Source organism: Elgaria multicarinata, chromosome 4 (assembly GCF_023053635.1).
Source record: "Elgaria multicarinata webbii isolate HBS135686 ecotype San Diego chromosome 4, rElgMul1.1.pri, whole genome shotgun sequence".
NCBI lineage: Eukaryota > Metazoa > Chordata > Lepidosauria > Squamata > Anguidae > Elgaria > Elgaria multicarinata.
The window spans coordinates 117,099,104-117,221,913 of NC_086174.1; the positions used below are offsets into that span (position 1 = coordinate 117,099,104).

Here is a 122,810-nt window from a genome sequence, read left to right on the forward strand (position 1 = left end):
CAGCCCTACTATTAGGCAAAGGGAGGCAGTTGCCTCATGCAGCAGATGTTGGGAGGTGGCAGCAAAGTGTTGAAGGAGAGACCTATAGGCCACATGACCTGTGCTACGACCCCTAAGTTAGCCAGCTGCCTTTGGGTATGGTGGAGGATGCTGTCCCATTGCCAGTGTCAAGGAAAGATTCACCTGCCAGTCCAGTCAGCCTTGGGGTTGCCTAGTCAGTCTGAAAGCCCCGTGATGGTGCTGCATTGGTTCTATGATGCAGCAGCCACCTCGCAGCTATCGCCGGGCTTTCCCATGAAGGTACAATTTTAAAAAGTCAGGGACTTAACCTGACTTTTCCTCCCCAGAGCGAGGTGAGTATGGCGCACACACAGTCTATCCTCGCTCCGCAGTCATGGCAGAGTATTCCCAGGCAGATGGTGACCCTTGATCGGAAGCTATCTGCCCTGGTAGAGGGCAGGGGGCATGCCCAGCATGCCAATGGCCACCAGAAACCTGGCACCCTCCCTCTGCATGGGGATAAGTCACTGCCACCCTGCTGCAGAGAAAGCGTGGGGTTTTGCTTAAGGCAGTGGCAACTCTGCACTATTTAGGCAGTCCCCTTTACACATGGAATGTCTTGTCTTATCCTTGACCCCAGGCAGCAAAATGTCTTGGGCCAGCTCTGGTCACAAACAATAGGAACATTTGAAAGCCTTGTTATCACCTCATTCGCTTAGCAGAGCAAAGAGCATCTGTCAACTATTTTAGCACTCGGTAGACAACCTCACCCCCCCTCTTCTGAAAAAAAAAAAAATCCTGGGATACAGTTCTCCCATGTTCCTGCTCTGCTACAACTCTGGTATTGAGTAACACTACCCCTAATGGAAACAAGCCACCTTGAGTCCCAGTATTGGGCAAAAGGCAAGATACAAATAAATATCATCATTATCATCATCATCAGATTGACCTTTTGCACTACTTCATGAATCTCCTTTATTTGATAAATGAAGCACCAACACCTTTGTCACATCAATTTCCCCTCCCGCCCCAGAACTCCCCAAAACTACTACCTGGTAGCTATTTTAGTATCAGCTGCCTGTTTTCAAACAAAGATAGTAACCAGACGTCTCCTGGGATAGCTCTGCAGAATGCTCTCCTGACATTAACCTCCAGTGGTTGCTTGAAACCTGACTGCTCCAGGGAAACAACAGCTGTGATGTTCACAGCCACAGCAAGGCAAACGCTCAGCAGGGTTCGTTTCAAGTGCTTGCCTGGTCTTTGTCTCTGTTTCAGGATGAGAGAGGGTTCACCAGATGGTCACCAGATCAGTGGTGTTTAAGCAAGTGAGAAAATGCCGATAGGGATTATAGGGCGAATATAATTTTTTAACAAATGAATTATAAATAAAATAAAGCAGTGCAAATGGTTGCCTTAACTCCCACTTGAATACCTTAAACCAGCATTATGGGAGCTGTTGATCTTCATGATCCTGTCCGATTCACATACAGACATCCCTTAATATAACATTCAGAACACATTAGAGGCAACGGCCCTCATGGAGCTAAAAGTAAGGGTGACTACATCCCATTCAAAGCAATTGGACTTGAGCTTGTTCCCATTGATTCCAAGGAGAGCAAAGGCTTCTTCAGAAGTTCCTTCCTGCCTTCAATTAATGCCTTCAATTAATTGAAGGCAGGGGGCAGGAGGGTACCCTGAACATCCACGAGTTTCCTGGCCACACTCCAAACTCAGAGTGTTCAATGGAATGTATGAAAGGGGCCTCTACACAGGTATTGGGGGTGAGGATGGGGACCATCAGTGGATGGGGGAGAAATTTGTTCAGTTTGCATTTAAATGTGAACTTACCCAATGTTACACTTTTTGACCCAATACGCAAGTTGAAATTCAGCTATCCTTTGACATTCATATTTCTTTGAATTTTGCCATGGAGTTCTCCCATCAAGAAACCAAGAAAGCCAAGTCCTATGAGGAACAGTTAAAAAAATACACATATTAAAAATTGAGCATTAATTGAGCTTTATGATTACACAAAATGTGTATAACAAAGAAACAAACTCAGAACAGACTTGACTGGCTTCCTTGTATCTGCAAGTGTACAACTTCTTCAGAACAATCTTCAAAGTAATCAAAATAACCAGTTATGTAATCAGAAATTAACCAAAGAGAATATCAAAACATTTCCTTTCTTGATAAGACTGATTACAAATGACTTATTTGTAGGCCTATTTAAAAGGCAGGATCTCTGAAATAACTTCTTTAGCTAGAAGTCACACCAGAATGAGCTCTTGGGAATTAGGTGTGCAAAGGAATACAGGGGGCACATGCATTTAACATGCATATGCATCCACAGATGCACTCACACAATCATGTCCTCAATGAGTAAGTGTTATAAATCAGTGATCACTAGATGGCAGAAAAGGCTTAGGACAAGAACTCCAAAGATTTCTTACACGAGCTAGAGAATTTTGACATTTGTTTATTCCAGTGGCTCTGATAGATTGCGTTTTAAAACATGTTAGGCCATAAGTCGTTTTAGCTGGTTTCAAATCATTTACTTTACTTCAAATGCGTAAACGTATTTGAAAATATGGTTTAATGCCACAGACTAATAAATGTGGTCAATTCATGCAGTGTTCTATGAAACATTCTGAATGTATATATTGCAATGTGAAAACATATATGCAGATGTTTGTAAATCATATGGATTTTTACACTCAGAATCTTGCAGGAACATATTTAGTTTTGAGGCTGTATCAGTGCAGGTCTCAAACACATGCAGCTTGGATTTTCAAGCTGTATGATATTTTCAATAATGGAAAAAAGAAGGGAATTTTGTCTACTGGGCAGTATAGAAATGTAATAAATGAATAAATCAACTATGAATTTAAAGGGACACGGGAGTGCCCATTTAGTTAAGCTTGGACAGTAAAAAAAAAAAGCATTCTACCATTATAAAGGGGTAATTGGGTGTGTGTCTCATTCTAATATTCATAACATCAAAATGTTTCACCAATCTTCCTGAAATTTACATGTACCAGAAAGAAATGTTGGTTTCACATACCTTGAAAATTTCAAGAAGATTGGTGAAAGATTGAGGGGAGTTTCCTAGTGAAATTACAGCTTACCTAATAAAAATCTTGATGATTTCTATTTCCTTTGATCTTCTACTTGATGGAATAGCTGTTTTTTTTAAATTCCCTTTGGTTGATTTTTAATTAATATTTCTTTGTCATATTGTAACGTATAGGGCAGCCATCTTGCTTCATAATGCTAGCATGCTCAGTAGCATCACCCTCCCTCCTGCCTCAGCTAGATTGCAAGGAAAATGGCTGCCTCCTAGAGCATAGAAATGTCCTCTCAGAAGTAAGTTCCATTGAGTGTAATGGTCTTACTCCTTGGTAAGTGTGTAGGGGATTGTAGCGTTTTTAAAACTGCCTGGAACCTTGGCTAGGAGGAGAGTGAGAGATGTTACTGAGAATTTACTCTCCTTTCCAGCACAATAATCCTACAATTAACAACTTGCTTACTGTGTTTGTGTGTGTTCTTTTATTCTTCATTTGATGATTGCTGCGGCTTGATTTTCAGTTCAATCCAAGACATGTCTACTCAGAAGTAAATTCTATTGCATGCAATGAGTCTCACTTCCATGCACTAAATTGAAGGGGTGTGTGGATTTTGTTGTAGTTGTCTCTGAAAGTGCTGTGTATTTAGGGACTATGGCTTTTTGTGAGTAAAGGTTTAAGCTTCCTCCCACCTACCCCCCCATTTCTTTTTTTTAAAAAAATCCCATGTATTTGATTTTTAAATAATTTTTATTACTTGAGTCCTTATCTGACTTCATAGTGCAAAGGAGCCACTTATAAAGCCTTAGAGCTGATCAGAAGGGAGGGGGAGGGGCGCAGGGGAAGAGCCCCATTGCACTGGGAAAGCAGGTGGGTAGGAGGAATATTTTGAGGAAAGTTTTCCGTCCTTTGCCCACCCCACTCTGGCAATCCAGTCTGACTAGGAATCACAATATATGGGTATATACTGCTTGGGCTCTTATTATCTATGGTGGGTTTTAATGTTGATAACTTGAGCCCCAAACAGTGCTCTTGTATTTTGCCATGGCTAGGACATATAGTTTTGTCACGATATAGGAGATAGCCACTTGGTTTTTGACTGCCTGTGGTTGGTTATAGTTAAGTAAGATGCCCCCCACTCCCTCGCCACCCAGATAGGAAAGCTAATCTATCCCCTCTATTGGTTTCCTACAGTATTTGTTTCTGGGCACAATTAAAAGTGTTGTCTTTGAATTTAAAGCCCTAAAAAGTGAGCTACTTAATGGACTACCTCTGACCATATAAACATGCCTTCTCCCTTTGGCTTTCAGAGAAGGCCCTGCTATGTGTCTCAATACCAACAGTGGTACAGCTGGTGTGATTTGTGGAATAGGGCCTTCTTGGTGGTGACTTGCAGGCTGTGGGACACCCTGCCTAGAGAGATCAAGCTGGCTCCCTCTCTTTGTGTCTTTAGGCATCAATTTAAAAGAATACTGTTCTGCCATGCTTTTCAGTAAGGCGCTCTTGGAAAACAGGTTATTCTTCTTGATTTATTGTTGCTGCTGCTGCTGTTGTTTATGTATTTGTCTTTGTTTTTATAGTTTTTGTTTACTGATTATGGTTTGAATTGGTTGTTACCCACATTGAGGATCCCTTTGTGATGGTCGGTGGACTAAAGACCAGGATATAAATACTTTAATATAATAAAACAGTCCACTAACTTCAACTCCTCAGTTCTAAACACAAGGTCTACTACAACACTGGATGCCAACTGATGCCTCTTTATGTATAGATTTGATAAAATCTGTTCTGTTTGTGATTCCTGAATTGTCAGGAGCCTTTTGTTCCATTGTCTACTGATTGACGGAATCAGATTTCACCCCCCCCAATTCCCCGAATATGTGCAAATTCGCATAGACACAAATTTGCATTGGCAGAAAATCGCACTTGTGAAAATGTGCAAATCCCCTTAAAATGTGCATTTGCATGCTTTAGCCTATGGGGGAAATGTGCATATACAGCCAGTTTTTTTTTTTAATGTATTTTTTCTGTGTCTAAATTTGCATAAAATTCCAGAAAGTTAAAAACAACAACAGTCTGCTCCACAGAATCCATGTAATTCAGGAAAATCTGGTCTGCTGTGGAATCTGTGGGTCAGCTTTATAGAAATCTGAACTAATTTGAATCCATTGCAGATTTCTTTGACATCCCTACTTTTTATTCATTATAAAATTCATCAGAAAATCTATTCACAGATGTTGAGGCATCCTCTAGAGCAGCCTCCAACACAGCATAACAGGCTATAGGCAAAAGAGTTCTTGGGCATATGCATGGGCCTCTTTGGGTAGCAAACGTAATCTGAATAGATTGGGAATAGACCCTACCAAGTTATAACTTATTTAAGGTGCACACTGAAGAATTAATAGTTAAGGATTTGGGGTGTCAAGAATGCGAACAATACCTTGCATCTTTTTGACGCCAGGTCAAGACTTTTCTCTTCTCCCAGGCATTTAACATCATTTAACAGCATATGCTGAGTTTTTTAACTGACCTCAGAATAGTTGTTTTTAACGGGTATTGTCTGTTTTTGTTTGTATTTTATGCTTGTTATGGTTTATGCTTGTTATGGCTTGTTATGGTTCATTGTTTTTAACTTTTGTAAACTGCCCTGAGAGCTTCAGCTATGGGGCGGTGTATAAATGTAAATAATAATAATAATAATAATAATAATAATAATAATAATAATAGACCTCCAAAGGTGTTTCATAAAGTAACTGCCAGTTGCATCATTCAGAGGTGGCCATCGTTTTTTTAATCAATGCTTTTTACTGAATTTTAAATGCATTTTTTAAACACACAAAAGAAAAAGAAATAGAAAAAGGAAAACAAATCAGCTCCTCTGTGTTTATTTCCCCTATTTAGCTTGATCACCCAAATGTCTTGCTGTATTGGTGTTACTTTTTTAAAATCCCCGTGTAGCATGCTAAAGATGTGAGAGGAAATGACACTACCTTGTGTGGGAGAGAAGGCAGTATGTTTTCAAGCAAATAATTAGAAACACAGAGGCAAGGATAAAACCTCTAAAGTTGTATCACCTTGTGAGAGGCTGATGGGAAAATTAAAACCCAGTCGGTTATTTTTCTACCACGTAATGAAGAGGCAAAGTGCCAGTATGGATTGAGACATCATGTCACAGACATGGAGGTGCTATTTCCCCTCTGTATGGCAATGATGCTAACAGACTTGGGACGGTGTGGCTATTTTTGGTCACTGCAATACCGAAGCTGTACCAAGAGGGATATAAGAGGAGATGAATTACCAACATGTGAACCAGGACAGAAGAGAAAAATATCATACAGCTGATTTCCTTGCACTCATTTAATTATTATATGCCTTATAATCCACGTTACCCCACAACCAGAGCACCCAATTTGAAATAGCATTCACCTACCTATGCTGTAGGTGAATGAAAACATAAGTTTATTTGTTTGTTAAATTTCTATCCCACCTTTCCCCCAAATAGTGTTCAAGGCCACTAACAGCAATCATGCAAATATAAGAAAATATAACACAATACAACAGCAAAAGAATGCAAAGTTTAAAAAACCTCATAAAACAAAGCAGCTAAACCATCAATCCAAAAAGTTTGAGAAAGGACACTGAAGTCCGTATATCAGCTGAAGTCTGGCACAATTACAGGAGATGTTAATAGCAAATTAATCTGACTGTCCATTTTGAAAGACAGATTACAGCTGTAATCCTATATCCACTTACACGGCCTCAATGGGGCTTACATCTGAGTAGACATGTATTTATTTTATTTATAAGATTGCACTGTAAATTGTGCTTTGAAAAGCTCATAACTATAGCAATATTATTAACATGGGCCAAGCAGTTACCCCCTTTTTGTAATCAAAGGGACTTGCATAATTAGCATGCATTACCTGGTAATGAGCTCATTTAATTGTTTTTGGGTACACTAGAACACAGAACTAATGAGTTGACTACATTTCTGGACTCCCAAACAATCACTTATGGTTGAAACACAGGGTAGGCGGGGGGTGGGGGAATTCACCTCTCCCAGCCCTCTATAAATGATACCCCTAGAACTGATCTGCTTAGCAATTTAAAGTTTCAACTCAATAGGATTCCTTTTTATGCCATTGCTGCATACGATACCATGACAGCACCCCTTTCATGCTTGCTACTTGATGCTTGGGGCGGCGGTGGGAGGCTTCTGGTTTTCTTCTGGCTGTTAGCGGAAGAGATTAATTCTCTGCTTCAGCTGGAACTAAAGAAGTCCAACAAATTAAGGTGCTGTGATAATATCTGATCAAATAAATCAAGTGTGTGCTTTCTGGATTGGACCAGATAACAGAACAAAAGGAGCTGAAACTGTATCCTGCTGCTTGCTAACATCTCATGATAATGCTGGGAACAAGTTCAGAACTTTATTTCATGCAAGAGGGTCCTCTTGCTAATAAGTAATCAACCACCTGGGAGAATATAAAACTAAAATGAATAGTGTCTATGGAGACCCTGGAATGCTGCCAATTCAGAAGATTTAATCCAAAGATAACATTACAGTAGTCTCAGGTGATAGCATCCATAGACTTTTAGACTTTACTAGGGGAACCGAAAAGCTCAGAATTGTTTCCAGTAAAAACGCTCAATTTAGCTGGCTAAATTAAAATCGAACTAATCTCCTTTCCCCAAAGTGCTTGAGCAAGCTGAGGTAAATTCATTATGACGCAGTAAGGAAGAGCCTCATTTCAACCTTCCTTCCAGTGAAATATGGAGGTTTATTTCTTGTAGGGATGTGTGTGCCCAGGAGGGAAATCATTTGTAATCCACTTTGGCGCTTCAGCTAGCAGACATCTCACTTCAGCTTATATTTGAAGTGGAGCTTCACTTTGAATGTCTCTTCACTGTCTATAGCAGGAGAAATCAGTAAATGGATTTTTTTAAAAAATGTTTTGTCTAGGCTGGATGAAATTTGCAGGCATAGCAGGGAACGAAGCCTTTCCAATTGTAAACAAATAGGTGCAGGAGGTCACTTTTAATTTAAAAAAAAATTTTTTTTAAGAGCATGCCTATATTTTTTTGTTTGTTTGGGAAGAATTGGATACAATTTGCAGGCATAATAATTTGAATTTTAAAAAGTGCCCCACGTTGTCTTGCTTTTGTGGACAATCTGCGTGGACATAACACAGAGTACAGGGCCCTCTCAGTAAGTTCCCTGAATGTTTTCAGACAGGAAGGTGCATGGGTTAGGGAGGCACAGGGGTTAGGGTGTTATGATGAGTGAAAAACAGCATGAGGCTTTTTGCAGGGAGGGAGAAGTGCCATAACCCGCGTCTGGCTTGCCTAGCTGTGTGTGGGGGGCGTTGCGATGGTGGAGGGGAAGAGCTAGATGACTTGCCTCCATTGGTGGAGGCAAAGTGGCACCACAGGCTGAGGGAGAGGTCTTTGGGGGTTTATTAGCCAGTGGACTCCTTCCCTCAGCCTCTTCGGATCGTGGCTCCCTTCCTCAACGCAGTGTGGCCTTTTCTGGTTGTCTTTTTGGGGGCCAAGTAGGAATTTTTGACTCTTATTTAATTTGATGACTAGGGGTCTTTTTGCCTACTTCACACTGCAAATGGGGCAGGAGTGTCTTAGGTTAATCTTAGGTTAATCTGTTGGTTAATTTAATGGCTAGGTCAATTTGGTCACAAGTTTATTAGACTGAGGGGCAGGCACGATCAGGGAATTCAGGGATGGTGTACATTCTGTATAATGCCTATGATGGTGACAGGTGATCTCTGAGGGCCTCCTGCTGAGGGTTTTATGGCCTCATAGGGGGGATAAGGGTTACCTGTGAGGCCAGCTCACATCACCCACCTGGGTTTTACAGCCCGGGGAGGTGACATGGGAAGGCCTCCCCACCCCAAAAGGGACAGTCCTGTCAGTGGCGATCGACAGATGCCACTCAATAGGATTGGAATGTTTTTGCCCAATAACAGTCCAGCTAGTTGCTGGCTGAGTTTAGCTGCCTGCCCAATTAGTCCTTTGCAGACCTAATTTGAATAAATGTGGCCCAATTTTATACCATAATTTCATGTCTCCTCTCTTTATTTCCACTCATACACTCGCAACGGATTGCAGCACTTCTGATACCTGTTTCTCTACCCCTCCCTGAAACTGCTTGTGCGGACGACATGACCTTTGCCATGCTCCTGTTTCAGCCTTGATGGAGCAAATTACATTTTATTACAATCTTGAAGTGTACAGTAGCATAACGCTGCTCATCCCACAACCGCCACCGCCCCCAGCTTAAAGAAGTGTTTTGGAGAACTCAAAAGCTTGCTTACTATTTTGTGATTTTATTGTTGTTCTTGTTTGTCCTACCGTGTTTTGTTTTTTAAATTTATCAAGAACATGTTTTGCACGCTTTGAAGTGTTGGAATAGGCTAGGGTAAATAAAAACCTTTCATTTTAATCAAAAAATGGGTGAAGAAAAAGTCCCCCCCCCCATATTAGTATGGTTAATTTCCACATGCAGAGAAAGCACTGTTGGGTGGGTTATTGACTTAGTACATCACTACCGACCTGTTTTCTCCCCTGCGTTTTGCTAGTTCTCTCTCTTAGAAGCAGGGACACTTCTAAGGAGGGGGGTGGGGGAAGCTGTTCATAATGTCTGCAAATTGTCAAAGCCTTGTGACGGAATGAAAGAGATGTTAGGCAGACTTCATTAGATCAGTTTCTCTTAGATGCATCTAGATTTCAGGATATAGAGGCTCTAGGGTAAACAATAATAGGGGCTTCCCCTTCTATGCTAAAAATATGAAATCTAGTATTTACCCAGATTTATCTACAGTAGAGATCAGAACACATGGGACCCTTGTGTGAAACAGAGAACAGAAATAAAGAGATCATAGCATTCTTGATCCTTTAGGAAGCTCACAGCAGAAGAAACTGTATTTATGAGACTCAGGCCGTAGCTAGACCTAAGGTTTATCCCTGGATCGTCCAGGGGTCAAACCAGTTCATCTAGGGGATCCAGTGCTCAGGCAGGGGCGAACCCTGGATGATCCCAGGATAAACCTTAGGTTTAGCTGTGGCCTAAGTTCTTTCAAGTCCTCAGAATGTTAATGGCACATCATATTGCATGAATATCAATTTGCTGATTATCCACAGCATCTTTCCAGTAACTCTTACTTAAGTTTCATTCATAACTTATTTGGATATATTGAATATATCTATGTATACTGTGGGCAATCTAGTTGGAATAAGTATGCTTATTTTTTTATTGTGCTCTGTTCAATTATTCTAGACCCAAAATATTCTAAGCATGTAAGTATGGCCACCTGTTATATTTTAAACTTTGGCCACAGCTAGACTTAAGGTTTATCCTGGGATCATCCAGGGTTCACCCTTGCCTGAGCACTGGATCCCCTGTTTGTCACCTAGATGAACAGGTTTGACCCCTGGATGATCCAGGGATAAACCTTAGGTCTAGCTATGGCCCTAGTCTATCTAAAGATGTAAGCTTTCATGGCAGCAGCTTCTAAAAGCAATGTCAATAATGCAAATCATGGGGATCATGGGGATCCATCCGTTCTCCCTTGCTGTTAGCTGACGAGGACGGCTGTGATGAATTCGCTAAACATTTCACTGGTAAAATTGCTTGGCTCTGGCCTGACTTAGCTGTTGCTATTTGTGCAAGGCTGGTAGAGGCATCCACTTTGTCTGCATGCCAAATATTGTAATCCTTACAACAACCTTGTACGGGAAGTTAGTATGATTATTCCCCATATTGTGGATGGGGTGGGGTGCTAAGACAGAGAGAGAGAGCAGCTTAGGTAAGATTCATAGCTCAGCTTCCTCACTGCTATTTGACTCTTTGCAGGGGTAGGCCAACTTTTAGGGCTGTGGGCATATTTGGCAATTTGAAAAACACAAAATGGCTGCCATGGGTGGCATGGTAAAAGACAATCGAACTGACCAAAAGACCAAATACAAGGGAGACGTGGGGTCTGAGCTCCAATACACTAAACAACTCCTTTGATCTGGCAGTTTTCAGCACCAAAAGAAACCTATTTCAGCGCAATCCCAGCTGCCGGTAAGAAAATGTGTTAGATTAAAAAAAAAAAAAGAAATTGGAAGAGTTCAGAAAGGCATCAAGGGGCATATTGGGCACCATGTTGCCTGCCTACCCCTGCTCAACAAACCCATGTGTTCTCCCAAAGAATAACCCATGAAGGCCATCCTTTGTGATACGGTGTTGTTCACATACACTCCGTGATGCAACATTCTTAGTGATGCCACATTCTTTGAGGAACTATTTTTGTAGATAGTCTGCAATAAGTCTTTATTAAACTGAGCCCACAGTCCTTGTTGTGTCATTATCGATCTTCGTTGCCAGTTTCCAAAACAACTGCTTCATTGTAGTTCTGGCTCTCAAAAGTCTCCGTGGGTTTACCCCACCCATTTCTTTCTGACCCTGTATTTACTTCCTCGTCAGCTTGCTTTCTCTGTTCTTCCAATCTTCACTTCTCCTTCCTGATACTCCCCCTGGTCCGTTGTGCTCTTTCGCTTAGATTGCATCATCTGTCAGGAACTGTCTGAATGAGTCACTTCCACATTTGAAATCTCACCTAATTTTTCTCTCTCTTGTGGAAAGCATCTGAAAGGGGGTCCAGTTTATTGTTTGGCAGGCCATATTCTAACCATGTTAACTTGGAAGTCAGAGTTGTGGGAGTTCATGGTTTGAAGAGACGGGCCTACAAATCTCTGGTTAGCTTGTTGGGTTGCTGGTAATACCAACTGTTCATCTTCAGTTCTGATGCAATTTCTTCTATTTCCAAGAATTAAATGTGTAGCTAACAGTGCGATCCTCTGGATGTCTTTCAAAAGTAAGCCCCATTGAGTTCAATGGAATTACTCCCTGGTAAAGGAGTATAGTAGATCTGTGGTTCTCTGCTGAGTGTATGTTTGGTGACAAACCTGGATTTGGCGGTGTGGCTTTAAGGCAATTTATTACTATTGCTTTTATAGCAGGGGTGGAGAATCCATGATCCTCCAGATTTTGTCAGACTACAACTCTCACCACCTCTGATCATTGGCCATGATGGCTGGGGCTGATAGGTGTCCGATGGGCCCCGTCCCTGCTTTATTGAGACTAAGGCCTTAGCTAGACCTAAGGATTATCCCAGGCAAATGGAGGGTCGTCCCTGCCTGCTCCCGGTTTCCCCTGTGTGTCATTTGGATGTACAGGGATGATCCTGGGACAATCCTGGGATATAGGCCTGGTCTAGCCATGGCCTAAGACATTTCCACTTGTTATGTAGCTAAAAACCCACATTTGTCATCAGCTGTATCCTTAGCAAGGAGCCATAGCCAATCTAGGTTGAAACACAATAGCTTCAGCTTTTAAACAAGAACTGTATTTAAGGAATATTTCAGTGACCCCTAATACGACCCCATTTGAAAAGTCTAAAAATGTCCAGCACTGTTGGAAATAAAGGGAGGTAAAGGGATTTTTTTTTGTCATTGGTGGGATTGTATTGTTAGCTTTTATTGTTGCTGGTTTTGATTGCTATTTTATTCTGTTTTTTATTTTATTTTAATATTTTAACTGTTTTTATGTATTTTATTGTTGCCAGTCACCTTGCAAGGGCTTCTGCCCTGAAAGGAGGCCAAGACATTTTGTAAATAAATAAATTGTAGGGAAGTGAAGAAGTTCTGGAAATTTCCAGTTTGCTTTAGATCCTGGGGTTTTCCTATCACTTTGCTAAAAGAAAAAGTAAACATTACTTTTTAAAATATGGCTGTTGCTGCCAAAATTGTAGTTTTACTGCCAGGAAGTGGTGTTTGTGGGATTTTCTTTCTCAGGTGCCACAGTAATCAGCCTAGGTTACTATGCACCTTGACTTTTGGGAGTGTGGGTGGGGGGCATTTGCTACTGCTCCTCAGGCAGCAAAGTATCTCAGGCCAGACCTGCTCTCTGCTAAATATTGAAGACTTGGGCCACAGTCTGGCCAGATCTACACCAAGCAGGATATGACACTTTGAAAACAATTTGAAAACTGTATATGGAGTGTGTCCTGTGCCCCAACAATTGTTACTACTGTTATAAACCGTTTTAAAGCAGTAGTAACAACAGATCGTGCCACAGATGCATTTATGCCCGCTGACATCAATGAGTTTAAGGCTCCAATCCTATACCCGCTTACTTAGGAATATGACCCATTGAATTCTATGGGATTTATGTCTGAGTGGACATGTCTAGGATTGCACTGTTAGTGCATTTAATCCTGTATTGGGCTAGAAAGGAGAAAATGCTGCTCTTGAAATTAATCACTTCAGGAATTCCCACAGACAGTAAACCCCATGCAAATAATTTGTAAAACCAAAAGGTGGCAGCATTCCATGCAATATTGCCAATGTTTTCCATTATTTGTTTCTCCAAACTTATTCTGTCAAGCTTCAGGGATTTTCATTAGATCTGAATGCAATGCATAATTGTTTTTGAATACTGGATATTCAGTGATATTATTAAGGAAGGGCAGGCATTCTCTCAAAACCAAAAGAACGAAAAGCAATCTAAGGTCCTCAGCTGTAGACATCATAAAAGTACTATATAAGAATATGGCCTCATATCATTTCTAGATACGCTGGAAAGATAGATCATGAAGAAACAGCAATGTTTTGATAAACCATTAAGTTTTATCCTTGAGATTTGTCTGGAATTAAATTTAAGTGGGAAGATTTTAAGTATAATAATCTTCCCATATAAAATAAATAATAATTATTATTTATTTATATAGCACCATCAATGTACATGGTGCTGTACAGAGTAAAACAGTAAATAGCAAGACCCTGCCGCATAGGCTTACATTCTAATAAAATCATAATAAAACAATAAGGAGGGGAAGAGAATGCACCAAACAGGCACAGGGTAGGGTAAAACTAGCAGTATAAAGTCAGAACAAAATCAAGTTTTAAAAGCTTTAGGAAAAAGAAAAGTTTTCAGCTGAGCTTTAAAAGCTGCGATTGAACTTGTAGTTCTCAAATGTTCTGGAAGAGCATTCCAGGCGTAAGGGGCAGCAGAAGAAAATGGACGAAGCCGAGCAAGGGAAGTAGAGACCCTTGAGCAGGTGAGAAACATGGCATCAGAGGAGCGAAGAGCACGAGCGGGGCAAAAGGTAAAGCTTCATAGTTTGTCAAAAACTTCATGGTTGGTCAAGATGGTTAGACCACTCCTTAATGGAGCTTGCCATTGGGCACCCAGTTCAGTTCTCCCTGCCTTTGTCAAGGTAAATATATCTGTCTGTCTATCTGTCTGTCTATCTATCTATCTATCTATCTATCTATCTATCTATCTATCTATCTATTTATCTATCTCTATGGAGGAGTTGGATACTAAACGTAGGGAGGGGATGACTCATACCCATACAGGAAAACAGTGAGGGTTGAACAACCTCTTCCCAAACAGCTGCCCTGGCTCTGGGAGATCATGCACACTTCTCTGGGCTACATAACATCCCCAAAGGTAGCTGCTGGTGAAACCGGCTTTCTGGCATGGCTTGGAGTTCAGAGCCCAATCATATACTCTCTGCAAGTTCTTGGAGTCTCTCAGAAGGGAAGAACTGTGTAGTTATCTTCCAGCTACACAATGAGCAGAATAATGTGAAACTCTGCTGAGGAAAATATTAGGCAGATTACATATCTGAAAAGGACAGCTGATAACGACCTCTACAATGCACTCAACATGCCTAATTTGCTTAAAACGGTTAAGCCGGAATGCCCACTTAAAGGCAAGGGTTTCTTTTTACAAGACCATCCTGGCAAAAGGGGCAGCATAATAGTCAATTATGACAAACGAAATCCAGGTTTCTGAATTAAAATACAAAGTACTGGCCTCTGCTGCAGAGCCTGTAATAAGTTATATTTTAGAAGACTGTAATTATACTGGTGCCTGCTGGAACTGCCATAGTAAAGTCTCTCACCGTTTCCATTAAAAAGCCCATTTTTAAGTAATTTATAATGGAACCATTCTTTTTTTAACATCTTACTGGACTGAAGTTTCACAGAGGCCTTTGCTAGACCTACCTTAAAATCCGGGCGAGAGGAGGGGAGAGAGCGCGATGCAACTATCGCAGGCTGTCGCCCTAGTCTACATGTCAGGCGCGACAAGCTAAAGGAAAGACCCGTCGTGTCTGCCATTTTAAAAAAAGATTTAAAAGTCCAGCTGCGCAAGAGTGCATGAACGACAAAAGGTAGGTTGTTGTTGTTGTTTTTAAAAAAGATTTCCTCGCTCCCCCCAACCTGGCCCCGATGGGCGCAGCTTCTCCTGGCTATGCGCGAGTAATTGTGTGGAGCTAGGAAAAGCCGTGGAATGGGCTACATGCTCGTGGTCTCGGGCTCAGCCCGAGACTGTGGGGAAAATCAGGCTGAAAGGGGTAAGCTATATCCCGGGGCCAGGGAGGGTTGATCCCTTCCTGAGCTCGGGATCCCCTGTGCAACATCTGGACACACAGGGGCGATCCTGGGTATCAGCCCGGGATATAGCCTAGTCTAGCAATGGCCAGAGAAAGGTCTCAGACCAAGAAGACTCTGTTTGTTTACATTTCTAGCTTGCCCTTTCCCTAGGGCTCAGGGTGCATCACAAATTGTAAGAGCAATACGGGTATCTAAGTAAATAAATAATGGCCCTGATCCATCTCTAGTTGTGAGCAACTAGCTTTGTGTAATTATTTTGGACAGGGGATGCACATCAAAAATGTACATGCAACAATTCCTGAGGATGCTCATTCCATGCCATTGGAGTCATTCTATTAAAGTTTCTAACTGATTTCCTAACCACGCAGCAAAGGACAAAACCATGCAGACAGACACACTGTTGCAAGGCAAATCGTTACAGCTACAATCTTATATCCACTTACCTGGGAGTAAACCCCCACTGAACTCAATGACACTTACTTCTGAGTAGACATATAGATGATTGCACTTTAAACTGAGTAAGTTAAGATGCAGAACTATTTACCTATGTTTTTATACATGGCACTTATTATGGTATACTCCAAAGCTAAGATCTAACTATATCTTTTGGGTAAAGTAACAGTGTACTAATTGCATGCACTGGCAACACCCACATGGTTATGTGGGATAATGAACATATTATTGTACAAAGTGGTTTTATCCTTTGCATTAATTCACAGATCCACAGAGAGGCAGGCCTTCTTGCCTATGGCATCCTTACACACTATTTCCCCTCGTCTATTGATATAAAAAGCTCTTCCTTTGTGAAAGAATCTTTATAAAGTTTGCAAGTTTTATGTCAGTTTGGTTTGGTTCATTTGGATGTGTCCCAGTTTTCATTAGTTTCAAATCGAAGAATCTGTTCTTCCCATATATATATATATATATATATATATATATATATAATATTATATATATATATATATAATATTTGGACCCTAAGATCTTCCTCAGAGGCCCTTCTCTAAGTAACCCCATCAGGTAGCTAGGTGAAAGGGCCTTCTCAGTGATGGTATCTTGATTGTCCTTTCTATAGCGGCTTGCCCAGCACCAAAATGGCCGCATAGGTGTTAGCCAGGCCCTTTCAAGTTTAATCCTTCATAATTCACTTTAGTCCATCATTTGTTTTAGCCTGAGTCATTTTTATTATCTACTCTTGAGCATTATTGAAATGTTATGCTGCATCAGATCCATTTTTTATTGTTTCTTGTTATATTTTAACTTGTATTAATGCTATGTTAAGCCACCCTGAGAACTTTTTATTATAAGTATGTGAAAAATTATAAAAACAAGTTATTTTTCTGCTGTTTGGTAGAACTATACATTCACCATTTTAAAAAGATGATTGCTAAGTAGGGAATGAATTATGGATATACCACTAAAGATTACTGAATGATAATAACATAAGGCTGAATTTATGATCCTATATATCCTTAGAGCCAAGGTACATTTGACCTTTATCAAATATTTCTGTCCTTGAATGCAGGGTTGTTTTTCACAAATTGCCAGTAAAGACCTGTCCGATCTGGGGGCTTTAACTTGATCTGGATTGGGTTGCTTGTGCCTGAAATTTGTATTGCCTAAAAAGTCCAATTGAAATGAAGATCATAGAGTGCTACAACAAGCAGTCGTCAGGAAAAGTGACAAGGTGTGTGTGTGTGCGTGTGTGTGTGTAGAAGCAAATCAAGTGTGTTTAAGAGGAAAAAGAAGAAAATCAGTAATACGCCAAGGGTATTTCATCTATAATGGAACCAACTGCTTCTGTTCAACATCATCATCATCATCATCATCATCATCATCATCATCATCATCATCATCATTATTATTATTATTATTTAATGTTCTAGTCTATTGCCTATTTAATCTTGACATAGCCCCAAACTGATCAGGAAAACTAGAGAGTTAGTCCTTACGAGAGAAATAAGGACAGAAATGGAGCAAAACAGATGTGCTTAAGGAAATTGTTTAGCCAAGGAACAATGAGTTTAACAGGTACTACTTTGCAGCTGGAGCTCAATAAAACACTTTAGTGGCTAAGCCAAATATCAAAATTTAAAAGAGTGCTCTTCACTGCTACTTGCAAATGTGATCTGCAGCCAACTGTTTTAAATTTGCCACTGTACGATTTTTGTTCTAATCATAGCCTTATTATAAACCAAAGAGGATTACCGGAGTCTCTTTAGGTAGGCAAATTTACAAATCACAGTGGGATGATGATGGATTGTGCCATTAACTGCACGGGATGGAGGGTCATATGTAGTAACGAACATTGAAGTTAGAGCTGTATGATTTCCCCCATCAATCATTGCATTTCGATAAACCATATCCAATGTGAGCAAATTAGGGTGAGTTTCCCTCCCTCTACCCTAGTAGGTTTTCCTCTGTTTAAATGTATTATACTTTATTTGGAGAATGAGCAAGCATGAGTTAGTGATAGTTATACCTTATTAACAGGGGCATTGCTAGGTACTGGAAAGATCTGGGCCACAGGCCCATGACATAAATTTGCATATGTGTGCATATGATATGCATACTTATGCAAATACACTAATGTATATGTATATACTGGAGATGGGCAACTTTGGGAGTTCCAGGGGCCATTTTTCCTCCATGGACCTGCCCCCCCTCCCCATGGCACCCAAAAATATACATTTAAAAAGTTGTCTAGAGCTGCTACAGAGCATCAAAAGGATAAAAATTGGTGCTCGTAGTAGCTAGAAATGGCCAAAAAAGCTCTCAAATGGCCACATATTAACCATTGGGGGGGGAGCAGTAGTCACCTGTGGCCCAAGGGCAACCTAATAGCCCACTACTGGTATATTCACTTAAATATACATGTGTATATGTGTGTGTATGCATGCAAATTTGGAATTACCAGAATTTATTTACATTTCACTAGTGTTAGCAAAAAAATTCAGAACATCTCTCACCCACTACCATCTCCTCTTGAGAATTCCAAAACTTGCTCTGGATGGAATAAGGAAGAGAAAGAAAGAGCAGGGAGAAAAGAGGAAAAATGTTAATTTGAAATGGAGGTGGTGGGGAGAATTTTCCAAACTATGTAGTTCTCAGAAGACGTTTACTTCTTGGGAGGAGAGCAATGACAAATCTTGATAAAATAGTTAAGAGCAGAGACACCACACTGACAACAAAGGTCCGCATAGTTAAAGCAATGGTATTCCCCGTAGTAACCTATGGCTGCGAGAGCTGGACCATAAGGAAAGCTGAGCGAAGGAGGATAGATGCTTTTGAACTGTGGTGTTGGAGGAAAATTCTGAGAGTGCCTTGGACTGCAAGAAGATCAAACCAGTCCATACTCCAGGAAATAAAGCCAGACTGCTCACTTGGGGGAATGGTATTAAAGGCAAAACTGAAGTACTTTGGCCACATAATGAGAAGACAGGATACCCTGGAGAAGAGGCTGATGCTAGGGAAAGTGGAAGGCAAAAGGAAGAGGGGCCGACCAAGGGCAAGATGGATGGATGATATTCTGGAGGTGACAGACTTGACCTTGGGGGAGCTGGGGGTGGCGACGGCCGACAGAAAGCTCTGGCGTGGGCTGGTCCATGAAGTCAAGAAGAGTCGGAAACGACTGAACGAATAAACAACAAAGCACTTCAGAGGAATTGGGGAAGGGTGTGTGTGGATTGTACATATCTTAATTAACTTTATGAGGTGCCTGTGGGCTTCCCTCTCTTTTTAAATGGTAAAGCTTTCTTAAAGGACCCATTGCCCCCCCCCCCCGAATGGCTCATTGGTAGAGTATATGGTTTGCATGGAGAATTCGACAGGTTCAACTGCCCAGAGAGCTTTGGCTATGGGTCAGTATAGAAATAATAATAATAATAATAATAATAATAATAATAATAATAATAATAATATCTATTCCTTCGTGTGATCATGCCATTTTCGATCCTGTGTCATTGCTGGATCTTGTATCAGTGCTACATCACTTAAGTGACTTCTTTAGACTTTCAGATATAGACAAACAAATGATAATAACAGGCTATTAATTAAACAGTGGGCACCATCCTTTGCTGACAGTCTGAAAGTAAATGAAGCAGTGAAATAAAGTTTTAAATGTTTTCCATAAAATCCATTCAAATCCAAATAGCTTCAGGGCTTGGATAATACACTGCTATGGAAATGTTGTGCCCTCTAGTAGAATGATGATTGAAATATTGTAGGTTGCATTTTACTATGAATTTGTATGACCTCAGTCATACTTTTCCTTGTTTGTTATATATAATGAAAAACTTCTGAAATAAGTTTAAAAAACACCTCTTGAATTGTTCAGCAAGTCTTCAAAAAATTCAAAATTGAAGTCCCAATATATTCATAGTAATTAAACAGATAATGCTGTTGTTATTGTTTTCTAAAAAGATGGATTAGCATTGGAGAGAGAGAGAGAGAACGAGAACGAGAACACTGGATGTTTCCTTGTAGTTCTAATTGGCTTTAGTAATTGTCATTTCATCTTCTTGCTTTACCTAAATAAATGTATGCTTTACAGAAGAAAAATCACAATTTTTAGATGGAAGGATCACCACTAAAAGTGTACATATTATTCTAGTAACAATATAGAGCATGTTTGGCAATTTGAGAAACTGTCCTAGGCGCCACCACAAAATGGGTGCACTTCAGAAAAAAATGTTGGTATATCATAATTTTCTAAGAATGTCATCTTCATTTTGTAAGAATGTCTCTCAGCTCCATGAGTGACACATTCATGGGAAAAGAAGATGGGAGCAGGTAGAGGCCCTTACTTCGCTTTGAAGTGATCCCAGCTATTTTTTTTTCTTTTAAAGGTAGGTGGGCACCTCGACAGGTGCCAAGAAAAATGTCCAAGCACCTTGGTGTCCACGAGTGGCATATTGTCTACCCCGATATGAAGCATGTAGTGTGGACAAAGGTATATATTACCCACATGTTTAGTTTTTTAACGGCTTTTAATGCTTTATGTATGTATGTTCTGTGTTTTAGAATTTTAAATTTTGTATACTCGTTTTTATCTTCATTTTAGAATTTCTGTAAACCGCCCAGAGCGCCCTGGCTATGGGGGTGGTATATAAGTGTAATAAATAAATAAATAAATAAATAAATAAATAAATAAATAAATGCTCATGCAGAGGGCCATTGTGTTGTTCATGCATTGTGGCTTTACTAGAACACCTGCCTTGCCATATGCCAATTAATAGATTTAAGTCACAGAAAAGGTCCGATCTACACCTTGTGTCAAATCATTACGAATGTGGAATAAAAAGCAGGAAATAAGACTATTGGCTTATCTACACCAAGCAGGATATTCCACTATGAAAGCGGTATATAAAAGGCAGGAGCAACACTTGCTTTATAGCAGTATTGAAGTGCACTGACAACTGTTGGGGCCCAGAACACATACCATATACCGCTTTCATACCGCTTTCATAGTGTTATATGCTGCTTGGTGTAGATGTGTCAAAGGGCCCCAACAGTTGTCAGTGCACTTCAGTACCACTATAAAGCAGTAGTGTAGATCCTGCAGTGCACTTCAATACTGCTATAAAGCAGTAGTGTGGCTACTGCCTTTTATATACCGCTTTCATAGTGGAATATTCTGCTTGGTGTAGATGAGTCCTATGAAAGCAGTATATACATTGTGGATTTTGCTCCAACAGTTATGAGTGCATTTCCATACCACTATAAAGCAGTAGTGTAGATCTAGCCTTAGTTCCTGCAGTAAGAGCTTTACACTAAAATATACTGGCATGTTTTGCATTTTTGCCCTGCCCTTTTTTACCTTTGCTGCCCCCTGGAAGCTATGTTCCTGATCTAAAGTAAGTGAGAGAAGAAGAAAAACACTGAATCACTGTATCTAAACAGCTTTGAGTTCTCTATAATATATTGCCCAGATACAGAGATTTCTCAGTTTCATCCTTTGACTACTGATGTGCGCATGCATTTCCCCCCTCCCCCCCCCCCCGATTTGTGGATACAAGTTTGCATACACTGAGTGTCCCCTTCCATTGAAGTGAGTGGGGAAAACAGAAGCTGCTTCCAGATTAGGATCTGATTGTGCCACCACACTGCCTTGTTTTTGCAGTTTTCCGGGGTGGTGGTATATTTGTCTTTCATCCATAACCCTCCTGTATTTTCCTACCAGTTCTTCTGTCTTTTGACTTATGTGGAAAACATGCTAAGGAAAAAAATGACAGACTAAGCTTACAATGTCTTCTGATTGGTCATGCTCAGAGCCCTCCGTCTGGAAGCACCCCCTGCTCATGCTGTAGTTAAATTCACACAAGAACGTTCATCACTTGATCAACACTGAGTGATTACTTCAAAATGCGCAATGTTGATCACAAATCAAAGAGCTAGAAAAACAATGGCTTTTCAATGAAAGAAGCTCATACACTCAGCTGTGGCTTAGCAAGTGTTGAATAATCGACCAATGAGGCACCAAATGACATACAGTCATGTGTAAATTAGCCTTAATATTTTTTGGTTCCGCAAAATGAGGCATTTTGTCTAATCCAAAAGCCTGCATAGTTCTTTGCTGGCAGAAATTGATAGCACGGATAATGATATCTGATCGCCTTTGAATTCTGCATTCAGGAAGCAGAAACATGAAACAAATCATATTGCAAATGTATGTTTATATTTATGTGAAAGTATTTTGCCTTGACAAGAGCCAGCCCCCAGGAAATCTTTACAAATACAAATGGGTAAGAATGCTTACATAAGAGCAAATGAACTCTACAAGGTTTTGCTAAAAATCCAAGAAATTATTTCCATTACTTGGTAAATAATACCTGTTTTACCATTTAAAATGAATTTGAACTAAGTAAAAAGGAATGTTCACACTCTTGGTAGGAGGGACACAATCCAACTAAAATTAAGCATGTTTAATTATACAGTCCTATACTGCTCCTTACTCAGCAGTGACTTTCGTTATCAGTGGGGCTTATTCCCATGTAGGTGGTATAGAATCACAGCCTAAGTCACATTGTTTTCAACTGGAAAGTTAAACAAGCTTTTAAAATCTCTTGAAATCAATGTGATATTAAGGGTTTAACTTTAGTTGGATTGTTCCCTTTGAAATGAAGAAATATGTACCAACCACTCAAAACCCTTTCCCACCGATATCAATGGAACTTTAAAAATATTTAACTTTGGTTAGATTATGCCATAATTTTTTTAAACCTTTTAGATGGAGGAAGGCATTTTGTTTTAGTTTAAGATGTTATGCAAATCAGTATGATAAAAATATATATCCTATGGTTTATGGACTTTGAAACCATTTATATTTGCTACATCCTGATTTTAAGCCACCTTTGGTGCCATGATTCTTTTGAAGGGAACGTTATCTCAACCTATTAGAGACAGGACTGTAAACCAAAGGGGAAAAATAGCTTTCTGTGGCAGCAAAAGGGTTAAGCCATTTCCCCCCTCACTCTGCCCGGTTCAAATTACAATGAGAAGCCTCTTCTCTCCCAGCAGGGCTGTGCTTACATTAGCTTTTAGATCTCTGTTGAAGGGAGCTGCTATGTTTTTTGCCTGCTTGAGGTGGAAATAACAGTTAAGGAACTGAGAGAGGTTGGATGGATTTTCAGAAGGGGATTTTTTTCTGTCTCTTCTTCCCCTGAGTGAATTCAGGGCAAGGCCTTTAAGTGCTTGGTACATGTCTCAGATTGGCTGGACATTAAGGAGGGTGTAAAGCTGTTAATGGTCTCAGCTGGTTACTGAGAAAAATAGATGTTACACCACCAGGCTGCAGAGCAAGACAGTGAGCTGTGATTCAGGAAAGAACGCAAGGTGGGAGAAGAGTATTAATTAGAAAGTTCACTGATTAGAAGCCACAGCAGGAGAGGTTTACTCTGAGAACGCCAGTGTGACCGAAGATGATCTCTTGCTAATACAACCGCATCCCAAAGTCTGGTTGTTGAAAGTTCTGTTCAGGAATGCCTACATCAACTGACCCAGGTCTGGTCTTCTGCTCCATCAATGCAGATAAAATTGTAACAACAGTGGAAAACTGGAAATCTGAATTTCAGCTTTCTTAGAAAGAACTGCAGCCTGACATATCCCGTAATATTTAAATAAGAGGAGAGGGGGGAAAACCCCCACCAAGATGTTATGTGCAGAGATGACAACGTTGACATGAAGAATAGGTAATTCACAGTTCATCTTTTTTTGCCCACAGCCACTAGGACTTTATAAGAGATCAGAAAAAGTAGGATTGCTTTTTTTTTAAACAGTTTTGTGTGTGTGTTTTATATTTTTTAAAAAAATATGGACCAAACTCTGTTCAAAGCTCTGGTGATCTTGCTCTGGAATTATTGGATTTTAATGGGTTCTGTTAAGGGAGGCATAGGAGACAATCATGTCCACTCCAGTTTTATTTACCGGAGGTTGCGGAACCATGAGAGAAGAGAGATCCAGAGAGAAATTCTTTCCATTTTGGGTTTACCTCACAGACCCAGACCTTTTTCACCTGGAAAACAAGCTTCTTCTGCACCCCTCTTCATGTTGGACCTCTACAATGCTATGACGAATGAAGAAGATACTGAAGAACTGGAGTATTCGCTGAGGGAATCGCTGGGTGGAGAAAGCAAAGGGCTAAGGAAGGGATACCCTGCATCTCCAAATGGATACTCTCGAAGAATACACGTATCACGCACAACTCCGCTGACCACACAGAGCCCTCCCTTAGCTAGCCTGCATGATACCAACTTTCTGAATGATGCAGATATGGTCATGAGCTTTGTCAATTTGGGTATGTTTCATTCCCCCCCCTTCGAAATTAAATACATTTCTGCTCTATGTTTGACCCATAGTCAGGACTTATCATCTAGCTTGTAATGGCAATTGGTCCCTGGAAGGTGTGTTAATAATACAAGGCAAAGTTGTGCTAATAGTAAAGTAGCTGCACTTTACTAGGAGGGACGGGAGAAAGGTTTCTCTCACTGTTTATATAAAGTGAGTTTCTATAGCTTCCTTCTCCTAGCTTCTGTTTTCCTTCTTTTGTTGATGTAATGAAAGTTGTACCCTTAGGCAAGCTGCACTTAAAAATAATAATAATCCAAAAAATAATAATAATCAAACACTTGTGTTCGGTGCAAATTGTTCACTTTACAACTGTAAACAAAGCTGCATGGCATAAGTTGGTCAAAATTTATGTTTGAAGGTTATAGCGTTATATGGGGGAAGAAGCGAAAATTCAAACCATTTGGGAGAGAATGTGTTTTTTTAAACGGTTTCTCATACATGACAGGCAGATATGCCGCCTCATCTTGGTCATAATTTTGATGGAATTCAGTGGGACAGACATGTGGGCTGCATTGCAACCTCAAACAGGTTTCAGACGCATCTGATATTTGTGTTCCTTTTTCCTATCTGAGTTGAAATTCTAAGATTAAATTTTCTGTATTATGGGATACACATTCCCCCCTTTCTTATTTTGTATCCGCAAATCTCACATTTGTACAGTTGGATTATAGATTCTACTCAGGATCACTTTGCCTAATTTAAAAAAGAGCAGCTTGTTCCTCTCATTCATCAGCCCCCTCCCCCATTTATTTTAAAAAACATGAATACAATTTTTTTCCACATAACAAATGGAGAGTGTTTTAGGGACTTCCTGAAGTTTTTGAACATATGTAATGCTTCAGAGAGGGATATGATTACAATCCATGCCATAATGAAACAATGAGCTACATGCTCACCTTTTAATAGAAAAGGTCATTTTTAAGGATGTTGCTAATAAGTAATCCCATACCTACGGTGACCAGTTTAAAGTTCAAGGGGGAAAGTCTGCGGCCAATGCCAGCCGGCAGTAAACAGTCGTTCAACTCTTCAGGTATTATTTTTGTGAAGTGTTTAATTGAAAACTGCCATAGAAGGTGTGATTAATTCTTGCTTTCTAAGGGAATACTTTCGATGAGAACCATCAACCTATAACCTAAAAGATCTTTCAATGGCTCTGTTTCAGGATGTACATATGTCTTCTAAATTCCCATTCACTATAAAAGGTTACTACAACCATTTGTTGCAAAAATGTTTGTCATTTGCTGCTTTTAGAGACAAAGTTTAGCTACCAGAAATATAACAATATTTTGCTAAGTAATTGTTTGATAGCAGAAACCGGTTTTCAAATCTCATTGAAATGTATCTGCAAATGTAGCGTGCTTTAAGACCATAGCAGAGTTGGATTTTAGCAAGTGCAGATGTTTCTTGAGAGTTTCCTCTCATATTTCCTCTAAATGCTGTCCGACTGTTATCTTTGCTTTTCTCTTATCTTTGGGTTGATTTAACTTGTCCTGCATCCAAAGTGAATTTGAAATTGGAATATTAAAAAAACACACAATAACACTCACATACATATCTAAGGAAAAACTAGGATCCCCAAAAAAGATTGAATAATACTCAGATTTATACATTTTAATAGAGGTCTGTGATGAATATAAATTGACACATTACTTAATACTAATCTTCTCTAACTCTTTTTAGGATTGACCTTTTTTTGTTGATTCAGTGAATGTACTATTAAGCAAATACCTACATTTCCCCCTAAAACCCTTCACAGATATCCAGTGGTTTGATTCTGCAAAAACCAAAACTAAACAAACACGTTGTTCAAATGGATTCAAGTTTAACCTTAATGTCCATTGTATTTCTTATATCAGAGTTTTTTTAACTGCCTCTTTTTACCTATATCTTATTTTCAAAGTGATAAGAAACAAGCAATAATAATAGACTAGAAAAAAATCTGATTGATATAAGAAATACAATAGTATTAAAGTATTTAGCAGTATTTAAATGCAATAGCATTTAACGCCTTATGAAACATCAGTATATTCTCTATAGAATCTTCAATGGAGGACTTTCCTATTTTCTAAAATGTACAAAAAATATTGAAATCCCAGGTTTGCTATATAAACTGTTTAACTTTATTTGTTTTATACGAACCATTAAGTGTAGGCTTTGGTTCTCAAAATAGTTTAACCCTAAATCAGTTTCAATGGCCTGCTGTAGTTTGAATAATGTATAATTGTGGCTTAAAGCATTCTCCACTTTGCAATACCTATTGCAAATATCAGTGCCTGCTGCAGGCTAACTAAACATTTTAATTGAAATTAACTCATTCTAATACAATTACCACACAACTAAATTATGCTGCAATTCAATACTTAACTGGAAGTAAGCCCCATTAAACTCAATGGGACTTCCTTCTGAGTATACCAGCATAGAATTGTGCTGTGAATTGCTCATGCAACTTGCCATTTTATATTATTTATCTGACAACCAATAAGTAATATGGATTAACATATAAAAGGGAAAAATACAGTGATAAATGAAACCCCTTATTTTAACTCTAAAACATTATGAAATCTTTGGTAATATGCTTGAAGTTGTTTGAGATTCAAACAATCAACTGCAGTCAAATTGCTCTGTTTGAAAATAGTACTGTTTGTGTTAAAGTGGAGGGCCATTATCAAATTATAATACTTTAATCCCCCATGAGGTGATAAAGAATTTGCATAAATCATTGTATTCACCAACTGTAACTGTTTAAAAACTCGTATGCTAAAAATAACAAATGTGAAGTGTTAAGTTCTAGAAATAGTATTTGCTGTGAGCTTGAGGTAATAAAATTATTCTTGAGGGACATGTGAATTAAAAGGCAAAAATCCTCTTGGGGAACACAAGGTCATTCCAGTCATAATAATTATCCTGGTAGAATAATTTTTGATAATGTTAGCTTGCTTTGCTAATAAAATTTAAAATGCCTGAGAGGTTATTGCAGTGGCAATGTTTAAAACATATCTACAGCTAGCAATGAAATTAAGTGAAATTCACCTGCATTTCAGATTTTGATAGATTTTCATCATCTCGGAGTACTGTCATTTTTCTTCCTCAAATGAGCAAGTATAAAGCATTTCTCTGTGTCTTCTCTACTGGGAGCGTTCTAATTCATGTTCATGATAGAATAACCTCTCCATTTCCCTTTCAATTGACATATATATCACACTACAATTGTCATCAATATGTCTTTACAATTAAAAAACAACAGTAAGAAGTGTTCTGATACACAGAGAACTCCTACAGAACATGCCTTGTTCCTTTTTTGTGTCCTGCTTCCCTCATTCTATAATTTAAAGGATTTTAAGTGAAGGGACATCAATTTAAATTCTGGAAGTGTCTTCCTGTTTTTTCCTAAATAGATATCTAGGATATTTTCCTCAACAAACTGCAATCCTATGTATGTCTACTCAAAAGTAGGTCCCACTGAGTTCAGTGAAGCTTACTCTTAGGTAAGTAGGTATAGGATTAGTAAATCACACTGTTCCTTTTGCCCATATTTGATGACAGAAGCTTAGAAAAGCTTTATCCAAAACTGCTCAACTTCTTCTATAAAAGATCAAGTTTGAAAGGAAAACTAACCAACCAATAGCTGGAACATTTTCCTTAAAAAATGGAAATATTTACAGAATAATTTTTAAGCCTACCTTCATTCTTCATTGGAATTCACATCTATCTCTGATTATGGTTGTTTAAGGAAAACAAGATTGTGCCATCCTTTCTGTTCTGTACATTGTTTTAAAGAATTACTGTGCACTTGTTTTTTAAAATCTGAACTGCAGAACTGATGTATCATTCTCCCACCTTTATTTGTACTGCCAATCTACTTTTGATGGGTGGGGGAGATAGCATTCTGGAAGAAATTTTAATTGTGCTGAATTCCAATTCTAGTTGCAAACAATATATATATATATATATATTTACTCAAGCTCAGTGTTGTTTTAGAACTACTTTGCTAAGATAAAACCCACTTGGACCAGTCTCCAGTGATCATCTTTTTGAGGGTTGGGTGGAATCAAGGTCTAAATTTTGTTTTACAGAGAAGTTGTGGAATACCATAAAACTTTACAACTGTTTATAGGTTAGGAATAGCCAATTATTTCTTTCTTTGAAAGAAAGAAATAATTGTGAGAGTAAGATACTAAGGATGGCAATGTGAGAGTAACATACTATGGATGGCTCCTATCAAATGTGTATTCATTTCAATGGGACTTCCACTGTCGTCCTACAAGGGTGAGCTATGTTGAAATAAATGCAGGTTATTAAGCAGTAATGCTTGGTGCATTGTTCCAAAGGTTAATTTAATCATTCTAAAGGTATCATTATACGATCTTGCTCATCCTCAGATAAGCACACATTATTCCGTTTTTACTTTTGGTTTGCTTATACAAACTAGGTGTAGATTTGAGACTGAAATAAATGGAAAGTAAGGAAGGGATTTATTAGACTATACAGCCAATTTTCTGCATCAAATTCTTGAGAATATTGGCTACTGAAAAAAGAGCAGCTGGATAATTGGAGATCTTTCTTCAACTTAGTTTCGGCTTTTGTATGCTGAAGCCTGATTCACAGGGCTGTTGGTTTGAGGTTTCAGTGCCCAGTTTCCCCCCTTCATTTAGACTAACAGGGCTCCCTCATCTTAATGAGTGAATCATCTGACTCATTCATCGTTTGTAGAAAGTAGGGGTGGACGAAAGTGTCCATTATGTTTCCTTCAATTTCTCATTTTTCCCATCTTAAGTTTGATTTGTCTCAAACTTTGAGATTTTTATATTTTATATTTTGGTAATGTATGAAAAATTGCAAGCATTTTTATACATGTTTCTCCTAATACATGCATCTTTACCTAATTTTAGGAAGCATTTTTCCTAATATGATACATTTTTAATATACTTTCCCCTGACATAAACATTTTATATTCATTTTTGATTGGAGACGTCCATTACAAAATTCGATGAGGTGCGTAATTTGAAGAATAACAGAATTTCACTTTGCATAGTGTTTCAAACATGTGAAAAATGAATGTCACCCCATCCGTAGTATAAAGAGCAAGTTTTATATGGCATTACAACTGCTAGCGAAACTGACAGCTTCTGCTACATTGTAGAAAATGCTGGTCTTCAAACAAGCAAGTAGATAACTTTTCCATCTGTGTTTCCTCCAGTAATTTTATAATTTATGTACTTTTCAATAGTATGGCTTTGTGTTCTCTTATTCCCTTTGTCAGAAAAATCTGCTTGCCAGAAACAGGTCCAGCTCAGTTTTGGGGAGCAGGGGGAGGATCACCATCACGTTTGAAGTTTTGTGAAAATTGTACTCCATTATCTGGAATTAAACCAAGATAAGTAGCAAAATCCTCTTAGCAGGCAGTGTTTTTCCTTATTTTAGCCCACTTCAGATATTGTGTTTCATAAGTAAACTGGCATATAAGTCCAAAATGACCTGAAAGGTAGCTTTGAATAATGATTTTGAATGCAAAAACTAGGCAAACCACATTAATAAATGAATTTCTTAAAACACACACACACAAATTCTTTTATATTTTGTACAGCTAGGATATTACTCTCTACAAACATTTCTAACTATTCTGAGGTATTACCCAACAGTGTTTTGAAAATAGATACTTTCTCCCCCCACCCTCATGGATTTGAAAGGGACTTAGCATCTTTTTTTGCCAACAAATCTGAAAGAAATTACCAATAGCCCAAGAGAAACTGATGTAGCAGATGGTTAGGAGTGTATGGTGAAGGGACATGTATGTGTGTGTGTGTGTGTATAAAAATATGTGTTTTTGTTAATACCATTAGGAAAGAGACTGATACAGTTCTGCTCCCCACCCCCCTAGTATCAGTTGCTTTTTCAGACTAAACACAGACTTTGGGTGGGAAACTGTGGGTTACATACAATACATGTTTTACTAGGAAAACAGAAAACTCATAGCAACCATGGATAGCAATTAAAGTCATCCATAATAACCCTTTGGTTGGTGCAGCTTCTTGTTTCCTGGAAAACCATGTGGTGCGCAATATTCCTAAGCAGCATGTCTGCTCCTACACAAAGACTTATATGACAGCCAGTCCCTGGCTATTATGAACAAGAAGGGAGGTTGTTAAGTATTTGTGGTATGAGAAAAACTCTGACGTGAGACATGACTTTCCACTGGTTGAAGTGTGATTCTCTCGTTGCTTCTTTGGCTTTTCTTCTAACCCACCCTCGGGTATTTGGTCCCTTGGCAGTGCTTTTACATATTTCACAATGATGGTATAGTTATCATCTCTGGCTTACATGGCCATTGTTAGGAAAGGCATTGTGGGCACCTGCTGAGGACTACACACCTGCAAGGGGCCCACTGCCATCCTCAGGAGCTTCTGGGTCCTGCAGCTTCTCATTGTTGCTGCCTTTTCACTTGCCCTCTTGAAGCATGCAAGCTATGGCAAGAGTGAGGAGATGGGGCAGCATCCCTACTTCCCTTGTGCATTTCCTCTGTGTGGGTATGTGGATTGGACCCAGAGGGAGAGGGCAAGTGACTAGGCAGCAGCACATGGAAAAGAATTTGGGGGCCTAACTGAGGGCACCTTGCCCAAGCTCCCCCCCTCAAAAAACAAACAAACATAATATCACATTATGGGCTCCTTTGGGCATAACCAGTTATTCAGAATGAGGAAGTGTGTTGACATATGATTCAGGGTTGTTAGGAGAGCAACAAGCTAGGAATCCCAGTTTGGATGTAATGTTAAACAAACCATGGATAGAGGCACCCTGGTTTCTTTACTCACTCATAGTGTTAAGTAGAGCCAAGCAGGAGCAATTGAGCCGTGTGTATCGGCATACTTTCGCATTTCCAATAATCCAGAATTCTAGAGACTTCTAGCTTACTATTACTTTTGAAGAGGCTGTTGCCTCTTCATCCTGGCACAGAACCCTTCATAATAATTGAGCAACTCTAATTGTCTGGAGGAAAATACTTATTTTTTCTTTTAAGTTATATTTTTATCCTTCCTTCCCCCAGAAATAATAAATGAACCAAACAAAATTTAAAAACACAAACCAATAAATCAAATCAGAAAATATAATACATTTATTGTAACCCTAGCTGAATATTGTCATCCAGAAATATCTTCATAGAATTAACAATTATACAAAGAGCATACATAATTCTCTTTCTAAAATTATATGTGCTAATGAGAAACGTTGTACTGAAGAGTTATTGTTTATGTAAGAAAACAAATGCAAACCATCTATCCATAAATGAGTCCAGCTGTGTTTGTCAGAAGTGCATAGTAACCAAGTCAATTTGCCCATTAGGACTATGGTTTCTGGGAGGGGATGTCCCAGGGACCACAAGGGTTTGTGGGGCACTCTCAGAGAGGGAGGTTTGAAGATGGAGGAAGAGGACCACCACTGGTGGCCTTGATGCAGGACTGGTGTTAACGGTAGGCATAGTTGGGCACCTGCCAAGTGACAAGAGCCCTCTGGTGTTCCTCCTCCTCTTCATCATTGCAGCATGTTTGTTCACCTGCCTCTCACTGAGCACTTGACAGTGGTAGTGGCAAGAAGGAGGAGCAGTTGATGGCACAGCTTACATGCTCATTGGCTCTCAGCATATCAAGCAAGTGATGAAAAAAAGGAGAATGAACAATATCAGCTGTTGTCAGTGGTGGTGAGAAGGTAAAGTCACTGAGGGAGGAGACCCATTGAGAAGTGCTTTCTTTTGTTGGTCCTGATAAATCAGTTTCCTTCAGTGACCCCTAATTCATGCTCTCCACTCACTCCATAATGTTCATAATTTAAATTTTGTTTATCACATCCTCCTTCATATTCATCATCTTTTCTTTCAAACTTGTATTATGTATGTTGTAAAACATTTAATCACAGTTATGCGGAAGCCCCAGGGATCCCCAGAGCTGTGAGAGACTGCTGACTGCTACTAGTCTTTGTAATTATTTCTCGCATTCTTCCTGCCTTCTCTCTCAACTTGATTTCTAGTCACCTCTGCCAAGCACTGGTAAGGTCACTGAACCTATTTATAATAAGTGCTTTAATTATCCTGCTTAACTAAAACTGAAGGGAAAAACCCCAACAGTTGTGCACACGTATATCCAAGGCCAGCTGAGAAGAACCAAGGGAAAAATGAGTTGGATCCAGATTTAGTCATACCTAAAGTAGACCCATTTAAATAAATAAGGTTTAAGTTAGCCATTGATTTCAATGGGTCTAACTTGTCCAATTGATTTAAATAGGTCTACTGTTAAGTATGAGTAAATCGGAATCCAGCCTAGCTTCTTTATGCTACCAGACAATTAATTCATAAAATATTGTTTACTCCGATGGTGGTAACTCTCAAAGGATTCATGTTCAGGGCCAGACCTACACCAAGAAGGATATGACACTTTGAAAACAGTTTGAAAACTATATATGGAGTGTGTTCTTGGCCCCAGCAATTGTCACTATTGTTATAAACCATTTTAAAGCAGTAGTGTAGATCCTGTCCAGGTGTTTCAAAGCGTAGGTTCCTGAGATCCTGAGGATGAAATTTGGGACCTCATGTTTGTGAAGAATGTGCTTTGCTTTGAGCTATGGTTCTATTCTGTTGAAAATTAGAGTCTGTTTCATCAGACCTTTTAACTGATAAAATATTTAATTGATTAACTGATTATGTCACGGTCAGATAAGTTACAACTGGTACAACAAAAGCTTCCAGTCATTGCTGTCTTCAATATTTTCATGTTCATCCCATTTGAAAATATAAGATGACAATACAATAGAACTGAAATGGCTTTTAATACCAGCAAGTTCAAGGCCCATCAATATTGGTAGAAGACCCTGGATTTAAAACTGCTTGGATGCTGATAAACTGTCAGCTTCAGTGGACTGATGTTCTTGTAAGAAGGAAAACTACCCCATTTCTTCTATTCTAAGACACACTTTTTTTCCAATATAAACATCTCTAAAAATGGGGTGCGTCTTAGAATTACGGGTGTGTCTTAGGTTTTTTTTTTCTGTTGGTGGTACTGAAATTAGTGTGCGTCTTACAATTGATGGCGTCTTACAATTGAAGAAATACATGAAGAATCGATTATGTCTTACAGTGAGAGTAGTCAGACTGATGGGCACAAAAGATAGGGCCTTTTTAATGGTGGCCCCATGGCAGTGGAAATCTGTTTTGGGCAAGGTGCTCATGGTTCCTTCATTGCAAGCCTTTAAGTGGGCTTTAAAGACCTGTTTCAGGTTGCTTTTTCTTTAAATACCATTGTTCTATTTGTATGAACTGCTGTTGAAACGCTATGACACATTTAGTGAGATCAAACATTTAGTGAGTTTTAATGGTATTATATTAGTCTTATATTGTCATTTTTATTACTACTGTCATTGTTATCGTTTTAATGATGGCTTGATATATGGTGCATTTATGTTTGGAATGTTAATTTTGAATATTGTATTTTATTTTTATGGAAATAGGGTACCTTTAAAAGTTGGCCTATAAATGCCTTCAATACTTAAATAAATAAAGTGTTCTGAAAGGCAAACTGTCTGTTAGTTTTAGGTGCAAAATGGAAGCAAAAGTCATCTTATTCTTTTTTGGAACAGTGGGCTATTTAAGAGTCACAGTTGCAGGAATATTAATACACAAATAGACTTCCCCATATACACTAGCTGGTCCATCAATTTCAATTGATTTTGGACAGCCACATGCACATTCCATTGGCGCTACATGGAATTCTGGATTAAATCCTGAGTTGATTAATTGATTCAAGCTTGCAGCTATGTTGTTTAATATGCACCTAACTGACTTGGTAACATCCTTTTTATTCTTACTAATATTGATATGCTTTAAAACACTGACAGCATCTTCATAACAACTGGGTTTGCATAACACGCTAACCCACACTTAGTGAACGAGTGTGGGTTGTTGTTGAACTGTGGATTGCTTGTTGATCTGTGGGTTAGCATATTGCCTGAACCCAGAACATTTTTCTCAGGGTGGCTTGTTAACTATGCAGTGTGGCTTATTTTTTCTGAACAAGCCACCTTGAGAACCAGTGGTTTTGTTGTTGGGTTGTTCAGGTGGCTAACAAGTACACTGCATGGTTAACAAGCCACCCTGAAGAAAATATCCTGAGTTCAGACATCACGCTACCCTATGGTTCAACAAAGAGCCCACAGTTTAACAAGAACCCACACTAATCCACTGAGTGTGGGTTAGAGTGTTGTGCGAGCCCAATCACTGAGTGTGGGTTAACGTGTTGTGTGAACAGCCCAACATCTCCATGAAGTGGATAGTGATGGCAAGCTTCCCTTGACTAGTTTTGGAATAGAACTGGCAATTATGAATGTTGTCAGAGAATTGCCTGCTTTTGAGAGATCTTTATTGGGTTTTGATTCTTTGTGCATGCATCACTTTCTGGAAAAGTAGTATGGGTTGGGGAATGGCAGAACAGCACCTAAGTAACTCTGGGTGTGGATCATTAAGCTGTAATCCCCCCCCCCACTTGCTCCATGCACAAACAAAGAATGCAAGAAACAAATCAGGAGACAAAAAACACAGCAGTCTTTGCCTGAGGAGAGCAAAAAGGAGTTCGAAAGGCTTCATTCACCCTTCAGGTTTTTTTAATTGGATCTTGACCAATTGCAGGCTCTTGCTTAGCTAGATAAGGATCTGACTAGTTCCCACAACACACAACCCTGAACATAACCTCCACTAGGTTCAAGCTACCTCATGGGTCATGCATGCCCATTGGGGATTCCTGGCTTTTTCTGAATTTTGAAATTTCCCAAGTCAGTTGCTCGCAAGAAACAAATCAGGAGACAAACACGCTAATCTTTGCCTGAGGAGAGCAAAAAGAAGTTCAAAAGGCTTCGTTCTCCCTTTGGTGTTTTTTTATTGGATCTTGCCAAATTGCAGGACTCTTGCTTAGCTAGATAAGGATCTGACTAGTTCCCACAACACACAACCCCGATCATAACCCACCTACCTCATGGGTCATACATGTCCATGGGGGATTCCTGATTTTTCTGAATTTGGAAATTTACCAAGTCAGTTGATTGTTTACTCAGGGTTTGAGCCAAGGCATAGTGCTATAAATTCAATTCCATTTTAAAAGCATTGTTTCATTGTGACTAAAAAAGGGGTGGGGAACTTCAGGCCTGCAGGCCAGATCTGCCCCACCTGGAGTCGCAATCCAGCACTCTGAGGTTCCCCAGAAAGCCACGCCCCCTTTCCCTCAACCGCCAATGATTTACTGCAGGGTCCCCAAACTTCTTGGTCCTGTGGGCACATTTGGGAATTTGAGAAAATATTGTGGACGCCACCATAAAATGGCTCCCATGGAGGATGACGGTAGTCACGTAATGGCTGCTGTGGGGGGGCCTGGCTGGTTAAAAGTGATGTAAAAGGGGAAGGAGGAGAGAAACAGTGAGGCCAGAGGGAGATAGGGAGGAGAAAATAGAAAGTCACAAGGGAAGAAAAAGAGCAAGACTAGAGGCTAGAAAGGGAGAGAAAGAAGTCTGCCTAAGCCCAAACATTGTCCATGGATTTCTTAAAAGGATATCTTTTGGAAGGGGGCAGGGAGGGGAAAGCTTTGAGAACACCATTGGAGGTTCCCATGGGCACCATGTTGACCCCCTGGTTTAGTGGTTTTCTGGAATTTGTGCAATATCCCCCCCCCCCGGTTCTGAAAGGTTGAAAGGCCTCTCCAATGGCTTAGTTACCAGCAGTAGGTGCTTTAAGCTAAAATAATGCCAAAGTATTTTTGGCCCCGCCTCCTTGCCTTTGGCCCCTCTCTCCTCATTTGAATACAGCTACTGAGAACTTCTCTGAAATGAAATTTGGCTCTCAGGCCAAAGACGTTCCGCATACCCAGACCAAAGGGTTAAAGTAAATCAAATCTGAGGAAGGGGAACACTGACTCTGAGCTTTGCATGTTTAGTACAGCAGATGAAGGCCGCTGAGGTCGTGCAGCACTGCTACGAAAAGCTCACATTGATTTTAAGTTACGAGTAGCAGTAAAAATAAATCAGAATCCATTTAGGTATTACAAGTTGTGAAAATTCATATTCCCTGCCCATTATTTTTGAACTTAGCAGAAATCACTAGAAGTAGATTGTCATTACTTATTAGTGCAGAACCGAGCTTGAGACGTGATGAAATGGCCAAAACCATCCATTACAGAGTAGCTTCACTCAAAATGCAGAAGCAGCCCTCTCATTGAAGGCACCCAGAGTCTACGGTGGAGGTGAAATTTGAACTCTGATCTGTCAGATCTATCTAATATACTAGTCACTGAATTTAACTATTTACCAGTCAGCAATATAAACTAATAAGCATGTTAACATTGCATAAAATATAATACGAATACAAAACCCTAAAATGACCATCAGGTACAAGAGCTAAAACCACAGGGACTAAAATAATAGATCATACTGCTTCTTGAATAAAATAGGATTCACGCTATGGATTGATTAATACATACTATTGCTTATCACCCAACTGCCATGTTGCATATAGAACGTGCAAACTGCTTCTGTTAAAAAGCGTTGTGTTTGAGATGGTGTGATGTTATACGAGAATCCAATCTGTGCTGTTCTGTGATGTCTATTTCACAAAGCCAGTGTGTCTAAACTGTTGGACTGGGAGTTGGGAGTTCGAGGTTCTAGTTTCCACTTCTAGTCATGGAAGCTGTGCGTGGCTTTGGGCCAGTCACAGGCTCTCAGCCCAACCTACCTCACAGGATTGTTGTTATGAGGATAGAAATGGAGAGGAGGAAGATTATGTACTGCCTTGGGTTCCTTGAAGGAAAAATGGTGGGATATAAATCCAATAAATAAATTAATAAGCCACTAATTGAGGACGCAGTCATAGGCCTGCTTCAGACAACACGCTAAACCATGCTGCTTAACCACAAAATGGGAGAGGGCCTTTTCAGTGGTGGCCCCCCGACTGTGGAATGATCTCCCCGATGAGGCTCGCCTGGCGCCAACATTGTTATCTTTCAGGCGCCAGGTCAAGACTTTTCTCTTCTCCCAGGCATTTAACGGCATTGAACAACGCTAAGTTTGTTTTTAATGGACCCCAGAACTGTTGTTTTAAATGGATGCTGCTGTTTTTATGCTGTTGTTTTTATGTCTCTGATGGTTTTTAAATTTTGTATACTTTTAATGTTTACTGTTTTTAGCTTTTGTGAACCGCCCAGAGAGCTTTGGCTGTGGGGTGGTATATAAATGTAATAAATAAATAAATAAATAAATAATGCACTCCCTTTACCATTTTGTGGTTAAGCAGCATGGTTTTGCATGTTGTCTGAACCAGGCCATAGAGTGATAGCATTCATGTATAAATCAGCCCTGTACTGCTAGGGCCGGGATCAAGTTAGGCATGATTGGAGTGGACACCTGCTTAGAGCCATATGTTAAAAGGGACAAAAGCCCCCTGGACCTCTCTTCATCACTGCAAGCTGCTTGTTCTCCTGCTTTTCATTCTAGCCCAGACAACAGTGGTAGTGAGAAGGAGAAGGAGCAGTAGATGCCGCAATCTACTTGCTCTCTATCACTCAAGCAAGCAAGTGGTAGCAATGATGGGAAAGAAGATAAGGAGGGGTAGCAGCTGGTGACGATGGAGGTGAGAAAATAGTAGATTCACCAACAGACAGTGCCCATTGAGGGTGTCTTGCCCAAGGGCCCTCCAAAATCTGAAGCCAGCGCCATCCTGTAGACTCTGATCAGAATACAATTGAGGTGAGCCCATATGATTGAACTATTGTTTCCATTAACCTGCTGTGACCACTCATTCTTACAAATGTGCTCCCATGCAGAAAAATCATTATACAACAAAGGAAATTAGGTGGTTTCTTGGGTGGGTTGGGTAGTTTTCATGTGTTGTCTACTTTTCTTAATCTCAGTTTCATCATGCGGTGGCAGTGGTGGAGGAAGCATTATGATAACATTTCTTTTTAAGTAGCAATCATGTAAACTTGCCTTTACTTACTGTATACAGCAGGAGTGGGCAACCTGGGGCACTGGGCATTTTTGAGAACTCCACTTACTCCATCACCCAAATTCAGTGGTGCAGCAGCAGGGGGAACAAAAAAGCAAACCAGCCCCTTCTTGAAACCACTGCTCTGCACTGCCAAAATTCAGAGGCAACCCATCCAACTTCCTATTAAAATAGGCTTTCCCAACTGCTGCTGCTGCACCACTGAAATTTGGTGGAACAATTGCGTCAGGGCGAGTGGGTGTAGGGGTGTGGCCTCCACTGGGGTTTAAGGGGGCAATGTGCCCCCCAGTTCCTGGAAGTGTCTCACTCCTGATGCACATCAATGCTTGGATAGCAGTAAACTGAGTGCATTTGAAGTGAGTGACAGTGTGTGCATGTGTGTGTGGAGGGTAGGGAATACGCTGCTTTGGGAGAACTTCTGCCCTGAAAGGCAGCCAAGAAATGTTTTAAATTAATAAAATAAATAGGGAATGACAGACATAATTGGAGAAATAATCTAGAAAGCATGAAAAGTGTAATAGAATATAATACGAATACACACACATACACACACAAGAAAGGGGGGTTGGGGAATAGGAAAAGATCAATTTAGTTCCTCTTGCAAGTGGAAGGAGGGATCTGAATTGCTCAGACTTTGGGCCAGAAGCTATCTTTAGCAGCTATGTCTTTTTAAATGTTTACTCTGGGGTAGGTGCAGGGACCCTGATCCAGATTTTAAAAGCCCCTTTTCCCCACGGTAGGGTCCTGATCCAAATTAGCCCTCCCTCGCCCCATGTCTACAGTAGTAAAAATAAAAATCTAGTAGATACTAGGTAGGGATTTAAAGTAATGTCTCTTTGGGCCCCTCTTTGCAATACAGTAACCACCTCAGTTCCAGAGGCAAACCCTTTCATCCCAGCAAAGTAAATACACTCACGCACAAAGACCCCATCCCTCCCTGGTGTGCGTGTGCGCAGGGAGTACACAGAGCAGCTACTAATGCTTCTGGCCATAAATAACAGAGCAGCTCGCTTTCTGAAAACCACAGGTTAAAAGATGAGGGCTGCCATGACGCACACTGAGAGGCTGAGATCAGAAGAGAAGCAAAAAGGAGGTCAGTGGGAACAATGAATCCCCTTGTTCCGAGTCATATTTATGAGTGCTTCATTGCACCTAAAGTTCATATTTTATTGGACAGGCCATGGGGTTTCCCCATTTGCTCATCTCTTAAAATAACACCCCTGGCTAAAGGTTCCTATAAAACACATGAGTGCTATAGCAGGCAAAACCTGTCAATGCTGACAGTTTGTATTGGTGAAGTGGTGGCAGAGGTGCTTTGCTTTCAATTTTGCCCTGAAGGTTGAGATGTTGTCAATGCAAAGCTGACAGTAGGACATTTCTGCCACAATAGTCTGGAGTCCTCTTTCTGAGACCCAGATGTCTTTAAAATGTTGTTTTCAGGCTATTATGTTGTGGTTTGTAACCTGCCTTGAGGTGTGAAGAAAGTGTGGTATGTAAAAATTGATCAATAAAAATGGTGCTTCCATCATCAAAAAAGCAGGCGTTTCTCCAAGAAAGTATTTGTCATCTGTGTTGCTTCTGTGCTATTTAGCATCCTTCCGGAAGTGTTTGAGTACAACTCTGAGCATCTCCAGCCAGCATGATGCTGGGAGTTGTAGTCCAATACATATGGAGAGTGCCAGGTTGAAGAAGGCTGTGTTCATGTGTGTTCATGATATGCTGGTGTTAGACATAGCATCATGACATCGACAAAAATGATAGAGGATGTCATAGCCAAAGGGGAGCCCCTGGAATTTATGGGCAAAGAAAAAGAAGAGCTTAAACATATCCAAAACTGGGAGGTACCTTTGAATGTTAAAAATAGGCAAACAAATATAAAGAGTTTGGTCTCATCCTTGTTAGGAAATCCCACCTGAATCATTTCCAGCTCATCCAGTTCTTTTCTGGCCCAAACCCTGCTTTCTGTGATAAACAAATATCTGGGCCTAGAAACACTTCCCAAAGAACATAAGAAGTTCCCTGATGCTGGATCAGACCAAGGGTCTCTCTAGTCTAGCACTCTGTTCACACAGTGGCCAACCAGCCATCGGTCAGGGATGAACAAGCAGGACATGGTGCAACAGCACCCTCCCTCCCATGTTCCCCAGCAATCAGTGTATACAGGCTTACTGCCTCTGATACTGGAGGCTGCAGTTAGCCATCAGGACTAATAGCCATTGACAGTCTTCTCCTCCAGGAATTTATCCAACCCCCTTTTAAAGCCATCCAAATTAGTAGCCATCACCACATCTTGCGATAGTGAATTTCCAGAGTTTAACTATGCACTGTGAAGAAGTACTTATTTTTATCTGTCCTGAAACTCCCACCAATCAGGAGTGGGGAGGGGGGAGCAGGGATTTTCTTTTTTTTTAAAAAAAAGGCTTATCTTCTGCGCACGAACGCTCGTGTGCTCCTTCTTCTTTAAAACAAGAAATGGCGGCTGCGATGTCACGTGCCGCATGTAGACCAGTGCAACAATCTCACGATCATAAAATCGTGAGATCGTCGCGGGAAAACCCCCTGGTCTAGCTGAGGCCACAGTGTAATATTGTTACACAGAGATTTCAATTCTGGGTTTCTCAGCACATTGTGAGGGTTATCCACTTCATGTTTGTAAAGTTTCTACAAGTGGATGCTCAGAACACAACCTTTCATGTAGTATAGCTGTCTTACAGTGCAATCATATGCCTGTCTATGGAAATTTAAGTTGCGCTATGTTCAGGATTGCAGCCTATTGAGAGAACAATCATATGTATGTATAGACTGAAAAAAGCCTACAACTCCTGGCATTCTGCAGTGACCATGATGGCTAGGGAATGTTGGGAGTTGGGCTTTTTCCCCGTCTATACATGCATAGGATTACACCCTTAATTAGTAAGGCAGAATATGCTACATTTAAGCTGCAATCCAGATCTACACCAAGCAGGATAAAATACTCTGAAAACGTTTTGCAAACTGAATATGGAGTGTGTCATGACCCCAACAGTTGTCAAAACTGTTATAAACCATTTTAAAGCAGCAGTGTAGATTCTGCCCTGGAAATAACTACTATTGAATTTAATGGGACTTACTTCTGAGTAGACGTGTATAGGATTGCATTGTCTTCTAAAACAGGATAACCTAAAACAAAACTGCTTAAAATAAAATGTTATCAAGTTGCTGGTTCTTTTAAAAACACACACACACAGCAGTGCCATGCATCCTGACCTCTGTGTGATGCCTTATTCGAGCCAATTTTTATCTGCTGACCATCTGACCCCTGTTGTTAATTTTACTTAATTGCATCCTGTTTTAACATTTTGAAATGATGAGAATTCTTAAAGTTTTACTGAGAGGATATGAAGGATAATAAAATAACCACCACCACCACCATAGAACTAAAGCCTGGTCACATGAGAAGTTTTGTTATTTCTTTAGGCTGATGAGTGGCTGTAGGGTGAAGTCTTTGATCAAGTGCTTTTTAAAAGAGGGAGAAATGATATTCCTGTTGCAATAAAGACCTTTCCAGTTTGTTTTCTTTTGGGGTGGAAGGCTGCAGGTTTTTGAATCATCAGCAACAGCACTCATGTACAGATAGGATGATCTAAGGATTGGAGTCCCCACAAGGGGCATCCATCTAGAACACGGGGTTCTGCCTTTCACCAGATCAGATTATTTGTCCATCTAGTCCAATATTGTCAGTTCTGACTGGCAGCAGCACTTCAGGAGCCCAGGCAGAGGCCTTTTCTCATCACCGGTTGTCTGACCATTGAAAAAAACAGAACAGAACAACAACTAGAGGTGCTAGGGATCAAACCTGAGGCCTTTAACGTGCAAAGTATCTACCACTGAGCTGTGGGCCCCTGCTCACAGCTTAGATTAGTGTTTTCAGATTCCAAATCTGCAGGGAATATATTGTTCTCCTGTATCTTTGAATGGGGGATCAAGACCTGTTTATTCCTTCAGGAAGCCCACATTTATCCTTCCAGCCACCACTATATATATTCCACATGAACCTTTCCCAACCTTGTGCCCTCCACATGAGTTGGACTACAACTCCCATAATCCTGAGGCAATTCAGGCTCAGCACATCTGGAGGGCTACAGGTTAGGAAAGGCTGTTGAAGCTCTTTAGCTTGGAGTTGTTAGTGTTTGGGGCTAACGGATGAAACAGTACCATCATTCAAGGATCATGATGTTGGTAAATAATGGATTTACCTAAAAGCAAGACTCATTCATTTCAACGGCAATTATTTCTGACCAAGATACAAACTCAACATGGCATGGCTGCTGCTCACGTTGCTCCAGGAAGATCTAAAAATGGCTGCCCCATGTGTCTTTGTTTTACAGCATGCTTCACATGCAAGTGACACCTCTCTCAAGGGGGCAAGAGTTCCTTGTATGTTATAAGCACAACGTAAACTGAAACCACGTGGGTGGATGTTTTTAAACATTACTGGATCAATGTAGGAGTTACCACTGAGGCAGCAGCCCCATGTGTTCAGGAATGTGTATTTGGAGTTTAAAATCTGCTCAAGAGCAGGGTATTTTAAAATTTCCAAAGATTTACATGTCCTGATATAAAGCAAAAGCATCCGCAACATTCAAAAGGAAGCATTCATAGGTATCGTTTGTTTTTACCATTTTGTTCTGAATGAAGAATGGACGCACAGGATTACAACTGACTAATTCGCATGTACAAGTTAATTATTTTTATTGCTATTTTATAGTGTTTATATTTTTATTGCTTTTAATATTTTAACTATTTTTATGTATTTTATTGCTGTAATCCGCCTTAGGAGGGATTCTGCCCTGAAAGACAGCCAAGAAATATTTTCAATAAATAAATAAATATATAAAATTAGCTTTAAGAATGTGGGAAACATTTTCCCCACATGAAAAGGAGGACAGGGCTTCTGTATCTTTAACAGTTGTATTGAAAAGGGAATTTCAGCAGGTGTCATTTGTATATATGGGGAACCTGGTGAAATTTCCTCTTCATCACGACAGTTAAAGCTGCAGGTGACCTGCTCTCTTTTAAATCTGGTCACTCTAGTATAGCTCCAGCAGTTTAACTGTTGTGATGAAGAGGGACTTTCACCAGGTTCTCCACATATACAAATAACACCTGCTGAAATTCCCTTTTCTATGCAACTGTTAAAGATACAGGAGCCCTGTTCTCCTTTTCATATGGTCACCCTATTTTATCTGCTCAAACATTTATATCCCAGGTGTGTATACTGAGCAGTAGAGGCACTGTTAAACTACCTACTCTTAAAAAAAACTATGACTCTGTTTGCCCCTAGAACTGAATTCGGGTAGAGAAAGTAATGTCCATTTTATTTGATAGTTTATGCTGATATTCTGAAGGAAGGGAAGGCCTTTTCAAATAAGGGATATACATTAAAAGAAGTGACATTTTGAGCCTGTTCAGATGACACGCTAAGCCATAATTAGGCTGCTAACCCTTTTGCAGCAAATTGTTAGTGAGTGTGTGGTTATGTAGTCAACATGGATAGGAATGGTTCACACAACGTGCTAAGCCATAATGTTTTGCTCAAAATGCTTAACCACCATGGCTTAGAGTGTCGTCTGAACAGGGTCTGAGTGTCAGTCTTGTGCATCTAGTTGGCCCTAGTTCCCTTCTCTTTAGATTTCTTAACAAGCCCTGCCATATTCCATTAGCCTCAAAACCAATTGTTTTATACAGTTATGATTTAATTAAAGGATTTTTATTCTGCTGTTCAGCTGAAAGGGCTCCTGGAACAGCTTACAGAAAGGTCAATCAAACAAGACAGCCCACACCCGCAGGCACTACACAAAAGGAAAGGAAGATGAGTTGGGAAGAGGAAACCAAGCAAATAATAATGATAATTCTTAAATAGTAATTTTTATAATGACCAACTGGAATGGAATAAACTGTACAGGGAGAGGAGAAGCCAAATTTAGCTAGTTTCTCAGCAGACTGGACGGACTAGTCCTGCTTTCCATCTCTCACTGTGCTACAGACTGATGGAATGGCTACTGCCAGGTGACAGCATGATTTAGGCCAATTTTCAAATCCATCCACACCTGATTCATAACTTGCACTACTGTGCTCCTAGTTGAACGGAAGCCAAAGCTTCTGGTGCGTAAATCAGAGCAGACTTTTGACTCTGAAAGGTTTGAGGGAAAGGAGTTATGAGTATGATTGGAATCAGTATTTCCAAAGGAACCTGACACATTCAATTGCAGCGAGGATTTCTGAGCCTTCATTGTATCCAGCGGGTTTCCAATTAGATTTTGGGGTGGGGGTGGGGGCAGTTCACTCATCTCCAGACTGACTTGGACCAATATGCTCCCTTGTAGGTATTTGAGGAACTCAGCTATTAAATGGCACCTTTTCATTGCGTCTCTCTTGCTGCTGAACAAAATTAAAGTCGAGCAGAAAACAGTAGGTTGTAACCAAAGCAACTTAATGCGAACTTGATTTCCCCCCTCTTATTTTTCAGCCTTAGCAGGCAGAACAATTTATTTGACTTATAGGCAATTATAGACTCACCTTACCCTCTTACTAATCAGGAACTGTATACCAGAAACTGGCTTCCTAACAGGACATGAAGTAAATGTGGAAAGTTTGACTTCCCAACTTGAAACAGGACCTTTACTGTATTCCAATCTATTGCTGCATGATATTAATTTCCCAAAGCTTCCCTTACTGAAAAGGTAGTGTTAGCTCCATTCTTTAGAGGGCTTTCTGTTTCGAAGGAGGGAAATTGGCATTGCGGCCTGCGTGTCCCATACATCTTTATGGATTTATGATCTAAGGAACAAGCAGCCGATCTAAAGACTTCTATTTAATTACATTTCAAGTGTAAAATTCTCTCAGACCCCACAGCCAGACAGTTCAGGTCCAAGACCTGGCAAGGTCTTGTTACAAGCCTTTTGGTCTGAGCTATCTCGTAGCGAAGATTAGAAAAACAGTTTAATCTGCAGGAAATAAACTGAACTTACGTAGCTGGCGGGAGAGCTGAGCTGTCTTGCAAGTATCTAGAAATTTAGCTCCTAGACAGCTTACCAATAGTATTTACTATCATGAAGGTGAAACTTGACTGACTTAAGAAAGCAGATTTCAATGGAGGAGTGAATAAAATTAACTTGAAAATGGGATGTCTTCTTCTGATGCAGGAAGATTGGGCAACCCTGGGTTTTACAGATTGTGATCCAAAATGATACCCTCAAATGAATTCTAAGGGGACGCACTCCAATAGAATGCTTTGTTGTGGAAAACTTATCATTTAAGATTTTTAACATAGGGAAACCTCTGATATTCACTGATGGTGGAATGGCTAAGTGAGTTTCCTTTCTGCTTCCTGGCCTCAGGTTAGTATTAGGGGTGGTGGTGGTGAGGGGAGAGGCTCCCTAAAAGCCTCACTTTGTACATATCAATATGTGCAGACTAGACAGATGTAAGAATAGGCCAGGATTAATGAGCTGTGAATTTAGAATAAAAGGTTTCCTTTCCATCTCAAGCTTGCACCATGCAGATCAGAGTGACCATATAAAAACGAAATAAAGGTCACCACAGAACTGATGGTTTTTGTTGTGTCAGATTGTATGGAAGTTATGTATTCTGTAATCAAGTACACCACTGTTTTTCCATGGTGCTATTATGCTATAGCCTTCCCCAGACTGGGGACCTCCAAATATGTTAGACTACAAGTCCCAGCTTCTCTCAGCCAGCTGGGGATACTGGGAGTTGTAGTTTAACATATCTGGAGGGTACCAGGTTGAACAAGGCTGCTGTAGGAAAACATCCTGAAATTTGGAGATATTTGAAAGTTCTTGCAAATATTAAAATAAGCTTTATGATTCAATAACATGGATACTTTTGGATTTCAAGATGCATTGCTAATGTCTAAATATAGAAGGCTTATAAAAAGAAGAAGTCCATAAGTAGGAATGGGCAACCTCAACCCTAGGGCCGTATGTAGCCCTAAGCCTAATTTCATGTGGCTAGAGTGACTATATGAAAAGGAGGACAGGGCTCCTGTATCTTTAACAGTTGCATAGAAAAGGGAATTTCAGCAGGTGTCATTTGTATATATGGAAAACCTGATGAAAGTCCCTCTTCATCACAACAGTTAAAGCTGCAGGAGCTATACTAGAGTGACCAGATTTAAAAGAGGGCAGGTCACCTGCAGCTTTAACTGTGTTGATGAAGAGGATATCACCAGGTGCTGCATACATACAGATAGCACCTGCTGAAATTTCCTTTTCAATACAATTGTTAAAGATACAGGAGCCCTGTCCTCCTTTTCATATTGTCACCCTACATGTGGCCCTTGGCCTACTTTTGTGTGACTTTCGGCCTAATTCCATGTAGCCCTCGGCCTACTTTCACGCAGCCCTTGGCTTAATTTCATGGGGCCCTCAACCTAAATTTCAAAAGCCTACGAACAGTTCAGACCTATCAGTCTCTTTCCTGGTAGCCCTCTGGGCAGGAAGGAAGAGGGAGAATGAAAGAAAAAAGGGTGACAGAAAGAGATGTAAACAGAGGTGGCAGAAAGTGAGAAGAGGTGAATCACACACTGGCCCTGCCTACTGCTGGCTTCAGCCCTGCCCACCACCACCACGTGGCTCAAAACGCTCCAAGCAAAGAAATTCATAGTTCTATGGTGTCTGTGGTACAGTTGTAACAGTTACATTGTTTTCTGGTTTCCAGACTGTTTTTGAAATCCTAACACAACATGCCAATCTGTTCAAAAGTTCTGACCTGTTTCACTGGCAAGGATCAAACTAGCATTAGGAAAGACAAGGTGCAATTATTTTCCCACTCACAAAATCAACAACCGGCATACCTTCCAGAATGTAATAATTAGGGAGTCAGCTGCAATGCAGTGCTTGTTTTGACATGCAAAACAATTGTGTAAGACTCGGAAAGTGCCAGGGAAGGATAAATAGAACAGAAAACACAGGTTTACTCATTAACATTTTATCAAAACATTATTCTACAGAGTGATATGAAATATGTCCTTGCATTTTTCCCAGGGGAAGATTTTAAATTGCTTTAAAAAAAAAAAACAAAAAAAAAAAACCCAATGGTACAAAGTAACTGAAAGATACTGGCAGAACTCTTTGTTATAGGTAGGTTGTAGGGCAAGAGAGTTTGTAGAAAAACAGGACTATATCATGTGCTGCTTGGTGTCTGTGGATAAGGGTACTTCCAGATGGAGAGCTCCTAGCACGACCAATCAAAAGGCATTGTGCTGCTATTCCGTCTTTTCCTTCTTAATGGGTTTTCCCCCCAGGTAAGATAAAAGAAGGAAGAAGTGGATGAAAAGCCTGGGAGGGTTAGATATGGAAGACAACATCTCTGTCAAGCACCAGATTCTTAGGCCTAATTTCTGGGGTGCAGTTGCAACACCCTAGTCCTTTGGCCTGGTTTATAGTAGCTGAGCAAATGTGCATTGAAGTTGAAGGGACTGAGAGTTCAAGGGGTTGTTTTTGTTTCGTAGCTATTTATCTAAAATGCACTTGCATGTTTTGAAACACTGTGAATCACTGCACATATTAGGTTCTTACAGAAAACTAAAATGTTATCTAATCTAAAGAGAGACAGAGTAAAAGCTTTAGAGGTTTAGTTTCTAAAATAGATGGGTGTGCAATAAAATATGTTTCCTTCCAGGTCCAATAATCTGGGAAACAGAACAGCTAAAGCTTCCAATATCCTTTTTAAAAGATTAGGTAAGGTTTTAGATTTCTGTAAAACTGACAGTTTATAGTAGTTCATTTGACATAGGCTGTTTTTGCTCACCATACCCTCTTACTAAGACTCACTTTAAAATTCAGGTTTAGCCTGATTCTCTGCATGTTTACTTGAAAGAAAGTCCCAAGTGAGTGTCTAACTGCTTACTATAGGGCAGGGCTGCTGAACCTCTGTCAGTCTGAGCAGAGGCAGCCTTCCCATGAGGTGGGGTGAATTTTTATTTATTTATTTATTTATTTATTTATTTATTTATTACATTTCTATACCGCCCAATAGCCGGAGCTCTCTGGGCGGTTCACAAAAATTAAAACCATTCAAAGTATAAAACAACAGTCTAAAACCATAATATAAAATACAATATAAAAACTCAACCAGATAAAAACAGCAGCAATGCAAAATTACAAATTTAAAACCATGTTATTTAAAATTTATAGATTGTTAAAATGTTGGGAGAATAAAAAGGATCCCTTGCCTCAGCCAGTGGATTGGGAAGGGTGGTGATTCAGTGTATCCCACTGCCGGGAAGGCCATGGGTCCCAATACAGCTGCTGCCTTATGCCTCTCAAAGTGAGGCATAGGTTGGGTGGCTGCTCCAGAAAGCCTCATCAGCCACTCTCCTGCTGCAGCTGTTGACTCCGCCCACCCTGTGCCTCACTCTGAGTATAAGGGATGTAGGGCTGCTGCCAAGCCACCCATGCCCCCACCATGCATCTCAGTAGTAATGTTTGGCTTTTAAATGAGAATAACACAATGTCATTGCATTCAGCGTTTCCCCACCCCACCCTCTCAAATTCATTGGCTGCTGCTTGCAGGAGGGGAAATGCTGAACATGATGCTGTAGCATCCTGGGTTTCTTTTTCCTGATGTTATCAAGAATGCACATGGTGGGGACATGCATGATAGGGACTGCCATCGTTCCCTTAGTTATGACACAACCATGCCCAGCTTTGCATTCTTGGCTGCCTTCTACTTGACCTAGTAATGGACCTCATCAACTTCAGCCACATATTTACCAAAGCTGTTTGCTTCCTAATCCCAAGAGCTCAGGATGGGTCCTGATGACTCCCTTGATGACAAAATCCCAGGTTACGTTGATTTGCCCCTTTTCTAGCTTTGTAATTCAATAAGTTTAAATCTTTCTAGCATAACAGATAATGTTCAAGCATCACAGCTAGTGGTTTGGGTCCAGACTTAAGTCATATTTAGAGCAGATCCATTGAAATCCATGGGCCTTAAATGCATCGTCACTAATTTAAGCACCATGGATTTCAGTGGATCTAATCTAAGGATGACTAAAGTCTGGACCCAAACCCATTAGCTGTGGGTTTTTTAAAATTAATTAAAAAATATTAAGGAAGAAAATATGTGTAGTTTTTCATTCTGGTTGAAGTTCCTTTTCTAAGTACTTTATGGAAGCTCATTCTTTATTAAAGAAGAACCGAAGAGGTGTGGCAAGGGCAGGTTTGGGGTCGTTTGGTGGTTGAAGGTGGAAGACAAGGATAGACATGATAACTGTTTGATGTCTCTGTCTCTTCCCAGTAACACAATCACTAATTCCTGAGGCCTCTGCCCTTTGAGTGCATAGGAACCAGAGTCTTTGCATTTATCTGTGACTTATCTGTCACCTACCACGTTTGATATTTCCAGCCTCTGCTTTCAATTATCAGTCATCAGAAAGAGCACTCAGTAATTTCAAGAGGAAACTCTTGGAACCTTTGACCTGTGCTTGTCAGATAACCAAAAGTATTTACTGAAGATAAACTATCATTTCATTGGTTTCAAGAGGTAAGCATGTGGACTTTGTTCTGTGTCAGCTTACAGTAACCTCATCACCTAGAGGTGGTTGGGACTGGCTGGTTTTATTCCTCTTTCTGCAGAGAATTTAGGGATTCCCATAACCCCCCTGCCCCACATCACATAATATTTAAAATTTATATAGACAATGGGCCTATATACCTGTCTTAGCCAGAGGTGCTGACATTTGTGAAGCTATTGTTTGTATGAATTGATTTCGGGTCTTGCTCACAATCTTGTATTGACATTTTTATTTATCAGCAACAGTGTGTTCAGAGGAGGGCAACCAGGATGATCAGGGGTCTGGAAACAAAGCCCTATGAGGAGAGTCTGAAAGAACTGGGCATGTTTAGCCTGGAGAAGAGAAGATTGAGGGGAGACATGATAGCACTTTTCAAATACTTGAAAGATTGTCACACAGAGGAGGGCCAGGATCTTTCCTTGATCATCCCAGAGTGCAAGACACAGACTAATGGGATCAAGTTACAGCAAGCCAAATTCTGGCTGGACATCAGGAAAAACTTCCTGACTGTTAGAGCAGTACAACAGTGGAACCACTTACCTAGGGAGGTCGTGGGCTCTCCCACACTAGAAGCATTCAAGAGGCAACTGGACAACCATCTGTCAGGCATGCTTTAAGGTGGATTCCTGCATTGAGCAGGGAGTTGGACTCAGTGGCCTTATAGGCCCCTTCCAACTCTACTGTTCTATGATCCTCCTTCTCATTATTCCCACTTGCTTGCTTGACAGGCAGAGAACCAGTGAGTGAGTAGACAATGGCATCTGCTCCTCCTCCTCCTTCTCACCACCATTGTTGTCTGAGTCAGAGAGGCAGGTGAATAAGCAATGCTTGTAATGGTGAAGAGGAGGAACAAGTCCAGGGTGTTCTTGTCAGTGGACCACTGTTGAGGTGTGGACCCTTGGCAGGTGTCCAACCATGCCTACCCTCGATGCCAGCCCTGGTTTTACTATTCAAGGGTACACATACAGAACTCTTGGTGGAAGAAGTAGCCTGCTCACTTGTTACTCACAAAGGCAAAATACCAACCTGGTAAGAGTCTCTGGCATGATTGCGCTAAAGTTAGTTGTGACTCTGTTTTCCCCTCTTCCCAAATACTGTACATATAAAGGTAGTTGCTTAACAAATAAAGGTGCTTAACTGTTTTTATTGGTTTGAATTGAACAGTCACACAACTTACTTTAGCTAGGTTGAGATCTCTTGCATTCATATGCCCCTCACAATAAAGAAAGTGGCATCTTCAAGGTGTGCTTCCTTTATATGAACACGATGTCCCCCTGACTGAACTCTGGGGAAGAATTAAGAGTTCATTGCTACATCAGAGAGATTCCCTTGATCAGCATGTACTCTCAAACTTGAGAGTTGTTGCTAGATGTTATTATTGAAACCAATAGATAAAGCAAAAACTTAAAAGCCAAAAGACTCAGCACCAATTCCACTCCTTAAGAATGTTGTATACAAGCTGCACATCATAACTATAATAGCTAGGGGTGTGCACGGACCCCCTGCTCCGCCCCGCGGGCCGATCCGAAAATTTTGGATCGGCCCGCTCCGCCCATACTCCGCTCCTCTTTGCCGCGGAGCTCCGCAGTGGAGGGGAGTGGTGTCAGGTAAGGCCGGGAGAGGAGGGCGGGGGGGTTACCGGGCTCTGCCGATGTCGCTGCCCGTGCGGCGACAGTGGCAGAGCCCGATAAGGGACCAAGGGGGAGGGGGGCCTTACCTGCCTCCGTCCGCGGTCCGTCGGCTTCTTCAATTGAGCCCGCGGTTCAGCCAGGAAGTCTGGGCCGCAAGTGCCGGCCCCCCAATCCTCTTCGCCTCCGCCTTAAGGGGAGGCGAAGCACCCCGCTCTGCTTCTAATTCGCCGGTCCGATTAGTAGCGGAGCACATCCCTAATAATAACATTTCATTGAAAATAAGTGAGCAAAGTGTTTAAATGCTAATATAACAGTGTTTTAATTGAACTAATGGATCTGGTTAAGGTACACTTAAGTATGTGCATGTCTTTGTAAAGAGGACAAGTCTGGTCTTTGTGCATATTTTTCAGATGGTGAAATGGTGTTACTAAATTGGGTATATCCTGTTTCTTTTCACTAACAGTCCATATGTCTTTGAGGACAGGATGACCCATTTATATGTGTCTTGGGTGAAGTTGTTTGTTAGTTGGTTTACACGGAGTAAGATATTTAAAATATTTCATCCCACAGTGCATGATGACTGTCCTAATATAACTTGTTTAGTCCAGATATTTAGGATTCTTTGTCACTGAGATAAAAGTAACTTGCCACTGCCCTTAATGGTCATGAATGGCCTAACATCTTAAAATGGGTTTGTGCAGTGTAGGGACTAAAGCCAAAATTATTATTAACTAACTAGAAAATGTAAGGTATTATACAACAAACAAAGACACTGAAGACATCACTGTTAAAGACAATTATGAAGATATTTGGAGGTATTTTCATATACTGGGCAGTATCAAACTATGTCATTCCTTTAGTGCAAATGACATTTCACTAACCGAAACTAAGTTCTGAACTATGTGCATGACGAAAATCCAACTAAACTTACATTTGCACAAGCACGATTGCACTAGGGATGCATGTGCGGATGATACCCAGCTCTACCTTTCCTTTTCATCAAACCCAGGTGAAGCAGTGACTGTTCTGAACCAGTGCCTGGGCACGGTAATGGACTGGATGAGGGCTAACAAACTGAGACTCAATCCAGACAAGACGGAGGTACTGTTAGCGGGTGGTTAAAAATTCCAACATAAAAACAGGAACAAAGATAAATGGTCTAGGCAAATACCCCCACACACTACATCTAGTGCAAATAAATGGATTTTCATTTAGTGCCAAAAGAAAAGATGGTGCTAGGCATGCCTGGGAAGGGAATTCCTAAGACTGAATGCCACAACAGAAGAGGCCCTTGTCTCTGGTAATCGCTGGTGTGCTATCTCCAATTCCCATCTGAGACTTCTTGGTGGCTTTTGAGACCATCAACCATGGTAACCTTCAAGATGGTTTGGTCTACAACTCCCAGATGGTTTGGTCTACAACTCCCATAATCCCTTACCATTGGCAATGGTGGCCAAGTGTCCTATTTTACAGAGGGCTGTTCAGTCCAAGTCAGGTATGGTGAGATGTATTATATTTCTGTTTAAATTATAGCTTTTGTTTTTTAAATGTATATTTATACATATTTATCAGCACATGCAAATGTTACACAATTTGGGGGCCTCTTTATTCCTCTTTTTTGCGGGATGCATTTTCTGGTTTTGGTGATGTGTAAATGGCCACCCTCTAATTGGATATGCAGGCTAGGACTGATGGGAATGGTACGGCAAAACATCTGGAGGGCCACAAGTTACCCCTGGCCTAGAAGGATGCCATGATTGATGATCTCAAAAGCTACCAGAATAATCAACATAGCTGTACTTCCCCTGTCACTCTCCTTGCATAGGAGCAAAGCAGTTTCTGTACCAGATCTAGGCCTGAAACCAGTTTGGAATGAATAGTCAGTGCCATTCAAGAGTGCCTGTAGTTGTCTTTCTGCTTCCCACCCAAACACCTTGGCTCAATAGGGTATAGTGGTGACTAGTCAGTAGTTGGCACAATCTTCTAGATCCAGCATGTTTCCCCCCCTAGAAGAGTGGCTGCCCAACTACCTGTGTAAGCATGGTTGGGACCACCCCCTCATGCAGGAAGGCATTTAGAATCCCTAGGGCTGAACCTTGCTAGCTTTTACAAGTTTAGATGGACAAGCATTGAACATAGGTTTGGCTCCTCTAGTACCTTTGGTTGTATCCAATGCTAGTCTAACTAATCCCATTAATTTCAATGGGTCTACTCTAAGTAGGACTGACATTAGATCCTTGTTCACATCCTCCAGCCTGAATAAATAAAACTCACCCAACAAAACATGTCCACACAGGGCGTTGGATAAAACAGGGGAGTCCAAGTTGCTGCTGATATACATTCTTATATTCCCCAAGTATCTAGCGAATAAGTCACAATGGACCTTCAAGCCTTCAACAGACTGGCAGCCTGATGGAGAACTTGGTACTACATCACTGAATGGAACTGTGAAGATACAATCATAGCAAAGAAGTTTTCTGACACCTACATTTCAGCTGTTAGCCCTATTGTTTCATTCCCCAAGCTCCCTAGTAAACCAAGGAGCCAAACTATTGGGAGAGGGTGCTAAGAAGTGATCATGCCCATTGCTCAAACTGACTGTGTATGCAGTCATGCTACTCCTCCACCTCTGAACCACCATACTTCTGCTTAGACACGGATACCAAATTAGGAGTAGAACCTCAGTTGTGAGTTGGGGCAATGACCTACTGGGACTGCACCATGATTGTCATGGAGGCCATTAATTTCTAAGCCACATCTGATTAAAATCTAATAACTTTTCTGAGGAAAGCTTCAGTTCTCAACACTAAATATGTGTCTCACTAATAATCTTTTCACGTACTGGCTTCTATATCAAAGCATCAGACCTACTTTGGTGTCAAATTTTACTATTCAAATATACTGAAATTCATAAAGTCACCCTGATTTATAGTGGCTTAAGCCATTAAGGGATTTTTGTGAAATCTTTTATTTATAAAGATAAGAATGTTGTTTGTATTTTGAAGAGGTATTTAAACATTTTGTTCATCTTGGAAGCAACCATGTGCATGAATCACTAGTACTGTCATTGTGCATACAAGCAATTGATGCTGAAAGAGTAACTCATCCAAGCAACTTATCCATGGCTAATATTTGTAGTGTCTAGTGGGCTATCTTACCACTATAGAATCCTTCTGTGTACAGAAATGTCTGCACAAACAAGATTTTCAACATTGTTTCATTTGTAGTGTGACTGATCAAACTACTTATCTTTTACACGTTATTCACATGCTCATATCACCGAGAACAGTAATACCACAATGTGGGAATAGAGCAAGCATCAATGCTGTGTTCATTATGATTGTATTGCCCTGTTATTACATTATGACTTCAGCCAAACTTTAGCCAGCTTCTTGCCTCTTCTTTTTCAAATGCTGTCTTCAGTATGACATGCTGAGATCATCTGCAAATAATTCTTAGTTGTGTACAGAACTAAACCAAACCAGTTTTTAATTCTTCTGGAACTTGTATTTTGTCTACATCTTCCATTTTTCTGGATCTTCCTGCTGCATGCTGAATGCAGCCATTAAGGGCTTTTCCCTTTGACCTCATGACACTTGGCTTGTTGATTGATGTTTAACTCAAAGGTTGTGGTTTGACTATTTGCTTAATTCCCTGTTGTCCTCTTTGTTTGAGTTTTAAAGTGCATAGTGAAGGCTGAATTAGCTATGGGATATGTATTTTTACCCTTTCATTTTTATTTTATTTCCACAGTTGAAAGAGACAAGGATTTTTCCCACCAACGAAGGCATTACAAAGAATTTAGATTTGACTTGACTCAGATCCCCCATGGAGAGGCAGTGACAGCCGCTGAATTTCGAATTTACAAGGATCGGAGTTACAGTCGATTTGAGAATGAAACCATTAAGATTAGCATTTATCAGATCATTAAGGAGTACCCAAACAGGTGCCTTTTCTTCCAATTGTATTTCAAATCATTTTTTTTTCCGTTACCAGGACAAGAGAGCTGAGCTTTTTCTAAGAATGCAACAAAAGTGGAGGCTATGGCCTGGTTTGCACATTGCAACAACCACGTTTAATCAATTGTGGGTTGTTGAAAATGAAGTGGAAGTGAGCGAACATGCTGGTTCCTTCCCACCCACATGCTCCTACTGTAACAAACAATCCAGGGATGGAGTTCTGGGTTCAGACCTCACTCACAACCCAGGGATGGAGTTCTGGATTTGAATGTCATAATAAATGACCCGGGGGACAGAGTATCATGGGTTATGATGTCCAAACCCAGAACAGACTGTCCCTGGGATGTTTAGCTCCATCCTGCTGCAAGAGGGGTGGGCAGGTGTTTGGGAACCAGCAGGTTTGTTCAATCCCACTTCATTTTCAACAATCATTGGTTTGTTAACCTTGGATTTTTGTAACATGTAAACTGGGTCTATGAGATGGTTCAGACATAATGCCAAGCAATATTTTGCAAAGTGAAACCATGCTTTGATTCTGAACCAATAATATGCAACAAAACATGGTTTATGAAACCTGGATCTGAAAGGATGCTGTGAAGCTAATTTGCAAAGCATAGTTTGGGCTGATTGAATGAACAAACCATATTTGTGCCATTGGTCTACCCTGGAAGGCTGCTGTTTGGGACAGTATCCAGGGATACTTAGGAAAGAGGGAAACCATACAAACAATGGTTTGCCCATATGACTAGAAGACAAGCAATGGCTTGGACTCTATACTATGTTTATAGATAGAGAGATAGATTATAATAGAAACAAAAGAGGGGAGAAGGGGAAAAACAGCAGTTACTACAACAGAAAACGTAGACCCAAAAAGCATATCCATTCACAATAACATTTCACAGCACCATTATTAAAAAAGAAGAAGATGAAGAAAAGGGGGGGAAAGGATCCTACACTTCTATTTAAAAGGTATACATTCATATAAGCAGTCCATACATCTAAACAAGCATCCATACGCAATTGATGTCTGTAGGATACATCTGAATGCAGCAAGAGCAGTAAGATCTTGCAATGATAGGTGCCAGAGCTGTCAGTCTAACTTAAGTCCCATTTGCAAACTGCAGCTGTGAGTCTAACTTAAGCTCCATGTATTTCAATGCATCTACTTTAAGTAGGACTAACACTAGATACAACCCTATGGGGCAGTTTGCATAATGAAACAAGCCACCATGACTTAAATAAGCCATGGTGTGTGTTTTAAATTGGTGGCATGTGCTGGGTACAATTAACTGAATTACTCACCCAGGCGCAGTTCGTCGTGTCATCCAAACTCAGGGAGAAAAACAACCCTCACATAACCCAACAACAGGCCGTCAGCCATGTAGCCCAGTTTCAGACAACACGAGAAGTTACACCTGTGTGAGTAATTAGGCCAATGGTACCTGGCATGCATTGTTGATTTAAACAAGTCACCTTGGCTAAAGTAAGCCATGGTGGCTTGTGTCAATCAGGCAAACCAGGTCTATGTCTTTAAAGGAAATTGTAGCCTCTTAGTTCCATCCTGGAGGTCACAGCTCTGAGTCTTGTCTTCCAAGTGTCCATACAATACTTAATGTTTATCTGGTACAGCAAAAGTCCATGCAAAGGAATGTTTGTCTGGAATAGCAAAAGTTCTGGAGAATAGGGGGGAAATGGTCTTACCTGTGAATTTTCCTTTAAGACCCCTAACTGGACAGATGTCCATTCCACCCATCTTTGAGATTTTTTGGGGATCATGGCAGTGTTTTCATGTTAAGTTAATACACTCTTTGCCTTTACTCATTTGGAATTCTCCCCCACCGCCAACACACACTCACACACTTAGTAACTGGAGGCCCTTGGGCCAAATCTGCCCTGGTGTGGGATGACAACTGGTCTCCCATTTAACAACTTAGAGACAAAGGGAACGTAGGCAAAGTATCATCTGTAGGAACAGAACTAATGCCAGGTAACTTTAAGAAGGGAGGGTCTGGCTACTACAGATCTCCACACTGCTCACTTCTCAAACTGGCCCTGCAAGAAAAACTGTTGCTGACAAGGGTAGTATATATTGGGACAGTTTGCAGAATGTTATCTACTTACAGTTAAAATACATAAAAGTCATGAAGAATGCTTTGGGGGTCTATATTGGCAGAGCAGTTTCTGTCAGTGGGCCACCAGAACAACTGCTATGATTGACAAGGATTCTGTAACTCCCCCCCGTTCAGAAGTTCAGCCTTCCCCGATCTGGTGCCCTCCAGTTGTTTGGGACTATAATTCTCAGCATTTCTGCCTGGGGCTAATGGAAGTTGGAGCCCAAAACATCTGGAGGGCCCCAGGCTGGGAAAAGCTGCTGAGTAGCTACAAGCAAACTCACAGCTTTTGAAGGCCGAATCCTAGTAAGAAAAAGAACAACAAACATTGATCGTAGATCTCATAGAGTCACATTTAGCTTGAATGTCTAAGCATAACTACAAGTTACATTAATTGCATTTCATAGCATGTCACACAGGTTATCTTTAGCCTAGTGGCAGTGCACATGGCCCCAATTCAGAATGGGACCACCACATTCCTGGGGTAATATACATGGCAACAGAGTCAGAAGTGCTTTCTGTTTAGATCCGGGTTTTCTTGAAATTGCTTTGGTCCATCAGCAACACATGAAGCCAAATTAAATAAATAAAAAATTAAAAGAGCAGATACACAGGACTTGAAACTTTGAGGTTGTGGAGTTGAATGTCATCAAGCTCAGAGGCCTGCACTGCAAATGATGAGGCTTGTTTCCCACCCCTGTCCAGGCTCCCCATTGCTGTTGCATTCCTATGAATGGGAAATGTAGGCTAGATACTCACTAGTGACGTTATGAATGAAAAAGGTATGTTACTCTGCCTGGCGAAAGCTACAACTGTGCAATTGTGGAGGCTAGAAATAGCACTATAGCGCTTTTATGAATGGGAAAGGCAGGCTAGTTACTTTGACTGGTGACAGTAGTGCCAATGGGGGAAAACAGTGAATGGGGGCGGGGTAGGGGTGGCCCAACCCTTGACCATATCACTGTTAGGTCAAAGCAGCACACCCAGGATTTAATGCAGAGGGATGGGGCACAGTACAGTGGAACCACACAGGAGCTGCTTTAAGTAAAAAATATGGACTAAAAGAGCTTTCAGAAAATGCAGCTTTTAAAAAGTCAAACTGCTGGTTGGCTGTGGATTGGCGATAACGTCATGTATTGCAAAGAATCTCAGACTGTTCTATCTCCACACTAAATTGCTGGAGAGGGAGATTAAACCTCCCCCCACCACTGTTTGCTTCCCAGAATTCCATTGATGCTAATAAAGACCTTTTAAGAACATAACAACATACAAAGAGACCTGCTGGATCAGACCAAAGGCCCATCTAGTCCAAACTCTGTTTACACAGTGGCCAACCAGCTGTCAACCAGGAACTCACAAGCAGGACATCAGTGCAACAGCACTTTCCCTCCCATGTTCCCCAGTAACTGGGGTGGGAGGAATTTGGGGAAGTAAACGCAGGCGGTGGTGGCAGAAGATTTAAACTTCCTCTCCTGGAAAGTGGTGATCCCAATCTGAAACAGAGCCACATATGCTTACACTAGAATAAATGAAAAGATAAACCTGAGCTACATGCTATGTAGTTTGGTTCACTGAGATGATAAACCTTTGTTTGTGCTGTACCACTTCAGATTGAAGGTGGGGACTGCACATGATTGAAGAATGTCTATACAGAAACACACCTTGCATTTAGAAACAAGCCTATTTTAAGAGATAACTAGGCTAGAAAATTTCTCCTAGGTTTGTATGTGGAAGGAATCTTTGGAGGAACATACTGTTACATAACCTCCCCCCGCCCCTGCCCATCTGCTGTCTGAAGTGGTTCAGGCCGGACTCAGGTTTCCCACTTCAATGAGAACTGGGCCTCAGGGCCAAAACATGCATTACTTTAAATATGTGTTTAGGAGCTATGATTTCTTTTCATTATTACTCTACAGCCCCACTGGCCCCCACATCCAGAATTTAAATGCGCCCTTTACCTCCAAGGCTAGGCTCCCAATCTGCATTGGGGGTGTGTGTGTGTCTTCACCTACTCTGAAGTAAAAGTGCAGAAAAAATGATATGGCTAATAAGCACACGTTTCAAGTAATGTCTGTTTTGACCCTCCATCACTACAGAACATGGCATGTTGTCTTCAAGGAAACATGCTCAGAACTAGAACTAGCTTGGCTGCACACTGCTCTTTGCAATTAATGAAAGCCAGTGCTGTGGCAGTGGTTCGCCCTTTTGAGGGGACGGACGCTTGGCCTTTTGTGAACCATTGGGGGAACGGTTCAACCCCCAACACTGAACACTAATTCTTTTGTACATCTACATAGTGTGTAGTTTCATGTTAGCCCTGAACAGAATCTGTGTGACCCCAGGAACTGCCTTTAACATCATACCCACACAGCCTGGCAAGTTTGGAAAATAGGATATAGATTTGGATTCAAAACAGAGCAGTGGTTCCTAATACCAGCATGTCTGTTTTCAGCCTCTATCTGGAGTCTTTTTCTCCTAGTGGTTGGAAGGTTGAACAACCCATCTGTTGTACTGCTGTCCAGTGAGGGTGCCAGAAGGAAAATTCACAGGTATCCAATTTTCCAATTTCATCATGTAAATGATTAGTTAAGTTAACCGTTATGGATGAGCAAATGTAGGGATTACATGCACAATTTAAATAACTAGTTTTGAAAAATACACGTTGCCCTGAAATATGAATACGACAAGCCAAGTTTAATTTAACTTCAACAAGGGATATACTATATGGTTCAACTCTATTTATTTTTACAGAACCAAGAGCTGCATTTATTTTCTTAATCTATATAATGTGTAGGACTTTTGTGTGTGAGTGGGATAGCTTGTTGGGCATATTAAGCCATGAATGAACTTTAAGATTAGATTTGCCACATCCATGCTCCTCACCATAAATAATTTTTAATGCAAATATTTCATTAGTAAGAAGTGGATAAAGTGGTAATCTTAGGTTTGGTGTTTCAGAAACATCTATGAGCTATATATCTAAAACATTTAAGCAGCTGACCAAGTCTGGAAAATATTTCTCTTCCTCTCTTTTAACTATTTAGAAGAACTGGCCCAAGTTTTGATGTTATTTTTATAGGGTTCCACAGTAAGCCAAAGAAATATATCACTTTTCTCCTAATAATTAGGGGGGCGGGAATCTTAACGTACCATTGGAATGTTCAAAAGCCTGATACAGGTGGGGGTTTCACATTCTTTTCTGTGCTGCACGTGCAAATGGAATTCTCCATTGCATGTATGGAACACTGATATGCTCATAGTATTGAATGGTGACTATGTGAAACTCTTAGCTGATCAGAAATGGTAGAACATAGCCAATGGACACAATAATAGAAAATGTTTTTGCTTTCTGTAAAAGAAGTTAGGAGTGTTTATGACCCACTGATGCCAATGCAAAATTGTTTATGGAAATTAAATCAAACTACTCTGGTTTAACTTGTGTATGGATCGCAACCTTCATTCCTGCCCACTCACGCCAAATAGCAATGATGCATACATCCATTTTCTGCATTGTTGTGGCAAAGCCAGAACAAATTATTTACTAGCAGATTACAGACAGAAGCAAATCTAAACCCAAGTCATAATTACTGTGATTTTTAAAATGTCATCTCTTCATTTTCTAAACTAGGGATGCAGACCTGTTCCTTTTAGACACAAGGCGGGCACAAGCATTTGATGTTGGATGGCTTGTGTTTGAGATCACGGTGACCAGCAATCACTGGGTGATTAATCCACAGAATAATTTAGGATTGCAGCTCTGTGCAGAGATGACAGATGGTAAGCTACATTTATATATAACACTTTTAACACAGACCTTTTTTTTGCTTTTGTCTTGTCATTTTGCACACGGAGGGCTGGTCTACATATACATCCCCTATGTGAAAGCCTCTGTAAACTTCCTCCATGCAGTAGTGACTGCACATGGGAATCTGTAACATGTGGTACCACTTACTGTACAGACCTTCTGCATCACTTGTCTCAGTGCCAGAGCAACACATTTCTGATTTATTTATTTATTGCATTTTTATACTGCCCAGTAGCCAAAGCTCTCTGGGCGGTTCACAAAAATTAAATGGTGACTGACTGGGCTAAACTACGTGCTAAATTAAATCTGTAGTGAAGGCATGAGCAGCTTGAGGTCCTCCAGATGTTTTGGCTTGCAACTTCCATCATCCCTTACCATTAGTTGCGCCGGCTAGGGCTGATGGGAATTGTTGGCCACAACAGCTGGAGGGCCACAAGTTGACCACCCTGACTACACAGGGCTGTGATATAGATTGGGACCCCTGAAATAATAATAATAATAATAATAATAATAATAATAATAATAATAATAATAATAATTTTATTAGATTTATATACTGCTTACCATATTTAAAAATATCACTAAGCAGTTTGCAAGAAAATATAAACACATTAAAATACTTATATATATTAAAATTCAATTAAAATACATAATTATTGCCTAAACTTGATAGAAAACGTTAATAAAAACACTAAGACTATTACACCACCAATACAACACATATGGGTAGGGGGATAAGACTTCTTACCCAGCCACTAAATTGACCCCGTCCCATGCAGAGACTAAAGAAAACAAGAAAACTCAATTGGCGCCCTGGTTGGGGCCCTGCGGGCTTATGCCAAACTAAAACAGAGTCAGCAACACGCTACACATTTAATGTAGTAACTAGTTTAGCCCTGATAGTACTGTTGTGAAACCACCAGCGGAGGCTGATGGCTCTGATGTCATGGGGTGGTGAATCTACTCTGGGTTTCAGGTAGAAGTAGTTAGAACTCTAAAGAACTGATGGCTTTAGCACCTGGGATAGCTCCTTTAGACTTCTGACTGTAACCTAGGGCATGTATACACCTTAAGGGTGTAGAGGGAGGGGGGGGGAGAATCACGGATCTACCTACTTCCATGATCATCACCCAGCGTATTGACTGCCACGTGACATCCCGGAAGGATGTTGCGGCCGCCATTTTTTTTTTTTGAAAAGGAGAAGGAGCGCAACGGCACTCCTCTGAAAAAGAAGGTAACCCCCCCAAACCCCGAATCGCTCCCCACCCCTGATGGGCATGGACTGCCCCCATGTAGCTCCGTGCCAATTTTAAGTTCCACGCAGGAAGGGACAACCCTGAAGCAGCGGCCATGTGGCCTGTGCTCTGCGGGATGGTGCCAGGACCGTGGAAAACTCAGGATTTCCATGGTTCCCGATATGCCGGGGAAAGTCCCTGGTCATTCCTGGTTGCCCCCGGGATCCCTTGTGTGTCACTTGGACACACAGGAATGACCCAGGGACGACCCTGGGATATAGGGCTGGCATAGACATGCCCCTAGAGTGGATTCATGATGGATATTTGATCAATTTTTAATTGGGGGATAGATTGCTCCAGCTTTCTGAAAAGGTGGCCTGCTTTTCTTTCAGAGCAGCAATTCTAAGGAGGAGATTCTGTGATAACTTGAACTGTCTTGATAAGTCATCTTTTACTGTTAGGTTTAATTCTTGTTTTAAACAGCTGTATATCTTGCTCTTGGTTGTTGTTTTTAATGTGTTTTGTTTATTGTAATGGCTTTTGCTATGCAAATAAACTATTTACTTACTTACTGTACTAAATACTACTTTTATATGAACTGTAATCTAGATTCCAAGACAGCAACTCATTTTTTGGGGGGTGGCTTATCTGAAGTGGGGAGTTTGTTGGTAAGTCCCATTGTCACAGCTGTCCTCACACCACAGAACTCTTTGATTTCTTTATTGAGAACTGGGATGGGGGAAGCTATAATAAATTAAAAGGCTGATTCCCTAATTTGGATTAGTGTACATTTAACAATGCATATGAAATATAACTAGTTAGAATAGGCAATTAACTATTTATATTGCATATTAGTTAGTTTATTAAATTTATATTGCTTCACACAACCAAAAGGGAGTCCCAAAGTGATTTACAGAAAAGGAAAAAATACAATATATAATGACATACTCAATAAAAGCATACAACTATATGCAGACGTTTAAATTAATTAACATTTATTAATACATTTTAGATGGATAGGATTGTGCCCTAAGTGGTGTTTTGGACTTAAAAGTAGTGCTTTTCCAACTGAAAAGAGAAAAATACAATAGGACCAGGATTTTATTTCTGTGAATGGGACAAGAAGGGATTGCAGTTCCGTTGGAGGTAGTGGTGGATGCACTTGCTCGGCCATCTGACTCCATGTGCTGATTATCGTAACTAAATTTTAACTGTTTTAAGTGTTTTATCAACCTTCAAGCTTTTAAATCGCATATTATAACTTATCTTCGGCTAAAGTATGTGCTATGAAGCGGAACACTGGCTGTCTCAAGGTCAGATTTAGCTGACTCACTTTAAACGCCCACCAGCAGAACGCCGGCACCTGAGAAACCTCAGTTGCTAGTCTGTTGGTCTGCGTTTACATTTTGAATTTTATGCCTAGATCTCTTCTCTGCAAAAGGTCTACAATCTCTGTATGTTAAACGATTCTGCTAACACCGTTAGAAATGAGAGGCAAGAGTAAGAGGAGGAGAGACCAACCTGAGTCCCCAACATTTCCTTTCTCGAAGCAATTAAAAATTGACAGTTTCTTGCCTGATGATCCTAGTTCCCCCTCGTTCCCCATTTCAACTACAAAACAGTTTGCAGCCTTGGCCACCTCAACGGGGGAAAATGATGAGCATCGGGGGAGAGAAAAAGAGGATTGTGCGTTGGGAATAAATGAGGAAGAGCAAGTAGCAACTGGTTCACACCCTAGGAATGTAAAGGAAACAACCATTGACGAAACGGCGGACCAGAGCTTTTTAATTGTCAAAACTCTAATTAATATTTTCGGGACTCTAAGAGATATAAATGACAAATTATCCCCTATTGCTAAAGGCATAAAACAACTTGATGAGATACTCCAGCTTCTTCAGAATCTGCGGACCAGAACAGAGCAAGAAGTAAATCTAATTCATGAAACAAATCAAAGAAGCAAAAAAGCACAGGCCCACCAGCCTAGGGCCCTGCTGCCCAGACTGTTTTCTCAGAATCAAAACAACTTGAGCACAGCAGATAAACAACAGTATCAAAAGATTTGGACCCTAGGGGAAATGTAATGCTAGTGCCAAATCAGGTGGCCTTTGAGTTCTCCCCACTCCCAAATGGTGTGCCTCCAAGCTGGCAAGGGAAAACCAGGGTGGCGAATAACTTAAATGTATTGCTAAATATGAAAATTCAACCAAGGAGTATCTGTGCCCTAGTTACACTCCCCGGTTCTTTTCATCTTGGAAGATGCATAGCAACCTTTAGCTCTTTAGCGTTGGCCAGAGAAATTCTTTCAGCAAATGCCCGGCTGGCCAAATTCAGAATCCGGGTGGGAAAAGTTTTTAAAACCACTCTACAAACTCCACTATTTATGCAGGTGCTCAGAAGGAAACCCTACAATTCAAAACAGACAACGCAAAAGTCTCAGATCGATCTACCTCAGAGATGCTCATTGACTTAACATCCCAGGTGATGGATGATCCATCTACTAATATTGGAGGTGCTGAGCAGGCGTCATTGGGAGCAGCTCCCAAGCCTTTAACTCCTTAAAGACTCTCACTTAAAGGCAATGATATTCTGGGACCCGTAATACTTATAAGCACTACTAAAACCTTTACAAATGACAAAAATGCTCAACAGATACCACAAAGCAATCAGAAAATAGTGGTAGCCGAAATCAATATTCCAGCGATTCCAGTGTCAGAACTCCAACGCAAGGAAAATCTGATATAAAAAGTCCATTTTTCTTCAAACAGCTCTGTACAAATGGACCCCTTGATAGAGCAGATAGCACCTGATTGCCCCTCCTGACAAAATAAAGTCGGCCGAACCCCAATAAATTGTGTCTCTTGGAATATTGCAGGATGGGCCAAGAAAAAAAACGATCCCACCTTCGGAAGCTACCTCAGATCCTTTGATATAATACTCCTACAAGAGACTTGGTGTGTAGGGGATATTAGCCTGAGCGATTATAAAACTTATGCAATCCCTGCAAATCCCAGTAAAGACACCGGGCGCCCATGGGGGCGCCTAGCCTGCTGTATCTCATCATTACTGAATGGTGAAAGTTACTTTATTAATAATTTACAATCACTGGCACTGGCCATATTTTTTAAAATTAATTCCACATCAAATATCCTGGTAAATGCTTACATCCCGCCCTGGAAATCAGCCCACTATAGTGAGGACGTTTGGGAGAATCTCCCTGAGTATTTACTGTCCTTGCAAATTCAGTTCCCTGAAGCTTTACTGATTTTAGCAGGTGATTTCAATGCTCGGATAGGTACGGACTGGACCGCAATAAAACAACTAACCTACTTTATACCGGACGACTTCCTATTTATAGATGATAGACATTCTAAGGATCCAACAATAAATATACAAGGGAAGAGGTTTGCCCAAATGATTTTTCAAACCGAACTTATAGTCCTAAATGGCTCCTTCCCCGAGGACAGGAAAGGTGAGTTCACCTTCATTAACCACCTAGGCGCCAGTGTTATTGTCTACGTTGCAGTCTCGCCAGCAGCATTAGGAGAGCATTAGTCTTTTAACGTTGACACCTACCCATGCAGTGATCATCAGCCTTTGATCGTACAGGTGGGATGCGCAAAAAAAGCCTTGAAAACCAATGGAAATAAAAGATGGGCAAACGTGGACTTAAGAGCACTGGAAGACCTATGGCGTTCTGCAAATCTTCAGGTCCTGAGAAACACTCTGCTCAATTCCAAAGACCCAGAGATAATAATAGATTCCTATGCCCAGATCATAGCTGCAACTGAGCCACTGTTACTGCAGAAAGGCTACCCAAAAAAACAGAGATTAAACGTGGGTAATCCATGGTTTGACGGGGCCTGCAGACAACTCAAAAGGGAAATTAACAAACAACATAAACTTCTAAGAGATATTGATATAGTCCCGCTACCCCTTCCTACTTGGCACTGCATAAGAACTACAAAAAGCTAGTCAGAGATAAGAAACGGGAATATATTAGTACGAAATGGGCAGAACTGTCATCAGCACTTGAAAGCAATGACAGATCCAGATTCAGGCTTTATATCTCAACTATAAGACATTCTGAGACTATGGATACCACTATTACCATTCAGGAATGGGAACTCCACTTCCGATTGCTCCTTTATGACGAGACTGCCTGCTTACCCCCTCTGCAGGGGAAAGATCTGCAGTCGAATAGCTGGGCCCCCGTCACCTGTGAAGAAGTAGCCTCTGACTAGAAAGCTAAAGAGGCAGATCTACAATAGACCACTGCTTCTTACTAAAACATCTAGTAGGGAAATATACAGCCCCTCCTCATCACTCACTTTTTGCTGCATTTGTAGACTTCAGAGCGGCTTTTGACTCTATACCCATCCCTGCCTTTGGCAGAGGCTATCATTCTTAAACATTGACCAGAGGTTACTCAGGAGAATACAGGAGCTGCACCAAAACTCCAGCTTATGCGTGAGAACCTCCGCGAATGGTGATCTATCAGACCCCATCCCTACCAATAAAGGCGTTCGTCAGGGATGTCTGCTAGCTCCCTTTTTATTCAATCTATATTTAAATGATATTGTCCCTACCCTAACTAGTCACGACTTCTATCCACCCCGCTTAAAGGGTAGGAACATTTTGGTGCTACTGTATGCAGACGATGCTAACGCTATTTTCCGCTTTGCAGCTGGAGCAGGAGGACAGTGGGTAGCACCACTATTAGAACTGTTTAAAAGCAAATTATTCCCTCAGATTCTGTATGGAGCGCCCGTTTGGGCCCATGCAGATATCACACGATTAGCAGTAGTACAGCATAAATTTCTATCTAGGGCCGTCAGAGTTCCCAGATCCACATCTAAGGATATTGTCCGACTGGAAACTGCATGCCACTCAATCCACACATTGACTTTAAAAGCAGCAATATCCTTCTGGTTAAAGATAGTGTTTCGGTTGGCTTTACCATTGGTGCTGTCCACATATGACGATATGGGGAAGGATTCATGAGCAGACAGGATGAGACACTCTGACTTCAAACTGGGCTTCTCACAAGCATTCCTCCTTACGAGGGGGTTTGACGGGGCGAAGGATGAGATTTCTAGAAGGCTGTATGACTGTGATATTCAGACATCTATGGCAGCAGTCGAAGTGAGCCACTCAAATGGGATCTATAAAAGTATCATTACTGCTCCGGGAAAGGCTCCCCTATATTTAACTTCCAGAATGCCACGAGAGCTGAGATGGCTGTTTACTCGGTGCAGGTTAAATTCACTCCAGCTGACGGAGGTGAAGGCGCGCTATAAAAACCACCCTAGCATTAATGTAGATTGCCCAGCAGGCTGCCCTAAAGCTGAGGATATGACTCATCTCCTAGTTGAGTGCCCAAGGTATGCGGAGTTGAGGAAACAATACCTTGAGCCTTTAATTCCCAGGTTTAACTGCATGTCATCTAAAGGTGTAGTTCAAACACTTTTAGCTGGTACAGACCATTATACATCATTTAGGACTGCCAAGTTTGTACACTGGACGATGGAGGTCCGGAAACTATTGATTGACTCAAATGGAAAAAACCTACATTTTTTAAAGTAACATGTAGATTGATGCTAAGTTAGAACACTGGCATGTTAAAATATTGGATAAAATAGATTTGTCTTGCAGACAAAAAGTGAATAGGATTGATTAGCTCTTTCCCCAATGGAATATCTCTAGTCACAGTATTGCACTGATGCAGGAAAACACTGAGAATGTCCCACTTGCAGTTTATATATGCTTCTGTACAACTCTTATGTGTCTGGACAGTAGTTGTGCTGAATGCAGGATTATGGAGGTGCACTCCACTCCACGTAAGGGAGCCCTTCCATCACTGCAACCACAGCAAAAGATATGAATATTAATTACAAAGAAAATAATGTGCCAAAATCCAAGACTCAAACAGACTATAGGAAATAGGGTGATTTTGTGAATTTGGGTGTCGCTATGCCTTCTGTGGGTAGGACTGGGCTGGCATAATACAAGCAGCAAATTGCTGGGTTTGTGTTGATGCCATTGAAAACCCTGATGGTTTAAATGAAAATAACATCTAGAAGAGAAGCTCAGAGAAGAGAAACATGCAACATGGACTTAGAGCTAATTCATTTCGCAGGCCATCTTGGACCTGTGGTAGCTGCTTCAACATTTCCAAGGAGGTTAATCCAGCTTTTTCAAATAATCAGAAAAAACTTTTTTTTTTAGCTTGACCCTGTTGGGACTGCTGCTGCTGCTGATAATGATGATAAGCTGGTTATTGGCAAGGTGCAGATACAGGCAGATGTTTCAACAGCTACCACAGGCACAGTGCTCATGTGAATTGACCTCTTGAAAAATCCTGGTCAGTTTTATGATAATCTAATCTTTAAACAAATTTCCTAGTGGTTCAAGTGGTCATTCATGCATGAGGAACATAGAACTGGATTTCACTGAAATATATAATTTGTTGCCAATTCTCACAAACTTTTGATCATAGGAAAACATGGATTGACATATGATGTAGTGTGCATATGGGCATGTAGTCTTTGCTACACACCCAGATCACTGGATATAATGTCAAGACATTTCTCTTCTCTCAAGAATTTACCAGCATACATTGAGTTTTTAATTGATCTACCTTTGGCTGATCTCTCTTTGACTGAGAGCTCAAAGTTGTTTTAAATAGATATTATCTTCGTATAATGTCTGGTTTTATGGTTTTAAATTTTGCATACCAATTTTTAATGTTTAATGTTTTAAACTTTTGTAAATCGCCCAGAGAGCTCCGGCTATGGGGCGGTACAGAAATGTAAATATTGTTTCCCCCAGTTGCAACACATCCAAACAACCTAGATTTTGGCTCATCAGTTTAATTGTGAGGATTGGATTTGTTGAATGAAAACAAATTCCTTATGGGTTTCCTTTGGGATTGTGGCTCTTAAGTGTAAATCCTTTGTTATACTAGCAGCAGGGGGGAAATAGATGGTATAAAATAACAATATATTGAAAACAACGATGGGAAAATGTCTGGTTGTTATAGTTTGTGTATCCCCTCTTGACAATGCTGAAAAGCACAAAAGGCTACATGACATTGGAAACCATTTTTTCCCCTTGAAAATGATATTTGGTATCATAGGCATCATTTTTTTAATGAAATGTAGCTGATTTTCTGCTAAAACCACATTTTATATTCAATTGTAGGTCTAAAGAGCAACATAACACATATGGAAGCTGTCAACATATAATTTACAGTTTCCCTTGGGCTGCGGTAAATTAAGGAAGGATCATGTGTTTTTTTTAATGCTCTATTCTAAATGTCTGCATATAACATCATGATACTCCACTGGGTTCCTTTACAGTTTGCATTCTAGATCTTTGATGGTTGAAAACATTTGTGGTCTTCTAGGACAAATGATTACTTTCTTCACACTGATACAAGAGGTGAGAAGTGAGTTGATGAACTGCATTATAAAATATATGCAGATGCAGAAACCACCTAAAAACAGATCTTTTATTATTTTCTCATATGCAGAGTACTTCCCTCAAGGCTTTTGAAATATTTTGAGTGTATCAGCACATGTGTCTTAATGCATAAAATCTAAATATAAAAAATAGTAGTGTGCTCTCACACACTTTTGAGGGGTGTAGGTGCAAGAAAACAACATGTTTCCTCCTAAATATGCAGAATAATCTTTGTTTGCATTTGTTTATTACATTTATATTTAGCTGTACTTCCTCCAAAGGGCCCAAGGTAGCATACATGATCCTCCTCCTCTCTATTTTATACTCATAACCACCCTGTGAAGCACCTTAGGCTGGGAGTCAGTTTCTGGCCAAGTGGGGTTTAGAAATGCATTTAGATAACATACTGCTTTTTAATACTAAGACCACATGCATTTAATAAGAGGTAGATTTGGCCCTCATTATTTCCACTTTTGAAAGAGGAAGTAAACAATGTGCACAAGGCCCATTCAGTGGGCCATTTTGATCCCTCTGCTTCTCCTGCACACAGCAGGAGATAGCGGCAACTTCCATTTTTAAAAATAAGTTGGACTTACTGGGGTGCTTTTTGTGGTGCGAAGAAGGCAAGAAGGGGCGGGAGGCAAACAGCGTTGTGAGAGGGACCCGCAAAAATCCGTGAGTGCCCTGAGTGTGCAATAAAACACTCACCTGATGGAGCTCAATGAGATTTGTTTAATCTATGAGGAGACTGAAAGAACTGTGTACATTTAGCTTTGAGAAGAGAAGGCTGTGGGGAGACATGATAGCACTCTTCAAGTACTTGAAAGGTTGCCACATAGAAGAGGAGGGCCAAGATCTCTTCTCGATCATTCTAGAGTGCAGGACACAGAATAATGGTCTCAAGTTACAGGAAGCCGGATTCTGGCTGGACATCAGGAAAAACTTCCTGACTATTAGAACAGTATGACAATGGAACCAAACTACCTAGGGAGGTAGTGGGTTCTCTCACACTACAGGCATTCAAGATGCAGCTGGACAGCCATCTGTCAGACATGCTTTAACGTAGATTCCTGCATTGAGCTGGGACTTGATGGCCTTATAGGCCCCTTCCTGCTGAACTATTCTATGATCCAGTTCAGAAAACACCTTAAACCATGGCTTTAACCACGGTGATTAAGCCAGAAAGCTGGGGTGTGTTCAGAAGACACCTTAAACCATGGTGAATAAAGCAAAAAGTCTTATTCACTATACTTAAAGTGTCTTCTGAACACGGCCTGGGTTTCTAGCTTAACCACCATGGTTAAAGCCATAGTTTAAGGTGTCTTCTGAAGAGGCTCAATGGTTCTATGATTTATGACTGGATCTCCTACCTCTTTAAATGTTTGTAAAAAGTTGTGGGGCTGGGATCTGATCAGGGCCATAGTGTTGGGTGAGGGGGTTAGGCTTCCGTTCTACTCTTTTCCTGATTTGTCCTGTTAGGAAAACTTATGTGTTCCCATAAATTTTCCCTGCAAGGAGAAATAGCACCTCTGGGAGGAGGGGCTTTCATTAGGAAAGTGGTTTGGGGAAAAGGATTAACCCCATCCATGTCCTGAACTGAATTTTCTCTCTCCAGTTATCTGTTCGTTTGTTTTTTTTAAAAATAAATAAAGAGTGGGAGATCTGATTACAGCTATCAGTCATCCGATCTAATTTGGCCTGGAGAGTCTCACTGTGTGAGAATTGTACTGAAGCCACGACAATTCCTGAGGTAATACAACTGTTATGTGTTCAGCTTGTTACCTCTGGCTTCATGCCTATCACCCTGAAGTGATTTAAATACAAGGAATCCCCTTAAGGTATTTGTGGATTGTACTCTCTAGTGTCTTATGCTTCGTTCTATTTATTTATTTTATTTTGTTCCCAAGTTTTCTATTTATGCAAACCATATCTTCCTTCTTCCTGCATACTAGTAATTAATCTTCTGTTTGCAATAGTTCCTCAAATACCGATGTGTGTGTTTTCCCCCCTTCGGAGTCTTTTCACAGTAGCCCACCAAGTTTGTTCAGTATATTTCTCATTTATTATACATTGCAAATTATCCCTCCAGCTCTGATGAATGTATGTCTGACTCTGTATATGTAATAAGTTGTAAACATTTTTGAGATATGGCCAGATGCTTCTGGTCTCTCTTGATGTACGGCACAGACCACAACTCCAATATTCCACTATAACAAATAATAATGGAAATTTTTGGTCTAATTTAACATCATACACCGCAAAGGTTCAGTATGATCAATAGAACACTGCAGCGATGTAGAATCACTTCTAAAATAGAAGATAGCAGTATTTCAGATAGCAGTATTTCAGGTACTTTATTGTGAGGAAATGTCACTGCCCCTTTTGCTTTTAAAAGAACCCTATGTGTTTTCCATGCTGCTATCTTTTTGTGATCACTACAATTGAGTCAATATGGAATCAAAAGAGGGACTCCTACGCACCAGTCACTGGAGAAGTGTGTTAAGTCAGAATGGTAGGTCAAGCATTTCAAGAGCACATTTTCTATCATGATTACAACATTTCCGCTTTCAAATAATATATCATGCTGTACTGAAAGAATGTGTAAAACATTCTCCCCAAATATTCATAAATCTTTCAGGAGGTTTGCCTTAAAGTGCTTTTCAGCTATCATTTTCAACATGTAGAGATAAGCCATAAAGCGACTCTGTCAAATTAATTCTACTAATTCTGACTTAAGATTTGAGAGGGAAAATTTACATCAAAAATGCAGCTAAGGCTGCAACTCTAAACACACCTATTGGTCAGTTGGTTCCATTGAACTCAGAGGAGCTTACATCTGACACTAACTGCTTTAAAACAGTTTATAACAGTAGTGACAACTCTTGGGGCATATACAGTTTTTAAACCGTTTTCAAAGTGTCATATCCTGCTTGGTGTAGATCTGGCCTGAGTAGTTATATATAAGATTGCACTGTAAAGCTTTGGCTCCGATTACAGCTCTTGGGTCTTTCCTTTTCAATGCAAAATGAATTAACTCTCTAAAATGCACACTACATGCAGTGCAGCAGAGAAATAAGCTGTGGGATCATGTGATGAGGTGCAATAGCATCCTACTCAGATGGTCTACCCCAAATATTTTTTTAGTGGACACAGGTTGCATGGGAGGTCTTATATATATGTGAATCCTAATATAGTTCTGCAGCTTGGACAATGAAAGTCCTAGTGGCAGCAACAGAAATCTCTTATTATGTAAATGCCTGTGATATTTAACAAATGGGGTGGAAGGTGGGAGGAAGTACCAGCTTAATCATCTCTTGCTACCTTTGTCCTTTCCTCTCTCTCTCTCTCTCCCCCCCAGGCCCTTTCTTCAGGGCGCTGAGTTGGTACTGCCTCCTTCAAAACCCCACTGTTTTACTCAACCGGGTGGCGTTGGGTAATCCTGTTGAGTTATGGCTTTAGAAGCTGATTAGTTATGGCACAGACTGGGTTTCTGGCACATAACCTTTTGTGTTAAGTCTCTGTCTGGGCCTTCCAGAGACTAGCAGAGATTGCAGCAGTTCTCAGCCAAGTCAGCAAAGACGTGAATTAAGACAGAGATTTATGTAGGTTAAAATAAACCTTTTACTGGCAAATAAATATATAATTTAGTTATGGCAGTACAGATACAAATACTTACAAACGGTCAGTCAATACAGCTCACATCAAGTTGGGTAAGGGACAGGGAAGTAAGAATGAACATGAAAACACATTTACTTTTATAGACAACCTGTACAATGATGCAACTCCTTGCAACCCTTAATTGAAGACAATCAGTTAGACAATTATTCAATTATGACACTCAATGTCCAGGTGTAGAGTTGACCTTTAAGTTTCTGCTGAGTCCTCTGTTCTTCCAGATCCTCAGCAATTAACAAAGCAATGGAAAACATAACCAAGATCCATTCCAGGATCCAACAAATCCTTCCACCAGAACTGCCCACCCCACCCCCCCGGACTGGCCCAGAAACCAGGTCAGATGGTGAAAGAGCCATACTGATCTCACTCCCAATAAAAAAGTCGGGGTAAGTCCCTGACTTTTTCAAAGGGCAGCTGCACAGGAAAGCCCCACGGTGGCTGTGAAGCTACATCTGTGTCATATAACTGACACAGCACAGATTCACAGCTTTCCATGGGTATAGACAGCCCCACAGCTTAGTACCTCTATTCCTATCATGTCCCCATCAGACAGATGGCACGGAGCAGTTGGTGATATATTTATCATACTTTGCTTCTCCCTACCCACCCCAAACCAAGAGCTGACCACTGGTGGAGGAAAAGAGGGGACAAAGATGTTTGTGTTTGGAAGGGGAAATGGGGCTCCAGTATTTTCCATTACCCAATAGAAGCACTGGAAATGTATTGCTCCCTCCCAAAGTTTTTGTCCTCTTGAAGCAGAGAAGAAGGGCACCCTGTGTGTTCTCTTTCATGTAAAAATAGTTCTCTAACCCCCACTTTATATGTGAACAAGGCAGACAGGAATAAAATATGCATGGCTGCAAACTAGGCTATCTAATTTGGGGCTAAAAAACTAGGGGATGGTCAAAGCAGAGGACAGCGAGGGAGAATGGATTTGTACAATGCTGAATAAGGTACTATCAGAATACCTCTATGTTTCCTCCTGGTATTTAATGTATGGATAACATTAAGTAATGTTATTCAAATTTGCGATTGGAAATATATTTATTTTTTCATGTTTTTTCTTTATTGATGTCTTGAAATTGGGAATGGCTGTATCTGTCCATTTTGGTTTTCTCCGTTTCTCTTTTTTCCTATCTTAAGTTCACTTTGTCTTGAGCTTTGAGATTTATTTATTGTTTTATAAAAATGGTTGCATGAAAATGCATAAGCATTTATGTGCACATTTCTCCTAATACATGCATTTTTCCTAAAGTACAATTCTTTTCACAAGCAGTGTTCCTAATATAATGCATTTTAACATTATTTTCCAGCATCCATGCATTTTTGTATGCATATTGAACTGGAGGACTCTATTGCAAAATTAAGATAACTGTGAATTTGGAAGGATAACTGAGTTTTGGGTTGCATAGTGTATCAAAAGTGTGAAATTAGGAAGGTTATTTTTTATTATTAAAATGTAAACTGAAGGAATTTCTCCCCTATCCTTACTCAAAATGTAGCCTCTCTTTTAAGTAAAAGTCTTAACATTGAATCAAAATCAATCATCGATTCTTCTAAAGCCCTTGTTCTGATATATCAGTTCTGATGGCTATTTCTCATACACAAGTCATTGGATGTTACACTTATTATCAACTGATGAATATGTATGTGTGAAGTTGCCTTGACTGCCATTTTTCTTAGTAGAAAGGTGGGGTATAAACTAAATTAAATCAATAAATAAATTGTGCAGAAGAAAATAAAAGGCAATTCTAGGAGTAGGACCAGCCCAGCCCTGACATGAACTTTGCTATACTGGAAGTTCAAAACTAGGAGAAAATGACGAAAGACACAATTTGTCTTTATCATGACAGCTAGATCAGAGTGAAATCTAACACATAGATCTTTGGGCCTAACTGCACATTGTTTTAAATATGTTCCTTGCAGGATTTTTTTTTTAAAAATGCAACTATAATTAAGTGTGCCCCCCCCCCCCCATGGGAGCTTTCTTTTTCTATTTGCAGCATGGAGTACTTTTGGTTGGGATTGCGGTGGGTCCTGATAACCCAACCTCACCCAGATAAGTATTAATTTTGAGAGCCAGTGTGGTGTACTTGCTAGAGCGTTGGACTGGAAGTCGGGAGACCTGGATTCTAGTCCCACTTAGCCATAGAGAGCCTCACTGGGTGACTTTGGGCCAGTCACAACCTACCTCACAGGGTTGTTGTTGTGAGGATAAAGTGGAGAGGAGGAGGATTATGCACAATGTCTTGTTTCCTTGAAGAGAAAAAGAGTGGGACATAAATGTAAAACATAAATATAATTTTTTTAAACAACAACTGTGATGTCTCTGCAAACATTGCAATTTAAAGTTAACATGTAGGGAGTTTCTTGGAGACTTCCCATAATTTAGTTCAGGAGCTCTGTTTCTAAAATTGCACTAGAGAAGGAGGGAAGAATTAACTTGTGCCTCCTTTTCTGGAATCACACTGACTACCAGAGCAAGCTCTGATCTGGTTGGGCACCCAGCTATGGCACTGTTTTATATCTGATAAGGGCCGATTAGGCCTGCTGTATTAAGGATGCTGCCTTAACTGCAGTGTCGATTTGTTTGTGTCATTACATCTAAGACAGATCTTTAAGACCAGGTTTAGAGTGACAATATGGACAGGAGGACAGGGCTCTTGAATCTCTTACAATTGTATAGTAAAGGGAATTTTAGCAGGTGTCATTTGTATGTGTGCAGCACCTGGTGAAATTCCCCCTTCACCACAACAGTTAAAGCTGCAAGAGCCCTGCTCTCTTGACCTGATACAAAAGAGGGCAGGGCTCCTGGAAATTTAACTGTTCTGATGAAGGAATTTCACCAGGTGCTGCATGCGTACAATTGACACCTGCTGAAATTCCCTTTTCTATACAACTGTTAAAGATACAGGAGCCCTGTCCGCCTTTCCATATGGTCACCTTAATCAGGCTGCTTGGTGGTTTGAGCCCTGTTAATATCTGTGTGAACTTGTATTACTGCATCAGTGAAAACTGTTACTTTGAGCAAGGACAGAATTACAAAGGTTTGAGGAGCTTGTCAATTGGATACATTTTATATTTCCCAAAGAAAGTTTTACAGGTTGATGTGGGGAGTTTTCCTTGCAAATTCCTGAAACATATTTTCTTTATGCATCAATGGCCAAAATTAAATCTTGTGTGTAATGAGATTCAGTGAAAGAAATTAGTTTTCAGGGTAGAATTAAATTAGTAGTGTCAGCTTGAACATTTTTTGGGGGTTACCCAAATATTTTGAAAAGCTACAGCTCCCTTAAATTATAACAAGTATGGGTGAAAAATGGAAAACAAGTCCCTTCTATGCAAATACATGTATTTGCAATTCAAAGAAAAACCTCTCAAGAGTGTATGGTTTCTTAAAAGTCTAATAATAATAATAATAATAATAATAATAATAATAATAATAATAATAATAATAATAATATGTCTATCAAGCCAAAGAGATACTAACCAAAACTTTAAAACTTTGTTAATAATTAGAACTATTCCAATAGCTTTCCTTCAAAATGTGTTAATCATTTGGGTGGGCTGAAGTAGGGGGAGAAAATTAATCTTTGAGGGTCAGAAAAAGTTTTTTAAAATGTGGAGAAGGGGGCTTATCAATAAAGGTGGGGGGCATCAATGTCTTTTTAAAAACCTACTCTTTATTACAGTGTACATTTTCCTTGCTGTCCAAGTGGTGCAGAGCAGCTGAAGTCTGCAGCCAGCTAGGCTGCCATGTTCCCCCATAATGCATTGGTTTGGATAATGCTTTGTCATGATGAAGCATCATTCTACATGCATTAGTGGGGGGGGGGGGAAGAGATGATAGCCCCCACTGGCTCCTCTGAAAATACCCACCTATTTTCATTTCCTATAGATGGGGCTGCGAAAGTGAACAGACTCTCTTCACCCAGCACTAGAATGAATTAGTAATACAATAAGGAGATGATGATGATGATGATGATGATGATGATGATGATGATGATGATATTTATTTATTTGTTACCTGCCTCTCCCTCTGGATTGAGGTGGGGTACAACACAAATAAAAACACCATAAATACATAAAACTAATTCAAATGTTTAAAACCAGTACATCATTAAAAGCAGCACACCATTAAAAAAGGCATCTTAAAATTCAACTAGGTAGGCCTGCCAGAAGAGATCAGTCTTTATGGCTTTCTTATATTCTGGAAGACTGTTAAGTTGACGAATCTCTCCAGGCAAGCCATTCCACAAACTGGGAGCAGCAGAAGAAAAGGTCCTCTGGGTAATAGTTGTCAGCCTTCTTTTTGTTGGCTGGAGTAAATTCTTCCCAGAGGACATGAGTGTGCGGGGTGGATTGTACAGGAGAAGGTGATCCCGCAGGTAGCCTGGACCCAAACCATGTAGGGCTTTAAAGATGATAACCAACACTTTATACTTCGCCCGGAAACTAATTGGCAGCCAGTGAAGAGATTTTAAGACTGGAGATAATAAATTATATGGAATAACGGGCTCAAGTTACAGAAAGCCAGATTCCAGCTGGACATCAGGAAAAACTTCCTCACTGTTAGAGCAGTATGACAATGGAACCAGTTACCTAGGGAGGTTGTGGGCTCTCCCACACTAGAGGCATTCAAGAGGCAGCTGGACAACCATCTGTCAGGTATGCTTTAGGGTGGATTCCTGCATTGAGCAGGGGGTTGGACTCGATGGCCTTGTAGGCCCCTTCCAACTCTGCTATTCTATGATTCTGTGAAATGATGCTATACAATACATTTGCAGTGTGTATATAAATCTGAGGTCTGATGCCTTCCCTTCGCAAGCGGAAAGGAGTGCACCACCTGCTGTCCGAGGTCAGGAACTCAACCTCGGACAATGAGGAAAGGAGGCGTTTCGGTGGGGAGGGAGGGGAAGAGAGAGGAGAGGCCAGAATATGAGCTATTCTGAGGCCTGTCCAGCCTCCTTCCTTCTCCCTTCAAAATGCATATCTAGCGAAGTTGCAGAGCAAGAGGACAGGAAGGCGAAGATTGCCGCTGCCGTAACTCCTGTTCTGCATGGGATGTTGGTAAGCCTCCAAACTCAAGGGCAGAAACAATAGGTTTGCACCCTAAATTTATATTCCACATTGCCTCTACAAAGCTCGAGGTGGCTAACAACAATAAAATACAAGTTAAAACAGAAAATTATAATTAATAAAATAAAAGCAAATCAATTAAAAATAATTAAGACCTACTTCGACAAACAAATCAGTTTAAAAGCAGCTGTCTGTCAGAATATAAATGTCTTTGTCTCCTGGCAGAAGATAAGAGAAAGAACTATCCTGGCCTCCCTTGCCAGGGGATTTCAAAGTCTGGGACAGCCACTGGGACAGGCCCTTTTTCGCATTCCTACCAAATGTAATCCTGATGGTGGCAGGAGAAGAGAGAGAAGGGCTTCTCTCAAAAATCTTTAGACTTGGGCAGACTCATTTGGGAGAATGTGGTCTTCCAAGGTCTCAAGTCATGTAGGGCTTTATAGATCTACATAAATAGTGCCAGAATTGAACTGGTAGCCAGGAAAGCTCTTGTAACTAGAGAGTCACATGCTGCCTATAACTGGTCCTGATTAGTAATCTGGCTGCAACATTCTAGACCAGCTGAAGTTTCCAAACACAGTTCAGAGTCAACCCATGTAGAGTAGTAGTCCAAATGGGATGTAACTAAGAGCTTCTCTACACAAACAGTTTATTGCATGCCTGTGATTGGCCACTCACAGATGTTTGTGGGTCCTTTACATGATGTCATCATCAGCCTCCAGGACCTCTCTGGCGCTTTTCCCTGGTAATCTCATGTTTTAAAAAATCAGAGCTAATGCAGTATTTAAAATTATTATGGAATGTCCCCTGTGTGTAATGCTAGTGTAGCACTATAATTTTGCCACTAGATGGTGGTGTTTCATTGAACACAATAGCATTGCCGAGAGGGGCATTTTTCAATTCAAAATTGCGTAGTTGCTGTCTAAAGGAGCCCAACTTAAACACAGAAAGACTCCAGAAGAAGAAAGCCCAGTAAGGTGTGAGTCCTGGCCACCTTAATGTAGAGACATCCTAAGACGTGTCACTGTGGCCAGATCTACTACAATATCATTACAATCACCAGTGAGGGAGAGGAGGGACAGGAGACGAAAGAGAGAGGGGTCTAATTCTTGGTGTCGGGGCAAGTAGCAGCAGTAGTCACTTCTAGAGCAGCAGCAAGTAAGGAGGCACCTCCAGTATTCCTATGTACACCAGTTGTTGGGGAAGATGGGCAGAAGGTGCTGTTGCACTCAAGTCCTGCCTGTGGTTTCCTGGTCAACAGCTGTTTGGTCACTGTGTGAACAGAATGGTAGACTAGATGGACCCTTGGTCTGATCCAGCATGGCTCTTCTTATGTTCTTACATGGTGTATGAGCAAGAGAGAAGTGTTCATGACCATATTAACATCTACATTGGGGTTGTAATGCTTCACCTTGTATTTACAGTGAGCATTATGACTAAACGAGATTCATGCTCTGAACCAATGCAATATGGACTTTGTCAACATGATTCCTAATTTTGGCAAGCATGTGTAATCTAGCTCTGGGAGACTAATCACCAGACCTTGTCCCTGTCCACAAGAGCCACGCGGTTTAGTATATAGGATAATTGGGACCACCATATCCTTTGGATTTGCTATTGTAATACAAACATATACATAATTTCGCTATCCATAAAGAAGCCAGTTCATTAAGGCAATCCTGTACCCACTTACCTGGGAATTTATCCCATAGAACTCAATGGGACGTAATTCTGAGCAGATGTGTGTAGGATTGCACAGTAAAAGTTCTTACGGACAGGCTGTTATCATCCATCACTGTCAATCAAAGCTTATATGATCAGAACACGTTCACTTTGATATTCAAACTGCTGGAGGTTTGAGGTGAGTTTCATAAAGAGATACTATGAGTAGGTTGCTTTTGAAAAATGATGTGAGTATGAACGCTGCAATTTCATTACCAAAACATCACAGCACAAATAAGTTTTGTACCATCCATCCAAGGCCCTTGCTTTCTACACACGATTACAGTGTGTGCCTTCCCCAAATCTATGTTTTGTAAATTATTTTAATCCAAACAAGGCGAATATGGTTAAAATGATTAACCAATACTTCAATTATTGGCGGAGTTATGCTGGCCGAGATCCAAAAAGCTTGGCTGCGCTCAGTGGAGCTTCTAACATTTTTCCTTTGAATAGCAGACCCACCAACTATAATCACAAACTGCTTCTGAAACACCCTCAGGTTCGAAGAAGGTTTGCTATGCGGCATGTGAGAGGGGCTGCTGTTTGGGAAACTCACGCCCAAACCTCCTTTGGGTGCCTGGAACTCATTGCATGGTTCTTTGGAACCTGGCCATAATAAATAGAGGAAGGCTTCAGTTATGAAGCCACTAATTTTGGAGTAGTTTTGAGATCAATGGGGCAATTCTGAATTAAGTGCTTTGATGATCGTGACATGTTTTCTGCTGCAAAATTAATGTATCAACTCATGTAATCCTAAATTCACTTACTTGGAAGTAAATTCAACAGCAATCATTGGGATTTACTTCCAAGTAAGTCTTTTCAAGTATGAATGAGTACTTTTTCATTTTGATTTTTTTTCAACAGAAGCACTAGGTCATAATTTTACGGTGAAGAGTAAAAAAAAAGTATCTGTTCCTAACAGCTTACCTTGGCAGTTCAAAAGATCGAGTAAACAGAAGATAGAGAGCCACATAAACTGCTTCTATGTTTAAATGGTGTTTGGGCTTAGACTAATTTTTAAGAGTATCTCTGTATATCTGGAGGACTTTAAGTAAACCTTAACTTGTGGGATCTTAATAGTAATCCCATTGCTGAAGTCTGAATGAAACCAAGAGGAAACTTAATAATATTAAACATTATTTTAAAGGGAGTTCACATTGGCTCGAACGCTCTTTTTCTTTTCACTTCTCACACAATATACACCTTTGTAAATTCAGAGGACTTCTTTATAGTCTCTAATACACACATCTAAAAAGCATCTCATAGCTTTTCTAAAATGTCTGCCAGTAATTTTCTAGCTGGTTGTATTGATAATTTTATGGACAAAATTAAATGACTCAGAGTGCAATCCTGTGGTTTCTGAGAGGGGCTCCCCAAGGGGCCATGGGATAATAGGCATATCTACACCATGCCTATATCTCGGGGTAGTCCTTGGATCATCTCTGTGCACAGGGGATTCCGGGGGCAACCTGGGACAAGCAAGGACTTACCCCGGGATATCAGGAACTATGGAAAACCTGACTTTTCTGCAATTCCAGCACCATCCTGCAGAGCATGTGCTGTGTGGCCCCTTCTCCCGAGTTGTCACGTCCTCCAACGAGTAGCGGAACACTTGAAATGGGCGTAGAGCTGCATGGCAGCAGTCCATGCATGTCGGGGGAGGAACACGGACGTTTATTTATTTATTTATTTATTACATTTTTATACCGCCCAATAGCTGAAGCTCTCTGTTTTTGTTTACCTTTTGCAGTGGAGCGCAAGTGTGCTCCTCTTGTTCTTGCAATTTTTTTAAAAAATGGTGGGTGCGACATCTTTCGGGATGTTGTGCAGCCATCAACACATCCAGGGAGGATCACGGAAGCCTGTAAGTCCATGATCCTCCCCCTACACCCTTGTGGTGTAGACATGCCCAATGTGGACCTCTGATGTGGAAGACCGGACTTTCTTTGACCAGTGGCAGAAATCTCTACCATCATGGTAGCTCTGCCATTGCTGCTGCTGCTGCACCAGGGATGAGGGTGGAAACGGGCATTCAAGGTATATGTAGAACAAGGTAGGGTTTGGATCCACTGGATCTAAAGTCTCCTCACTCCCCAGACAAACACCCAGAATGATGGAACAGCTACATAGTTACTTTCCCTCCCATTGGAAGTGTTAGAACAACAACAACAACAACAACAACAACAACAACAACACACACACACACACACACACACACACACACACACACACAAAGATAACCAGTCCTTCTAGAAAATGAGTTTAAGCTAAACCTGACATGTTAAAGACTTTCACATTCAGAAATAAATTGCACCACATCATTTTACAGCTATTGAAACAAATGCAAAAAACCGGCTTAGATACATTTTTAACTATAAAATGAAATTAGAAATTGCAACAAATATCTATTAATTATCTATCATCTATCAATATCTATCTATCTATTTAATTTTTGTGAACCGCCCAGAGTGCTTCGGCTATTGGGTGGTATAAAAATGTAATAAATAAATAAATAAATAAATATCTCTCCATCCTTTTCAGACTCCTCCCACCCTGAAGAAGTAGCAATTATTTTAAAAAATTCAGAATATGTGACCACTTATTCTGCTCCTGAACTGCTTAGCTTTCTTGGGTTCTTCTTTTTTCTGCCTTTGCTGGGTTCTCTGTCACTGGAAACATCTTAAACCAATTTAAAGTGCTACACCTGAATAAACATGTTGTAAAAGTGTTTATGTATTGAAGTGGGTCAGTTCAAGGTACGGTATTTGGCTGCGACTTCTAATTTCTCTTTTTTTAACTGCAAAAAGGCTGCCAGGAGAAGGAAGTCTGAGCTGAATTAATACATTTGTTACAGTGGAAGTAGAATGGAAACTACTTTAACCACAAATCAAACTGCCTCTTTCATTTACGCCAATGATAGAAGTTTTTCTAAGAAATATAGACCCTGGCAGAGAGCCACTGTAAGTTTGCCTTTAAAAGGGAAGCCTATATGCTTATTTGTTTAAGGCTTACTCCTATGATTATTAGTAAGTTCTTTCTCTAGCGGGATTGAGTTTAATAGCATGATACATTTGCAAGGAAGATGCTTTTTTTTGTCCTCGAATTTTAACCATTTCCCCTCTTCTGGTTGGCTACAGAACAATATGTCTGGGGAGCTGTGCTGCTACTTGCCCAGATTAGCACAATTCAAAATTTCTTTACCAACACTTTGCTGTTTCAAGGAGCTCGGAGCCCTTCCCCTTGTACAGCTGCATAGCTTCACATGACACTGTCTTGGTTTCTGGCGGAACGAAGGGTTCTGCATAAGACACGGAGACACAAAAGTGTTTGAGCTGCCAAAATAAATTCTGTAAAGAGCTGGGGGGCTTATTTGTTAGAAATACATATGGATGCAACTTCAGCAACTCTTACTTTTTAAACACACACACACAAAATAACAACTTTTTCTTTCAACCCCTTCTGCTGCTACTCCCCCATTCCCCCACCCCCAAACCAACACTGCCCTCGAGGGTCAGAGTCTATAATCTTGTGAAGTTACTACTCAGTTCTGACTGAACAAATATTATAAAGAAATATGCACGTCCCTCAGGAGTAAAACCAGAGTCAATCATGTACATATTTCAACTTCTATTATATATTATTCCTTGAAAGACTAAAGCTTTGGCTGTACCTATTCTTAAGGTTTCTGGTAAAATTTGAGTAATGCTTTGAAATTATTTATGACTTGAATATATACATTGCCTCCATTTATCATTCCTATTGTTTTTTGTTGGGATTCACAATTTACCATCCTTGTTTTTTGATGTGTGTGTGTTTTTTATAAAAAGAGGGTTGTGGCTTTTTAAATTGTTAATTTCTTTGCTATCACAATGTAGAATTCTAGTGGATGTATATTTTCTTCCAGTGCTATACCATTTTCCAATGCCCGTCACGTTATATTTCCCAAAATTAAACTCTCTAATATTGCAATTTCATCCATGGGCTTAATTGGTTTTGTGTTGTGGTAAATACTCTTATGTGTGTTTATTTTGCAGGTCGCAGTATCAATGTGAAATCAGCTGGCCTTATAGGAAGGCATGGTCCTCAGTCCAAACAACCATTCATGGTTGCATTCTTCAAAGCCAGTGAAGTTCTTTTTCGATCTGTTCGAGCTGCCAATAACAAAAAGAAAAATCAGAATCGCAACAAATCCACCAGTCCTCAAGATTCATCAAGAATGCCAAGTGTTGGTGGTAAGACAAAGAGTTAATAGCCTCTAAATAAATATTGGGTGTAGGCTGGCCATGTGTCCTACTCTACAGAGGTTAGTCCTCTATGTGAAGAGCTGTCTATTTGAAGGCTTCTCTGCTTGAAAGGCTGTCCAATTCAAAGAACATGAAAACCACACACAGTGGTTCGTATGTGGCTGTACTGCTGTTTCATGCAGTAGCCTGTTTTTCTATTGTTCAATTTGTTTCTATTTTGATACCGTAAATGCAACATTTAAGCTGCCTGTCAAATATGTCCTTTAGTAGAAGCAAATCCTTTGCAGTCACAGTAAACCTGAAGGCAACTTCTTTCTATTTAGCTGATGACTACATGTCTTTTGTTTTTGTTTCTACTGATTGATTTCAGAAGGAAACTATACCCATTTCCCAGAGTCTACTCATTCTTTTTATTTCTGTTCCTGTTGCACACGCTCCCACCACCCCAAATCTAATCAACAAGAACAATGGAGAAGCTTCTTGGTCTCTCTTAAATATGTACAGCTATTCCATAAAACATTATTTAAACAGGAAGCCAGTTATTGACATGAGCAACAAAGGCCTGGTTCTCACTGAGGTGGTAACCTTTCTCTGGGCTATACCACTGTTCACTCCACAGGTTGGGGCTCTTATCATTAAATGTTCCTCCTTACAAAAAGAAAAAGTTCCTCTATAAAGAAAACTAGAATAACATGGAGAAGGGTTCAAGCGCAACCTTCTTCTTGACATGCTAGTTTTGCTTGTAGCAAATGGGAATATTACTTGTCATGGGAAAGCTTTCCGATAAGGCAGGATTAAGCTGTGTAAACATATTCAACTGAATGCACTTATTAGCCCTTTGGCTTTCATGCTCAACACGCGTATGTCTCTGAGTTAGCCAGGCACGTGGGATACTTGGGAGCAGGCTGAGTGGGCTTGCACATGTCCCACCCTAGACTAGCCTTACATGTGATGCAAGCAAACACCTTCATTCTGGATGTGGGTGTCCGGTTGGGGACAAGGTCATGATACTGCTAGGAAATTAAAAGTCATCCTTCAACAAATTCATGATCTCAGTAGGTGAAGAGAGGAGGACATTTTTTTTTTCCTGTCAGTATGCTACAGGCATCACATGATGCTGGCTGCTACTCGTAGGACATACGTCACAATCTGTTTACTCCAGAGCAGTCTTGACTGAGTGGGTCAGGGCGCTGTAATAATACTGCATAGACGTTAGCGTAGAAAAAGATGTCAGATTAAATTATCCTGCACACGGAAAGTGTTATGAAGTTGACTGATGATGGTTAGGGGTTGCATTAACGCTTCTCATTTGTTTTGCGTTTTTCTAAGGCCCAATGTTCGCATAACCACTTTCATTTTTGTGTACAATTCTGGCTCCGCACAATTTGCAAGTCGTTAACAGTAGAATTTTAAGATGTCTGGCTGTTATTTTAATAATGTATTAGTTTTATATGTTTTAATAAGTTTTATGTATTTTATAATATTTTTGTATTTTATGTTGTTCCCCGCCTTGATCCAGAGGGAGAGGCGGGTAAAAAATAAATATGATGTTGTTGTTGTTGTTGTTGTTGTTATTATTATTATTATTATTATTTCCTGAGAATCACTGCAAGTGGGAATGTGGGTGACTTGAGCAGCACACTGAATGTGGCAGTTTGCAGCGTTTACCACTTAGGCCGAAGACAGATGACCAATAAAATGAGAGCTCAGAGAAAGCTCCCAAACCTGCCTGTACACCTGAACTGTCAGACATACTCGCAAAATGAATGCTGGCTGAACCTTTTCAATCTTGCTGCCCCCCTCTGCTGCTCTGTGACTTGCTACCTGAGCCTCCCTTTCTGCACATGAGGGTTTCCTCCTTCGCTTGGGCTCATGCTTTCAGGTTCCTTTCAGTTGGAGAAAGAGTCAGTAGCAGGCAAGACCTTGGGATGCATCCGAAGAATGCACTCTGAGCTCTTATTTTATCATACATCTGTCTTCAGCCAGAGCGACCACAAGAACACCTTGTAGGTGGAAGTAATGGTTCAACGTTATCCCATGCTGATATTACGGTGGCAAAAGTGGCTGTGCAAATCAAACCCATGTCTTCAAAGAGGGGCTGCGATGTGCACAAATCCCATAAAAGCCAAGGGAATTTTAAATCACTGAGGTCAATGAAATTTAACTAGCCTAAAACTGGAAGCAGACATTACAAGAAGCACAGAGCTATTGTTGTTTTGTGTTCTAGTTCTCGTCCCTGAAATTCCTTGTACAATACAGTGGGAGAGTTTTCTCCACCTCCTTCTACCATGTTGTGTTGTCAACAGGATTTTAGCCATGCTGTGTAAATGAACAAAAGTGGCGCTTTCACTGGAATATTGAGCCAGGTATTAATTTACAAAATAAACCTGTATTTAAATGGTATAAATTTCATCCTGAAAACATACTTCAGATGGGATGAAAAAACCCAAGAACCAGCCCATGCTTAGCAGAATAATATTATACATATTTACTCAGAAGTAAGCCTGATTGGGCACAATGGGTATGTGCGTGTAGGATTGAACCCTAGCTGTAATTAATTAATTAACTATATGATCTTTTGTGGTATTATATACATACTCCTATGCCTTTACTTCTAATTCCCCCTCTCCCTGCCCATCTCAAATATTCTTTGCCTGCCTGTGGATATTTTTAGGAGTTTCAAATCTGATTTCCTTGTCTTCCCCTCAAAGCCTTTTTTTCCTGTTCCATAAAGACTTTTTTTTAAAAAAAACCTAACTCTAGTTCCTCCGTTATTTGGGTACAAAGTTTATTCAGCCACAATATCCCATGGTTTTGATTCCAGCAGAATAAGCATATGGACCTTAAAGCCCCAGTAAGTGAAACTGAATCTTTGGCACCAGATTCTGTATAGTAAATGTCACCCTAGCCATTTCCATGGAATGCAGTATTACATCCCACATTTGTCTCGTCTGAGATGCAGAAATGTAAGGAAGGAATATGGATTTAGTTTAGTATTTTTGCATTCTAAATAAGCGTGTGGTCAAATGGTTTCCTCCCCCCTCCCTTGAGATTGGATATTGAATGCCTAGTTCCGCTTAAAGTATGCTGAAACCTCTCTCTCTCTGTGTGTGTGTGAGCACTCAATTGTTTTCAAATTGTTTTGGGGTGGGTTTTTTTTTTTTTTTTGCATTTTCATGACTGGAGAAAGTTGAAGTGATACTTTGACATGTTTCTACAGTTTTATTTCCCCACCCCAAAATCACAAAGGGGTCATAGGGAGACATGCGCTTCCAAAGAGCTTCTGAATAAGCAGAGGATGCATTTCTTCTCTGCTGTGAGCCATTTTTTTGGGGGGGGGGTTCTCCAAAAAGTGGCCAGCAGATCCAGCACAATTTTTCTCCCTTCCCCTCCTTTATGCAAAGTTAGTAGCAGGGTGGGGTGGGGGGAATGCCCTGAAAATCTATTAAGCAGCTTTAGAGGAAGGGAAACTGGAAAAAGTAGGCACAGCCACTTAATATAAAGCTAGAAAGAATGAAATAAAAACAGAATCCATAACTAAGTATATATACTTAATTGTTGAACAAAAATTGGCACAAAATATGATTTGGCATAAAATATGCATTTACGTTCCTTGAGAATTGAGCCCATAATGCCAAGGAAAAGGAGGTGCTCTGCTTGACCTGATTATAAAAGCAAACTGGAGGTTGAGAATCTTCTGACTTCACACTTCCTGGAAGATTGAAATGCTGAAAACCTAAGTCATTTCATAGCTCCCTGGCTTTTGCACTATTTTTTCCCATTCAGAAAAGTTGGGATGCCTCTCCTAAGGCTTCATGACTGGCAGTAAGAGCTTTGAGCTAAAATATGCTGCTGTGTTTTCAGTATTCCTGGTGATTTTGGTCTCAAAGGTGTGGGGAAAGCCTGGCGGTGGCTGTGGATCTGCGCTACATCGGTTACATTTACCCCGACTTTTTCAGATAGAGTGATGTTAACACGGCGCTTCCGCTATGTAACATTGCTCCAGGACCAATCCGAGATCAACCCGGGGGCAGAGCCTGGTGGAAGGCGACCAGCGATTGGTCGCCTTAAACCAGGAAGAGGGGGAGGGCGACTCCAGGACCCGGATGGCCACCCAGAATCGCCATGCTCCCCCAGGATTACCTGCTGGCACCCAAGGAGAGGGAAAGCACCAGGTTGAGGAGGGAGGCGGCACTAACCCAGTGCCGTGGAGACAGCCCTTCAGTCCTTTTCACTTTTGGCCCCACCCACCACTGGAATATGTTCCCCCTCCCCAAGAGCTTCTCCAAAATTGAATTTTTCCCTTGGCCTGAAAGTGGTTCAACATCACATTTTGCTGAGTGCTCAAAGGGTACTTGCAATGGATGGCTTGTAGTGCTAATGGGCAAAAGACATCGTGCATCCATTCCATCTTTTCTTACTAATGGATTTTACGTGGGAGGAGAAAAGCTTCAGACCCTGATGGTTTCAGTTTTGTAATGATTGAATAACTTTGGGTTCAGCCACCCTGCCTCATTGACTGAATTTTAAGGTGTGTGTATGTGGTTTATTTATGTGTTTATTTATTGCATTTTTATACTGCCCAATAGCCGAAGTTCTCTGGGTGGTTTAGATGACGTTATCCTCTACTCATAACCCTTTCATGATTTCCCACTTCCACCACTGAAGAAAAGATGGAAGAAGCAGTGGGAAACCATGAAAGGGTTATGGTTTATATCATGGTATCAGGATGATATCATGTTTTATTTATTTATTTATTGCATTTATATACCACCTTTTTTCCTCCAAGGAACCCAAGGCGGTGTACATAATCTTCCTCCTCTCCATTTTATCTTCACAACAAAAAACCTGTGAGGTAGGTTGGGCTGAGAGTCTGTGATTGGCCCAAAGTCACCCAGTGGGTTTCCATGGCCAAACAGGGACTCGAATCCGGATCTCCCTACTCACAGTCAAACAGTTTAGCCTCTACACCACACCCCTTAAAATTCAGTGAATGAATTTCACCGAAAGTTATTTAATCATTACAAAACCAGAATCATTAGGGCAGCAAAAATAAATAAATAAATAAATAAATAAATAAATAAATAAATAAATAAAGTACATGGTGTTGAAGAAGAGCTCACAGTGCTCTTGGCTTCCACTTTCTATTTTATTAAAGCACTGTAAGCTCTTGCTTGCATCATTTTATTGGTTCATTATGCTTCTTGATGGACACTATAAAAATGTTGGAAAATGTGGGGTTTTTTCTAAAAGTCATAAGATGCTTCCAGAGGATGCCTTCATCATCCTGTGTCATTCCCAGAATTTGGGAGGTGGAGTGGTCCGGACTGCATCATCTTCCATGTTTTCCCACCACTTCTATGTTTGTTTGTTTTCTTATCACAAAAACTCCCATTAAGGAAAAAAAAAAGATGGAATAGCTGCACAATGCCTTTTAATGCATAGCGCTAGAAGCTGACCATCTGGAAGCACCCATAATCATCAGGGTACTTTTTGCAAGTTAAACACATACCTAAGTTATTATTATTTATTTATTTATTTATTTATTTATATAGCACCATCAATGTACATGGTGCTGTACAGAGTAAAACAGTAAATAGCAAGACTCTGCCGCATAGGCTTACATTCTAATAAAATCATAATGAAACAATAAGGAGGGGAAGAGAATGCAAACAGGCACAGGGTAGGGTAAGCAGGCACAGGGTAGGGTAAAACTAACAGTATAAAGTCTGCACAACATCAAGTTAGTTGATGAGAATCCATCAGGCAGGTGACGATACTAGTTTTTATTATTTGTTTTATTGTCCCCCATGGCCTTTATTGGCCTTTCCCCTCCCTGTTTGTTTGTTACTGTGATTTTAGAATATAAGCCATATGGCAGGGTGTTTTGTATTTTGTTTTATTTTGTTCTGTACAGCATGATGAAAATTGATGCCACTATATGAATTATTATTATTATTATTAATAATAATAATAATAATAATATGGATGTTTGCTTGTTTGGGAAGGGAAGATCATTAGTGAATGACTGTTTTTAAATAGTCTTGAAAATGGCACCATTATTGCTAAGATTGAAATAACTGGCATACCTTATTGGCATATTTATTTTGGTTACATTTTGACTTCTTCTAATGTGACATTTGCTATTGAGCCTCTTTCTGCCCCAGGTTTTGATGGATATTGAGGCTGCAATTCTATATATCCACTCGTCTGGAAGTAAGCTCCATTCACTTTAATGGGACTTACTTCTTAGTAGACATGTATAGAATCACACTGTTAATATAATTATATTAATATTAGTATACTAATATTACCAGAACTGCCACTCTGGCAGCTAGCATGACAAGCTATTGCCCTGAATACTTTGTATATCAATGGTAGATTTCCCGAAGCTTTCCTCATATCAAAATGTTTGTAATATATAAGGGCAGAAATAGTGGATACTTAGAACTGTAGAAGTATTTATACAATGGACTTCTTTTCTTTCTACAGATTATAACACAAGTGAACAGAAACAGGCCTGCAAAAAACACGAACTCTATGTGAGCTTCCGAGACCTGGGGTGGCAGGTACTGGCATTGTTCAATTCTATTTTAGGCAGAAACTGTAATTTTTAAAATAATAATAAGTAATAATAATTATAATAATCAGTGCTTAGAATTTGCACTGAGGGGCAAAGGAGAGGGCTTAAAAGTGAATCTTTGCAACAAATCTTTCAGTAGATCTAAAACTTAATACACTGTACTTTGTGACGGTTATACTACTTCACTCCAGGCAAATAACAGAAGAGTTTCCAGGTAATCAAAATATCCCAGATTATCAAATATTGTGCCATAGGAAATTGACATGACAAGGAATGATTTGCAAAAACAGAGCGGTAAAGCAGCAGTTTCTGCAGCCGAAACTCTCCCCATGGCCTGAGTTCGATCCCAGCGGAAGCTGGTTTCAGGCAGCTGGCTCGGGTCAACTCAGCCTTCCATCCTCCCGAGGTCGGTAAAATGAGTACCCAGTTAGCTGGGGGAAAGGTAATCATGGCCGGGGAAGGCAACGGCAAACCACCCCGCTATAAGGCCTGCCAAGAAAACGTCCGCGAAAGCTGGCGTCCCTCCAAGAGTCAGGAATGACTCAGTGCGTGCACGAGAGGTTCCTTTCCTTTTTCCAAGAAATGCAGAGTGTTGGTTTGTCAGCAGTGTTCCTTGTTAATTTCTAATAGTTTTGTTTTATTTATTCATTTTTAAAATCTGTTTCCCACCCTTCAATGTTTCTGTTGACAAGGTGGCTCACAGATAATATTAAAACAATAAAATCTGATGGATCAAGCAACAACAACAAACCCCCAGTAAATCCAATAAAAGCAATACTGTAGGAAGATAAAACTCAGTCCGGGCAGGTTTTTTAAAAAACCAAAACCACCTTTCTCAATAATGAAAAATTCTTTCCTGGGTGCTGAAAACATAATGAGGTAGGCACCAGAATTCCAAAGATGGAACATCACAAAAGGTTTTCTCTACTCTCAGAAGGCCAGGGCTACCTGTGAGAAGGGCTGTAAAGATAAATTCAGTGTAATGACAAGTTTGAGTAGGAGAAGGTCATCCTTAAGCCAGGTCCAAGGTATATTGGGGCATGTCTACACCAGCCCAATATCACGGGGCTGTCCTTGGATTGTCCCTGTGCATCCACATGATGCACAAGGGATCCCGGGGGCAACTAAGGACAAGCAAGTACTTTCCCGGGATATGGGGAACCGTGGAAAAGTCTTCCGCGGTCCTGGGACTATCCTGCAGAGTGCGGGCCATATGGCCACTGCTCCTGGGTCATCCCATCCTCCCCATGAGTAGCGGGGCACTTGAAATGGGCACAGAGCTAAATGGCTGCAATCCGTGCCCATCTTAGGTGGGGGGGTGGGGAGCGGGCTCGGGTAGACAGGCAGCAGTTGTACTTGAGTATGAATTGATATGCCTTAGCTACTTTACCTGTATTAATTACTCCTGTATTAATCAATTATGAGAAGTCTTTTGCTGACTAATAATTAGTCAACTTCAGTTTCCCATATTTTTGCAACCCTTACTCATCCTGTGAGTATATTTTATATCTCCTTTCTTTTTTAAAAAAATCAAAGCAATCATATTTTCTGTTATTACTTTTCTTTCCAATCCTGATCCATATATTAATCTGCCGCTTTTAACACATTTTAGTGCAACATTGCCATAGAAGGTGACCAAAATAAATAAATAAATAAAATCAAAGTAAGGGTGGGGAAAAAATCTTTCTGAAGTTAGACTTTCACACACTTATCTGCTGATTTCCATCCAGGATCGGGAAGAGTCAAGGCCTTCATTTGGATGAAATTCAATTTCCATTTGGGCTTGTTGGTGCCTCAACTTTCAAATTTTCCCCACAAACTAGGGATAATTTTAGATGGGAAGTATTGAGTTTGTATTTAAATATTCCATTTTTATTCTTATTTTTTAGGATTGGATTATAGCTCCAGAGGGTTATGCTGCATTTTATTGTGATGGAGAATGTTCATTTCCTCTTAATGCCCATATGAATGCTACAAATCACGCCATAGTGCAGACTCTGGTATGTATGAATCCCTAAATGTAATTTGTGATATCCAGGGAAGGTTAGATGGTTTTAAGTCCATCTAACCAGTGGAACATAAGTGCATCTTCCCATAAATTTCAGTTGGACCTCACTGTTACATCAGTGTAACCAAACTGGTTCCCAATATCTACGGTGGGGCCAATGGTGCCATGAATCAGATTATGAATTTATCTCCAATCACAGATGTTAGTACTAAAATAAATGTATAATTATTTAAGAAAATTTGAGACTATGTGCATTTTAGGTGCTTCCAAATGGTGACTCCTAGCCCTATCCAACCAGTGCTGTTCCACTGTAAGCTACAAGTGGGAATACCAGTCATTGACTTCTCACACTTCAAGGGCATGTTGCGGTTTGGTGTGTACGTCTACTATGTTCCATCCAAACTAATGGGTGTGACATACCCATGGGGAAGTCACCTAGTATGATGGTTGAAGAATGCACAGAAGCAAAATCAACAAACTGGAAAAATTCATACTCTATGCACATTTGTATTTTTTTAAAAAAAGAAATTGGCAACATTACTACTGACAAATACTCTTATTAATTTGTTCCATCTTAATTAAAGAATGGCTGAGAAATCATAAAACAAAAGTTGTCCTTTCCATTGCTTCCCAAAGCAAGAAGCCTATGGGAGTTCCACAGATCCCTCGAAATATTGCTGGGCATGCGTATTCCTGACACTTTCCTTTTTATTTATGAAACAGCCTCAGAAAATCCATGTGCTCAAACTTTTACTAAACTGTTAAAAAAAAGGATTTATGATAGTTCAAAAAAGATCTCTTCATGGTAAATGATCTCTTCATGGTAACAGTTATATAAAAGCTGTTTCCCGATTGCCTGTTTTGTGTTCTCTGGCAAAGCCTATAAGCTTATATCACTGCTGGGCAGATGGCTATAACAGATTTTAACAGTCTTACCAAACAAATGAAACATATTACTGCTGAAGCTTTTATCCAAGCTTTAATAATCTTTTGTCCTTTCTATTACAACTCCCTCCTCTATGGCCTCCTCACTTTCCAACTCAACCAACATGTGCAGAATATTAGTTCTTTGAACCGGCTTTCAAGTACAAAGTCCCTGTATTTTCCCCATTCTCAAATGTTTCCACTACCTTTCCCATTCATTTCAGCAAGCTGTTCAACATTGCCTCCCTTATGGTTATCCAATCCCACTTCAGAGAATGACCTCCTCCTCTAGTCTCCTCTGGGCTTCTTCCAAGAAGCAGGCACACGTGCTATGGCTTTTACCCCACTCCTGTTGAAACAAATGGAACACAGTGATGTGCTTGTGTATAGGAGACCAGCGGTGTAGTGGAGGCAGGGCTCGTAGGGTCAAAGCGCTGGGGCTTTTTGATGAGTAGGGATGATGATATCCTTGGCCACTCCCTCAGGGGTGCCTGTTCCCTCTGAGCTTAGCTGCAATCCTTACAATAGCTGGGAGGACATGGATTATTCCAGCAGCAATATTTGTATGTGTATATATGTATACATACACACATAATACACACAAATCCCCCAATATATATAATCATTGAAAAGGCCATCGAGTCCAACCCCCTGCTCATTGCAGGAATCTACATTAAAGCATACCTAGCCCACAACCTCCCTAGGCAATTGGTTCCATATATATCAACACAAGTGCTTGCATTTTTGGATTTTCTTCTGGAACATGGCTATGAAAACTGTCATGATGAATGCCTGCACTTCAAAATTCCCCACTATGTTGCAATCCTATGCATGTTTAGACAGAAAGAAGTCCTAAAACTCCCAGCATTCCCTAGGCAGCTTTTGCTTTTATCATTGCAGGTCTAATGGATATAGTTATTATGAGGCAAAATGGGATCCCCCATCTGCTTTGTCCTAAGCAGTTGTGAGGATGGATGGCATACAGGATGGATGGCACACAGAAACAATGAGTAGATTTTAATTACAAATATCAAGAATTCTTTGACCCTCTACACCCCTGATTGGTCACTACAGTCCTCAGGAGGGGCACTCTTGGTGGTGCTGCATGCTCCAGAGGTCCGTCCTGTGACTAACAAGAGCAGAGCTTTTCCTGATCCCATTTTGCCTTCACAATAACTATTATTAGATCAACCTAAAACAGAATCACTCCATTATTACATCATCCTAAAAGAGAATGACTTGCTCCAGGCTGTGCATGAAGCTTGATGGCTGGGAAAAGATTTCAACCCACCTTTCCCTTATTCAACTTCAACATATTATCAATTTCCCCAGCCTTCTGCAACGTGATGCCGTCCAGTTATGTCAGACAGTAACTCCCATCATTCCCAGGACTTGCAGTCCAATGCATCTGGATGAGGAGGTCCACCTGAGGTTGTTTAGAAGCCATGGGATTACTCTACCCATCTCTTAAAGAGCTACAGGGCAATTTGTTTCTACCTTTCTGGGCATTATTATTTGTAAAACCTTAAAAACATTTTTTCTGTTTAGATTATAAAAACACACATTATTTTAAAATGGTATGCTTATGACAATGCAAGCAAGTGTGTGTGTGTGTGTCTGTTATTGCCAGTGGAAATAATGGCATGAGCAATGTTTTAGGTTATCTACATGTATCTCTCTGTTCCAGGTCCATTTGATGTTCCCTGATCATGTCCCTAAGCCTTGCTGTGCCCCAACGAAACTGAATGCTATCTCTGTGCTCTACTTTGATGACAGTTCAAACGTTATTTTGAAAAAGTACAGAAATATGGTGGTGCGCTCGTGTGGTTGCCACTAGGATACATTTGTGAAACAGAAGGTTTTGAAGACCAGGAATTGACTACCAGTTGTGCAAAAATGACCTCTCAAAATTATCCGCTCTATTTGTGGGTAGATAAATTGTGTGTGTGTGTGTGTGTGTGTGGGGAGTGTTTTACCAAATTTTTCCCAACAGGAGGTGAAATTCTCCAACATCAACAGTACCAGGAGCACAGCGTCTTTTATCCACCCCTCCCCACCCCCAGTAAGGGTGTGTTGTGTTGTGTTGTTTTTGCTTGCTGCCACTGCAAGTGGTAACAGTGGCAGTAGCAACAACAACAATTGTGTTAGCGGTGTGGCCACTATTTTGCATATGCCACAATGCCCCAAAGCTAGAATCATTCTGGGGGATTGTGGGTTTGGGGAGGAGAAATGGCAGCTGCCACAAATAAATGCTGGAGAATATTCACACAAAATCTTGGTTACTGGCCTCCTTTTTTTCCAGGAGGATGAGAAAAATAAAAAGCTCAGAAATCAAATGTTCTCAGGAAAATGACTTCTGAGAAATTTTGGCTCAGTTCTTGAATTTACAGTACAGGCGCAAGATTGTTTCCGTTCTTTCTCTCTCTCTCTCTCTCTCTCTCTCTCTCTCTCTCCTTCTCTCTTTGGAGAAAAAGAACTCTCAACAACTTATTCCAGTTTGTGTCATTTCTCATTTCATGTAAAGTATTATGTACATAGTAGCTTTTATTTATTTAAAGGTATATAGTTTCTTTTGTATGGATGACATTTCAAATGCTTTATTATATGGGTTTATCGTAGTACGTACTAGAACATTGAAGGCAGATTTTTAGTTAATCATGCTTAGATTTATTTCATTTTTGAAAATAAAGCCTTTGTATTCTCTCTCTCACTTACTCTTTCTTTTTTTAAGCTCAGAAACTCCAGAACTCCTATGACTGTTTTATATTGTTAAAGGAAATTGAATACATTTGGCTACATTGTGCCAATGAAAACTCTGGCGGGCTATTTATTTAGAAAAGGCACTGAGAAAGGGCTAAAAAAAATGAAATGCTTAGCTAAACACAATTCTCCTTTTAGAAGTTCTACTCCATTAGATAAAGTAAGACGCTGAACCGTGTTTAAATAAATAAATGGTAGGTTAAATGTAGAGGCTGAAAGATTGCACATAATTGTTAGAGCTATTTTCTCTAGCATAATCATTGTAACCATAGGAGCCATGTTACTTCTCTTTGCATGTGGGTTGCAGAGTTTGCTGGAGGCATGAAGCTTTGGGAGTTCTGTGGAAACAGCCTTTTGCCTGTGTCCAGAACTTTCCAAATTAACAGTATGGAGTGGGATGAGGGTGGGGGAATGTAGCACAACCTTTTTACCTCAAAGAAATGCTGTTGGTCTATTATCTCTAACACTACTGCAATGTATTTGTTTGTCTTTAGAGACCCAAAAAATGACAACACATGAGCCAGCCTCCTTTCTAAGTGAGAGTTAATGAAATGGAGAGAAAACAGAGCAAGAAATGTCTGATACCTTCAAACCATTCTCATAGAACGCTATTTAAATTAATAAGAATGTCCACATACTTATTCCTTAAATCGCTTCCATTACTGTCCTATGCATGTCTACTCGGACGTTAGCCCCATTGAGTTCAATGTGATCTATTCCTATGCTCACTAGCATTGGGAGTTCATGCCATTCAAATCACAGGGCCTTACTTTTGAGTAAACGTGTTTAGGCTTGTGGAGCAGTACTAATAAGATATGTGTGTGGGATGGGGTGAGAGAACAGACTGTAGGAGAATAATGCAGTCAGCAGTATGTAATTCCAGAAAAAATTAATCTGTCTATACTTTATTTAATATGGCATACAATATTAACCAATTTACAAAAAGACAGGACAATAAAATTTCACACACGAAAGGTTCTTTGCGATTATTACAAAGGCTTGACAATGTTTGCAGTCAATTAGACTGTTTATATGTGAACATGTGTCATTATTAATGGTAATATTCTGTTTTACTTCTTCTACATGAGGATATCTCTCCAGAATAAAGAGTGATCTACGGGCGGCCTAATCACTTCTCCATTGCAGTTGTTATATTTTTTTAATCTTTTAAAATCTGTTGAAATGATTTTTTTAGAAAAAAGTCTCTTCGTATTCTTTTTGACAAGAGGTTTGCATTTCAGTTGCTTTTAACTATGGCCTTAGCTAGACCTACCTGTTAGCCCATGACGGAGGAGGGAAGATCTCATGATGTGTTTATCGCGAGATCCCTCCTCTGTTTACACATGACGACCTCAGAAGGAGAGGCGTTGTGCCCGCCATTTTTTAATTAAAGGGCCAGCAGCGCACGAACGCTCGTGCGCAAAAGGTAAGTAATTTTTAAAATTTAAATTATTTCCTCTGCTCCTCCCACCCTACCCCCAATGGGTGCAGTGCTCCTGAGGAGCGCTGCGCCCCGTGTGCGGCTCCCGGCTCCTCGCGAGTAATCGCGAGGAGCCAGGTCAACCCATGGCGCCTGGCCACACGTTCCATGGTCTCGGGCTCAGCCCAAGACGGTGGAAAATCCAGGGCTAAAGGGGAGGGCGAGATCCCGGGGCAAGGGAGGGATCATCCCTTCCTGATCCCGGGATCCCCTGTGCATCATGTGGATGCACAGGGACAATCCCAGGAATCACCCCGGGATTTCGCCCTGTCTAGCTATGGCCTATGTTTGATTTACCACAAAGCCTTTAGTTAAACTGCAGCTCATGTACTGTAATGTATAGTAATATAAGGTATCTCCTATGAATTGCTATTTTGTGGAGCATTTGAGGAATTGCGAAAGTTAAAATTAATTTGGGCAACATTTTAAAAGGCAATTGATTTGTTTGTGATTTAGATAGATTGAAGGATATGGTGTTTGGAACTGAATTTATTTTAAATAAAGTTTGAAAAGTGTATTTTGGGTACATTAAGTAATATATTTTGGAATAAAGGTGTACCATTTTGAGTGTATGAAACTAAAGTTTATATTATTCTTTTGAAACGTTCTGTTGAAATATACGTCTATATTTTAAGATCTAATAAACCTGAAATCATAGCTTGTTCTGCCATGTCTTTTCTTTCTGGGCTATATTAGATGGAAACATTGTACTCACTTTAATCTGAATATGAATAGCCCATTATTGGAAATACAGCGTTGTATCCAAAGTTTTCATTCCTTTCATGGAATAAGAGTTCCACTCAGAGAATGGCTCCTTCTGAAAGCAGAACAAAAGTTTTAGATTGATCCCATGGGGTTTGTTTGTTTTTTAATTTTATTTTTTCAAGCTGAGTAAGCATGCTTAGAAGGAACACATAGGAAAGAAGTGTAAACCTTATGGGGTGTCAGTAGAAGTCTGACAATTTAAAGCATTGAAATTACACCATCTGTAGAAATGTACTGTAAGCAAGGAAAGACAAGGCCCCTCAGATGCTTTGCTACCAGTGCTTCTGCTCGGAAGGAAAGAAAATTGGCACAACTATTTTCACATGCTCCAAAGGGTTGTATTGCTATATACCGCTGGGAATGTAGTTGCACATGCGTTCAAGCATACCTCTTTCTCACAGTAGCTAATAAAACACTTTCCATGTGTCTGTCAACTTGAAAACTACTTGTATAACATTTCCTTGCAATTCAATGGCCAGGGTTATTACATTGCCATGCAAGATTCTTAAGAGAGTGTTCTTGGTCCAGTTTTAATTAGTTTAAATTTTCTGGCTCCTTAGAGGCCACGGTGGATTCCTATCTATATCCCAAAGCAGCTAACTAAATATGCAGTGAACTACAGGAACTGATAACTCAGTGTAATAGAGCTAATTGTACTTTAATGGGCAAATACTAATATGCTTGAATCGGTTTAGCTTGGATCCCAACAGTTTGCAACCGGGATAAAAGCTACTGGTTTGTCCAAGTAGAACTAAATCTCCTGCATTTCGTGAGGGAATTGACATGGGCTCCTTGAAATGGTACAGCAAAGCATAGCTAAAACAACTTCTCATTCACTTTCCGTAGCTCCATGGTGACCTCATGAAGACTGCTGTCAAATTAGTAATCTTTTCCTTTAAAAGAAAAACAAATAAATGGAAATGTACACCTTTAATAGAAATAGCTTAGCTGCAATGTAGGGTCACTTATGGTTAATGCAACATTTTATGGACAACTTCCGTGGTGTATATTTTTACTTGTCTCGTGCTCCTTGGGGCAGAGACCTGTTTCCCCCTCTTTCTTACGTTACTTTGAGAAGTAATAGTATATGCTTTGATGGGATTCGACAGGGCTGTTCATTGCTCAATAGAAATGTGTTGCCCAGCATACTTTTGCTACAAGCAGCATGGTCACATCACACCTAAAAATTCAAGATTTTTTACGCATCCCTTTCCATTCTGTGCACTTCTGCCAGTGCATTTCATTATTAAAAACAGGAAATGTGTTTCCCTCCAATCCACCACAGATTCCCAGCAACGCACTCCAACCCACCACATCGCTGGCTGTGGGTACCGGGACTTGTACTGAACTGCCCAGAGAGCTTCAGCTATTGGGTGGTAAAGAAAAGCTAATAATAATAATAATAATAATAATAATAATAATAATAATAATAATAAAATACTCCATTCCAACCCATATGGAGGACACCAGGTTGGGAAAGTCTGCTTTCAAGGCTGGCCCAACTTGCTTGCAGTCCACTGTGCATGTGATCTGTTTTATAATTTAAGACTAAGAGCTCTCTTAAGGACAATGTTTGCCCAGACTCTGTACAAGAAATCAAACAAAGCATGCCAAGTCAGTCACTTTTTTTCTTGTCAGGTGCTGCTTAAATAAGTCTGTTTTCTTACTCCCCCCCTCTCCCTTTAGACCTACTAGGGAAGCTGGTTTGGATTTGCCATCCCTTATTTACATCAGCTCCTAGGGGTTCAGTTGCGCTCAAGCTGGTGTGTACAATACAGTGTGTGTGTAACTATCCATTTATGCCTGTTATGATTGACTGACTGGTTTTATTTATTTATTACATTTTAGAATCACCCCATAACTGAAGTTCTCTGGGCAGTGAGCAAACATAATATACAAAGAAACAATAAAAGAATAGCAATAAAACAGGCTGGATAAAAACAGGATAAAAACAGCAGCCGTACATAATAACACCAAAGTTAAAACCTGCAGCAAGGATAAGGCTGTGCAAATATCTAAAATCACTTTTTAAAAACCCCTCAAACAAATACCAATTCCTAAAATGACTGGGAGAATAAAAAGGTGTTGCCTGGCGCTGAAAAGAACATAATGTAGGCACTAGGTGACCTTCTCTGGGGAGGGTATTCCAGAGAGGGGGTGTCACCACTGAAAAGGGCCTGTTTCTGGAAGCCACCTATCTCACCTCATTTAGTGAGGGCACTTGGGGTAGGACATTAAGGTTTAAGAGCTAGTGTAATGTAGTGGTTGAAGTGTTGGACTGGGACCTGAGAGACCTGGGTTCTAGTTGCCACTCAGCCATGAAGCTCACTGAGTGACTTTGCGCCAGTCACTGATTCTCAGCCTACCTACCTCACAGGGTTGTTGCGAGGATAATAGAGAGGAGGACAAGGCAGAGAGGAGCTGCCTTGGGCTCCTTGTTTACAGTATTGAAGAGCTGGTGCGCATGCATCTCACAATGTAATACACACGTACCCTGAGGCAGCAGGGCTCCTCTTACAACCATCTCTGCCACTTCAAATGCAATGCAAGCACTACAAAGTGACACATGACACAAATTCCCATTAAAAGGCAACGCACGTGACCTTGTCCTATTTCTTTCACAGTTACAACATTATATACTTTTGTGTATTTAGCACTCAGGCCTTAGTTAGACCTACCTTTTGCTCTGGGGGAGAGGAGGGGAGACCTTGCGTTGTGAATAATGCGAGATCTTGCCCTTGTTTACACGTAAGGCACAACGAGCTCAAGAAGAGAGCCGTTGCGCCTGCCATTTTTTAATTCTTAAAGGGCCGGGAGTGCTCCAGTGGAAAGGTAAGTTTTTTTAAAATTACTTTCCCCACTCCCCCCACCCTAACCCTGATGGGCGCAGTGCTCCCGAGGAGCGCTGCACCCCGTGAGCAGCTCCCGGCTCAAGCTGTGACAACGGGCCACACCCGGGACCGCGCAAAAAACAAGCCCAAAGTGTAGGGCTGTATCCCGGGGCCAGAGAGGGATGATCCCTCCCTGATCCCAGGAACCCCTGTGCATCATCTGGACACACAGGGACGATCCTGGGGTTTGCCTGGGGATAAAGGGTGGTCTAGCTAAGGCCTCAATCTCAATATAAACACAGTGGATTCCTCATCATCATCATCCAGCCTTCCTCAACCTGGGTACCCTCCAGATATATTGGACTATGTATCCATCATTCCCAGCCAGCACCAGGTTGAGGGAAGGGTGGTTTATGACTTCAAATATACCTAGTTTGGAAGAAAGAAGGGGATTTCCTACTTCCTTTTTCTTATGGTCAGTCATTAAATTGATAGACAATTTCCGAAATACTGTTAGCAGATGGAGGCTAAGATTTGAATCTCCCCTTAATTAACAATAACAAGATATAGTCCAAGGAACAGAATTACAATGTTAGGGAAGCTTTTGTTTTCTCCCTTTCCTGATAATTTTCCCGTCCCTTTTTTCCTCTGCCCTCGGATTCATTATTGCTTGAAATTTACAGAAGATGATTATGCATTTCCCATATGCAACATATGGAGACTGATAAACTAACGGCAAGAATGATATAAACAACAACGGAAGACTTTGTGGAGCTGAGCTATGGAGACATGAACATCTGTCTCCAGCTGTGCAGCTATTTCTGAATTATATGGATAAACCCAGGTTGGACAGAGATGGTAATTATTTTTGTTGTTGACGGGAAGATCAAAGGTTAGTCTCAGGAAGTAAGGGGAAGGGGGTTGGTATCTAATGAAAAGATTTATATAGTGTGTAATTTAATGTACGGTTTGCACATTAACCTAGCGCTAATGCATGTAGATGACAGCAGAAATGTAAACACCTTTGTACAAGATTAATTACAATTGGTGAAAAGCAAGTTCATCTGCTAGTCTTGACTCTCTCCAGAATCTACAGCAGCTGCCGCATTCCAATATCACACTTTTGAGAAGGCTAATTATTCCTGAGACTTTTGCTCTGGCTTCATCACTGAATTACTATTCATCTTTAATCATCATCGGCGTCAGTAATACAACTGCTTTTCAAAAACAGCAGTCAAAAGCAGGGACAACACAGCATGAAGTCCCCCCTTTAAATAGTTGAATACAGAGAAACAGCAATATGTAGAGGTGTTTAATAAATAAATTACTTTTCATAACATGAGCAGTAGATGAAAGGTCATGTTTATTTCTGCAGTTTCGTGAGACCTGGGCAGGGTTCCATGGAGTAACCTTCTCATATTTCCAGGCCCTTAGCTTATCTCATATATACAAATGTGCTGTGTGTTGTTGCTTTATGTAAGATTAGAATAAAGGAAAAGCTTGGGTGAGCCAGGCAGGGTGACAGAGGAATTGTTACAGCATCCTTGAAAATACCATCTTTATTACTCAAACAAAATGATGATGGTGATGACGATGAAGATGATGACGATGACGGAGGAAGAAGTGCCCCTTGGAAGAGGTCCTTCATTTTGTGGACAGGACTGAGATCCACTGGAGGCTCTCACTGGAAGATGTGTGTCAAGGGTGGGGGGTGGGGAGACAATTCTTGCCAATTCCTACTGCAACCTCCAGCTCCAATTCCCATGTTGCTCCAGAGGGACCCTGACTCTCTAGAGAAGCTTTTTTGGAGGGGTGTGTGTGTGTGTTTCTGAGGTAAGCAGGGTATTGGCTAAAAATTCCCTCCCTTTTCAGTTCCTCTCAGTTCATCTTTTCCAATCTTAAATTCATTTCTGTGCTAATTTCTTTTTTTCTAATGTCTGCAAATAAATTCATAAACTAGTTCATGTGAATTTCTCACAAAGTCTGCATTTGTGTAGATAATATTTTCTAATGCACGCATTTGTGAAAGCAATTACCCCTAATATAACATAATTTGTATGGCGTTTTCCTTAATATACACAGTTTTATGTACACCTTCCTTTAAGACACATGGTTTTTGTACAAATTGTTTGACTGGAGAACTTCATTTCAGAATTTGGAGAAGCATAAATAATACATTTGTTGTATTGGTCCAGGAAGAGCAAATTATGTATTTCCGCATTAAAATGTGAACTGGACAAATTTCTTCCCCATCTGTACTTTGAAGTCTCATAAATCTCAATAAAACTGCAAAAAGAATGAAATAGCAAAAACAAGCATCCAAAATAGCATCGTAAATACACCAGGGAAGGAGGCCGATAAAGCCAAGCAGCTACACAATGATGTAAGCCAGGCAATAACACATTCTTAAGAACGGTGAGCAACAGCATGTTTGCACAAGTCTGGGCCATGGCTCAGGGGGTAGAGCACCAGCTTTGCATTCAGAAGGTCCCTGGTTTGATCCCCAGCATTGCTAGGTAGGTCAGGGAAACCCTTATCTGAAACCCTAGAAAGCTGCTACCAGTCAGTGTTGGTAATACTGGACTAGACAGACCAATGGTCTGACTCTGTATAAGGCAGGTTCCTACAATCCCATGGAATAGTAGTGGAACAGCACTGCCAAGAAGGTCCCATACTGTGTTTCCACCACCGCATCTCAGATGGTGGTAAGACATGAAGCTGTCCCCACTCTAAAATGGCTGAAGCATGTGGTTAGGATTTATGGGAGAAGGTGGCAACCTATTAAGGGCTTTAAACCAGCATCTTGAATTTAGCCCGGAACCAAAGTAGGAGCCCAACAAGTTGGTACTGTACTGGTGTTACGGGAGCTGGTCCTGTCAGCATTTTAGCTGCAGTGTTTTGTGCTAGCGCTGGTCCTTCCCTTCCCATAGGTGCTGATCACAAAACTGCATTCAAGAACGTTTTCCCAAAGGGAACAATGAGCCTGTAACAAGTCCTCCTCTTCCTTGGCATACTGAAATGGTACCTACTATGATGTAATTGCTACTATTCGTGTGTGTGTGTGTGTGTGTGTGTGTGTGTGTGTGTGTGTGTTCTTTTCCTTTTCTAATGGCTTTCACATATTTTGTATTATGTGCAGGAATTATTTCTTCACAAGAGAGAGAACTGTATCAAAGTGTTGGTTAATATTAACAGCTAGTTTATATCAGAGACACCCACCTTGAAGATCTGTTTTCTTTTCTAGAGTACCACTGAGTGTATTACTGAGCGATGCAAATGCCAAACGAAGTTTTCAGAGAGCTATGATGTGCTAGGGAAGCCATGAAGAATGTCTGTCAAAATACTCTTTTTGATCATCTGCCCTGGCTTTTAATATTAACATTTCTGGACGTAGTCGAAGGCATCCCCCCACCACCACCAAAGCAATCGCTCTGTTTTACATGCTGTTCATCACCCACTCTCCAAACTGATACGAAGATTTCCTAGCTTCTTTCTTTCTTCTTAACTCAAAGACATGGGCCTCTGTTAGCAGGGCAAAGCATGGAGACGACACTTGGGAAGTGCTTTCACTTTCCCCATATTTATCTAAACCCTCCTCGGGAAGTTTAAATGTGTGCAGTGTCTACACACAAGGAAAGGGAGCAGGGACAAGTATGTGAGCTCCACCCTCCTCTGTCACCCTCTTCATCATCCTGCACACGTAGAGGCCAACCATCTGTAGCAGAGAACCTTCCTCTATCCATGGAGGATCTCCACAAGGTTTAGAACCTTGGAAAATCAGGGTTCTGATAGCCAGACTTCATGTTACACTAACTGTGTGGCTAAAGATTAGCTTTTATTTTATTTATTTTTTAAAAAAGGAAAAGCCTCCATTGACTGTTTTGTTAATCCCATGAAGCTGTTTGGTGGGAGATTCAGGACAGTTAAAAGGAAGTACTTCTTCACACAGTGCATAGTTAAACTGTGGAATTTGCCAACACAAGATATAGTGATGGCCACAAATTTGGATGGCTTTAAGAGAGGGTTAGACAAATTCATAGAGCATAAGGCTATTACTAGCAGCTAGCCAACATAGCTACGTGCTACTTCTTATGTACACTAGCTGCTGGGGAGCATGAGAAGGAGGGTGCTATTGCACTCAGGTCCTGTTTATGGATTTCCCATGGGCAACTGGTTGGCTGGACTAGAGGGACCCTTGGTCCAATCCACCAGGACTCTTCTTATCCATCATGGCTTATCTGCTCAGAAGCAAGTCCCACTGACGAGCTGCCAGCAGAGCGCGTTCCCCATCCTGCTGCCCTCCAGATGTTTGAGATTACAAGTCTCAGCAATCTGGCCATGGGACATACTGACTTTCAGTGATGGGAATTGTAGTCCAATACCTTTGGAGGGCACCAGGTTGGGAAAGGGCTGCTCTAAACAAAAAGAAAAAAAGAAAAAAAGAGAGCAGTAGGTGGCCCCAAGTTGTTCATCATCAGTTTTCTGCAAACCCCACAGTCACCTCTGCTTATCATATTCATGGTTTATCTGCTTTGGAAGAATGAGAATTTCAACGGCACTTTCTGCCTCCTTAGGGAGGATGCATCGTTAAGGCTTGTGAGCCTTAACTCCAAATTTCCCTGCTTTTTGGTGCTTGGTTGAAAGCTGTAAAGCCTTAACGTTGTTTTGTAAACCATAGGTTTTTTGTTTAATGAATATTCTTAAGAGACATCATGATCTCCAACTAAACTTTATTTGGAGTGAGGGACATAAAAACTAAGAACAAGAGGGGAAGAACATACACAAACACAGAATAGCACAGGGCCATCCCACCCACAGAGCAGGATGAGGGGACTGGATCAGGTGGTGGAGTGGGAGGAGTGGTGTATTGTGCCACTGCTGCCCTTGGTAGGATGGCCCACTGCCACTGCCCCACCTTCTCCTGTGGGTGCTCTGGAGAACCCCACCAGCGGCTCCCCCACTGTGGTATTTTTTGCAGCGAGAGAAATGTTGCTCTCTAGTGCAGCCAACCATGCACACCCTGTTGAGCAGGGGGAGGAGAAATGCTTGATCAGGGTTTAAGTTTCTACAAGAGCCTGAACTACTCGCTTTACTTTTCACATTGTTATTAGCAACTTTTTACATCAGCATAATACAAGGTTTGTATGGGTTGAGATTTGAACTACAGGAATGTTCTTTTGGAATTGGATCATTTTTCTTAGAACTGCACATTTTGTGTGGTTACGCACTTTGTATACGTAAAAAAACAGAAAAGTAGCTGTGTTGGACCATAAAATATATATATCCAAAACCCACAGCTGGTCAATAGCTTTATTAGAACCAACCAAAATTCCACCAAATTTTGCAAGCTTCTGAGTTCTCCAGAACTTTTAATCAGTTTACATGGCACAAAAAGCAGGGGATGGGAGAAGGAACAAAGTCCAAAAAATTGGCCAGGTATTATGGCCATGAGGCCTGCAGCTTAGATAGACCCCAGTCTCAAAATGGAGATTTGCAGACTGAACAAATTAGTCGGTGGTAGCGATGGAACCAGAGGAAGGTTTTCTACCACCTGAAGAGATACTTTGCACGGAGAGTTCCATCCTCTTCAACTATAAGGTAATACTCACAATTTGGCTTCAATTCACTTTTTTACCTACTGTACAACCTAAAATTAATTTCCAGCTTTGTTAATATAAGGACGGTCATGTTTCTCTGCACTTCTGCTTTCTGCTGCCTCAGGAATTTGTGTGTTTTGCAAAGGCGAGAGGCAAGATTAGTTACAGGTGGCCTTAGTGTTCTCAGAAATGGAGATCAGCCATTGCTTCTCCTTCCCAAAATGCAATGCAAGATGTAATCTGACACCTGCAACACCTACCACTGACTAATTCATTCAGACTGCAAATCCCCAGATAGAAATTTTGTTGTTTCTCAGTAGGTAGACCTGGCCAGATCTACACCATGCAGGATATTACACTTTGACAGTGGTTTGAAAATGGTATATGGAATGTATTTTGGGCCCCAACAGTTGTAAATACTGTTATAAACTGTTATAAAGCAGTAGTGTAGATCTTGCCCAAGTGTCCAGACAATGGCTGAGTTCGGACAACATATTAGGCAACAGAGGGAGCAATTGCACAATCACCATGCATTATTCTCCTAGTACTCCTAACTTGACATGTTGCCCCTCCCCCATCGTGCAGCTGGAAGCCCCGGCATCCTTCTGGGCTGATGGTGCTCCAACCTCCCTCTTCCCTCAGACTTCCTGGCCACATCCCATTAGCCATTGCGAGTTCTGCCAGCTTTATAGGAGTAGCCGGAGTGTTTTCGGCCGCTCCTGCTGGAGAACTCTATGGCCAATGGAATAGTGCACTTGACGTTGGGACATTTCAATCGATTGATTGTTTGATAAGCAACGGAGAAGCCCGATTTTTTTCTGTGTTGTTTAAATGAACAAAATAATGTACTGACAGTTGTGTGTCCATTGTGTTTCTATCCCCCACATGACACAATAATCCCACATGACACAATAATCAACTCAACAATACACAAGAAAACACTAACTTCTTAGGCACCACATGGCACACTGTCTTAGCTCTAGGGCTTACATCCCAACCCCATTCTCTGCCTTAATAAATTGCACTGCTGCTACAATCAACATCACAACCCCAACCCCTGCTTTCCCCTTAAACACACAGGGAAACTGGATAACTTTTTAAACTGCCCAGAGAGCTTTGGCTATGGGACAGTATATAAATGTAATAAATCAAATCAAAATCATAACTACAGTGGACTACACTGCAGAGTGTTCATACGCTACTCTATTCCTGCCCTGCCTCCCAACCAGTAAAATGACAATAACAGGAATAACAACACTGGGCTACTCACGCTATCTTAGTCTCAGCCATGATTCCTGTAATGTAGATGTAATAATCATGGACTTTATACACATGCATTGTCATAATTTAAACAAAACTTAGTTTGTAAATGTTTACAAACTAAGATTTGTTTAAATTATTAAGGCCTGAGTTAGAAAGTTCATGAACTCCTGTCTTTGCTCCTACATTTTCTTTTTGGGTAGATACACTACTGTCCAATCTGACCTATGCTAAAATCCTGCATTTCTCAAGTGTGTGTGTGTGTGTGTGTGAGAGAGAGAGAGTTTGAAGCAGCAATCACTGGCTTTAAAATGAACCCATGAGTTCCTTCTCCAGACAATGGGTGTGTCAAACATTATGATTTAATCCACTGGCTAAAAATGCTGAAAGGCAGGACAGGCTTTTTTTTGTGTGTGAGTGCTTAAAAAACAAACAAATGGGCAGAATAGTGGCTGTGCATTTTGTGTCATATCTCAGCTTCTACAAGGGCTAGATACTTGATTTTTTAAAAAATGAAAGCTGGGAATCTGAGGGTTGTGATACATCCAGGGGCGTGCAATTGTCCCCTTTGCCCCTTCCTATGGATGCCTATGTTAGATGAACCAAAGATCTGACTCAACTTACGGCATCTTTCTACGTTCCTTTGTAGATGGGCCACAAGCACAGTAGATGGGCATGTCTTGCACATAAGACAGGCTGTCCATGTCCACACATCGCTAATCGCCAGATGAAGAAGGACACAATGTGGAGGAAAAGCCTAGTAAGGAAGCCAGTGTATGCTTTTCTTCACAAGAATAAACTCTGGGTGTCATCAGACGAGCATTTTATCGCATGGTCACTACTGCCCACTTACGTACGTTCGGGCATCCTTTAGACAATTTTGTTCACCTCCTGCGTGCTTCCCGTTCCTTCAGTTTGTTTTCCTATCACAAAATAAACCCGTTTTGATCCAACTTCTTTTTAAAATGGAGTGTACAGCGATCTCCTGTTATGTGCAGGAAAAACAGGGCGATATAAACACTCCCTAAATGGGCCATGTGGTCTTTGTTTACTTCCTCTTTCCTCTCCAGAAAGAAAGAGGAAGTAATGAAGGACAAAAGTGGAGGCAGAGAAGCGATGATAAGGAAATGCAATTTCCCCCTGTGTGATGGCACTCTGTGTATTCCAGACTATTTGAATGTATGCTTCTACTGCTGATGGCTGGCTGAATTTTACTGTGTTATTACATATCGTTTGGTGGAGAGTCCAGAAAAATAGACAATCATGTTCATCAATAAAGCTGACCCAACGTGCTGAATAGCACTGAACAAAAGTTGGTTGACCTCAATGATATAAAACTTGCATTCCATGCTTCACAATGACAGTATCAGCATTTTCTTCTTTTGAGTGGATTAACTGCTCAGTTGGCCATCCTGATCCGGTTATCTTGTATGGGTGCAGGAGCTCCCATCTGTACACTGTGTTCCTTCCTTCTGGCACCTTCAAAAGCGAATTCACCTGTGCAAAAGAATAGGACCAGCTCTACCATTAGGCAGAGTGAGGTAGTCACTTCAAGGTGTTGAAGAAGAAAGCTGTGTTCCAAGTGGCTTGTCCAGTGACTCCGAAGTAGCCTGATGCCTTCAGGTGTGGTGGAGGATGCTGTCCCATTGCCAGTGTTGAAGAAAAATTCAACTGCCAGTCCAGTTTGCTTTTGTACATACAGTAGGAGAGGATGCCATCTTGGGCCAGATCTACACCAAGCAGGATATGATACTTTGAAAACAGTTTGAAAACTGTCTGTGGAGTGTGTCCTGGGCCCCAACAGTTGTCACTACTGTTACAAACTATTTTAAAGCAGTAGTGTAGATCCTGCCTTGCTTGGACTTCACCTCTCAAGCAGCAAAATATCATGGGACGGCTCTGCAAAAGAATATGTGCAAGTATAAGGAACTCTCCACTGAAACAAGTAGGCAAGAGATGCAAGGAGTCAGTGGGTGCATCTGAAAGAGAACAGACATTTGAATTGGGACATATGAGAATTGAACCCAAACAGCCCCCAAATGTTCACATCATCATTCAGCTAAATGTGCTTCAATTCCTGAACTCCTTTTGCTATGCATGGATGTTAAAGTAATGCGGACACGCCACTAAGTGTGGAACCAAATTAATCTAGCAACAAAGTTTATTTTTCCATTCCCCGAAGCTATGTGAAAACTTCAAGTCCTGACATATTTTTCTCCATGCAGCTGTCAGGGTCTGCTAATGAAGACTATCATTATTCAGGAATGTTTATGGTCACTGGCCTTTAAGCTGGGTTCATCAAAGGGCAGTACGGATGCGGATGGTTTGGGTTGGGGGAACACACACACACAACGAAACATTTTACAACTGAGACATTCCTGTATTTTATAGATTTACTTTCAACTTTGACTGGTTGTATTGGCTGGTCCCTAATTTCTATGGCTAATGGCTTAGGATGCCATCCACAAACGGTTGGACATGCCTACATTCCATCAGACGTATACATTTAACTTTGATCTTTTCATTCCATTGATTTTAATAGGACCTAGGTGTACCTAATTTCCTCTGGATTGCATCCACATAAATAACATGTTGCATGGCATAATGTATCTCTCATGATAGCAGAACTCACAATCACCCAATTAAATGGATTGGCAATATCTTTAATCAGCTTGTTGTATTGTTATGGGTGCTAATTTTTGTTGTGTCCTAAAAACCCCTTTTTAAACTTCTAAAGCATTTTTAACTTCATTTCAAGGTAAAATAAAATTTCATGGGAATAGGACTTCTTTCCACACTATTGCATTAATGTATGATCACAAAATTGGGTTGGACCCAGCTTTTATTCCAACAGTGGTGATGTTGCAGGGAAACAAGGTGCATGGGGAATTTACACCTTGTTTCCTTGCAGAATTGTGTTCATCATGGAAGCCTCCCAGAGGCTCCCAGAAGCACAATTTTGCAGGGGCATAAGGTGCATGCTATGGTGTGCCTTTTAACCTGCTAAATCACAGTGGATTTACTTACTTACTTACTTACTTACTTATTTTTGCTGCTGGTGTCTCTTTCTCTTTGAATAGAAAATGTAGATGTGGGGGTATGGTGTTCTGAGGGGGCAATGCATCCCCCTGACCCATAGAAATTGCCCACTCTTGAGATGGATTCAGATATAGTCATGCTTAGAATAGATGCCCTAAAACAAGTGAATAATGACTAACTTGTCCTGGTGACTTTTGTATGTCTACGCTAAGCATGATCCATGGGGCCTCCACATGGATCAGTTACTGAAGTTTGCGGGTCCTTTTCATGATGTTGTTATCCTCCGGGCTTCTCCTGCCATTTTAAAACTTTATTTTGCCATGATTTAAGTCCGTAACAAAAATGCAGTAATAAACATACACTGCCATCAAAGAACTAGTGTATTTCTGGGATAACACAATATTGCTGCAATGTTGCAGTGCCATCTGCTGGCTGTATAAATGAAACATATGGAACATCCCCACAAAGGAATCAGCCATGAAAAAGGGGGGGGTACATTATTGTGCCCATCGTAATCCTGAGAAGATTCCGCAAGAAGAAAGACCGGTAAGGGTTTGGAAGTTTTGCTTTAATGTATAGAAACCCTAAGTATGGGGTTAAAATACATGTAACAGTAAAGCCACAACAGAAAACATAATCATGGAGTTGGTACTATATAGATTATAACCCACTGATTCTAATTTGAAGACCTTCCAAAACAAAGTAGTCTTCAACAGATTAGGACATGTCAATAGAGATGGGTTCAATAAAACCTCTTCGGATAAAATGTTCTAAAGCATAGATGCTACAACTGACATGGCTCTGTCTCATGTACCCAACATCCATACTTTGAAAAGTTGGTGGTATGCAGACTAGGGCTTCCCCAGAAGACCTAAGTGGGTTGATAGGATCATGTAGATAGATGCAGTCCCCAATTATTTGGAGCTTCATTTTCTTATTTATTTAAAACAATTAATCCCAATTTTCTTAGAAATAATTCAAATCCAAAGCAGGTTACAAGAAAGAGGGGAGTTAAAAAACAAAGAAGAATAGGAAAAAATACAACAATCCTTCAAATTAAAAGGTAGAAGTAAAGATAAAGTCAAATGTGTCAGCTGTAGAAAACAATCTGTAGAATTAAAACAAGACAACCCCAAGTAAGAAAAGGAATGAAAAAAGACAAGACATTGTTTCCAATGTTAGTCTAACTTAAGTCCCATATTTTTCAATGGGTCTACTTTAAATAGGGCTAGCAATAGATCCAACCACACTAGAAACACAACAGAATCAAGAGAACAATCGTATCAATCCTCCCTGATAACCAGTAGAGCTGTGCACAGTCCTCTAGACTTGCCTCAGGGCACTTTAAGGCTTGGCTGCCTCACTTCAGCACCAAAATCAAAGTGAGATTTGGGGGCCTCCAAAGCAGGTCAGCCTTGCAAGTTCCTGGGTTCCAACTCCCTGCTCTCTCCTCCCTACCCCTTCCCAAACTCAGAGCCATTGCCACTGCTAGGACTAACCCTGCCATGCTTCCTCCTCCCTGAGAGCCGAGCCGTGATTTAAAGGTAAGATCATGGGGGCTCTCTTTTTAATAGATCTATGGTCGCAAACGAGGGGCAATGTCCCTTTATGACCATCATAGTTTGTGGCCATAGATCTAAAAGAGAGCTGTTGTAAACTTACCTTCAAATCATGGCTTGGGTCCCATGCAGGAGGACACACAGCAAGGTAAGTCCTGGTGGCCGTGCTGCCAGCAGCAGGAGGTGACCAGGGAAGGAGAAGAGGGCAGGGAGGGGGAGGGGGAGGGGGAGGGAGGTGAGTCCAATGGACTCACACGGACTTACAGCTGGCCTCACAGCATCCCACCACCACCATGAATTAGCCTGAGGCATCCCGATATTTTCAGTTTTGATCTGTTTTGACCTCGGTTGTTTTGGGCCAATGTAGTACCACCTTGGATTCAGCCCGAGGTGGTACTACATCAGCCCACCTGACTCGGATTTGGGGATTCAGTTCCAGGCTGTGCACACCCCTAATAACCAGCACTTTTGAACTAAGCTCAGAAACAGAATGGGAGTCAATGAAGACTGAATTATATACTCTGAAAAAAATGTGTCCCAGTCAAAGCTGTGGCTGCAGACTTTTGATCACTTTTCAAAGACAGCCCCATGTAGTTGCTGTGGTCTAAACTGGATGTGACCAAGGCAAGTGTGATGCATCCGTCTTCTCCAAGAAAGAGTCAGTAGCACTCCAGGCCACAGCCACAATATCTAGGAGCAAAGCCAGGTCCAGGAGTGCTTCCAGGCTGTGAGGCTGGGCTCGTATAGAACAGTGGGTTTGCACCAGCACACAGCACTTGTGCTGATACAAGGTGGGGCATCCAATTTTGACCAACTTTAACGTTGTCTCCGATTGTTTACGCATGTTTAGTCTAGAGAAGAGAAGTTTGAGGGGAGACATGAGAGCACTCTTCAAATACTTGGAAGGTTGCCACACAGAGGAAGGCCAGGATCTCTTCTCGATCATCCCAGAGGGCAGGATATTGAATAATGGGCTCTAGTTATAGGAAGCCAGATTCTGGCTGGACATCAGGAAGAACTTTCTGACTGTTAGAGCAGTGCGACAATGGAACCAAAGACCTAGGGAGGTTGTGGGCTCTCCCACACTAGAGGCAATCAAGAGGCTGCTGGGCAGCCATCTGTCAGGTATGCTTTGAGGAGGATTCCTGCATTGGGCAGAGGGTTGGACTCGATGGCCTTATAGGGTCCAACTCTATGATTCTATGAGTATAAGAATTTATGAGAATTTGCAAAGCTTTCATATTCAGGATGGAAAGAACGAGCTCTGATCATTCGTATGCAGGAGAAACTGTTTTTTCCATCCCTATCCCAGGGCCTTCCTAGACGAGGCCTTAGCATGCATTCTGACCCGGCTTCCCTGCTGTGCGTCCAGATGATGCACAGGGGAATCCGCAGAAAGGCCGCGCTGAGGCCTGGTCTTACCCGCCATAAGCGAAGTCACTTATGGCGCGCCTTTTCCCCAGCTCCGGCCTCAGGCCAGAGCTGGGGAACGTCTAGGGACTTCCGCGGCTTTTCGTGGCTCCTCGCTTACTCGCGAGGAGCCGCAAAAAGCCGCGGACCGCTGTGCCCATTGGCGGGGGGGACGAAGGATGGCGGGTGGTGGTGGCACGGGGGGTGGCATGGGGGGAGGACGGGTGCGATCGCGCCGCATGGCGCGATCGCACCGGCCCTCCCCCCGTGCCACCCCCCGTGCCACCCCCCGTGCCACCCCCCGTGCCACCCCCCCGCCATCCTTCGCCCCCCCCCCGTAAAAAAAACAAAAAAACCCACACATCTCCGGAGTCTTCGGGCAGCACCCGGCCCCTTTAAAAAAAAATAAAAAATGGCGGACACCGCAGGGACGCGATGTCCCTGCGCGTCGTGCATGTGGTAGCCTGGGGGAGGCGCGCTAACTTCAGCACGCCTCGGCCCCGCCTCCCTGCCGGTGTAATCCTCAGGAGCAGCTTTTGGCATGGGGTAGGGGCACTGAGTGGTAGTGGGTAGGAGAAATCGGATGTGCCACTTTGCACCAACTGAAGGTCTTTCTGCTAGTGCAAAGCTACCATTGGGCACAAGGCCTGGTTCTCCAAAGTGAGTGCAACCCCATCCAAAAACAGGGCGGTACACCAATTCTTGGATCAGGGTTGCTGTTTACCAAAAGCATCTTCATCTGATCTGCAGCCTCTATTCCAAAAAAGGGTTAGAAGCTGGATTGAAAAATAGGGACTAGGGAGTGGAAATAGGGGAGCAGAACAGGTGACTCACTATACTGCAAGTCCCTGAGTTCAGGGGCTTGTGAGAACCCAGGGTGCAACCAATAGGACTGCAACCAAAGCCAATCATATATTTGTCATATATAGACATAATGTATATTGTATGCATTGGGTATCATATGTTTATTTTTTTTATGATGTGTGCACACCGCTTTGAAATCTGTAGATTATTATAAATAGTCATAAATAAACAAATGACATCTATCTATCCATCCATCCATCCATCCATCCATACACACACACACACACACACACAATACAAACACAAAGGGTCCAATCTAGAGATCTTCATAAGTAACAGAGCTCTACCCATAAGGATCTTTACAGAAAAACAAAACAAAACAAAATCTCACAGTGCTTCTACATTCATATGGCTATATATGCATAAGGATGAGTTATTTCTGATTCTGAACACAGATTGCCTCTGCTGGACCAGGATGTAACACTATTAGGTAAGTCCAATCTATTGGTATTCATGTGTGTTACAACATCACCATATGTTGATATCACTTCGTATTTCCTCCTGATAACACCCTCTTTTAACCATACGGTGCATACTACAAAAGCACCAGAAGTAAGAGCATGTTGCATATCCTTGTAATGAAAAAAGATGTAGCCTTTTATCAGTCCCATACCTGTCTCAAGTTTTCATTCTGGGGTGTGAGGCTGAGGAGAATCAAAGGATTCCACCCGCCCCACCATGGGAAAGTAACTATCCAATGTGTGGTGTTGAATGTAAATATAAATGTATCAAATACTAAAAGAATACACTCACGTCGCCCCCTCCTCCACCAATTGAGTCTACATTCCCAGCATGATGGAGGAGCCCTGAACTGCAAGAATGAGGGCCATTATCCTTCTTCACTCTACATATCCCTACTGATATACTGTAGGTACATCGCAAAACCCAGCATTCATGAGGTGGATGATACATCAGCCTCACAGAAATGTTGGAGACTGTGGAACTTATGACAAAACTGTAAAAATTACAGTTGTCTCTGTTTTTAGAGAAAACAACTCCAAAACTCATGGCTGTGGAGAAACCTTTGACCAACACAGCCCCCCCCCCCGTTTATTTTTGAATGCATGCTCAGAGTATCTTGGATTGCAAAGAAAACAAATGGTGTGGTTTTATATGAGGCACAGCTAGATGTTTTATGAGCATGATAAGAAAGAGGCGATTGTAATTCTTTGAGCATGTAATGTGGGAAGGGAAACAGGCTAAAACAGAGGGCTGGAGAGCTTGCAGAAGGCAAGGAAGGCATGTTTAAATAATCACATTGAAAAGTTATGTGATGCACAGGGAGTAGTGGATAAGGTTAGAAACCAGTACATAATGACTGATGACAAATCTGACACCGTGTTGAATGAAGAACCTCCTTCTATCTCACATAAGAGAGCTTATGTGGTGTAAAATAGTGTGTGGTTTGGCTGAAAATTACTTATAAAAGATGTGCGAAGGAGCTGGTCAGCCTAGGATGCCTCTGTGCTGTTCAGCCATATCCCACCTGCCTCAAAAACAGCCTTCCCTCTCCGATAATGCTAGAACCTGGGGTCATCCCATGATGCTGATTGGTGGGAGATTCAGGGCAGATAAAAGGAAATACTTCTTCACACAGCGCATAGTTAAACCATGGAATTAACTACCACAAGATGTGGTGATGGCCACCAATTTGGATGCCCTTAAAAGAGAGTTGGATAAACTCCTGGAGGACAAGGCTATCAATGGCTACTAGTCCATAAAGCTATGTGCTACCTCTAGTATCAGAGGCAGTAAGCCTATATACACCAGTTGCTGGGGAACATACGTGGGAGGGTGCTGTTGCACCATGTTCTGTTTGTGGGTCCCTGGTCAACAGGTGGTTGGCCACTGTGTGAATAGAATGCTGGACTAGAAGGACCCTTGGTCTAATCTAGCAGGGCTCTTCTTATGTTCTGAACCCAACCTTTCAGAACCAAGCTAAGTTCTATCTAGTCCAGCAGTTCTGTTTCCAAGAGCTGTAAGCCAATGCTTCTGGAAACCCACAAGCAAGGCACAAGAGTTGGCAATGGACCTCCTCAAATGTTTATCATCTTTGTCACAGAGGCATTCTGCTTCTGCACATGAGAGAAGTTCCATTTGGTTAAGGCAGCCATATTTATTTATTTATTTATTTATTTATTTATTTATTTGTTTGTTTGTTTGTTTGTTACATTTCTATATCGCCCAATAGCCGAAGCCATTGGCCATGCAGACTAGGAATGATGGCGGTTGCAGTCCAAAGCATCCAAAGGGTACCAGGTTGGAGAAGGCTAAGCTCAATTCATTCTACTCTACAAGGATCTTGAGAGGAGTGTTTCTCCATCTCACATGGCCAACTGCTTTTGAAAGTGAGGGGAGTTCAAAAGAAGTTTATAATATGTGGCATGATGGTCTGCTATGATGTCAGGGGTTAGTATGGTCAGGCATCTTTCAAGGGCCCACACCCAAATAGAGTCTCACTGAAAATAGCCACCTGGACATGCTCCTTCTCTTCATCATTGCATTCTCCTTGTTCTCTGGCCAAGACAAAGGTGGTGGTGAGAAGGAGGAACAGTAGATACCACTGCCTACTTGCTTATTGGCGCTGAGGGCTATTGTGCAATAGCAACCCTGGTTTTGCCATCAATTCACCTGCTGATTTCTGCCGTTAAAAGGATAAGAGCAGAACAGTCTGGATTTCCCCCACCCCTGATCAGTTGGCAACCCTATTCATAATATGCTTTCTCTTCTCTTAAGACTGAATGTCGAGAATGGCACTTAAAAATAATAATCAAACATGGTGATGACATCTGAAGCAGTACTCCTGGGCCTAGCCAAGCACTGACAGGCTTTGTCAGGCTTCAGGCTTAAGTTATTATCAGAGGCAGCTATGAGTGTCCCATTGAAAAGGGTGACTACAATGGCAATGCTGACAGACTCTAAATAGGGCTTTGCTAGTGAGCCAACTCTTATTCAGTAGTATTAATTAGCTGAAATGGAAAATGAAGTAAAATTAGTTCAAGTTCAGTGATCGCTTGTTACAATTTGTAAAAGAGCTCTCTGCCATGGAGATATCTAAAATAGTGCCACGCTAAAAGTTATGTGAGAGACAAAGGTTCTCAGTGAGCTAATTTTACTTTCTTAACAAAGCTCAGTTTCAGTCTATTCTTGTTAACTACCCACCCACTTTCTTTTCCTTCATCACCTCAGATTTACAGATATGGGGTTACAATTACAGACCTTTGTTTTCCCCTTAGATCTCTTTATCCTCTTGAAGCGATGCACTTTCTTTCATTGTGTACAGCTCGAGGTTGTGGAGGCCTTCCTTTCAAGCAATCCTTTGTATTCCTCTTTTTTATTTGTTTCCTCTTTGTTGTATCTTTGATAAGCCCTCAACTGAACTTTTCTTCCCCCAGGAAATCACACAGCTGAAGGAGAAACACACACACACACACACACACACACACACACACACACACACAGGCACCCACAGTGCTTCCCTGCATTGTTATACGTTCCTTAGCCTTGTTAAAGCATTTGCCTGAACACATGAGGGCTTAAAGAGGGTAAAGAGTTGACCCCACCCCTACATCTTCATAAATGCTGCCCATGGCACTATATCTATGGCCACTCTGTCCTTGTCCCCATCAGTTCAGACCTTGCCATGTTGAATCAGCAAAGTCTGAACGGGAGTTCATCTCACATTTGCTTGAACCCGAATAGCTCCATGTGACCACAAATCCTGCCCATGGGTTCCCAATCCCATGGAGAGTTCAGTTCTGGCTTGCCTCTTTCCAGATGAATGTTCATCAGATGTTCATTAGAAGGAGTTCTCTGTGCACACAGTTGTACTTATTGGCCAGGTTGACTCCGAGTATTAAGAGGAGGTGGACCTTCTCAGAAAATAAACTAAGAAAGAAAAAGACATTTGGGACCATCAATCAATGAAAGGGCATCTTGCCCTGAATAGATTGTTGTCATAATACTCTTCAAATGGCCTTTAAAGACATCCATCTAACGGTTCCTAATGTTCCATTCTAGCTTTTTTCCATAGTTCTGGCCAAAACTCTGAGCTTCAGTTGAGGATTCTTCCGTCTCCACCCTCCCTTCCACCCGTAATCAAGTTCTGGGCAAAATGGCATGAGCATTATACTGCATTGTAGTAACCCACCAAAATTCATTGTGTAAATATTTACCATTAACAGTATGATGAATTCACTCTTGTCTTCCAGTGTTTTCATTAGAATAGAGACTCCAGTTCCTACAGTTAGATGACTTGGATTTGTTTTTGCAGCCTACCTGCACAGGAAATGTCTTACATGCAATGATTTCCTTGGTTCAGTGTATTTTACTTAGTGGGAAATGTAGATGTTGTGATATGGGGGCAGGAGTGTCTGCGGGAGGTCAATAATTAGTTCTGGAAATGTTTACATCTCTGTCATCCATTGAACTCAAGTCTGACTCGTTAATGATTTAAAGTTGTTCCAAGTAGGTGGTTGCACAGCCCTATTAAAAACATGGCAGTGGAACAGAGTCTTTGCAAGATTCACATCACCAGCCACACACACACACACACACACACACACACACACACTGCGGAGGGAGGGGGCTCCAGAGATGGGAGAATGGAAACCACCTACTGCAGCTCCAGACCTGACCGAGGATGGGGCCCGGTGCAAGGACATCTCATGGTGACTCAGAATTCTGGCCATTGTGAGATTTCCAGAACCAAATCACGGGAGATGTGATTTCCATGTCTTGCGAGAATGGAAATTGGGGAGGTCTATTTGCAACTTAGCCTCACGAGGCCCGGTGTCATTCTGGCTGGATGCGCAGTGCAAAAGGAGGACCAAAAGGGGGCTTAGATTTGCATAACGTTTGCATATCCTTATTTATATAGAGTTATGCAAATCTAAAACTAGTTACTGTACTTTAAATGGAAATACAAGACATCCCATAATGGAGAAGAGGGTGACCATAGAATCATAGAATCATAGAATAGTAGAGTTGGAAGGGGCCTATAAGGCCATCGAATCCAACCCCCTGCTCAGACTGGTCACCAGGTGACCTGTTTGCCTGCTCTGTCTGTTCTCCAGGTGCTAACCGTTTTAAAGCAATTTTAAAACCTTCAGGCCTCAAAAGGCAGTATAAAAACATCAAAAATAAGTAATAATAATAATAGTTGTCACACCAGAAGCAGCTGCACCAGTATTATGTTTACAATTTGGCTCTCATTTTGTGTGCCACAGTGTACTAACAATGACTTTCCTCCAGGCCATTTCCACAACACCCCTTCTTCTCCCCTTGTGAACTCTTTGGGGCCCTGAACCAGCATGGCTGTAGCGTTTGTCTCATGCTCTGGCACCACACTGGTGCAATATTGTGACTGAGTTGTGTGCTGCAGAAAAGATAGGCCACCCTATCCTACCTGTGAAGGGCTAGCAGGATGGGGCTGGCTTCAGATTGGCCTTTTATGTGAAAAAGAAACAAAATAGGCAGCATTAAGTGGCTGTTGTGTATTTTTTAATAGGGAAAAAAACGTTAATAGGACTCTAGCAACAGATGAAGGGATGTGGGCAGGATAATGCTGGGAGAGCACTGAGTGGAACAGCAGGCCGAGGCACGGAAGCAAGGGCGCCTGAGTAAATATTCCCAGAAATGTAATAAAGAAGCCCTGTTTTAATAATGTTTATGGGGTTGTTGTTTATTTCTAAGGGCTTTGTCTGCTGCTGACAGGCCCTACATTGCTGCCAGCCCAGGAAAATGTCTTAGGGGCCCATTTACCAAGTAACGAATGTTGTTCCTTACTCTCAGTGAGCCCTTGAAAGGAAAGATGACTCATTAAGTTCAGGCACTGGCCTAAGTGTGCAAACACATGACTTGCTTTGCCTATGGCTTCCTGGTTAAGACTTTTAGTCTGTATTGATTGTGTAACATAAGACCAACTAGAGGTCCACAGCCAGTGTATTGGCTTGTAAATGAGTCTCTGGGCTGGGTGGGCATATGTCCTCCTTTACAGAAGACAGTCCTCTGTTTGAAGGGCTGGCAGAGGACTGTCCTCTGTTTTGAAGGCACCTTCTATTTGAAGCTGTGTCCAGTCCAAGTCCTGTTTAAAGATCAAGACCCATCAGAAGGAAGAGCTGGGCCTTGAAGTGGCCCATCAACAGCACCAGGACAGCAGACTGAAAAGGGTACACAGGCCTCCTTGTCACAGTCTTCTACACTATGACAAAATATACGCATATGCAACATGTATGCAAATTGGCATCTTCTTTTGTCCACGTGCACTTAATTCTACAGATATCTGGCCCTTCCATAGGCTGGAGTACCAAAGATGCCTGCAATACTAATCAAGGCAGCAGGGCCAGCCCAGAGATTTTGCTGCCTGAGGCTAAGGGCAAGATGAGCCCCTCCGCCCTGAACTTCTATACACAGAATCTGACTGGACTGCCAACACTTGAGGACAGGGCACCATCCTCCATCACTCCTCAGGGATGAAGACTAGCTTGGGGGATGCACACAGCCCTCTCTGGATGGCACACACAGCTCTGTCCTCCAGCGGCTGCTCCCACAGCTCCAAGCCTCTGCTGTCTGAAGCAGCAGCCTCACTCTCCTTCATGTTAGAACCAGCCCCAGAACTAAGTACAACTGAAGGAGCACCTCAGGACACATGAGCCTTAAGAAAGGGCTGGACTGAGAAATATCAACCCATGGTCTCTTTGAATCTAGGGCTCCAACATCCCTAGCAAACACTCTATCCACAGGATGGCACTGAGGTAGGATTTACACTTATGCTTTAAAACAGTTTGTAACAGTAGTGCCAACTGTTGGGGCCCAGGTCACACTCCATA

The 122,810-nt window shown here is 41.0% G+C and overlaps 1 protein-coding gene across 1 annotated transcript; it reads left to right on the forward strand.

Annotated features, from left to right (window-relative positions):
- The first annotated feature begins 23,828 nt into the window (after positions 1-23,828).
- Positions 23,829-98,359, forward strand: BMP5 (bone morphogenetic protein 5). The gene is made up of 7 exons (XM_063125048.1): positions 23,829-24,321; positions 55,363-55,555; positions 61,308-61,456; positions 84,691-84,888; positions 91,393-91,469; positions 93,373-93,483; positions 96,103-98,359. The coding sequence occupies exons 1-7, from the start codon at positions 23,838-23,840 to the stop codon at positions 96,250-96,252; spliced, it is 1,362 nt and encodes a 453-aa protein (XP_062981118.1). The 5' UTR covers positions 23,829-23,837; the 3' UTR covers positions 96,253-98,359.
- The last annotated feature ends 24,451 nt before the right edge of the window (positions 98,360-122,810 follow it).

Bases quoted from the DNA above. Each gene is read 5' to 3' on its own strand.
- BMP5 (XM_063125048.1), top strand. From the start codon at position 23,838: ATGGACCAAACTCTGTTCAAAGCTCTGGTGATCTTGCTCTGGAATTAT. The intron at 84,889-91,392 runs GTAAGACAAAGA...TTCTTTCTACAG, and splicing joins AAGAATGCCAAGTGTTGGTG to ATTATAACACAAGTGAACAG. The intron at 93,484-96,102 runs GTATGTATGAAT...TCTCTGTTCCAG, and splicing joins ACGCCATAGTGCAGACTCTG to GTCCATTTGATGTTCCCTGA.